This window comes from Staurois parvus, unplaced genomic scaffold, assembly GCF_062004578.1.
Source record: "Staurois parvus isolate SC_StPar_1 unplaced genomic scaffold, SC_StPar_1.0 ptg000191l, whole genome shotgun sequence".
Lineage (NCBI taxonomy): Eukaryota > Metazoa > Chordata > Amphibia > Anura > Ranidae > Staurois > Staurois parvus.
Window position 1 is genome coordinate 3,693,698 of NW_028317987.1, and position 144,179 is coordinate 3,837,876.

At 44.8% G+C, this 144,179-nt stretch overlaps 1 protein-coding gene across 1 annotated transcript; it reads right to left on the minus strand.

Annotated features, from left to right (window-relative positions):
- Positions 1 to 13,735: 13,735 nt before the first annotated feature.
- Positions 13,736 to 90,385, minus strand: LOC149461887 (uncharacterized). Its single transcript, XM_089677734.1, has 4 exons — positions 87,796 to 90,385; positions 58,872 to 60,199; positions 41,302 to 41,832; positions 13,736 to 20,589 (listed from the first exon to the last, which is right to left on the minus strand). Exons 1-4 carry the CDS (start codon positions 90,383 to 90,385, stop codon positions 19,708 to 19,710), a joined length of 5,331 nt encoding a protein of 1,776 aa, XP_089533860.1. The 3' UTR covers positions 13,736 to 19,707.
- Between the last annotated feature and the right edge of the window lie 53,794 nt (positions 90,386 to 144,179).

Genomic DNA, 144,179 nt, shown 5'->3' on the forward strand with positions numbered 1-144,179 from the left:
CTCAGGATACAAGGAATCCGATGGTCCATCTACACTGGGTGGTGCCGGATGGACATTGGAGGGAGCCGGGTTTTCTCCTGGACTATACTGTGTGATGTCCTCATCTTCTACTTTCCAGTCTGGAGACAAAGTGAGACAATCCTCTGAGGTTTTCCTCATCTCCCGACCATGGACTAAAATACAAAGACAAAGAGGATTACTAGTCAGGAGCTGATTGGTTCCCCCAAACCAGGACTCCGCCCACATCAGGCAGCTTGGTCTCTGAGGAGCTTACAATTCCACCCTCAAGGGAACTAGGAAATGGCTCCTCTGATCTCCTACCAGGTCATTTCTTTATTCATGGACCTTAGTCAGAGAGTGAGGAAACAACCAGAACTGTCTTTTATAGGAGGGACAGTGATGAGGGGATTATAGGACGAGGGTCCCCACCCCCTCTATCACTCATCGCCATCTTCCCAACACAAGAAGTACTGCACTTCCTTATTTAGTCCATGATTTAGTCATGAAGAACAGCGGGGCTGAGCCCCACCAGAGGTCAGAGAGTGAGGATGGGGGGAGAACAACCAAGATGAAGACTGGACTGATCCTGAAGACCACCATCATTGGGGTATTGACTCCTCCCTCATTATCACTTTCTGTTTAAGGGTCCAAAGTTGGAGGATGTTATCACATTATTATCACCATGTAAAAGTCTGTGCTCCAATCACATCATCCGATATAAAATGTCCAGCTGGTAGGAAATGGGGGGAACAAAAGAGAATCCATATTATGTGTATATATAGCAGTGGGGGAGGGGGGAGAGCAGAAGTCAGGAGTATGTAATGTACAACATAGAGTATATAGTGCAGGGGTCAGGAGTATGTAATGTACAACATAGAGTATATAGTGCAGGGGTCAGGAGTATGTAATGTACAACATAGAGTATATAGTGCAGGGGTCAGGAGTATGTAATGTACAATATAAATTATACAGTGTAAGGGTCAGGACTCATAATATTGGTATTCAGTAATCAGTGGAAGCTTAACCACTAGGGGACCACCCGCAGTAAATATACTGCTATAAGGTGGCCCCTGTGTGGAGGATCACGTATATATACATAATCCTGCATTCTGGGGTAGGGAGCGCACACGAGGGGCGTGACCACCATGGCTGTGGATGTCAATCACTGGGTCACAGCCGGTGATTACCCGCCAGAGCCTGGCGATTGCCAGAGAGGAAGGCTGCATTGAATTCAGTGGAGCTCTCCTCCCTGTCAGCTTTCAGCACACTGTTCCAGGATCACTGAGCTCAGCCTTCCGGGATAGTGTGTAACAGAGAGGTACACACACCCCGCCCCCTAGTAACAGACCCCACCCCCTAGTAACAGACCCCCACCCCCTATTAAAACTCTCCCCTCACACAGTTAACTCTTTGTCTCCAGAAGTTAACCCCTTCCTCCCCAGTGCTATTAGTACAGTGTCAGTGGTTTTTTTTTTGCTCTGATCACTATATTGGTGTCACTGTGGATGTCAGTGACCCCAAGTCAGTTCCCCCCCAGTGTCAGAATGTCCACCTCAGTCCCGCAGTCCCACCATGAGTCGCTGATCGCCATCATAAACTGCTGATTTCCACTATTATTAGTATAATAAAAAAAATCCAGTATCTATACCGCCATTTCTAAATGCTATAACTTTCATGTAAAGCAATTAACTTACACAAATTGGGATTTTTTTTAGCAAAGACACGGAGCAGAATACATTTTGTCCAAAATTTATGACTAAATTTGATATTTACATTTTTTTATTGGACATGTTTTATAGCAAAAAGTCCAAAATATTGTTTTTTTTCTCTCAAAATTGTTAGTCTTTTTTTTATAGCGCAAAAAATAAAAAAATGCACAGTCGATCAAATACCACCGAAAGAAAGCCCAATTCGTGGGGAAAAAATCTGTAAATTTAATTTTGGTGCAGAGTTGCATGACCGCGCAATTGTCAGTTAAAGTAACACAGCGCCGTATCACAAACAGTTTCTGTAACCGCTTCCTGACCGCCCTATAGCAGAAATACTGCTACAGGGCGGCATGGGTGCACAAAATCACATATATAATTGATTGGCACTCCAGTGGTTTTCACGCCCCTCCCAGATGGCGTCAGATAGTCCATCAGTACACCAGTAATCACATTTAGCCCCTTGATTGCCAGGAAGATGCTCATACACAAGAAACCTCCATTGCTAGTATAGTGTCTGAACGGGTCAATATCTTTGATCAGATCAGCACTATACCAGCGTTCACATTAGTATAGTGTCCCCAAAAATGCAGCGTTAGCGGGATCAGCCCCGGCACCTGCCAACACCTGCATTTAGCCCCTAAGCTTACCCCCCCGTCTCCCTCAGCAAGTGCAGTGTCAGTAGGTCATTGTCACTTGATACATTGTACACAAAACCGCAGTGTTCACAGAATCAGGCCTGATCTCTGCTAGCACTTGCTGGTAAATTTTGATGACTCTCATATGCAGCAGAGTGCCAGTACTAGTGCCACGCTACCTTTTGGTGAACTGGCGAGCACCAGTGGCCTAGTACATCCTTTCACATTTCTCTTAGATTGTAAGTTCCCAGGATCAGGCCCTCCTCTCCCTCTTGTATTGGAACTATATAAATCCTATATAATAATAATAACTAGAAAATCTACAATTTCTGGGGAAATTGTGTGAAGTGTTCTTGCCTGCACAACTGGAGAGGGCGGAGTAGCTTTGGTCACTCTGCTGGCTGCTCACACAGCTGGGTTGCTATGGCAACTCACTCTAGTGCAAGCTGAGAGGAACTTTTATAAACAAACTGCTCCAACTTGCTCACTTCACTGGCAGTTGCCATCTTCAAACGGTTGTAGTTTTAAAAGTATAAATCCTACAGCAAAGAGCTTTATATTGTGAGAATCATAAGACCCAGACCTACATTTTGATGCATAGTATGTCTCTGAAATATGATTCAATGAATGTCAATGGGCGGCATGAGTTGCAAACAAATGGTCATATTGTGAAAACTATCAGGACTATGGCTTAGTTGTGAACATTTTTAGTGGCAGCAGGGATAGCTGAACGTTTTGATATAAAATTTGTGTAGGTGGGCTTGAAAATGAGGGAGTGATGGCAGTTTAGAAATCATGTCCTGATTTTTCCTTCCACACTCTAACTTTGTCAGCCCCAACTGAAGTTGCTCCATTCATTCCTATGGGAAAATTTCACCACAAAAACCACGATATTTTGTGAACCATTCGGTGAAACGTTCCACAAATAGCAATCCAATCTGGAACAATCAGCACGTTTTGATATATTACTTGTCTTTGTAGTGTAAAAACTGTGGGAGGAGTTAGGGTGGTAAATTTGGCTATAATAATAAGAATATATTTGTGAGATAACAATAAGTGTTCTTGCACGAACACTTATTAATACCAGCACTGCAGTATGACTTGGTGACGTGGTGAGTCCTATAAGTGCAGTACAAGCTGGTGAGGTGGCAAGCACAAGTATTGTCACGCAACCACCAAGAATTCACACACAGGCCCATTGTCAGGGCAAGAGCTGTGGAATGGACAGGCAGGCTTAAAGGTAGGGTCACGCACCGACTGCCGACAACCACCACCCACAGACCGGAGTCCCTCAGAGCGCGGAGACTAAGCCCCAGGCTGCCCTTCACCAGGGCCCCTGATGGTGGGGATGGACTTGACACAGCCAGGGACCAGGTCGCGGCCCCCGAGAAACCCCAGCTGCGGTAATGGCCGCTGCCAATGGCGTATAGCTGGTAGGAACCAGACAAGAACGATAGCGTAGTCGGACAGGCAGGGTCAATAACAGCGGGACAGACAATACCGAACGGTAGACAAGAATACTCAGGTCACAAGCCGGGTCAGCAACAGGAGGTCAGATAAAGGGATAAGGCTGAGAATAGTCTTAGTCAAAGCCGAGTTGGTTTCCAGGAGAGCCACGAGAGTAGAGTAAGAGCTTGCTGCAACACAATCATACAGGACACGAATGCAAAGAGGAAGTGCAGACAACAGGCTTAAATGTGCTCAACCACACCCCTCTGGGGGATGGACCGCAGAGGCCTGAAATCATAAAAGGCTCCCACCATGCTTTGCAGAAACCCAAGATGGATGCCAGCACATGGAGCAGAAAACCTCTGGGAAAAGGTAGGACCTTGACACCCATAGAGCTGCCCAAACCAGAATTCAGGTGGAAATAGCAGATTTAACTCCTCCGCTTGATTTTTTAAAGCTGTTTTTCACTGAAGATCTCTATGCATTGATTGTGGATCAAAGCAGTTTATATGCACAACAATTTATCGCCGCCAACCAAAATTCAAACATTGCCAGACCATTCTCATGGAAACCCATTACGGTTTTTGAATTTATATTTTTTGGGGGCCTAACCCTCAACATGGACATTACTAAAATAAATGAATTGCGGTTGTATTGGTCCGCAGACCCGATTCATCATATGTCGTGTTCTCTGCTGCCATGGCCAGGCATAGATATGAGAGTATAATGTGTTTTATGCATTTCAATGACAATACACTCTGTTATCCTCGGGGTGACCCTGAATTTGACCGGCTCCACAAAATTCAGCCCCTCGAAAATCACCTTAACCAAAAATTTGCAGATGTCTATACTCCCCAGCAAAACATCTGCGTTGATGAGTCCCTCATTCATTTTTCTGGCCGCCTTGCATTCAAACAATTTCTCCCCAGCAAGCGTGCCAGATATGGGGTCAAGATGTAGAAGACCTGTGAGAGGGTAACAGGCTATACTTATAAGTTTTAGATTTAGGAAGGAAAAGATAGTCAGGTGGAGCCCCCCCGGATGTGCAGACTACATGGGGAGCAGTGGAAAGATAGTTTGGGACTTGGTGTCATCCTTTTTCCATATGGGGTACCACTTATACGTGGACAATTTTTATTCAAGCGTGCCACTATTTAGACATTTGTACAATCTTGGAAATGGCGCATGTGGCACCGTGTGACCTAATGTGTGCCCACCATTAGAAGTGGGTGGATGCAGGGCAGTATATTCTAATGGTGGGCATACCACACACTTTTTCTGGCAGAGATTTCTTCTCTTTTTTTCATTCAGTCCACAGGCTGCATACAAAAAAAAAAAGAATATAGTATATATACCCAACAAGGACCAGCGATGTACTGGTACATCCCTGGACTTTGAATGGTTATACCAGGATGATGCCTACATCTGCAGGCATCATCCTGGTATCATTTTTTTCAGCTGGCGATCGGCTTTCATGTAAAAGCAATCCTAGTAGATAATTAGCTGCAGGATTGCTTTTACAAGCAGCGGGATATGATTCCCCCCCTCCCCCGCTGCCTTCCAAGGCTTTCTCGGGCAGTCCCGTGCCATCGGGGGAACCTGAGAATGCAGCCGGTGTTTCTGCCAGCTGACCATAGAGCTGATTGGAGACTAAAATGGTGCCAATCATCTCTATAATCTAGGAAATCGTAATCTACGAGCATTTCATCACTTCATTTTCGCAGAATATAAACAGCGCCATTTGTAAATTGGGAAAGCATCTGATCACACCGATGTTGGTTTGATTAGATAATGTAAGGGCAGAGGAGAGATCCGGAGTCTGATAGACCCCAGATTTCTCAAAAAAGAAACTATGACAATGCCCATTGAAGTTATAGGGGATATTTGCATTCCCTGTGATAGCATTAAAAGTGATAAAAAATCAAAATAACTTAAAAAAAAAGAAAGAAAGTACCCTCACCCCCGCGTGCACACCTGCGTTTGTGAGCCTTGATCCTGTGCTGGTATGTACCATGCATGTGAGGTATCGCCACAATAGTCAGATGAAGGGCAGTAATTCTAACACTAGACCTCCTCTGTAAATCTACAATGGTAGCTTGTAAAGGCTTTAAAACGTTACCTATGAATATTAAAAACATATACAGTTTGTCACCATTGCACAGGGCATGCACAGTTTTAAAGCAGGTCAGGTTTGGTATCTATTTACTCGGCATACCATCATCTTTTATATTTTACCAAATAATTGGCCAATATATTGTATTTTTGTGCATTAAAAGTAAAAGAAAGTGTATTTTTTAATAAACAAAATTGCGTTTTAAACATCGCTGCGCAAGTACTATGGGACAGAAAAAATTTCAGCACCCACCATTTTATTCACTAGGGTGTTTGCTTTAAAAAATATATAATGTTTGGGGTTTTAAATTAATTTCCTAGCAAAATATATAGATTTTTTTCATGTGAACAAAAAGGCTTGGTCTTCAGGTGGTTAGAAGAGTGAGTGATGTGTGGCATAAACTTCTAATGCTGGGCATAAAACTCCCCCACCCCCCAAAACATCTTTTTGGAAAGTAGACACCCAAACTATTTGCTGAGTGGCATGTTGAATCAATAGAAGAATTTATTTTTTACCACAAGTTTTTGGAAAATTACAAAAAAACTTTTTTTTTTTTTACAGAAAGTTGTCACTCAAATGATTTACTGCTCACACATGCCATGGGTATATGTGGAATTACTCCCCAAAATACATTCTGCTACTTCTCCCGAGTATGGGGGTACCACATGTAAGACATTTTGGCAGTCTAGCCAAGTACAGGACCCCAAAATCCAATAAGCACCTTCAGGCTTTTAAAGGGCTTTATTTCCTCATTACACTTCCTGACTACCTATTACAGTTTTGGAGGCCATGAAATGCCAGGACAGCACCAAACCCCCCCAAATTACCCCTTTTTGGAAAGTAGAAACCCCAAGGAATTTGATAAGAAGCATGGTGAGTATTTTGCAGATCTCGTTTGTTAACACAAGTTTTTGGATAATTAAGAAAAAAACAAAAACATTTTTTCTTTTCTTTTTTTATATTTCAAAAGCTTGTGAGAAAAAATGAGATCTGCAAAATACTCACCATGCCTTTTTTTAAATTCCTTGGGGTGCCTACTTTCCAAAAAGGGGTCATTTGGGGGGGTTTGGTGCTGTCCTGGCATTTCAGAGCCTCCGAAACTGTGATAGGTAGTGAGGAAGTGAAATGAGGAAGTTACGCACCTTCAGGCTTTCAAAGTGGTCATTGGATTTCAGGCTCCTGTATGTGGCTAGGCTCCAAAAAAGTCTCACACATGTGGTACCCCCATACTCAGTAGAAGTAGCAGAATATATTTTAGGGTGTAATTCCACATATACACATGGCTTGTGCAAGAAATATATAATTTAAATGACAACTTTTTGTAATTTTCTAGAAACTTGTGGGAAAAAAAAAAATCTTCCATGGACTCAATATGCCTCTCAGCAGATAGCTTAGGGTGTCTACTTTCCGAAAAGGGGTCATTTGGGGGTGTTTGTACTATCCTGGTATTTTAGCACCTCAAGAAATGTGATGAGCAGTCAGAAAGTAAAAGCTGTGTAAATTCCATTATCTCTCCCATAGTTTGTAGACGCTATAACTTTCACACAAAGCAATCAATATACAATTATTGGGATTATTTTAACCAAAAACATGGAGCAGAACACATTTTAGCCTAAATTTATGAGGAAATTTTAGTTTTTTGGGATATTTATGACAGAAATGAGAAAATATTGTTTTTTTAAAAAAAACATTTTTTTTTTCCTCAAAGCTTTCTTTGTTTATAGCGTCAAAAATAAAAAGTGCACACGTGATCAAATACCACCAAAAGCTCTATTCGTGTGAAAAAAAGGACATAAATTTCATCTATGTACCGTATTGCATGACCGCGCAATTGTCAGTTAAACTAGTACAGCGCTGTATAGCAGAAAAATGGTGCAAATTCCATTATCTATCCCATAGTTTGTAGACGCTATAACTTCCACACAAAGCAATCAATATACATTTATTGGGATTTTTTTTACAAAAACATGGAGCAGAATACATTTTGGCCTAAATCTATAACTAACTTTGCATTTACTATATATTTTTTATAGCCGAAAGTAAAAAATATTATTTTTCTTCAAAATGTTTGGTCTTTTTTTGTATATTGCACATAAAAAAAGTGCACAGGTGATAAAATACCACCAAAAGAAAGCTCTATTTGTGTGAAAAAAGACATAATTTTGTTTGGGTGCAGCATTGCATGACCACGCAATTATCAGTTGAATTAGTGCAGCGCAGAGTAGCAAAAAGAGGCGTGGTCATTAAGGGGGGTAAATCCTCTGGAGGTCAAGTGGTTAAATGTTTACTGTAGACAAGTTGCAGAGATCCCACACCGCTGCCTCCCATCTCCTGAGACTGCACTCAGTGACTTGGGGCTGAGACACTACAGACATATCCCTCCACCCGGCACAGCCAGCAGACCACAGAGCAAGGAACCCTGGGAGAAATGTTCTGTCAGAGATCTTACTAGACCCGGGCATGGGGAAGGAGATCCAAATCACATGTCCCAGGAGCCTAGGTCACATAATGCTGCCAGCTGAACCCCAGAACCTCCATAAATCCAGTCTAGATACATAAATTGTGTCTGCAGCACAGAGAAGGAAGATTATCCGAGAGAAATCCAGGAATACAGGACGGGGAACACAGCTCAGGAAAGTGACCAGGGGATTACAGGCTGATATCACCCAGTCCCCGCCCTACTCTGGACCAATCAGTGAGCAGTATGGGTGGAGGAATGGATTTAGTGTTCATGACCCACCTGTGCTGATCTCTGTAGGAGTGTCCTCCTCTATAAATGTCCCCGTTATTCCATCCTCCTCCATAGACTGCTGATCATCCCTCACATACGCCTCTTCTTCTTCTGCTTTCACCTCAACTTTTATATACATCAGATCTTCACCCTAAACCAAGAAAATTAGAAATTTCACCAAAAATATATAAATATAAGCTCACATGAAAAATCCACATATTTTCTCCTCAAATGTATGTTCTAGATGCTCAGTCCAACCAACCTTGTAACAATGAGGGATGGTGTGACCTCCCTGTGTGGAATCCCGGGAATACACAGGACGGGGACATCTCTCTGGTGGGTTCCTGGTATTAGGTGGCTCCATCATATCCTTGTGTCCTTCTGAAAACTCCTCCATCACTCCATACTCCTCATCCTCCTCTTTATACTCTTCTTTAACATCAATATTATCATCCCCGAGGATTCCACTCTGAAATATATAATAAAACATTCATTGTAACAAACATGCTGTGTATAAATCACAACTACCAATAATTGTCATCATCTACCTGATGATGGTGAGGGATGGTGTGACCTTCCTGTGTGGAATCCCGGGAATACAGAGGACGGGGACATCTCTCTGGTGGGTTCCCATGACTGGATCCATCTGTAGGAAACACACACACTGACTGAATCCATTGTTTCTATGTGTTTATCAGATGATGGGGGATCTAGGTGGATCCTCCGTACTGCTCTCTCCTTTACAATAAAGTCTCCTCTTACCCGGTGATGTGAGGGGCGGCTGATTGTCCATCATGACGTCCTTGTAGAGATCCTTGTGTCCTTCTAAATACTCCCACTCCTCCATGGAGAAATAGACAGTGACACCCTGACACCTTATAGGAACCTGACACACACAATGATACAGTCACCATCCAGACACATCCCTTGTCTGTTACTGGAGAATGTCCCAGAATTCCCGGCACCGCTCACCTCTCCTGTCAGCAGCTCAGTGATCTCTCTGGTGACTTCTAGAATCTTCTGCATGTTGTGTCTCTCAGGGTTTAGGGAGTCACATGGAGGCACTGTGATGGTCATATGATCACCTGACTTCAGAAGAGGAAATCTCTGTATTGGGGAACCAATAGAAATATCATGTTAGACTCCCAGAATCCTCCTCACCTCTTCGGTTAGGTCTGTGTTTTATTAATAAAGAGTGATGTCATGTGACCTCCCAGAATCCTCCTCACCTCTCTGGTCAGGTCTGCGTTTTATTAATAAAGATAAGAGTGATGTCATGTGACCTCCCAGAATCCTCCTCACCTCTCCGGTCAGGTCTGTGTGTTATTAATAGAGATGAGAGTGATGTCATGTGACCTCCCAGAATCCTCCTCACCTCTCCGGTCAGGTCTGTGTTTTATTAACAGAGATCAGTGATTTCATGTGACCTCCCAGAATCCTCCTCACCTCTCCGGTCAGGTCTGTGTTTTATTAATAGAGATGAGAGTGATGTCATGTGACCTCCCAGAATCCTCCTCACCTCTCCGGTCAGGTCTGCACTTTATTAATAGAGATAAGAGTGATGTCATGTGACCTCCCAGAATCCTCCTCACCTCTCCGGTCAGCAGGTAGATGATCTCCAGAGTGAGGTTTAGTATCTTCTCAGTCATGTGACTCCGGTCCTCCTCCATCCTCATTGGTGCCATCATGTGATCTATACAGGTCTCCTTGTAGACGGATAACTTTGGGAAATGAAAGTAAGAATGATTTGGATGGTATTGGTCACACAATAATAGGATGTGGATGTGAGGGGGGAATAGGAGGGTTGCTGGACATTGAATAATTACTGCCCCCATGGGAAGACATTTAGTCTGGACTGTTTAGGGTTTACAAAATTTTCAAGGTCCCGGGACCCTCTTGACCTGCTGCATCAGAAATCCCCTTTTCTCTGTTGGGTTTGTTTGGTCTCTGAACTGGTTTTGATGAGTATTAGATCTGCAGACAAGGAATGATAAATCTGATCCTTCCTATGACTTGTTTGCTCTGAGGCAGTGCTGTGAGGTCAATGTCGGCTCATCATGATGTCCAGGAAGGGAACTTGCTGGCCGGAATTGCTGGATAATCAGGATAATTGGCAGAACTCCGGCTGCAAGGCTCCAGTCTCCAGCAGCCTGCTGACTGACAGGAGTGATGTCACTGTCACTCTCTGCAGTAAGAGAAGGGATTGGATTGGGTAACAGGAGGATGGTGCTGGTGGAGTAGAGAGCTGTGGGGGAGGAGTCTGTTCTCATCTCTTCTATGTGTGGGTAGGAGGAGGACAGCAGGGGGGAAGGGTTTGATCTCTTAGTTGCCAAGTATTCTGACATTTCCAGGACATTGTACAGAGTCGCAGTGGATTTTTCTGGCTCTGACTTCCAACACCGGGCACTGCCAGATTCTGTGGTATGGGAAGGTATTGGACTGTCTGCCCATTAAGCATTAATGCTATGCATACAGACCTCCCCAAGGACCAAGTGTCCTTCTTTGTTCTATTTTGTATCTTGACCAGTGAGATGGAGAGGTGAAGACTCCCTACACGTGCTGGCAGGAGATCTTTAAGGAGGTCAGAAAAGTAAGTGAAGGTGGGGTGGGAGGACCATCAGAGACCAAGAGTTCCTATGAGCCCTAAAGCCCCCTCTTACCTCAGAGCCTTGCAGCCTGAATACCCCTCAGAGGTCCCCACAGTCCTTCAGCCCCACTAACCTCTCAGAGTTGTTCAGCCCTATTACCTCCTAACAGACTCCCAAAGTTCTTCAGCTACTCCTCCACCTCAGAGGTCCCAGAGTCCTTCAGATGCAGGAAACCCTCAGAGGATCCAGAGTTCTTTAGTCCCACTACTTCCTCAGAGACCCCTCAGTCCTCTACTTCCCTCAGTATTTCCCTCCCTCTGACACCAATGATGGAACATATTCTTCATGGCCGGCTGGGGAATGTTTCCTTCCTCCTGAGCAGCAATGTAAGGGGCTCTATGCTCCATACTCCTGACCCCGGCACTCCATCATTGTGTTGGCTGCATAGTGTAATGATTGCCCATTGGCTGCCTGTGTAGTGTCATCATTGCCCTTTGTAGGCCATGAATGGTCAGGATGGTCCTTGTCTTGTCTATTTATTGTCAATGCTGTTTGTTTAGAGGACCATATTACTAGAATTTATCTCCACAATGAGGAGAATGTTCCGGCCCCGGAAGTGGGGGAATGTTCTGCCCCTGAAGGGGTTCATCTGGGTTCCCACACTATATATGTGTGTATCATCATCTGCTGGAGATAAAAGACGTCACAGTGACTATGGAGGAAGAGGACGGACGTGACTATGGAGGAAGAGGACGAACGTGACTATGGAGGAAGAGGACAGACGTGACTATGGAGGAAGAGGACGGATGTGACTATGGAGGAAGAGGACGGACGTGACTATGGAGGAAGAGGACGGACGTGACTATGGAGGAAGAGGACGGACGTGACTATGGAGGAAGAGGACTGACGTGACGATGGAGGAAGAGGACGGACGTGACGATGGAGGAAGAAGACGGACGTGACTATGGAGGAAGAGGACGGACGTGACTATGGAGGAAGAGGACGGACGTGAGTATGGAGGAAGAGGACGGACGTGAGTATGGAGGAAGAGGACGGACGTGAGTATGGAGGAAGAGGACGGACGTGAGTATGGAGGAAGAGGACGGACGTGACTATGGAGGAAGAGGACGGACGTGACTATGGAGGAAGAGGACGGACGTGACTATGGAGGAAGAGGACGGACGTGAGTATGGAGGAAGAGGACGGACGTGACTATGGAGGAAGAGGACGGACGTGACTATGGAGGAAGAGGACGGACGTGACTATGGAGGAAGAGGACGGACGTGAGTATGAAGGAAGTGGACTGACGTGACTTTGCAGAAAGAGGACGGACGTGACTATGGAGGAAGAGGACGGACGTGAGTATGGAGGAAGAGGATGGACATGACTATGGAGAAAGAGGATCGACATGATGGGGGGTTACTGGGTGTAAATAGGAAATAACATCTTATTACCTCCTCTGCTGCTACTTCTGGTAATGTCTTTTTTATACTTCAAAACCACCTGGAACTTCCTGCCTGACATCACTTCCTGTCTTTACCTGACATCACTTCCTGTCTATCTTCCATAGAGAAGTCCTGTCTGGGAAGAAGTGAGATCACCACCTTCTGGAATTCAGAGGAACTGCAGCCCCGAGAAACATCTGTAAGGCTCTGTTCACAGCTTTGTAGTTTGCTTTTTGGTTTTTTTTTGCAGTGCTTTTCGCAGTTCATTTTGAGTTTTTTATGTGTTTTTGATATGTTTGTAAGGGAGAATGTCACCAGCACACCGAGGATCACCAATATGGGGCCAAAAGTTTTAATGAACGATCACATAGTTACAGCAAGGCAATGTATCGGAGTCTCGCAGAACCCCTTCATCAGGCATGTGACGGAGGGGTCCTGCGAGTCTCTGAAACATTGCCTTGCTGTAACTATGTGAACGTTCAGTAAAACGTTTGGCCCCATATTGGTGATCCTCGGTGTGCTGGTGACATTCTCCCTTACTGATTCTGTTCGGTTCCAGCCGACGGTCGCTGCAGCACCCACTTATACACACAGCCATTTATACACAGAACATGTGCGTTTGGATTGTACACTTGCATGTTGATACGTTTGTGATGCGTTTTTACTGAGTTTTGTGTTTTGTTCAGCTTTTTTTTTTTTCAAAGTGCATTTTTTTTTTTTTTGCTGGGCAAAATAAAAATGCAAAAATGCACAACCATGCATTTCAGCAGATTCTCTATTGAACTCTATTGTAGCAAAATGCTGCTTTTTGCTTTTAAAAAAGTCCCTGACCCTTTCCAAAAACACAGCAGCTCAAAAAAGCCTAGATGTGAACGTGTCCCATAGGAAGCCATGTTAAGTTGTTGTGCGATTCTGAAAATAGAAAGTACTAACATACACGCTGGTGAGAATGGAGTCTGAATAATCATTCCTGTAAATTATCTACCTTACACGGCTACCAGGGAAATTCATATATAACACAAGATAAGGAAGAACAAATCATTCTAGTTCTTATGGAACCAACACTTTAACAAAGATATTTTATTACATATAGAAAACAAATTAAAACAGATTCCCTCTGAAATCAAATCTTTTTAGTGAAGAAAATGTAAAAATATTCTTTAATGCATAAAAATATCTATCAATCCACTGATAATGAAGATGTTAGACATAAATGACAAGGATGTGATGGTCACAGAGGAATGGTGGTGGAGATCTCTCAAAGTAAGAACACTTCCTTGAATGGTTCTATAAATAAAGAATGAATCCTGGAGGGAATAAAGCTGTAAAGCAATAAATAATATATAAACTGGGCCATCCACTTCATCCATAAAGACATTGTGATTGAAGATCTTCTAGATCACATAGAAGGAGGACTCATCCATGATTTCATACATTTGTTTGGAAGGATAGAACAATCCTCAGAAGGGAACATGTAGGATGACAGGAAAGGCTCCTGACTGGTGAGATCCTCCAAACATAATGATGACATCCATGAACTGGAGCGAGCTCGTTGGGGTGATAAAGCCAATCTGGAAACACTGTGTAGACGTTCTCCAAGAACTCAGCACACTCCAGGTGTGGAGAAAGTCTCCAGGTGGGTTTAGCCTGTCATTTATCATAGATACAAACACACTGTAACCGGGATGGATCACTATGCCATTTGCTCTCTTTTTTAGTCTGCTGGCATAGCTGTGTCCAAATTCGATAGATCTGTACCTATGATCCGCTGTGCTTTATTTCTCCTCCCGAGACCGACACTTCCTATCCTCCATCCTACAGCCATCATACTACACTGCAGTGTGGATGGGAAGAATACTCTCCATGGTGCAATGATAGAAACTGACCAGAATTCCTGGACACCAAAACACCAATCATATGAATGTGGAACTCTTTGGTGTAATCCTCTTTGGACATACTGCAAAAAGTTCTGCAATGCCTTCTCTTCTCACCTTGGAACTCCTATCTGAAGATATCCACCTGTAAACTTGTACACAAAGGGCATTTACTCTGTCAAAGATCTGCTGAACAACACTTACATAAGAACGTTTCAGGATCCCAGCCTCACTTATTTTCCGGACCAGAAAGACTTCTACAAATTCCTCAGAATTAGACATATGCTACCTCACCTGCACTGGTGTGAGAACACTCAGCCCATGGGCCTCATAACACTCTTCAACAGCTCTACACCGTCCAGCTCCCATCTCTCTACCTTCTACCACCTACTCCAAAAACAAACTCATACAACCAAACTCCCAACGATGGGATTCTGGAAAATCGGAACGCTAATTCTCTATTTGTGAAAAAAAAACCAATAATTTCTTATTTCTGTTATAAAAAATATCCAATAAACTCAAATTTTGTCAGAAATTTAGGCTAACATGTTTTTTGCTATATGTCTTTGGTAAAAGAAAAATCCCAATAACTGCATAATAATTGGTTTGTGTGAAAGTTATATCATCTACAAACTATGGGATAGATAATGGAATTTACACAGCTTATACTTTCTGACTGCCATCACATTTCTTGAGGTGCTAAAATACCAGAATAGTACAAACACCCTCAAATGACCCCTTTTTGGAAAGAAGACACCCTAAGCTATCTGCTGAGAGGCATTTTGAGTCCATGAAAGATTTATTTTTTTTCCACAAGTTTTTTTTTGTACACAAAATTGTCACTTAAATGACATATTGCTCACACAAGCCATGGGTATATGTGGAATTACACCCCAAAATACATTCTGCTACATCTACCAGGTATGGGGGTACCACATGTGAGACTTTTTGGGAGCCTAGCTACATACAGGGGTATGAAATCCAATGACCACTTTGAAAGGTGCATAACTTCCTCATTTCACTTCCTCACTACCTATCACAGTTTCGGATGCCCTGAAATACCAGGAAAGCACCAACCCCCCCTCCCCAAATCACAGGTCTGATATACAGGTTTGACCCCATATCTGGCCAGCTTATTGGGGAGAAATAGTTTGAATGCAAGGTGGCCTAAAAAATTAATGAGGGACTCATCAACGCAGATTTTTTTGGTGGGGAGTATAGACATCTGCAGATTTTTGGTTAAGGTGATTTACAAGGGGCTGAATTTTGTGGAGCCGGTCAAATTCAGGGTCACCCCGAGGATGACAGAGTGTATTGTCATTGAAATGCATAAAACACATTATACTCTCATATCTATGCCTGGCCATGACAGCAGAGAACACGGCATATGATGAATCGGGTCTGCGGACCAATACAACTGCAATTCATTTTTGTTAGTAATGCCCATGTTGAGGGTTAGGCCCAAAAAAACCTTAAATTCAGAAACTATAATAGGTTTCCATGTGAACAGTCTGGCAAGGTTTGAATTCAGGTTGGTGGTGATAAACTGTTGTGCATATAAAATGCTTTGATCCACAATCAATTCATACAGATCTTCCGTGAAAAACAGCTAAAAAAAAATCAAGGGGAGGAGTTAAATTTGCTGTGTCCACCTGAATTCTGGGTTGGGCAGTGAATGGGGGAAGTACAGGTGCTGCAGAATTTGTGGGCTGCCAATCAGCAAGCACACCCGGAAGGATACTAGGGGCTCTAGGGGCCTGTGTGTGAAGTTTTGGTGGCTGCGGGACAATACTTGTACTCATCACTGCACCAGCTTGTACTGCACTTATGGGACTCACCACGTCACCAAGTGATATTGCATTGCTGGTATGTGAAAGACCAGGATGTACTAGGTCGCTGGTGATCGCCATTCATGCGGCATTCTGCTGCATATGAGAGTCATCATGAGATTGTAACACCTCAGCACCCTGGGAATGGGGTCGGGTACGCCTGATCTTAGCAGGGACCTCTCCTCCATCATCTGAGCGATCTGTCAGGGTACCACTGTTGTCTACAGGTTCATATTCTGTGGCTGATTGTGTCAGTGAGTCTTCCCCTTCACTCTCATCTGATATGCTCAGAATCCTGTAGGCCTCTTCACTGGAGTACCTTTCGCTGGACACTAAATTTATAGGTACCTAGTGCGATTCATAGGAAAAAGAGTGCCTGGCTGTCAGGGACTGCTTGAACAGCTCAAAAAATTTACTTGCAAGTGCTAGCAGAGATCAGGCCTGATTCTGTGAACACTGCGATTTTGTGTGTAATGTATCCTGTGACAGTGACCTACTGACACTGCACTTGCTGGGGGAGGGGGAGTTAAGCGTAGGGGCTAAACGCAGGTGCTGGCAGGTTGCCGGGGCTGATCCCGCTAATGCTGCATTTTTGGGGACACTATACTAATGTGAACGCTGGTATATTTCTGATCTGATCAAAGATTTTGATCCGCTCAGACACTATACTAGCAATAGAGGTTTATTGTGTATGAGTGTGTTCCTGGCAATCAAGGGGTTAAATGTGATGACTGGTGTACTGACGGGCAATCTGATGCTATCTGGGAGGGACGATTACTGACACTAATGCTATCTGAAGTCGCTGGTGACACTAATACAGTAATCAGCAAACAATCTGTACACTGTACTAATGACACTGGTGACAGGGCAGCGAAGGGGTTAACTGGGGGGTGATCAAGGGGGTAAATGTGTCCTAAATGTGGTTTTACTGTGTGTGTGTAGTGCTTTTACTTACATGGATCTGCTTTCTTCTCTCTCTGGGATGGAATGCGCTCAGAGAGAGAAGATTTCATCATTTCCTGTATCTGTATAATGTAAACACAGGTACAGGAAGATCTCTCATAGAGCAGGGATCGATCATCAGATCCAGGATGAACATCACTGGCCTGAACATGATGATTGATGAGTCAGGAACTGAATCACGGCAACAGCAGGTTGGTGTGTGCACATGTGCCCCCCTGGCAACTGCGGGAGCGCAAATCACATACATATACACATGATTTTGCACAGGGAGTCCGCCCTGTGGCAGTATTTCTATTATAGGGAGGACTTAAAGTGGTTAAGGAAAGCTCGGCGCTGTATTTCTATTTATTGACATTTTTGCACATTTATATGAGTATGTTTAGGTGTGGGCAGCGTTGTTTCAGTTGAATTCACTGATAAGTTGGTTTATTGATTATTGATCACCTTTTTTAGCTGCTTGTGGGAATACTTTGTATTATTTGTGCTCCTCTTCACTAGTGTACCTTTCCAGTTCCTGTGTTTATAAATATGGACACAGAATGATCTCTGATTCTGTACAGGTGATCAGCAGGTCCAGGTGATCAGCAGGTCCAGGCCAGAAATCATTGGCCTGGACCTGATAATCGGCTTGTGATGTACTGAATGACAGCACAGTCAGGGCGGTGGGCTCACACGTGTACATGTACTGTATGTGATCTGGAACAGAGGGGCTGCCCTGCCGCAGTGTAAGTGTGGTGGTCGGTCCTGAACTGGGTAAAGTCAGATTGTTTGCTGATGATCTTTTACTTACTTTGGTCCAACCCAACACCTCCCTGCCAGTCCTATTCTCTGTACTCCATACATTTCCCTTTCCTCTGTAAAACAGAATTATAGTTTCCTTGGCCCACCTCCTACCTGGATTATTTGGGCATTCATCTCCCTCGCTCGTACAACACACTCCATGAGGCCAACTACATCCCCACTTTCAAATACTTGAGAGTCCTACTTCTGTCCTGGACTCATCTTCACCTCTCCTGGATAGGGAGGATCAGTGATGGAAAATTGGCCTTTTTACCAAAACTCCTTCACTTGTCCTGTACTCATCCCCACCCCCATCAATCCCCATCTCCTCCTATACTCTGAAATCTTTTTAAAATCAGGTCTTGTGATTCAACTGAGCAGACAAAGGGCCACGAATCCCAAGACATGCTATGTATATACATAAGGAACAAGGAGGTTTGGGTGTTCCAAATGTTACTAAATATTTCTTGGTGCCCAGATTACCCCACTAACCCCCCTTTACACCACAATACATGGCTCCTTATGGGCTGACTTAGAAGCATTGCTCTGTTCTCAAACTTCTCACCATTCACTCCCATGGAGTCCTCCTAAATCCAGACCTACGTCTATCAGCCTCTTGATGGGTCACACACTCTGCACTGGGGGCTCTAATAAATATTCCAGCAACTTCATATCCCCTCACTTGCCTCTCTGTCCTCTTTTGGGCGATCCTAAAACGGTTACAAACGTTACTAATCTGCGCTCTCCCCGGAACCCTCGGTACATCTTAATGCATTTGCAGCCCCCAGGCCTCACAAGTTCCCAATATAAATTGTCACACATTCCATACCCTGGACTTTGTCTGCCCTTGTACTACATAGCTGGGGGGAGATCTAGAGGAGATTGTCCAATCAGATTGTATAGGAAGGTATTATAATGAGGGAGGTGTGGTCCCGAGCGGTGAACACGCCCTGTCACACCCCCTTCTGTGATACAACAAGGAAGTAAAGGCTTCTGGGAAGTAGCCTACAGGAAGTGGACAGGAAATGATGCAATCTGAAAATCCGTTCCAATAAACTGACAGACAAGTGATGGTCCTGTGGGTGAGGGGAGTGGAAAGCCCATCGGGACGGCCGGGCCATAGATGGCATCAGAGAACGCTTCTGTGTATTATGGGAGGGATATTCTGCCCGAAAAGGGGAACTTCTCCTTTAAGTATGAACCAAACTGGTCACGTCTGGGTGAATGATGGTCCATTCATTCAACAATTTATAGACTCAGCCAATCACAGGGCAGGACTCCATTTTTATTCTTCTCCTGCCATCAATAGTCAACCCGGTCCCACACTTCATCCGTGTCTTTGGGGACCTCTGATCTCCTTATGAACTGTTTCTTCCATGATGAAGATCAGCCATGGAGTATATCTGAGGTGTATATCAGGGTGTGCTTCTTCCCCACATAAGAGCTGGGATGTCCAGCACCATTCATCTAGAAGACATTTCCCGCACTCAAGGCACTAATACATCTCCAGGGTTGTGTGGGATCCCTGATGTACAGGAAGACAGGACTTCAGTGAGGAACATTTCCCTCACTCAGGACAGGAAAGTGGCTTCTACTCCGTGTGAGATTTCTTATGCCTGGAAAGATTGAAGCTCCTTGAAAAACATTTCCCAAATTCATGATAGGAATATGGCTTCTCCCCCGTGTGAGATCTCTGATGTTTGTAAAGACTAGACTTGCCTGAAAAACATTTCCCGCACTCAGGACAGGAATAAGGCTTCTCCCCTGTGTGAGATCTCTGATGTACATAAAGACTAGACTTCCGTGTAAAACAGTTCCCGCACTCAGGACAGGAAAATGGCTTTTCACCCGTGTGAGATCTCTGATGTCTGGAAAGAACGGACTTCTCTGAAAAGCATTTCCAGCACTGAGGACAGTAATACGGCTTCTCCCCCGTGTGATATCTCTGATGGCTGTAAAGACTGGATTTATGTGAAAAACATTTCCCACACTCAGGACAGGAATATGGCTTTTCCCCCGTGTGAGATCTCTGATGTGTGTAAAGATTGGACTTCTGTGAAAAACATTTTCCGCACTCATGACAGGAATATATTTTTTCTCCTGTGTGCAGCCTTTGATGTGTGACAAGATGTGATTTTGATACAAAACATTTCCCGCACTCAGCACAGGAATATGGCTTCTCACCTGTGTGACATCTTTTATGTCTATTAAGTCTGGATTTATAACGGAATCCTTTCCCACACTCTGTACAGGAGAAGCTCTTCCCTGTTGGAGGGCCGGCCCGGTCCCGCACAGTCTGAGGTTCCTCAGGATACGAGGAATCCGATGGTCCATCTACACTGGGTGGTGCCGGATGGACATTGGAGGGAGCCGGGTTTTCTCTTGGACTATACTGTGTGATGTCCTCATCTTCTACTTTCCAGTCTGGAGACAAAGTGAGACAATCCTCGGAGGTTTTCCTCATCTCCCGGCCATGGACTAAAATACAAAGACAAAGAGGATTACTAGACAGGAGCTGATTGGTTCCCCCAAACCAGGACTCCGCCCACATCAGGCAGCTTGCTCTCTGAGGAGCTTACAATTCCACCCTCAAGGGAACTAGGAAATGGCTCCTCTGATCTCCTACCAGGTCATTTCTTTATTCATGGACCTTAGTCAGAGAGTGAGGAAACAACCAGAACTGTCTTTTATAGGAGGGACAGTGATGAGGGGATTATAGGACGAGGGTCCCCACCCCCTCTATCACTCATCGCCATCTTCCCAACACAAGAAGTACTGCACTTCCTTATTTACTCCATGATTTAGTCATGAAGAACAGCGGGGCTGAGCCCCACCAGAGGTCAGAGAGTGAGGATGGGGGGAGAACAACCAAGATGAAGACTGGACTGATCCTGAAGACCACCATCATTGGGGTATTGACTCCTCCCTCATTATCACTTTCTGTTTAAGGGTCCAAAGTTGGAGGAAGTTATCACATTATCACCATGTAAGAGTCTGTGCTCCAATCACATCATCCGATATAAAATGTCCAGCTGGTAGGAAATGGGTGTAACAAAGGAGAATCTATATTATGTGTATATATAGCAGTGGGGGGAGGGGGGAGAGAAGAAGTCAGGAGTATGTAATGTACAACATAGAGTATATAGTGCAGGGGTCAGGAGTATGTAATGTACAACATGGAGTATATAGTGCAGGGGTCAGGAGTATGTAATGTACAACATAGAGTATATAGTGCAGGGGTCAGGAGTATGTAATGTACAACATAGAGTATATAGTGCAGGGGTCAGGAGTATGTAATGTACAACATGGAGTATATAGTGCAGGGGTCAGGAGTATGTAATGTACAACATAGAGTATATAGTGCAGGGGTCAGGAGTATGTAATGTACAACATGGAGTATATAGTGCAGGGGTCAGGAGTATGTAATGTACAACATAGAGTATATAGTTCAGGGGTCAGGAGTATGTAATGTACAACATAGAGTATATAGTGCAGGGGTCAGGAGTATGGAATATACAATATAAATTATACAGTGTAAGGGTGAGGACTCAATATTTTGGTATTCAGTAATCAGTGGAAGCCTAAATGTTTACTGTAGACAAGTTGCAGAGATCCCACACCGCTGCCTCCCATCGCCTGAGACTGCACTCAGTGACTTGGGTCTGAGACACTACAGACATATCCCTCCACCAGGCACAGCCAGCAGACTACAGAGAAGGTCCCCTGGAAGAGTCAGGCACAAGGCAGGAGACCCCAGTCACATGTCCTGGGTGACTACATTATGCAATGCTTATAGGAAAAATCAACATTTTTCTGCCAGCTGAACCCCAGAACCTCCATAAATCCAGTCTAGATACATAAATTGTGTCTGCAGCACAGAGAAGGAAGATTATCCGAGAGAAATCCAGGAATACAGGACGGGGAACACAGCTCAGGAAAGTGACCAGGGGATTACAGGCTGATATCACCCAGTCCCCGCCCTACTCTGGACCAATCAGTGAGCAGTATGGGTGGAGGAATGGATTTAGTGTTCATGACCCACCTGTGCTGATCTCTGTAGGAGTGTCCTCCTCTATAAATGTCCCCGTTATTCCATCCTCCTCCATAGACTGCTGATCATCCCTCACATACGCCTCTTCTTCTTCTGCTTTCACCTCAAATTCTATATCGATTGGATCTCCACTCTAAATCAAGGAAATGAGAGAAAATATCATCTGTAAAATGTAAGATTTATGATTGTGACATCACACACAAAATCCACACATTGTCTCCCTTCACAGAAGCAGATCACATGTGATATGTGGGTACATTTCCCCTAAATACCGCATGCCATCCTGAAACTGTCCATTTCCTATCCCGTGTTGCGGTATTGACCACAAACACTGAACACGCTCAGTAAATACCGCATGAACAGGCGTTACATTCACAGAAGGAAATAAAGAATGAAATGCATGCGGTCATTAATTAGTGGTGGAGACATGCGGCATTCAGGAAATGTGTACTGCTTGGTAAAGAGTGGGCGGCCGCTGGCATCCTTAACAACCGGTAAACAACATGGTTGTTAGGGAGCGAGCGGCCGCCGTGTCCTAACCAACCGATAAATAAAAAAAATTACCGGCAACAAAATATTAAGAAAATGTTGTAGGGTCCCCCCCTGGGGTCTGGTATGGATTTTGAGGTGGACCCCTTGCCAAAATGAAAGAAACACATACCAGACCCCTATCTGAGCATGCAGTCCAGCAGGTCAGGAAAGGGGGGGATGAGCAAGCGACCCACCATCCTGAAACATACCAAGCCATGTGCCCTTAACATGGAGTGGATGCTCTGAGGCAGGGGGGCTTTTCTCCCTCAGAGCACCTTGTCCATGTTGATGGAGATCAGGGACTCTTCCCCACAACCCAGGCTAGTGGCTGTGGGGGTTTGCAGGCAGAGGACTTACAAAATGTAGCAAGGGAGCCCTCAGATCCCTCACCCCATGTGAATGAGTATGGGGTACATGGTACCCCTAATTATTCACCCCCAAAAAAGTATTCTGTTATATAGACAGCAGACAGTTTATGACAAGTCCTTTATTAAAAAAGAAAACTAAAGCAAAATGTCCCCCCGGTGTAGATCCATCATCAATCACGATGCTCGCTGTCACCGCTGACTCGGAAAGAAAAGCTCCGCTCCCAATGAAGACTCCCCTCTGTCTGACAGCTCTGCTGCCTCCTGCCACTAAATATACTAAGGGACGGTGCCACTCGGTGACGTCACTGACCGGGGCATGTTGTATTGGTGACGTCACTGACCGGGGCATGTTGTATTGGTGACGTCACTGACCGGGGCATGTTGTATTGGTGACATCACTGACCAGGGCATGTTGTATTGGTGACGTCACTGACCGGGGCATGTTGTATTGGTGACATCACTGACCGGGGCATGTTGTATTGGTGATGTCACTAACCGGGGCATGTTGTATTGGTGATGTCACAAGAAGGCAATGACAGCGAGTATCGTGATTGGATCATCGATGGATCTACATTAGGGGGATATTGTTCTTTATTTTTGTTTTTTCAAAAATTACTTCCAGTGTTTTCTTAAACTACTTTATTTTGGTGAATGAATAGGGGTACTATGTACTCTATACTCATTCACATTGTGGGGGGCCGGGATCTGGGGGCCTCCTGGTTAAAGGCGACTTCTAGATTCCAATAAGGCCCCCACAACCACTGCCCAGGGTTGTGGGGAAGGACCCTTGTCCCCATCGCCATGGGGACAAGGTGCTTTTGGGAGGATAGAGCGTCCCTGCCCTGAAGCACCCACCCCATGTTGAGGGTATGTGGCCTAGTATGGTTCAGGAGGAAGGTGGGCACTCACTAAGGGTCTGGTATTGATTTTGGAGGGGACCCCACGCCTTTATTTTTATTATTTTGGCATCGGGGTTCCCCTCAAAATCCATACCAGACCTGTCACAGCTGTCAGCGGGGAACTTGGCGGCCATCCACTCCTTGTTTACTGGTTGTTGGGGACACTGGCGGCTGCCCTCTCCTTAACAACAAGCTATTTACAAGTGTTGCTAAGGACACCAGTGGTAAATTACCCGCAGGATTCACTACTAAAAAACAGAATGCAGCATCTTACTACATACTGGGATACGGGAAGATACCGCTTTGTGATTGGAGCCCATAGTCTCTACAAGTCCATGTTCTAGATTCTCCATCCCACCAACCTTGTAATAGTGAGGGATGGTGTGACCTTCCTGTGTGGAATCCCGGGAATACAGAGGACGGGGACATCTCTCTCGTGGGTTCCTGGTATTAGGTGGCTCCATCATATCCTTGTGTCCTTCTGAAAACTCCTCCATCACTCCATACTCCTCATCCTCCTCTTTATACTCTTCTTTAACATCAATATTATCATCCCCGAGGATTCCACTCTGAAAGATATAATAAAACATTCATTGTAACAAACATGCTGTGTATAAATCACAACTACCAATAATTGTCATCATCTACCTGATGATGGTGAGGGATGGTGTGACCTTCCTGTGTGGAATCCCGGGAATACAGAGGACGGGGACATCTCTCTGGTGGGTTCCCATGACTGGATCCATCTGTAGGAAACACACACACTGACTGAATCCATTGTTTCTATGTGTTTATCAGATGATGGGGGATCTAGGTGGATCCTCCGTACTGCTCTCTCCTTTACAATAAAGTCTCCTCTTACCCGGTGATGTGAGGGGCGGCTGATTGTCCATCATGACGTCCTTGTAGAGATCCTTGTGTCCTTCTAAATACTCCCACTCCTCCATGGAGAAATAGACAGTGACACCCTGACACCTTATAGGAACCTGACACACACAATGATACAGTCACCATCCAGACACATCCCTTGTCTGTTACTGGAGAATGTCCCAGAATTCCCGGCACCGCTCACCTCTCCTGTCAGCAGCTCCATCATCTTCTTGGTGACTTCTAGAATCTTCTGTGTCTTCTGTCTTGTAGGGATCAGGGATGGAGGTGGGGGGATGGTGATGGGATTCTGGATTCTCGAGGATCTTGTGGTCATACGATGAGATCTCCTTCTGGTGTCATTGTCGGTAGATTTCTTCATGACTCCTGTACAGTTCTATGTGATACAAAGATAAATCTCACTCTCCCATAATCCCTCACTTCTATGGTCAGCTCTAGATTTATTCTCCAGCGATTGGCCACAATGTGCCGACTCAGCAAAGGACAGACATCTCCATCCAATGATATGATGACAATGGGGTCAGATTTATAGCTCCTTCTAGAAGTCATATAATAGAGTCACTAATGGTTTACTAGTAAGGCTCACTGACCCACCAGGAAATGTCACCCATGGATTTAGTGGTCAGTGGGCGTGGCATGCTGGTAATCATGGGTCTCCCTGATTGGACGAAGGCTGAGATTGTTCTCTTCTATAACCAATGCCGCCATCTTGTGCTATAACCAAATCTCATAGAGTCCGGACACTTTATGTATTCATAGTACTTGTGTGGATGTCGTTATTGATTACAGAACATCAGAAGACTTCAAGTGACTCTGAATCCCTCCCAGTGTACAGCCGAGTCAGATTTAACCCCTTCATTACACTCACCTCTCCAGTCAGCAGGCTGAGGATCTCCAGGGTGAGCTTCAATATCGTCTCATTCCGGGGAAATTCCTTCCTTACAATCTTCACAAAACCCAAAGTCTGCTGATTGTCCATCATGACGTCCTTGTAGAGGTCCTTGTGTCCTTCTAAATACTCCCACTCCTCCATGGAGAAATAGACAGTGACACCCTGACACCTTATAGGAACCTGACACACACAATGATACAGTCACCATCCAGACACATCCCTTGTCTGTTACTGGAGAATGTCCCAGAATTCCCGGCACCGCTCACCTCTCCTGTCAGCTGATGGACCATCATGGTGGTCAGTTCCAGAATCTTCTGCTCTTTCTCCCTCTCAGGTATCAGAGAATGAGATGGAGGCACCATGGTGAGGCTCTGGGTTCTGCTCCATCCTCCTGAGATTGGCTCCCCACTAGACTTCTTCTTTACAACATAATCCTACAGATCAGGAGACAAATAAAACAATATCAACCACCTGACATCATCTAAATGTGTGCAAAAATAAAATGGTCTATTGACCAGAATAGACAAGAGTGATGTCATGTGACCTCCCAGAATCCTCCTCACCTCTCCGGTCAGGTCTGTGTTTTTTTTTTAATACAGATCAAAGTGATGTCATGTGACCTCCCAGAATCCTCCTCACCTCTCCGGTCAGGTCTGTGTTTTATTAAAAAAGTTGAGAGTGATGTCATGTGACCTCCCAGAATCCTCCTCACCTCTCCGGTCAGGTCTGTGTTTTATTAATAGAGATAAGAGTGATGTCATGTGACCTCCCAGAATCCTCCTCACCTCTCCGGTCAGGTCTGTGTTTTATTAATAGAGATGAGAGTGATGTCATGTGACCTCCCAGAATCCTCCTCACCTCTCCGGTCAGCAGGTAGATGATCTCCAGGGTGAGGTTTAGTATCTTCTCAGTCATGTGACTCCGGTCCTCCTCCATCCTCATTGGTGCCATCATGTGATCTATACAGGTCTCCTTGTAGACGGATAACTTTGGGAAATGAAAGTAAGAATGATTTGGATGGTATTGGTCACACAATAATAGGATGTGGATGTGAGGGGGGAATAGGAGGGTTGCTGGACATGGAAGAATTACTCCCCCCATGGGAAGACATTTTGTTTGGACAGTTTAGTGTTTGATGCATATTTGAGGTCCCGGGACCCTCTTGTCCTGCCAGATCAGAAATCCCCTTTTCTCTGTTGGGTTTGTTTGGTCTCTGAACTGGTTTTGATGAGTATTAGATCTGCAGACAAGGAATGATAAATCTGATCCTTCCTATGACTAGTTTGCTCTGAGGCAGTGCTGTGAGGTCAATGTCGGCTCATCATGCAGGGATGGTTACTTTACATCACCCGACGCCCGGGACATGTAGTTCTGGGGGCCGGGCAAGTATTGTGTTTAATCTTTATCCCTGCTGAGGGCAAGCCGCAGGGCTCTCCTTTCCGGTGCCAGCCTCTGCCACCCCGTGTGTGTGAACCTCTCCTGTACCTACTATGCTTCCCCGGCTCTGCTTGCCCATCTGTGGGCCCGGGTCAGCGGGTGTCGGAGGGTAGAGGGGATGGAGGAGAGCGGACATGTTCACTCCCTTCTTGTCCTGACCCAGAAGTGACGTTATGACAGATTTCCCGACCATCAAGACCGGCAAAGAATGTAATGCGGTGCGATGTGCACTACATTACATCCAATGCAGTGCAGGGGAGACATTGGGGGTCTTTTAGACCCTGGATGTCTCAAAAAAGAGAACCTCTCATCAAAAGTCATCACATAGAGGACTTTGTCCCCTTAAGTAAAAATGTTTTTTTAAATGCAAACAATTAAAGTTACACCCAAGTACATAACTCCTCCCTTTAAAAAATTTTAAGGCCCCCTCCTCCCCCACATATATGCACGCCCAAACATAAGAGCACACGCTGGAGCGCCTACACGTGATAACATTGATTGTGATACACGTTACATATCGCCGGTCACACCAGAATGAGAGGATAATTCTAGGAGCAGACCTCCTCCGTACTCTATACTGATGACATAGAAGGGGCTATAAATGTGTCCCCTATAGATAATACCGGGACTAAAGGTTGTCACCATTTCAGCACACACAACTTAAGGTTTGACATGTTGGATATCTATTTACTCGCTGCAACCTCGGCTTTTATGGTGTAATTTATTGCTTTTTTGTGCCCTGAAACTAACTTAAGTGTATATTTTACTGAAATTTTGCATTTCCTAGACTTTGTGATAATATTTTGCAACATAAAAAATTAGAACTGCCGCTATTTTATTCTCTAAAGTCTCTACTTTCAGAAAATGTATATATTGGGGGTTTTGTGTCATCTTTAGGGCTAAAATGATTTTTTTAAACGTGTGAAAAAAATGCAAAAATGGCTCTGAGAGTGAAAGGGAGAAAGGATAAGCTGGACACTCCCCTTTCCTGAGGAGCAGCCAATCAGTTCTCATTACACTGCAAGGTCTCTCCCCTCCCTGCTAGTCCCCGGTGTGGTGCTGGAAACAGGTGGGGGAGGGGAGGAGGAGATAAACAGAACAATGTTACACATATGAAATGTTTTAGTCGCTATAAAGCCCCTTTCATTTTTAACCCCCAGATATTCCTAAAAGCGCCTCAGATTTATATACATTTTCTGTTACAAAGGAATGTTTCCTTACTCCTGAGCAGCAATGTAAGGGGCTCTATGCTCCATACTCCTGACCCCGGCACTCCATCATTGTGTTGGCTGCATAGTGTAATGATTGCCCATTGGCTGCCTGTGTAGTGTCATCATTGCCCTTTGTAGGCCATGTATGGTCAGGATGGTCCTTGTCTTGTCTATTTATTGTCAGTGCTGTTTGTTTAGAGGACCATATTACTAGAATTTATCTCCACAATGAGGAGAATGTTCCGGCCCCGGAAGTGGGGGAATGTTCTGCCCCTGAAGGGGTTCATCTGGGTTCCCACACTATATATGTATTTATCATCATCTGCTGGAGATAAAAGACGTCACAGTGACTATGGAGGAAGAGGACGGACATGACTATGGAGGAAGAGGACGGACGTGACTATGGAGGAAGAGGACGGATGTGACTATGGAGGGAGAGGACGGACGTGACCGTGGAGGGAGAGGACGGACGTGACCGTGGAGGAAGAGGACGGACACGACTATAGAGGGAGAGGAAAGACACGACTATGGAGGAAGAGGACGGACACGACTATGGAGGAAGAGGACGGACGTGACTATGGAGGAAGAGGACGGACGTGACTATGGAGGAAGAGGACGGACGTGACTATGGAGGGAGAGGACAGACACGACTATGGAGGAAGAGGATGGACACGACTATGGAGGAAGAGGTCGGACGTGACTATGGAGGAAGAGGACGGACTTGACTATGGAGGAAGAGGATGGATGTGACTATGGAGGAAGAGGACGGACGTGACTATGGAGGAAGAGGACGGACGTGACTATGGAGGAAGAGGACGGACAGGACTATGGAGGAAGAGGACGGACATGACAGGGGGTTACTGGGTGTAAATAGGAAATAACATCTTATTACCTCCTCTGCTGCCACGTCCACCAATGTCTCTGATCTGCTTCCTCCCAACTCACCTCTCCGAATGTCCTCTCTGTCCCTGACATCACTTCCTGTCTGTACCTGACATCACTTCCTGTCTGTATTCCATGGAGACTTCCTGTCTGGGGAGAAATGAGGTCACCACCTTGTGGATTTCATAGGAACTGCAGCCCCAAGAAACATCCCTAATAACCATTCCTGCATTGTATCTACCTTACAGAGATACCAGGGAAGATCAAAAAGAACAAAAAAAAGTAAAAAACAATAAACCTAACTCTTATGCAACCAACTGTTTATATAATATATTTTACTACAGATAGAAAAGACTTAAAGACACAGAACACAAGATAAAAACAAAATACATAATAAAACAGAGACCTCCAAAACAGATATTTTTGGGTAAAAAAAATGCAAAAATACATCCTAAAGTATAAGAATATATCTCAATCCACTGATAATGAAGATGTCAGACATAAATGACAAGGATGTAATGGTCACAGAGGAATGGTGGTGGAGATCTCTCAAAGTAAGAACACTTCCTTGAATGGTTCTATAAATAAAGAATGAATCCTGGAGGGAATAAAGCTGTAAAGCAATAAATAATATATAAACTGGGCCATCCACTTCATCCATAAAGACATTGTGATTGAAGATCTTCTAGATCACATAGAAGGAGGACTCATCCATGATTTCATACATTTGTTTGGAAGGATAGAACAATCCTCAGAAGGGAACATGTAGGATGACAGGAAAGGCTCCTGACTGGTGAGATCCTCCAAACATAATGATGACATCCATGAACTGGAGCGAGCTCGTTGGGGTGATAAAGCCAATCTGGAAACACTGTGTAGACGTTCTCCAAGAACTCAGCACACTCCAGGTGTGGAGAAAGTCTCCAGGTGGGTTTAGCCTGTCATTTATCATAGGTAGAAATGTCCACACATGGACTTCCACAGGGACCCCCAAGACTACATATAGAACTTGTACAGTGTCCGAAGCTCTGTACAGACATGACATTTGGGAGGTATGTGTACTGTCCTAGCATTTGGGGGAAATCTGTACTGTCCTGACATTTGGAGGGGGGGGGGGGGGGGGTTGTACTGACCTGACATTTGGGGGATATTTGTACCATCCTGACATTTGGGTGAATTTGTACTTTCCTGACATTTGGGGGGATTTGTACTGTCCTGACATTTGGGAGGTATTTGTACTGTCTGAACATATGTGGGATATTTCTACTGTCCTGGCAATTGGGGGGGGGATATGTTCTGTTCTGACATTGACATATTTATAATGGTTTTGTCCAGAAAAAGAATGGAGTGATGTGGATAGATGGAAACATATGTATAGATGAAAGATTGGTCTGTGGACTCCCCAGAGCTCCTTTCCATGAGAGATGTTTGTTTCCCCCCCAGAGCTGAACAATGGTACATTCCTGAATGGCCAGGCTGCTGGTTTGTTGAATCCAGAGTCTACATACAAGATGCCTCCACAGTGTACATTGATGGGGCTGGGAAGGCTGGTACATGTTGTTCATTTGCCCCAGGCTGATTATGTGTTGGCTGTACCATCAGAGTATATCATATGCTGACTATGCGTTGGATGCAATGAATTGCTTCCCCCCAGGCCTATAGCAGAATGACAGCTGAGCGGGATCTCTCCCATCCTGGGTGGACATCATATGAAGTCCTCCAAGTCTAGGTGCTCTGCTGTATCTTGATATGTCACCTGCTGTGTCCACCAGATGACAGATCATTGTACCAGGCCAGCCCAATACCATGTGATTGTTATGACCAATCACAGTGATCATACAGTATGACAGTTGTATACAATGAATGGCTTTCATTCATAGCCATCCATTGTGTACTATTGTGATGATCTCTGTGATTTGTCACTGGCTCACTACCTCTACTGGAAATGTATTCCAAGCATCTACTACTCTCAGTAAAATAACACTTTCTGAGATTAGTTGTGAACTTTCCTCCAGTTAGTTGGAGGTCATGTCCTCGTGTTCTTCATTTTGGTTACATATTGAAAATCCTGCCCTCCTGAACCTTATTCACTCTCTTGTTGTATGTAAAGGTTTCAGTCATGTCTCCCCTTTCCCTTCTCTCCTCCAGACTGGACATGTTACGTTCCTGAAGTCTCTCCTGATATCACTATTTGTATTCCCCGTCTCTGGACTCGTTCTATCTTATCACCTTTATGTAAGTGAGGTCTCCAGAACTGGACACAGTATTCTAAATGAGGTTGCTGGTGACCCCTCTAGTGATATAAAGATCTATATAGAGGAATCAGGACCTCCTTCCTCCTGCTGGTGACCCCTCTAGTGATATAAAGATCTATATAGAGGAATCAGGACCTCCTTCCTCCTGCCGGTGACCCCTCTAGTGATATAAAGATCTATATAGAGGAATCAGGACCTCCTTCCTCCTGCCGGTGACCCCTCTAGTGATATAAAGATCTATATAGAGGAATCGGGACCTCCTTCCTCCTGCCGGCGACCCCTCAAGTGATATAAAGATCTATCTAGAGGAATCATGATCTCCTTCCTCCTGCCGGTGACCCCTCTAGTGATATAAAGATCTATATAGAGGAATCGGGACCTCCTTCCTCCTGCCGGCAACCCCTCAAGTGATATAAAGATCTATATAGAGGAATCGGGACCTCCTTCCTCCTGCCGGTGACCCCTCTAGTGATATAAAGATCTATATAGAATAATGAGGACCTCCTTCCTCCTGCCAGTGACCCCTCAAGTGATATAAAGATCTATATAGAATAATGAGGACCTCCTTCCTCCTGCCAGTGACCCCTCTAGTGATATAAAGATCTATATAGAGGAATATGGACCTTCTTCCTCCTGCCGGTGACCCCTCTAGCAATATAAAGATCTATATAGAGGAATCAGGACCTCCTTCTGTGATGATTGTGTGCAATAGAGGCATAGACGTTGTACATGACAGCCATCTTGTTAGGTTTCAGCCATGTTCCCTTCTGTCCTCCCTCATCCCTTTGTCCATGGAATGCATAGCTACAAGTTGACGGATGTCAACAGGCTCTCTTATCCTAAATAAAACACAGATAGATCAGCTCCAGGGCTGTAAACCTCGAATTAGTCTGGTTTCAGGGGGTTTGCTGGAAAACCACTTCCCTCTGCCCGGTTGTAAAACAATAACTCAATCAGTCATGACCTGTTAGGCTATTAGGGCAGAGCGTGCCATAAAACGTACATTCCACAAAAGTCATTTTTCATACAATTTATAAACTTCAGCAGGAACTGGGCACATTAATATGAAGTATATATTCTGATAGATCATTTTAATGAGTCACACAAGACCTTACATTACTATGTTAGTGCCTACAAGAGAGAAGAAGCAGTCTCTTTCCTCCTGGGTGACAAGGGTACGCTATGTTTGGTATCTTTGTGTTCCGAACAGGGGCGGACTGACAACTCATGGGGCCCCTGGGCAATAGGGGATCATGGGGCCCCTGTGTCCTTGCCCAAACTAAAAAAAGCCTATGAAAAAGGTACCAGGGGCATCTCATGGGGCCCCCTACTCACCCCGAGCCCTCCGGCAGTGCCCGAGTTTCCAAATGGTCAGTCCACCCCTGGTTTGGAATATATTTCTAAATATTAATCTGCCAGTTGCAAGGATGCTACCTGTACCTATTGAAGGTTATTGACCTTAGTATAAAATTGTAAGGGATTTGGTCATAACCTTGGTTACCGCCTAACACCCATCCCCAAACTGGATGATTGGTCATTTGTTCTCAGGAGACACCCCTTTAATATGGTAGAAAAAGACTGACAGCCTGGAGAAGACAGCTCTCATTTAACATCAATCAGAAAACATCTAACAGACTTGAGAGCCAAGGCAATCTTTTTGTTCGGACAATTGGACTCTGCTCAAACCAAGGATATTGCAAGTATTCTGTCTTCTGAACTCCTTTCTTTTATTTCTCTGTTGTCTTATTGCTCTCTTTAAATCTTTCTTACATCTTTGTTTGTAAATATTTTTATTGCACCATTTTGACCTTTTTAGTAATAAATCCTATTTTCTGAAAAGTGTTGAACTGTCTCTAAAGCTTTTAATGCAAACTAAAGAATCTCTGACCCTGGAAGAGTGGTCCTGTATATAATAATCCTCTGAATATCCCTGTCCCTGGAAGAGTGTTCCTGTATATAATAATCCTCTGAATATCCCTGTCCCTGGAAGAGTGTTCCTGTATGTAATAATCCTCTGAATATCCCTGTCTGAGGTGACAGTGTGTATTACAGACACTTATACTAATATCATAGTGTTACTGCTAAGATTTGTGAGTTTCCTCCTTCTCTGTACAAAGGTGGTGGTGGCAGTGTGAAGGGTTAATTGCGTAATTAACCAGTAACAATCGCTCTCAGGCTGCTGGCACATAGATTGTAGTCCCACAAGCTGGAAAATCTTTGTTCAGGGCGCAACTGAGAGTGGCATTGTTACGCAAGTGGCAGATCGGCTGGTCCTTGGGTCATGAGTTGGTGAGAAGGGCTGAGGTCGGATGCCGCATTCTGTCATACCTTCCTCCCGCTGGTGACCCCTCTAGTGATGCATCCTAGAATTCTATTCGCTTTCCCCACTGCCTGGCCATGCTGTTTGTTCATTTTGCAATCATCTGAAATAAGTACCCAAAATCCTTTTCTTCTGAAGTGCTGGCCAACACTGTACCTCCAATGTTGTACTTTCTCAAGGGATTTTTTTTTCCTGGGTGCATTATTTTAGATTTGAAATATTGAACTGCAATTTCCACTTTTTTACCAATCTTCCTGCAATGCTAAATCCTGTTCCATGTTACAGACACCTCCAGGGATATCCTCCCTATTACACACCTTTGTGTCATCAGCAAAGAGACATCCCCTTTCCCAACAACCCTTTAGTTCTATCACTTACATATAGATTACATATAGAACAGGACCCAGTACAGAGCCTTGGGGTACACCACTAGTGACTGCTCTCTGTTCCGAGTGAACCCCATTTACAACCACACTCTGGTATCTCTCCTTTAGCCAACTGCACATCCACTGAACCACCCAAGGGCTAAGTCCTAGCTTGTCCAACTTCTGTATTAGATCGTTATGTGGAACTGTATCACATGCCTTGCTGAAATCAAGATATTCTATGTCCACAGCACCACCCTGGTCCAAATCATTGGTAATATAGTCAAAAAGTCCAATCAGATGAGTCTGCCATGATCTGCCCTCAGTAAAGCCATGCTGCTTTGGATCCAGCAAGTTGTGTGTTTCTAGATGATCAATGATCCTTCCTTTCAGGAGTGATTCCATTAACTTGACTACCACCGATGTTAGACTCACTGGCCTGTAATTGCCGGCTTCTACCTTGCTGCCCTTCTTGGATGGAACACACTGTGCACTCCATTACATGAACAACATTGGGAGTTCTGTAATCATCATCTGAACAGGATACACAGGAGTATGAGCCAATCATAGATCAGCAGGTGTCTACAGGTTACCACCCCATAGGGTTATGAGCCAATCATAGATCAGCAGGTGCCTACAGGTTATCGCCCCACAGGGTTATAAGCCAATCATAGATCACCAGGTTGTCGGAACTGTTCTGGGCTCACAGAATGAAACAGGAAGGCTGAACTTATCATCTCTACATGGACATGCTGGAAGCCATTTTGTTCTGTATATTCTATTTCATGGTTTCTGAACACAGATTCTAAGAGCATTCCAAGGTGGTTACAGCTTATGTTCCCAGGTTATAAATCTGGGGGGAGGTATGGTGGTATCAGACGGCTACAAGATGAAGACTAGACATGACACCAAGTGGTAAGATAAATGGATGAGTCCATGTCTAGATTGAACAAAGGACACAAGAACTGGTCACAATGATTATTTCCCATGATCCTCTGGAAAGAGTGCATATTATACCTTACATTGTATATGGTGTTATTATTATGTGACAGGAATATCTGATCCAAAAATGTCAATTGTATTATTATTAGTATTACATGAAGTGAATGCTTGCTTACTTATGTCATCCAGGTTTATATTACTATATTCCATTTCCACATATATATATTTATATGAAATGGTTTAACAATGAATACATATTGATATATTGGGGATATTCTGTTTGTAACATTATAAAGTATCAGTTTGAGTTCATTGTATGACAACGTTGTTATGTTACAGAAGACGTGAGATAAGAAGTCTCAGTAAAATGACCTCATCTTTTTGTAGGATATTTAGGTAGATTTTTCTTCTCCAGAATCACTTAATACATTATTTGCAGTGACTTTGGTACAAGTTTGTCTGAAACCAACCCGTCAGAAAAGGAGTTATCTGGTAATGTAGTGATGTCCTTACTAGCCAAGGTTAAAGGTCAACCCTTGTCATGTTGCAGAAGACATGTCAGAGAAACCCAAATCCTTCCCAATCCTATACTGCCCCCTATATGCCGATGATGTCAAACAGTAATACCGGAAGTGCATGGGCCGCCATCTTGGTATAGGACCATCACATATCCCAATAGAGATTTCACCCTGCAGTGTCCCAGGTGGACACTTTTAAATATGAGTTCATTATTATATTATTTTTATAAAGGTATTTTTTTTGGCAATATTACACTATTTGGAGTGTTCTTTTCTATGATATGGAGCGGAGTTGGAGAGTTTTAAAGAGCTGAGGGTGGTGAGCAGTTTGTATCAGTATACCTGCCTGGGTTACAAGGGGAAAAATGCAGTATGACCTGGGATGCAGGACAAACCTGAAGGTGAGTGCAGTAGTGTGTCCGGGGTGTATGCACACTGAAGGGTGACACAAGAGCCCTTCATCTGGATGTGAATGAGCAGGAATGTGATCATTGGTTATCACTTGAAGCACCATGCAGGTAAAGGCACAGATCAATGTCATTTTGGAGGAGTATTGGACGGTGGATTGTGAGCACTGTATATAAAGGACTTCCCACGTTGATGCACATGAAGGACTATATTATGTGGAGGTGATTGGTCACTTGATAAATATGGTTTAGAAGATATATGATTATATACTAGTACATGGGATATAGGATATAGGTGTCAGGTAACCACGCACATCTATGCACATACGTTTATCACTTCTCACACAAGGTTTTGCACATATTGCATTGATTATACTCATTTGTATGTTCTATCTATTTATTTATATTATGGTATGAATACAGTTTGCTGATCATGCACATGTTTGCACATGCGTTCAACGCCTCACATTAGGTATTAGTACCACTGCATCTGATTGCTTCTATTTGTGCTCTGCATTTATATTCACTTACATTGAAGACCCTGTTAACACCCCTATATTGGAGGAAGACTACGCCCAAGAAGAAGACCTCCGATTATTAGTGACATCCAAATCTCAATTCAGTATTAGAGATGGATTACTGATAAGAACATCCAAAAATGGTGTCCAACAATGGGGAGTCCCCACTATATGTAGAGGACTCATGTTACAACATGCTCATGAAGCACCTACAGCAGGTCACCGAGGTGAGAAGATTCCCTACGAATTACTCCGGGATTATGCTTACTGGCCTCATATGTTGAAGAATGGGCAAACCTACTGTCAGGGTTGTCTAGTTTGTGCTCAGTTTCAGCCATCATGCCCAACTTCAGAAGAAGGGTTTCTCATTGCCATGGTCCAATTTGCAGATTGATTTTATTGGTCCTGTCACAAAATCATCTACAGGAAACAAATACATGTTGACAGTCACTTGTTTATTTACTAAGTAGGTAGAATGTTTACCGGCTCCCAATAATACCACTGAAACATGTGCCACGTCACTCATTAATTATGTATTTTCCAGACTTGGTCTTCCTCAAAGGATTGATTAGGATCATGGCAGACATTTTACAAGTGAGGTAATGTCTAAGATGTGGAAAATGTCAGGTGTCAAATGTAAGTTACACATTGCCTATCGTCCAGCATCCAGCGGAGAAGTAGAGTGCTATGACCAGTCAATCATCAACATCCTGAAGAAATTCATGAAAGAATCAGGTAAAGACTGGGATATGACGTTACCTTTAGTGCTCATGGCTATTAGAGCAACTCCAAGTACCACAACCAAGATGTCACCATTTGAGTTGATGATAGGTAGGAAAATGTACTTCCACAACTTCTGTTGTATCACACATCTGACCATAACCTGATCAATGCAGCCACGACACATCAATATGTTGAAAACCTTCGACAGAACCTACAACATGATTTTGCCTTTGCACAGAAGAATCTAGAGAAAGCCGTGGTAAGCAACAAAACGTATTACCATCTCAAAACTACCAAGAAGGAGCATGAAGTAAGTGATAAAATGTATTTATACAACTGTGCTCCAGATAGAGTCAAGGAAAAGAAATGTCTTCCTTCATGGAAAGGTCCGTATACTAATACTGACAACATTTCACCTGTGGTATATAAAATAAGAATTGTCATAAATGGAGATTGTGTGGACAAATGGGTTCATATTAATCGATTCTGTGCTTGTCATCCTAGGTCTCAACTGAGAATGATGCAAAGTGATGCAGAAGATGATTTTGTATTTGTACCATAAGAGAATGTTACTATAATGATTGAACATTCTGATGTTTTTATCTCAACATCTAGATATCTTCATCTTCATATCTGAAGTCCTATGGAGTTTTATTGGACATACCAATTACAGCAGAATACCATAATAATGTGGCCAATCAGTTAATATCCAGCATAGCTAGAATACGTAATTAATGAATTAATTAGTTGATAAAAATACATATTAAAACTGTTTTTCTTTAATAAAATTCATATTGAATCCATATTGATCAAGACTGAAGGTCTAAACAGACCAGATCATTATTTGGTAAAGATGCGGATGGCTACCAAAGACACAGCGATCATTTGGATGGACTTAATCCTTGGTGACCACCTCAAGTCCGAACCTATCATTGGACCGGGTCCCTCATCAGGAAAGATGTTCCAGGATTCTTACGAACAGAAAGAGAGATATTATCTCAGAAGATCTTTGTGAATTTGGATCCAAAGATATCCATTGAGAGAAACTACAACATATCCCAGCTACAACTTGTGGAAATACAAGAATGGTATACTGCCACATAAACCGAGCTCAAGCAAGAGTACGAGTCATGTTGGAACACACCAGGAAAACATTCACTACTCAACCAATGTCTACAAATCAACGACCAAAGCGATTCATCACATTTTTGATTACAAGCTTTGTATTCTTGATGTTGGGTATGATGGTGGAAACAACTACTTTGCAGTTCATTTAATTTTTATTAAGACTCCACCATGCCGTTATCAGTTTGGATGAAAAGAGGAAAACATTCCTCAATCCAGGATGAAGAAAGGCCTCACTCTTTGCAGTAAATGACTTATACTCCGACCTTTGTCCCAGATATGTCTTAGGTTGTTCACCTGAATACCATGGAGAAAAAGGGGGGAAATGACGGAACTGTTCTGGGCTCACAGAATGAAACAGGAAGGCTGAACTTATCATCTCTACATGGACATGCTGGAAGCCATTTTGTTCTGTATATTCTATTTCATGGTTTCTGAACACAGATTCTAAGAGCATTCCAAGGTGGTTACAGCTTATGTTCCCAGGTTATAAATCTGGGGGGAGGTATGGTGGGATCAGACGGCTACAAGATGAAGACTAGACATGACACCAAGTGGTAAGATAAATGGATGAGTCCATGTCTAGACTGAACAAAGGACACAAGAACTGGTCACAATGATTATTTCCCATGATCCTCTGGAAAGAGTGCATATTATACCTTACATTGTATATGGTGTTATTATTATGTGACAGGAATATCTGATCCAAAAATGTCACTTGTATTATTATTAGTATTACATGAAGTGAATGCTTGCTTACTTATGTCATCCAGGTTTATATTACTATATTCCATTTCCACATACATATATTTATATGAAATGGTTTAACAATGAATACATATTGATATATTGGGGATATTCTGTTTGTAACATTATAAAGTATCAGTTTGAGTTCATTGTATGACAACGTTGTTATGTTACAGAAGATGTGAGATAAGAAGTCTCAGTATAATGACCTCATCTTTTTGTAGGATATTTAGGTAGATTTGTTTTCTTCTCCAGAATCACTTAATTAATACATTACTTGATATATATTACTAGATTTTTTTTCTCCAGAATCACTTAAAGTGGTTGTAAACCCAAATCTAAAAAATTTACTTTTTGCCATAAATGAATACATTTTAATGTAAACATACATACAGCTGTGATTGTACCTCAGAAAAATGCTCCTTTAGCTTGTCTCAGCCCTCCAAAATCTGCTGGTCTGTGGGCGTGGCTTAGGACCAGAGAATAGTAGGTGGAGATGTGATGTCACACAATCCCCCAGTTATACCCCCCTCCATCCTCGGCTCAAGAACAATCACTGGTGCTGATGAGTGCTGAGTTGTGGATCTTGTGAAGGCAGAGACCAGCATGGAGAGGACACCCCCTCCCCCACCCCTTGGGGATGTGACGTCATTTTATCTGCAGTATAAATTATCATCATTTCCCTCCTCTGGGGAAGATTTATTTTACATATCCCTGAAGCTGATTCTGGCTTCTAGTCAATGGTTTATCCGGATGTATACAGTATATATATGACAAGGTAGACTACTTCATGTAACATTACATCTTCATCTCAGATTGTAAGCGGATTGGATTGGCCTGTGTATGGGATTCCAGATCAAGTCATGGCAAGGTACACGTTGAGCGTTGAATATCTGGTTGTAGAGAGATCACGGGGGGGATTTGTATATCTGTTGTCACATGTTGCTGAGTTACTGATTTCTTACACGACATTTCCAGACAGTTGGATGTAATTCATTAATATTTGGCAGTAATTGCTGGCTTGTATTTCTCCCCATTATTGTGGATTAGATCATTGTACTGTTATCTTGTATTGTTTATTATTTATCATCACCTATTATATTTCATCCCCATTTTGTACTGATTTATATTATTAATAAATATATATTTTGCACATTATTGCTTTTTATTTTGTCTTCCAATTATCACAAATACAGAACTGGGATGTCGGTTACTTTGTGAGAATTAGTAGGGAATCTCCTTCATTCCAGATCCCGCCTGTTTCCATGAATTGTATACGGATTATTTCCTCACAGATAAAGTTCTGACAATTTGTACCGTTCTGGTGTTTTTGATCCTCAGAAATGAGATCTGCCGTCATCAGACATGATGGATTTTCAGACATCTCTCCCATAGTTTGTAGACTCTATAACTCTCCTACACACTGAATCATAGACACTGATTGGGGTTATTGTACCCAAGAAATGGCGCAGAATACACCTTTGTCTACATTTATAAAAAAAGACGATTTGCAAAAACAAGAAACAAGCAGAAATGGTAAAAAGTGTTTAAATACCACCAAAATAAATATCTATTTGTGTGAAAAACAATGACAAAAATATAATTTGGGTACAATGTTGCATGACTGTGTAATTGTCATTCAAAGTGTGAGAGCGCTGATAGTTACCAGTTAGCCTGGGCAGGAAGGGGGGGGAAGTGTCCGGTATACAGGAGGTAGAAATATTTATTTTTAAACTGACCTCCAAGTGTTTGTGAAATCTCCCACCACAAAACGTACTCAGCCAATCACAGGGCAGGACTCCATTTTTATTCTTCTCTTGCTATCAATGGTCAAACCGGTCCCACACTTCATCCATGTCTTTGGGGACCTCTGATCTCCTTATGAACTGTTTCTTCCATGATGAAGATCAGCCATGGAGTATATCTGAGGTGTATATCAGGGTGTGCTTCTTCCACACATGAGAGCTGGGATGTCCAGCAACATTCATCTAGAAGACATTTCCCGCACTCAAGGCACTAATACACCTCCAGGGTTGTGTGGGACACCTGATGTACAGGAAGACAGGACTTCAGTGAGGAACATTTCCCTCACTCAGGACAGGAAAGTGGCTTCTCTCCCGTGTGAGATCTCTGATGTCTGTAAAGATTGGACTTCTGTGAAAAACATTTCCCACACTTAAGACAGGAATACGGCTTCTCCCCTGTGTGAGATCTCTGATGTGTGTAAAGACTGAACTTATCTGAAAAACATTTCCCGCACTCAGAACAGGAATATGGCTTCTCCCCTGTGTGAGATCTCTGATGTTTGTAAAGATCGGACTTATCTGAAAAACATTTCCCACACTCAGGACAGGAATATGGCTTCTCCCCCGTGTGAGATCTTTTATGCACATTAGGATGGGATTTAGAATGGAAACATTTCCCGCACTCAGTACAGGAGAACCTCTTCCCTGTTGGAAGGCCGGCCCGGTCCCGCACAGTCTGAGGTTCCTCAGGATACGAGGAATCCGATGGTCCATCTACACTGGGTGGTGCCGGATGGACATTGGAGGGAGCCGGGTTTTCTCCTGGACTATACTGTGTGATGTCCTCATCTTCTACTTTCCAGTCTGGAGACAAAGTGAGACAATCCTCGGAGGTTTTCCTCATCTCCCGGCCATGGACTAAAATACAAAGACAAAGAGGATTACTAGACAAGAGCTGATTGGTTCCCCCAAACCAGGACTCCACCCACATCAGGCAGCTTGGTCTCTGAGGAGCTTACAATTCCACCCTCAAGGGAACTAGGAAATGGCTCCTCTGATCTCCTACCAGGTCATTTCTTTATTCATGGACCTTAGTCAGAGAGTGAGGAAACAACCAGAACTGTCTTTTATAGGAGGGACAGTGATGAGGGGATTATAGGACGAGGGTCCCCACCCCCTCTATCACTCATCGCCATCTTCCCAACACAAGAAGTACTGCACTTCCTTATTTACTCCATGATTTAGTCATGAAGAACAGCGGGGCTGAGCCCCACCAGAGGTCAGAGAGTGAGGATGGGGGGAGAACAACCAAGGTGAAGACTGGACTGATCCTGAAGACCACCATCATTGGGGTATTGACTCCTCCCTCATTATCACTTTCTGTTTAAGGGTCCAAAGTTGGAGAATGTTATCACATTATTATCACCAAAAGAAAAACAAACGAAAGCAGCACTCCAATCTTCATGCAAACCAAGGAATTGTCAAATGCCAACCGAAGAGGTGCTGCCCTTCTGAGATCGGGAAATCTGACCACTGATGAATAAAAACAAACAAGGGCGCACTCTAATCGTGCATTACTGTGGTATAACACGTAATTTATTAAATAAAAAGGATGTTTACTCACAAACCAACGTGATAATGGGCAGTATAGGTGATCCACAAAAACAGTCACAATGCAACTGTGTCTAAGTTTTTCACCCTCCTCATGACATCCCATTGGTATATAGGCTTGTGGCCAGCAGACACATCCTGAGCTCTGAGGAAGGGGGTTCAGCTCCCGAAATGCGTCAGCTTATCCGCATCATTAGACACAGTTGTATTGTGACTGTTTTTGTGGATCACCTATACTGCCCATTATCACGTTGGTTTGTGAGTAAACATCCTTTTTATTTAATAAATTACGTGTTATACCACAGTAATGCACGATTAGAGTGCGGTCTTGTTTGTTTTTATACATTATTATCACCATGTAAAAGTCTGTGCTCCAATCACATCATCCGATATAAAATGTCCAGCTGGTAGGAAATGGGTGTAAAATAATTAAGGCCGATATAATGTACAACTTATCATAGAGGATACAAAAGTTAGGACTAGACAGTATTAGTTTTCTTATATAGGATTTCTTCTATATTCATCTGGTGATCTAGCCAGTAAATCTGTTTTATAAAAACTCTGCAGCAGAATGTATCAGTTCCAGGGATGAGGCAGACCATTTACCACTGACAGGGGGCTTACAATGATCAGCTTTTATTTATTCATGTAAAACTTTTATCCCAAAAGGAACAAAACCTGTTTGATGAAACTGATTATGAAGTGTGAGATAGAGTTTGGCTTCAATTAGTTACTGTTTTTTATATCTGCTAGTACATCTAACACTCCCCTCCCCCCAGACTGACCATGCTGCTGTCTCCACAGTGGGGGTGCTCTAATACAGAAGGCATGTTACTGCCAAAGAAAATGAATGCAGCCGCCACACCCAATGATTGGTAAGCTGCAATATGGGACATTTGTGGTCTAATATCCCTTTAGTTTGGTTGGTGAAATCTCATCCTATGTCCAGTGATAGCAGTGACATCTACTGGCCACAGTGAGACATCACAAGACAACCTAAACTTAGGGAGAAACCAAGTGAAGAACTATACAATCAGCCTGAGCCAAGTACAGCCCAGCCACAAACTAAACCCACATAGTACCTCTATTCAGGACAAGGGGGCCACACTAATAAATAGTATATATTGGTATTTAGTAAATAGCTTACAGTGGTTTGAAACCTCAGACATGGAATATGAGCAAAGCATATCCCTCTACAGCCGGGGTCCTCAAACTGTGGCCTGCTGAGCACACTCATCCGGCCCGCCGGCAGGGGACACCAAGTACAGGGGTGGGCAGGGGGCTGCTGTCTCTTACCTGGCTCTTGTCCCAGTCCCGCGATGATCCAGTCCAGGATGCGCTGCTCCTTCACTCCGGCTGCTCCCTCACTCGATGTCCGCGCTGCCGCTCGGCTCCGCCTCCTCACCGGTGATTGGGCGCCAGTACTGTAGCTCAGGAAAGGTCCACAGGCGGCCAATATCCAGCGAGGAGGTGGAGCCGAGCAATGTTTACTGTAGACAAGTTGCAGAGGTCCCACACCGCTGCCTCCCATCTCCTGAGACTGCACTCAGTGACTTGGGTCTGAGACACTACAGACATATCCCTCCACCCGGCACAGCCAGCAGACCACAGAGCAAGGAACCCTGGGAGAAATGTTCTGTCAGAGATCTTACTAGACCCGGACATTGAGGAGAAGATCCAAATCACATGTCCCAGGAGCATAGGTCACATAATGCTGCCAGCTGAGCCCCAGAACCTCCATAAATCCAGTCTAGATACATAAATTGTGTCTGCAGCACAGAGAAGGAAGATTATCCGAGAGAAATCCAGGAATACAGGACGGGGAACACAGCTCAGGAAAGTGACCAGGGGATTACAGGCTGGGTGTAAATAGAAAATAACATCTTATTACCTCCTCTGCTGCCACTTCCAACAATGTCTCCTCTCTGCTTCATACGACATGGAACTTCCTGTCTTTATTCCAGATGACTTCCTGTTTGTACCTGATATCACTTCCTGTTTGTACCTGACATCACTTCCTGTCTGTACCTAACATCACTTCCTGTCTGTGTTCCATAGAAACTTCCTGTCTGGGTATAAGTGAGATCACCATCTTGTAGAGTTCAGAGGAACTGCAGCCCCGAGAAGCGTCTGATAATAACCATTCCTGCATTGTATCCACCTTACAGGGATACTACAGAAGTTCACAAATAACTAAAAAAGTAAGAAAAAATAAATATGGCCCTTATGCAACAAGCGGTTTAACAAAGATATTTTATTACACATAGAGAAGTCTTAAAGACACAGAACACAAGATAACAATAAAGGTACACATAATAACACAGATCTTTTGGGTAAAGAAAATGTAGAAATAATCCCTAAAGTATAAAGATATAAATCAATCCACTGATAATGAAGATGTTAGACATAAATGACAAGGATGTAATGGTCACAGAGGAATGGTGGTGGAGATCTCTCAAAGTAAGAACACTTCCTTGAATGGTTCTATAAATAAAGAATGAATCCTGGAGGGAATAGAGCTGTAAAGCAATAAATAATATATAAACTGGGCCATCCACTTCATCCATAAAGACATTGTGATTGAAGATCTTCTAGATCACATAGAAGGAGGACTCATCCATGATTTCATACATTTGTTTGGAAGGATAGAACAATCCTCAGAAGGGAACATGTAGGATGACAGGAAAGGCTCCTGACTGGTGAGATCCTCCAAACATAATGATGACATCCATGAACTGGAGCGAGCTCGTTGGGGTGATAAAGCCAATCTGGAAACACTGTGTAGACGTTCTCCAAGAACTCAGCACACTCCAGGTGTGGAGAAAGTCTCCAGGTGGGTTTAGCCTGTCATTTATCATAGGTAGACATGTCCACACATGGACTTCCACAGGGACCCCCAAGACTACATATAGAACCTGTACAGTGTCCCCAGGTCTCCAGGTGGGTTTAGCCTGTCATTTATCATAGGTAGACATGTCCACACATGGACTTCCACAGGGACCCCGAGACTACATATAGAACTTGTACAGTGTCCTCGGGTCTCCAGGTGGGATTAGCCTGTCATTTATCATAGGTAGAAATGTCCACACATGGACTTCCACAAGGACCCCCCGAAACTACATATATAACTTGGAGGTACCTGTAACATGGAATATATAACTTGTAGTGTCCCCAGGTCTCCAGGTGGGTTTAGTCTGTAATTAATAATGCACAAATGCCCATATATATGGATTTCTACAGGGACCACCAAAACCATTCTGCATAGCTTGGATGTCACCAATATTACTAGGAGCCCATAAAACAGATGACCATGTAAAGATATAAAAGGCCAATCACTGTCATGGAACTTTATACCATTCATATGGACAGTCATACCATTCATTTTTTACACGTAAGGACCAAGTTGGTGTTGGTGAATAACTAGCAAAAAATAGGAGCATGGAGGAGGGGAGAGGGGGAATAGAAGAAGCAGGAAAACAAAGAGATCTTAGTCAAGGAGGGGGTATAGGAAGGGAACGGGTTGGGGAGGGAGGTTCTCCACAAATGGGGTAGAAAACAATATAGTAGAATAAGAGCAGGATGGATAAACAATAGAGGAAAGTGACTATAAAATCGTTAACCTTTCCAAGGTGATTTGTTTTCTTTCTAAGAGTTTGAGGTTTTGCTCTGTTATGAAAGGTTCGAGCTTTGAAGCAGTTAAAGATTTATATTTATTTACCAGTAAGTTTGTCTTGAAAGCATTACATTCTAGAAACAATAGACGAGATGATCCTTTAATGGACTGATAAAAGATTGGCCCCATCTCTCCAGAAAGGAGTACAGAGCTTTAGGAGATGTTGTTGCCCGATGACAGGAAAGTCATGTAGAGGATATTGAAGATGATTTAGCTGACATGGCTTTAGAACTGGTGGAGGAAATTCAGAGATACGAGAATGGTGAGGAATACATGGTCCTGTCCAGAATAGATGATGAGGGTTTTTATGTTAAATCTTTTTCTTTTCCCCCTTGTTGGCAGTAACTGGAGTTCAGTGTTCTGTGGCTGCAGTTACCAGAGAATTAAAAATGGTGAATTTTGGAAAGATGGCATTTGATAATATTATGGGAGAAGAATGTGTTGCTTTGGAACAGCTTAAGAACTGCCGTGACCAGGGGTGGACTGACAACTCATGGGGCCCCCCGGGCAATAGGGGATCATGGGGCCCCTGTGTCCTTGCCCACACTCAAAAAAGCCTATGAAAAAGGTACCAGGGGCATCTCATGGGGTCCCCTACTGACCCCGGGCCCTCGGGCAGTGCCCCAGTTTCCAAATGGTAAGTCCGCCCCTGGCCATGACATTGTGATCAAGCCTGCCGACAAGGGTGGAGCCTTGTCATCATGGAGCGAGAAAAATATGTATTGATGTGTCAAAAGATTTTTAGATATAAGGAATGGTACACTAAGATAACGTCCATCAACATGGGTGTCACCCTGGACTCCCACCTCTCCTTCCTACCCCACATCCAACTGCTATCTAGATCTTGCAGGCTCCACCTCCGAAACATCTCCAAGATACGTACATTCCTCACCCCAGACACCACCAAACAACTCGTACACTCCCTCATCATCTCACGCCTGGACTACTGCAACTCCCTTCTCACTGGCCTACCCAAACGAACGCTATCCTCACTCCAGTCGATCCTAAACTCAGCGGCGAGACTCATCCACCTCACCAACCGCTCCACATCTGCCTCCCCCCTCTGCCAATCCTTTCATTGGCTCCCGATTGCCCAACGCATCAAATTCAAACTGCTAACTCTGACCTACAAAGCCATTTACAATGCTGCCCCAAACTACATAACTGACCTGATACCCAAATACTACCCTACCCGTGCCCTCCGCTCCTCACAGGACCTGCTACTCTCTAGCTCCCTGGTCTCCTCCTCCCACGCCGATTGCAGGACTTCTCCCATCCTCTGGAACTCCCTACCCCAATTCATCAGACTGTCACCTACCCTCCTCACCTTCAGGCGCACCCTGAAAACCCTCCTCTTCAGGGAAGCCTATCCCAACCTCACCTAACACCCAACCTCACCTAACAACTAACTTCCTCCACTCCTCCCACCACTCCATCCCCCACAGCCATCTCCTCCTGTACCACCTTCCCCTCCCTCCTAGATTGTAAGCTCAAAAGAGCAGGGCCCTCGAACCCCTCGTGTGGTGTATTGTTACTGTCTTGTCTCATGTTCTGTCCCCCTTGCTACTGTACAGTGCTGAGCATACCCTTTGGCGCTATATAAATACTGTATAATAATAATAATAACATGGAGAATGGTCAAAAGATCCTCTTTGGTGTGATTGAGGAAGCTTTTGAGAAGGGTATCATTGATAAAAAGACCATGACCTTCTTTAAGGTGTTAAATCCAGATACCAGTTTTTTATAGGCTTCCAAAAGTTCATAAATTGGAGGTTGACCCTCCTTCCCGGGAGACCTATTGGGCCTGATTTACTAAGAATTGAGTCTACCAGCAGACGCTGAACATTCAGGCAGACTCCATTCAATCAATCTTGACCTGTCAGTCTTCAGAAAGGCATCTAGCAAACTCATTGAAAAGCATCTACTTTGTAGACTCTTTCCTGTTAGCAAATCCGGAATCACATCTAGCACATTTCTAGATGCAATGCCGGATATGTTCGCTAGATGACACACAACCGCTGGCTTTGTACTGTTGGCGTTTTTCTGTTTGCATGTGAGAATACTTATAATTTAAAGTAAAAGTACACCTATTTTTTGGGGGGGTTGCTGTTTCTCCAAAATGATCAGACAACTAATGCATTTCCTAATGAATGTCATACATTCTGTTTTCAAATGTCAAACATTTTCACACTTATATCTCAAATAATTGGGAATGTCTAGTTGTAATTTCCCAATATAATGATATATCTTCCTTCTCTTTAATCATGTAACTATTCTATGTTAAAGTAATAGTGCAGCGCTATAAATGCATGTTATCAATCATGAACGCATGTAAAATCAAAAAAGTGCAAATAAGTGCAATACTCATGTAAACTGGTAAATGGTGCTAAAAAAAAGTTAATATAGTCATTCCTGAATAATGGAATGTCCTTGGTGTGAGAGTACCAACTCAGAGAGTTCCTATGAATGGCACGTGTGATTTATCCATGACGGACAGTAGAGCAGACGGTTTATCCGTGACGGACAGTATGGCGGACACTCCTCAATGGCGGTGGCGTGGCGTCAGCAATAGGGCTCCACGCAATGCATTTTGTGTACTAACATGTCCTCAGGGGCACACCAATAGGATGTGTTGGTACACGAAATGCATTGGGTGGATCCCTATTGCTGATGACACGCCGCCGCCATTGAGGAGCGTCCGCCATCTTGGTACTCACTTTGCTATTAATTTTATTACTCCACGTGGATATTTTAAATTGTTACTCGTGACCATTATAATAAAGTACTACACTATTAAGCACCTTTCTGGCTCCTGTGGCTGAGATAATTCCTCCCCAGGACCATTTTGGAACCCACCTTGATGGATGGAGCTGGATGACTAACCCATAGCTGCCAGCATACCGCTGCACCCCCAGATGTGTGATGTGTATAAACCATGAGCATTAATACTTTTGTTCTGGTGAGTGTAGACCCATCCAAAGGGTGGTTTATCTTTCACAAGTTCATGCACTACTGTCCGTCACGGATAAACCACACATGCCATTCATAGGCACTCTCTGAGTTGGTACTCTCACACCAAGGACATTCCATTATTCAGGAATGATTACATTAACTTTTTTTAGCACCATTTACCATTTTACATCATTATTGCACTTTTTTGCACTTTGTTGACTTTACATGCGTTTATGATTGATAACATGCATTTATAGTGCTGCACTATTACTTTAACATATTTCTATTCTGGGACTGTTGCCAATACCCTGAGTGCTCGCTGCTACCTTCATATCTATACCTAGATTTATATTTATCTTGTGTAATACCATTTTAGTAGTCTATATAATTTGACCAGCGCTCGCTTTATCATTATTTGTAAACAATGTAACTATTCTACATTGCAGCTTAAACTCTGTCTCCTACAGTGGTTGAGTGGTTAGAACTCAGAACTTACAGCGCTTGGGTCATGGGTTCTAATCCCAGTCATGGCTGCATCCCACTTTGCATGCTTTCCCTGTATGGATGTGTTTCTGCCAACACTCCAAAGACATGCTGTTAGGTTCATTGGGCCTAGTATATGGCTGAGTTTCTGCCCTTAGATTATAAGCTCCTTGACATTTATGAATGTTAAAAAAATGGAGATCAATTTTCTGGGTTGTATCAGTGCCAGTAATATTGATCAATCAATTAAGATTTTGGCTAATGACTAAAAAGTGGAAAGGGGGTGAATCTTCCCTGCGTCCTGTTCTTCTGACAAGTTTGAAATGTGCAAGTTTCATGCTGTGTATATTTCATTGTAACTTGTTTTCTCTTCTTTTAAACCTGTCTCCTTATACAACTTGTCCCCCCCTTCCCATCATCATCTGTCCCATATGCAAATCTATGTATCCCCGCCCCACTCTTTATTTAACTGTTTATTTACTGATCAAGTTAATGTGTCTCATTTCCTATCAGCTACAGCTCAGATCTCACATTATAAGATTTCTGATTGTATCTCACCACTAGTTTGATTGAATTCACAATTCTTGGTCAGTCCCGTTCTCTGACCTATAATAACCTTTAGGGCCAGTTCACACTACATGTGTTTCAGTTGCTTTTTCGGCATCACAAACGCACAGAAAGAAGGTTATATGGTTGTCAATGTGATAGTTCACATCAGCGCTTGCATTTGAAGTGCATTGCAGGTGCTGTCAAAAAAGTTGACCACACTGCATTGTTTCTGCATAGAACTGTACTGGAACACGTTGAACGCCCTTGAATGAACTAAAATGCACATGTCCCTAATTAAATTGAATAAAAAGAAAGTAGAAAAACTAACTGGAAGGGATACAAAAATGCAATGCAACGTGTCCAAAATGCATCCACATCTAGACTGTTTCTATAGTGTGAACCGGCCCTTAGAACTTGTTCACACCATTGGTGGTGCAGAAACGCATGCAAGAGCACACATTTTCCAGCACAGCAAAGAAATGCAATGCCCTCTGCAGATGTGCACAGGTGCCATGATGAAAATGTAATTGCACATAAACACGTCTATTAAAAACAGACTCATTCACAGCCACAAAAACACATGGCACAACACTACTGTGCTGTTAGGTGCGACACACTTTTACAATAATATGCCTGCAGTATTTCTGCATGTTCCCACACATTAGGCAGCCCATTGAAATTAATGAGCTGAGGAAAAAAAAAGTAAAAAATGCCCAATTCACACAGGTCCTCTGGCCTGTACAGCATGAATGAGGGGGTTGTTCATGTGGCTGGAGCCACCTGTTACACTATGAGGACACAGCAGCTGTATGAACACAGGTTGTCATCTGACAGGTGTGAAGGCGTGGGAAAGTCTCCCTGAATGCTCACTGTCTGTGTTCAGGGCTGTACACCTGCACTCATATGCCTGTCAAATTATGACCTGCAGTATTTCCATAGTGTAACATAGGTTACCTGCAAACGGCGACAGCCACAACAACCAACCACTGATTCCCACTCTACAGGCCACAGCACCCACGTGAATGAGCCCCAAGACCTCCATTACACACACAGCTTTATTTATGAACTCAGTACAGTTTTATCATTTAGATTTTACAGGAATATGGTTGGGATTGTGTCCATTAATAATGTTTTTAGTGTATTTTTACCATAAATATAATTTGGATATTTTCTATGGTGGTGGGGGGCTGTCAGGTATGCTGTACGGGGTCCCGTGATATCTAACAGTGGCCCTGGGTGTATGCTTGTGTCTGTGCCACCTGTATAGTTAGGAAGAACAATAACTTCTGTTGCAATTGTACATACAGAGATAGACGTGGTCATCCATCTTGCTAAAGATCCTCCATCTTGTATCATTCTCTCTCCCTCCAATCCCCCTCCCTCAGGAATGTGGTCTGTGTGTATGCTGAGCTCACAAAGCATCAAGCCCAGCTGGATAACTTCATGGTTATTAACCCCAATTAGCCTGGGCCCAGTATGTCTTTGAGACCCTTATTTGGAGGTGATCGGAAAGCTATAAACCAGTCCTTCACTGGACATGAAAGACATTCCGAGATAACAGTACATCCTATTTAAAAGCACGTTTCCCTACAATTTCATATCTTAAGATAGGAAATACTTACAATGAAACCAAGCATATATTCAGAGAGGTCACTTTAATACAAGTCACCTGATACCTCACATTCCTAGTTAAAGTCTACAGGAGAGCAGAAAGCCATATAGTTCTAGCTGAAATAGTAAGATATGGCATATTTGATGTCTGGACGTTCAGGATATCATTCTGCATATTAATCTACTAGTGTCTAGGTTGCTATATGTACCTAGAGAAGGTTATTGACCATGGTATAACTTGGGAGGGATTTTGGGTCTAACTTGGGTCTCCGCCTAGACCCCCCTCCCCAAATGAGGCCATTGGCCCTTGGCTTCAGAGACACCCCCTGCTGGGGGACTAGAAAATAGGCTGTCAGACCTGAGAGAAGTAAGATGAAGAATTCTCCCTTTTTAACATCAGGAACCAACATAGTAGAACGGTACCCTTTTGTTCTGACACTTGATCTGCTTAAACCAAGGCTGACGGCAAGTATTCTACCTCCCTAAACTTCTTTCTGTTATCTCTCTGTTGTGGTATTGCTCTCTGTATTTATATATATATACTGGCTACATCATTTTATGTAAATATTTTTATTGCACCATTTTGACCTTTTTATTAATAAATCCAATTTTCTGAAAAGTGTTGAACTGTTTCTAAAGCTCTTTAATGCAAACTAAGAATCCCTGTCTCTGAAGAGTGCTACTGTGTGTTTTAAACTTCTGCATACATTTTCCTGCGGTGACAGTGTGTATACAGACGCTTATTCCAACATCACAGTGTTATTGCTAATATTGGTGATTTTCTTCCTACTCTGTACAAAAGGTGGTGGTGGCAGTGTGAAGGGTTAATTGTGTAATTAACTTGACCCAGTAACAATCACTCTGAGGCTTCAGTACATAGATTGTGGTCCATTGGCTGGAAATCTTTGTGCAGGATGCAGCTGAGCATGGCATTGTTTTGCACGTAACAGTGCGGTTTTAGATTGGCTAGTCCTTTGGTCATGAGCTGGGGAGAAAGGCTGGGGGTCTGACGCCACGACCGTCACAACCTCTTCTATGGATTACCTTGAACCTCTGCTATGTACCTCAATGTGTCTAGGAATTGGACATGTTTTCAACTGAAAATACAACAATTATTAGTAATGTTTCCCCAGCAAATGAGGATCAGCTCCTCGGTGGAGAACAGCGATCTCGCCATGTCCAGATGTGGTCTGGAATTCCACAAAAGAACAATTCACAAAGCTAAAAAATAGACTTGCAAATTACCACTAAACTCTCCTAACTACACTCCCATCCACTAACACTCCCCACTACCACTTCCGGGCGTGTGCAAACATCCTTCTGCCAACGTCATGACGTATTTCCGGTATGACAGCTGCTCTAGTGCCTCCTCCAACAGCCGTCTTGGCGTTTATTTATGCACCATAGCAATTTTCCATGCGGCTCCATTGTGTATATGACATTCGCAAATGTATATTTGCAGCTCTACTGTGTATATGACATTGGAGAATGTTGTATTTGCAGCTCTACTGTGTATAGGACATTGGTGACTGTATGCTTGCAGCTATACTGTGTATATGACATTGGTGAATGTATGCTTGCAGCTATACTGTGTATATGACATTGGTGAATGTATGCTTGCAGCTATACTGTGTATATGACATTGGCGAATATATATTTGCTGGTAAAGGCCCAAAGTCAACATAAATTGGGGACCCAATTTATTACTGTTAAGAGGATTGTAGAAAAAGAATAGCTAGCTGCACATTGAACACGACCTATTCATTGGTACATAACATGGTCTTGTGTTGCAATAGGGGGCTTTTGGTTGGTTAGTTTGGACATACTTGCATATGTGCACTCTAACAAGCTAGATTTGGACATATTATATCACTCACAAAATATAAGTGTTAGGGGTGCTAGTACATTGAACTTGAATATGAAAAAACTCCCCCAAAAATAAACATAGTCCAAATGTTTATTGATCAAATACATATTCCACATTTATTTGGACAGCAACAACAAGCAGGAACATTCAATTTCTTGGTGGGACAAAAAAAAGCAGGATTGATGTTGCTAAAATAGAACGGTCCTGCTCATAAGAGCTTACAATCTAAAAGATTATACTTCTAATGAACTGTGCTTTCACAGGTTACAGCAGGAAACAAATGGTTAATATGAATCACGTAGAAGGCTTATCTATCCCTAAAACAGGCTGAAGATCAAAATATCAATATAAAAACACATACGTGCCAAAATAAAACACCTCCCACCTCCCCAAATCCCCCACACATACATTTCTCACCATGTTTGTCTGTAAACTGCATTTCAGTCTAAATAATGCAAACTATAGCCAAGTGTAGATTTGGAAGAGCAGAGTAGTTGACATGTGTTAGGATTACAATGCAAAGATAATAAACACAATCATTGTACAATAACACACAAACACACCTTAGAAGGAAAAAAATGCAAAACATTTACAGCCCACATCAAAACACAGCATGAGTGTGGCCTGGGGCAATTCACCGCAATATCTCTTCCTCCCCAAACCACCACAGACAAGGACTTGCAGAAAATAACGTGGCCTGTACAAGTCAAAATTTTGCCACTACTGCATCTTTTTATATAACATAGGCCACACCCACCACTGTCATTCATTGGGTCAGAGAAAGTGTTTTCACCTGATGAATCCTCTTCCCACCTGCGGTAACCCTTGGTATACAGGCCCCACAAATCAGAGTCAGAAAGAAAGCCACAGTGACGTGTACCTGTGCAGCATACAACAGAACATTGAACAGGGATGTGAAAGGGAATCCTATTGGCAATATTTCTTGGCCCTATGGGCAAAATTCACTGCAGATTATCGCATGAGTTAAGGCAGTCACATGACCACATCTCGCATGCAATACTGATAAAGACCTTACACCGCGGTCACATCAAAGCCAATTTAGAAATTGTGCGACGTACGGTGAAGATGCCGATTTCCTTGCGATTTGCAAGACATCTGACACAGATATCTATGCAAATCGTCACAAAAGTAGTACATGTACTACTATAGAAATCAGTGTCGGAAACGCATCCATGTGACTGCTCTAATAGTAGACAATAGGGTGCAACTTGGCATACGATTTGCAAGTCGATTTGTCATGCAAATCACACGCCAAGTCACACTCAATGTGACCGCTATTAGAGCGTTCATATTGGTGTGGTTCAAACTTGGCTGGAGCCGCAACAATTTCTAAAGTAATGAATACACTACTTTTTATGCGCCTATCAGTGCCGCCTAACAGTGCCATATATCAGTGCTACTTTTCAGTACCCATCAGTGATGCCTGTCAATGCCCATCAGTGCCACCTACCAGTGCCTCCTCATCAGTGTCCATCAGTGCCACCTATCAGTGTCCATCAGTGCAGCCTATCAGTGCCCATCAGTGCAGTCTCATTAGTTCACATCAGTGAAGGAGAAAATTCACTTATTTACAAAATTCTATAACAAAAACAAAGAAAAAACTTTTTTTTCCCCAAATTTTCAGTGTTTTTTGGTTTAAGAAAAATAAAAAACCCGAGGTGATTAAATACCACCAAAATAAAGCTCTGTCACAAAAAAAAAGATAAAAATTTCATATGGGTACAGTGTTGCATGACCGCGCAATTGTCAAAGTGTGACAGTGCTGAAAGCTGAAAAATTGGCCTGGACAGGAAGGGGGTATACGTGCCCTGTAGGCTTGTGGTTAAAGGACTTGTCAAAGACCCTGTACTGTGGTTTTTTACACTACACTTTTTTTTTGTGAATTAGTAGCGGGACCATGTAGTGCATACTCATTCACGTAGGGGGATGCCGGGATCTGGGGGCTTCCAGATTCTAATAAGCCCCCCACCCGCAGACCCCCACAACTACCGGCCAGGGTTGTGGGGAAGAGGCCCTTGTCCCCATCAACATGGGGACAAGTGCTCTGGGGGGGAGCCCCCCTGCCCCAAAGCACCCCCCCATGTTGAGGGCATGTGGCCTGGTATGGTTCAGGAGGGTGGGGCACTCGCTCATCCCCCCTTTCCCGACCTGCCGGGCTGCATGCTCGGATAAGGGCCTGGTATGGATTTTGGGGGGACCCCACACCATTTTTTTTTTACCCCTTAATATTCATACAGACCCGAAGGGCTTGGTATGGATGGGAGGGGGGACCCTATGCTGTTTTTCTTTTTTTTTTGCAGACGTTTATTTTTAGATTCAGCTGTCAAAATAAAAATTATCTAGACCTTCTAAATAAGTAAAACAATTACAGAAATAATTATAAAGGATAAGAAACAAAAATAGAATCACTAGAACTAAGGAAATCTAATTAGAATACATGAAGATATGCCGAGTGCTGTTTGTCACACACAGGAGACGTGACCGAGTGCCGGTTGTCAGAGGACTCCACACACAGGAGACGTGACTGAGTGCCGGCTGTCAGAGGACTCCACACACAGGAGACGTGACCGAGTGCCGGCTGTCAGAGGACTCCACACACAGGAGACGTGACCGAGTGCCGGCTGTCAGAGGACTCCACACACAGGAGACGTGACCGAGTGCCGGTTGTCAGAGGACTCCACACACAGGAGACGTGACTGAGTGCCGGCTGTCAGAGGACACCACACACAGGAGACGCCACCGAGTGCCGGCTGTCAGAGGAATCCACACACAGGAGACGTGACCGAGTGCCGGCTGTCAGAGGACTCCACACACAGGAGACGCGACCGAGTGCCGGCTGTCAGAGGACTCCACACACAGGAGACGCCACCGAGTGCCGGCTGTCAGAGGACTCCATACACAGGAGACGCCACCGAGTGCCGGCTGTCAGAGGACTCCACACACAGGAGACGTGACCGAGTGCCGGCTGTCAGAGGACTCCACACACAGGAGACGTGACCGAGTGCCGGCTGTCAGAGGACTCCACACACAGGAGACGCGACCGAGTGTCGGCTGTCAGAGGAATCCACACACAGGAGACGCCACCGAGTGCCGGCTGTCAGAGGACTCCACACACAGGAGACGCGACCGAGTGCCGGCTGTCAGAGGACTCCACACACAGGAGACGTGACCGAGTACCGGCTGTCAGAGGACTCCACACATAGGAGACGCCACCAAGTGCCGGCTGTCAGAGGACTCCACACACAGGAGACGTGACCGAGTGCCGGCTGTCAGAGGAATCCACACACAGGAGACGCGACCGAGTGCCAGCTGTCAGAGGACTCCACACACAGGAGACGTGACCGAGTGCCGGCTGTCAGAGGACTCCACACACAGGAGACGTGACCGAGTGCCGGCTGTCAGAGGACTCCACACACAGGAGACGCGACCGAGTGCCGGCTGTCAGAGGACTCCACACTGAGATTTACTATTGAACAGGGTCTAAAAAGAAAGCGCCCACAGAGGACGTCTAAAATGTATTCTGCACATGTGCATTTATATCAGCCATAGATGTTGGAAAAGCGTCTAGTTCTTCACTGTCACGACTTTCTTTGAAAAACTATTTTTTATACATTTTAAAATTTTTTGGAAATGTTAGATATTGTTTAAAGTGAAGTCCTGATATTTGGGAAAGCAAATTTCAATGTGAACGTCTCTGCAGTGATTTTTCATGGTGTTAGACGTGCTTCTTAGCAAGTCTGCTTTTTGGGTCTGATTGCTGGTTAGTAAATTTGATTTGGCGTCTACTCGTTGATGCTTCTCTTTAGTAAATGTCTTTGCAGTCTAAAAGTAGACGATCGCTATTAAAAGGTAGATGTTAGCACACGGAAATGTGCCTAGGCACAATAGTAAATCAGGGTCTTGATGTCTCATTAAAGAGAACCCGTCACCACAAAATGCGATCATATGGGGGCTATTGGTTCCTTATATTTTGGCATTACAGTGAAAAAATGAAAGGTGCACCAAACACCTAAAACCCCGCCCCCTAATCATTGAGTTCCCACATACATACTAACCAATATTCCACCTGTGCCTACATACAAGATCATGGATTGTACCACACATTACATCACGCCATGCATGCCGGAGTGAGAGCAATCCTTCTCCATCCATGATTCAGGGTCACCTCTACACTGAGGACCTGGAAAGGCTTTTATAGCGCCCCCTAGGGACCATTTCTGAGGACAAAGTTTGTCATGGTTTCATCATCACACCATTGTAGGGCTGGGCGTGTTGGGTATCTAGTTACTCAGCACAACCTCCTTTGTTTCCTGTTTTTGGGTAAAATATTACATTTGTTCACTAGATGACACTAATTCCTATAAAACGTTGTGCCATCTAATGGCGGAATGCACATTTTCAGCTGTAAATGAATGGTTGGTTTATTATTGCTGCTTGGATGACCTTCTATCCTTCAGTGTGTTCTGTACTCACAAGTGATGAGGATGACCTCAGTGATGGAGATGAATCCATGCCTGATGAAGGGAACTAAGGGCTCCACTTATAGAACATTCATTGGACGGAAGAGACAAGTGTCCATCCAGACATTACAAATTCTGGACCTATGTGATTTAACACAGTGATTTCCTTTGTCAGCTCCATCTAGTGGTCATAATGCAGTATTTTCCTGAAATACCTCCATCAGTAAAAGTCGCAGAATATGAAATGATGGTCCCTATTTGGAGCCAATGATCACATGAAATAAAATGTGGCCAAAATATATCACAGCCGGGTGAATGCCGATCATATTTATTAAACTTTTATTTAATAGATCTATAAGTGTTTGTGAAATCTCCCACCACAAAATGTACTCAGCCAATCACAGGGCAGGACTCCATTTTTATTCCTCTCCTGCTATCAATGGCCAACCCAGTCCCACACTTCATCCATGTCTTTGGGGACCTCTGGTCTCCTTATGAACTGTTTCTTCCATGATGAAGATCAGCCATGGAGTATATCTGAGGTGTATATCAGGGTGTGCTTCTTCCCCACATGAGAGCTGGGATGTCCAGCAACATTCATCTAGAAGACATTTCCCGCACTCAAGGCACTAATACACCTCCAGCGTTGTGTGGGACCCCTGATGTACAGGAAGACAGGACTTCAGTGAGGAATAATTCCATCACTCAGTACAGGAAAGTGGCTTCTTCACTGTGTGAGATCTCTGATGTCTGGAATGACTGGACTTGTCTGAAAAACATTTCCCACATTCGGCACAGGAATACAGCTTCTCCTCCATGTGAGATCTCTGATGTTTGTAAAGATGGGCCTTCTGTGAAAAACATTTCCCACACTCAGGACAAGAATATGGCCTCTCCCCCGTGTGAGATCGCTGATGTCTGGAAAGGTTTGACTTGTCTGAAAAACATTTCCCACACTCAGGACAGGAATACGGCTTCTCCCCCATGTGAGATCTTTGATGTGTGTAAAGAATGGACTTCTGTGAAAAACATTTCCCACACTCAGGACAAGAATATGGCCTCTCCCCCGTGTGAGATCGCTGATGTGTTTCAAGCTTTGATTTTTCTACAAAACATTTCCCACACTCAGGACAGGAAAAAGGCTTCTCCCCCGTGTGATATCTCTGATGTTTATGAAGACTGGACTTGTCTGAAAAACAGTTCTTGCACTCAGGACAAGAATAAGGCTTCTCCCCCGTGTGACATCTCTGATGGCTGGAAATATGGGACTTCTGTGAAAAACATTTTCCGCACTCAGGACAGGAATACGGCTTCTCCCCCGTGTGAGTTCTCTGATGTCTGTAAAAATTGGACTTCAGTGAAAAACATTTCCCACACTCAAGACAGGAATACGGCTTCTCCCCTGTGTGACATCTCTGATGTTTGTGAAGACTGGACTTCTGTGAAAAACATTTCCCACACTCAGGACATGAATACGGCTTCTCCCCTGTGTGACATCTCTGATGTATGTAAAGATCGAACTTCTGTGAAAAACATTTCCCGCACTCAGGACATGAATATGACTTCTCCCCTGTGTGAGATCTTTGATGTATGTAAAGAGTGGACTTGACTGAAAAGCATTTCCCGCACTCAGAACAGGAATATGGCATCTCCCCCGTGTGAGATCTTTTATGCACATTCAGTTTGGATTTACAATGGTAACATTTCCCGCACTCAGGACAGGAATACGGCTTTTCTCCCGTGTGAGATCTTTGATGCCTATTAAGATAGAATTTATACTGGAAACCCTTCCCACACTCAGTACAGGAGAAGCTCTTCCCTGTTGGAAGACCGGCCCGGTCCCGCACAGTGTCAGGTTCCTCAGGATACGAGGAATCCGATGGTCCATCTACACTGGGTGGTGCCGGATGGACATTGGAGGGAGCCGGATTTTCTCCTGGACTATACTGTGTGATGTCCTCATCTTCTACTTTCCAGTCTGGAGACAAAGTGAGACAATCCTCTGAGGTTTTCCTCATCTCCCGGCCATGGACTAAAATACAAAGACAAAGAGGATTACTAGACAGGAGCTGATTGGTTCCCCCAAATCAGGACTCCGCCCACATCAGGCAGCTTGGTCTCTGAGGAGCTTACAATTCCACCCTCAAGGGAACTAGGAAATGGCTCCTCTGATCTCCTACCAGGTCATTTCTTTATTCATGGACCTTAGTCACAGAGTGAGGAAACAATCAGAACTGTCTTTTATAGGAGGGACAGTGATGAGGGGATTATAGGACGAGGGTCCCCACCCCCTCTATCACTCATCGCCACCTTCCCAACACAAGAAGTACTGCACTTCCTTATTTAGTCCATGATTTAGTCATGAAGAACAGCGGGGCTGAGCCCCACCAGAGGTCAGAGAGTGAGGATGGGGGGAGAACAACCAAGATGAAGACTGGACTGATCCTAAAGACCACCATCATTGGGGTATTGACTCCTCCCTCATTATTACTTTCTGTTTAAGGGTCCAAAGTTGGAGGATGTTATCACATTATTATCACCATGTAAAAGTCTGTGCTCCAATCACATCATCCGATATAAAATGTCCAGCTGGTAGGAAATGGGTGTAACAAAAGAGAATCCATATTATGTGTATATATAGCAGTGGGGGGAGGGGGAGAGCAGAAGTCAGGAGTATGTAATGTACAACAGAGAGTATATAGTGCAGGGGTCAGGAGTATGTAATGTACAACAGAGAGTATATAGTGCAGGGGTCAGGAGTATGTAATGTACAACATAGAGTATATAGTGCAGGGGTCAGGAGTATGTAATGTACAACATAGAGTATATAGTGCAGGGGTCAGGAGTATGTAATGTACAACATAGAGTATATAGTGCAGGGGTCAGGAGTATGTAATGTACAACACAGAGTATATAGTGTAAGGGTCAGGACTCATAATATTGGTATTCAGTAATCAGTGGAAGCTTAAATGTTTCCTGTAGACAAGTTGCAGAGATCCCACACCGCTGCCTCCCATCTCCTGAGACTGCACTCAGTGACTTGGGTCTGAGACACTACAGACATATCCCTCCACCCGGCACAGGTGACAAATACTGGGAGAATTGCTATGTCACCACCATGAGGAATAAGATCAAAATCACACACCCCAGGTGCCTAGGTCTAGTAACGTCTATAGTAAAAATGAACATTTTGCTGCCAGCTGATCCCCAGAACCTCCATAAATCCAGTCTAGAGACATAAATTGTGTCTGCAGCACAGAGAAGGGAGATTATCCGAGAGAAATCCAGGAATACAGGACGGGGAACACAGCTCAGGAAAGTGACCAGGGGATTACAGGCTGATATCACCCAGTCCCCGCCCTACTCTGGACCAATCAGTGAGCAGTATGGGTGGAGCAATGGATTTAGTGTTCATGACCCACCTGTGCTGATCTCTGTAGGAGTGTCCTCCTCTATAAATGTCCCCGTTATTCCATCCTCCTCCATAGACTGCTGATCATCCCTCACATACGCCTCTTCTTCTTCTGCTTTCACCTCAAATTCTATATCGATTGGATCTCCACTCTAAATCAAGGAAATGAGAGAAAATATCATCTGTAAAATGTAAGGTCACATAAAAAATCCACACATCATCTTTACAAGTCCATGTTCTAGATGTTCCATCCCACCAACCTTGCAATAGTGAGGGATGGTGTGACCTTCCTGTGTGGAATCCCGGGAATACAGAGGACGGGGACATCTCTCTGGTGGGTTCCTGGTATTAGGTGGCTCCATCATATCCTTGTGTCCTTCTGAAAACTCCTCCATCACTCCATACTCCTCATCCTCCTCTTTATACTCTTCTTTAACATCAATATTATCATCCCCGAGGATTCCACTCTGAAAGATATAATAAAACATTCATTGTAACAAATATGCTGTGTATAAATCACAACTACCAATAATTGTCATCATCTACCTGATGATGGTGAGGGATGGTGTGACCTTCCTGTGTGGAATCCCAGGAATACAGAGGATGGGGACATCTCTCTGGTGGGTTCCTGTAGCTGGATGACTCCACCATGGTGTTCTGGTACAGATCTTTGTGTTCTTTTAGAAGCTCTGACTCCTCCATCCCCCCATCCTCATCCTCCTCCTCTTTTATCTCTTCTTTAACTTCAACTTTAGGATCTCTCAGGTTTCCACTCTGAATATATAAAAAAATGACATCAATGGTAACAATGCAGATAATGTACAGATCCTAATGATACTATCAGTGATTGTTCCTCATCTACCTGATGATGGTGAGGGATGGTGTGACCTTCCTGTGTGGAATCCCGGGAATACAGAGGACGGGGACATCTCTCTGGTGGGTTCCCATGACTGGATCCATCTGTAGGAAACACACACACTGACTGAATCCATTGTTTCTATGTGTTTATCAGATGATGGGGGATCTAGGTGGATCCTCCGTACTGCTCTCTCCTTTACAATAAAGTCTCCTCTTACCCGGTGATGTGAGGGGCGGCTGATTGTCCATCATGACGTCCTTGTAGAGATCCTTGTGTCCTTCTAAATACTCCCACTCCTCCATGGAGAAATAGACAGTGACACCCTGACACCTTATAGGAACCTGACACACACAATGATACAGTCACCATCCAGACACATCCCTTGTCTGTTACTGGAGAATGTCCCAGAATTCCCGGCACCGCTCACCTCTCCTGTCAGCAGCTCAGTGATCTCTCTGGTGACTTCTAGAATCTTCTTCTTCTTTCTCTCTTCTATCAGGGAGGGAGGTGGAGGCAATGTGATGTCATATGATCTCCAGACTTCACAGGAGGAAAACTCTACATCTGAACACAAATAGTCACATCAAATGATATTCCCAGAATCCTCCTCACCTCTCCATTCAGGTCTCCATTTTATTAAAGCCCCACTTCAGGCTGAGGTATAATTCCCCCCCACAGGACCCCCACACTACGCAGGGTATAGGCTTGTTGCAGCATTCTGATGTCATTACATACAACGCAGGACCAACAGTCCCACTTTACATGTGAGGATACCAAGGGACCCCACATCCTAAGAGCATCAGAAAAAAGCCAGATGGAGGGACATTGGGGGGAGGAGCTGTGAGGTCGGCGTGATGTCATAGGATTCTCTGACTCTGGATGGAGGGACATTGGGAGGAGGAGCTGTGAGGTCGGCGCAATGTCATAGGATTCTCTGACTCTGGATGGAGGGACATTGGGAGGAGGAGCTGTGAGGTCGGCGCAATGTCATAGGATTCTCTGACTCTGGATGGAGGGACATTGGGAGGAGGAGCAGTGAGGTCGGCGCGATGTCATAGGATTCTCTGACTCTGGATGGAGGGACATTGGGAGGAGGAGCTGTGAGGTCAGTGTGATGTCATAGGATTCTCTGACTCTGGATGGAGGGACATTGGGAGGAGGAGCTGTGAGGTCAGTGTGATGTCATAGGATTCTCTGACTCTGGATGGAGGGACATTGGGGGGAGGAGCTGTGAGGTCAGTGTGATGTCATAGGGTTCTCTGACTCTGGATGGAGGGACATTGGGAGGAGGAGCTGTGAGGTCAGGGTGATGTCATAGGATTCTCTGACTCTGGATGGAGGGACATTGGGAGGAGGTGCTGTGAGATCAGGGTGATGTCATAGGACTCTCTGACTCTGGATGGAGGGACATTTGGGGGAGGAGCTGTGAGGTCAGTGTGATGTCATAGTATTCTCTGATTCTGGATGAAGGGACATTGGGAGGAGGAGCTGTGAGGTCAGTGTGATGTCATAGGATTCTCTGACTCTGGATGGAGGAACATTGGGAGGAGGAGCTGTGAGGTCAGTGTGATGTCATAGGATTCTCTGATTCTGGATGGAGGGACATTGGGAGGAGGAGCTGTGAGGTCAGTGTGATGTCATAGGATTCTCCATCCCCTGCCACTTATAAAAGTGGTATAATCCATTGGTATAGACTGATGAGGTGAGAAGGTGACACCTCTCCACAATGAGGAGAATGTTCCGGCCCCGGAAGTGGGGGATGTTCTGCCCCTGAAGGGGTTAATCTGGGTTTCCACACTATATATGTGTGTATCATCATCTGCTGGAGATAAAAGATGTCACAGTGACTATGGAGGAAGAGGATGGACATGACTATGGAGGAAGAGGACGGACATGACTATGGAGGAAGAGGACGGACGTGACTATGGAGGAAGAGGACAGACGTGACTATGGAGGAAGAGGACGGACATGACTATGGAGGAAGAGGACGGACGTGGCTATGGAGGAAGAGGACGGACGTGTCTATGGAGGAAGAGGACGGACGTGACTATGGAGGAAGAGGACGGTCGTGACTGTGGAGGAAGAGGACGGATGTGAATATGGAGGAAGAGGATGGACATGATGGGGGGTTACTGGGTGTAAATAGGAAATAACATCTTATTACCTCCTCTGCTGCCACTTCCAGCAACGTCTCCTCTCTGCTTCCTCCCAACTCAGCTCTCACCCGAAACTTCCTGTCTATACCTGACATCACTTCCTGTCTGTACCTGACATCACTTCCTGTCTGTCTTTCATAGAGACTTCCTGTCTGGGTAGAAGTGAGATCCCCACCTTGTGGAGCTCAGAGGAACTGCAGCCCCGAGAAGCGTCTGGTAGTGTGGCCCCGGCCTTGTGCTGGGTGTGTATGGACTGTAGATCCTTGTGTAGGGAGGAAATGACTCCTATCTGTGACTGCTGTAACCTGCTGACTGGCATCTCCTGTGAAATCTGACACTTGCACTGGATACACACAAGGCAGTCAGGGATTTCAGCCCCTCCCTTCTCCTCTCAGACTGTAATACAGAGAGAGCCAATCAGAAGAGGTATTAAAGGAGCCAATGACAGGGACTTTCTCAAGCAGGAGGTGCAGCTGCAAAGCATTGTGGAATATGCAGTCCTGAACAGAAATGGCCTGATAGGCTGATATGAGGGATGGAACTACAGAGACCAGCATGCTTAGTGAGAGCAGAGTGAAGGACTCCATCTTGTTTTTCCTGAGGGGAGGCAGTCTGCATGTGGCAGGAGACAGTCTGGACCTGGCAGAGAAGTGCTCAGGGTCAGTTCACAGCATGTTTAGGTATCTGCATCAGTCAGGGAACATCCAACCTGAGAGATGTGGCCTACAGTACAGTGCCTACACCGACAGTGTGAAGGGCTCATCGTGAGGTGACCACAGGAGCCGGTCATTTCCAGGACCATGGTTTGGGCCTTAGTCCCAGGATCTGGTGAGAGGGATTTTGCCCCCTGGCAGATGACAGGAACACGGCACACAGAGACATGACACTTCTCCCATACTCACCAGGCACTGGGTTGTGTAGATGGTCCTGCTATACAGACACAGTGTTTGCTTTGATATACAAATCCTGCCACGGGATTACAATGATACTTTACCATAGGAGTGTAAGTGCACCAATGAAAGTGTCTCGCTGAAGACCCCAACATTCATCCTGTTACCAAGAGACTGAAGTTACTGGTGCCATACGGGCACGCGCATGCGTATTCAGGCCTCTATATTGCATGGTTTGGGAGGGAATAGCTCTACCTTGGAAAGTAATTATGAAGCATCAGTTGGGTTCAGTGTTTGCCTATTGGGCTTGTGGTGTCGGGGGTTAGAAGGGAGAAGTCTGACACCACAGAGAGTCATCCTTCTGCTCTCCTCCAGGCACACCTAGGATCGGCACAGGGGGTGATGCCAGTTAGAGGGGTGGGAGATTACTGAGCATTCTCTCCTGATCTCCCCTTCTTTCATTGAACATTTACTCCTAAATTTCCACTTCCCATGGTGAACGTTCACTCCTGGATTTCTCCCTCCTGGAGTGAGCATTCGCTCCAGGATCTCCCCTTCCTTTAGTGAACATTGACTGGTGGATATCAGAGGATGGGGAGACGTCAGAGGTCCATCAGCTTCATCAGATGACAGGAGAGACATTAGAGGTCTATCAGCTTCATCTGAGAACAGGGGAGACATCAAAATGTCCATCAGCTTCATTGTAGAACAAGGGAGACATCAGAGGTCCATCAGCTTCATCAGAGGATAGGCAGACATCAGAGGTCCATCAGCCTCATTGGAGACAGGGGAGACATCAGAGGTCCATCAGCCTCATTGGAGACAGGGGAGACATCAGAGTTCCATCAGCCTCATTGGAGACAGGGGAGACATCAGAGGTCCATTAGCTTCATCAGAGGACAGAGGAGAAATCAAAGGTCTATCAGCTTCATCAGAGGACAGGGGAGATATCAGAGGTCCATCAGCTTCATCGTAGGACAAGGGAGACATCAGAGTTCCATCAGCTTTTTTGGAGGACAGAGGAGTCATCAGAGGTCCATCTACTTCATCAGAGGACAAGGGAGACATCAGAGGTCCATCAGCTTCATCGTAGGACAAGGAAGACATCAGAGGTCCATCAGCTTTATTGGATGACAGAGGAGTCATCAGAGGCTGTCACAGATCCCACCCACACGGCCACAGTGACTAGCTAACCGAGGCGTGCACGTCTGGCCATGACTTGGTGTAAAGAGGGAATGAGGGGGACTTATTTTGTCACAGCCCGCACTACCTCTCCTCTCATATTAGGACCCATGCAGTTTATGTTGTCTATATGGAGGAGGTGTAGGGTTAGATTCATCCTAGGCTCTAAGTGATCCCTCTTGATCAACATTATTTTTAATCCAAGTCTCCCAGATGGTCTGGCCATTGGTCGAGTGCCTCCTTGGGCTGAGGTTAATCTATTCCAATTGTGACATTTGGTCAATCCCGTAATTCACAACCTTAAATCCTTCCGACATTCAAAAAGCTGCTCGTATTCCACCCCATCAGTATTTTATCTACAGATACAACACATTTTTGCCTCCAAAGCCTCTTCTCTGACTCTTGAACAACCTACCCCTTTAGATCATATCTGCATCCAAGGCCCACACCACCGGGACATCATTTCCGCTACGTATACATTGCTTGTAGATGCCCTTTTTCTATTGATTCTCCCCTTTATATGTGTAAATGGTCCCGTTTCCTTCAATGTGATATTGGGTTGGATCAATGGAGTAGGATTTGGGAGGCCTCTTCTAAATCTTCTGTGTGTGTAATGTGTACAGAAAATCCTTCTAAGACCCCCATGTTTTGGTATCGGACCCCTGAGGTTCTCCATGATAGTAACCTGAATGTTTCTTCTGTTTGCTGGTGTTGTGGGACGGAAACTGACACTCTTTTCCACATTTTTTGGGATTGCCGGTCCATTGCGCCCTTTTGGAGGAGGTCCTTACCCCATTGTGGTTACTTTTCCTGGCTCCTGTCCCTTTTGAGCCCATTTACTTTCTGTTGGGTCTACCTTTTCGGGTCTCTCTAAATGTGCGAGGAAACTTTCCACCTACATTCTGAGGGCAGCCAGGAGAACCATTCCCATGCATTGGCTGTCTTCTATGTCCCCCATGTTACCGGCACTGATGAAGGTCAGAGCAGAAATGAGAAAGTTGGAGTACCTACCTGCTTTACACCCTGCTACTGTCCCTGCGCTGGAGGCAGTTCAGGACCCACGGGACACCTATGACACCGATCTGTCTGCTCCGATCGTTTGTGATTGATTGCCATGTTTTGTATTGACATTGTATGTTCTTATGTACCTCTCATCGATGAGCTGCTTTATCAGCCTTCTCTCCCTCTCTGCTTTTATTTTACATTTACCTTTGTGACTGCTTGTTGTAATGTGTGACATAGAGATGGAAATGGGTGATAATAGGCTGCAGGAGATCCGCTGAGACATAGAGAGGGAAATGGGAGCTAATAGGCTGCAGGAGATCCGCTGAGACATAGAAAGGGAAATGGGTGCTAATAGGCTGCAGGAGATCCACTGAGACATAGAGAGGGAAATGGGTGCTAATAGGCTGCAGGAGATCCACTGAGACATAGAGAGGGAAATGGGTGCTAATAAGCTGCAGGAGATCCACTGAGAGATAGAGAGGGAAATGGGAGCTAATAGGCTGCAGGAGATCTGCTGAGACATAGAGAGGGAAATGGGAGCTAATAGGCTGCAGGAGATCTGCTGAGACAGTGAAATGTGTATGAAATGGATGGATGTGCAGACACTCCCAGAAGATGATGTCATTATGAGTGGATTGATATATATTTTTGCATTGTCCCCCCCAGAAGGATCAGGTTTGGCGGGATCGCTCTCATTAGCTATACATTTGTATTTTGTGTTCTGTGTTTGTAAGACTTTTCTATATGTAATAAGAGATGTTTGTTGAACAGTTGGTTACATAAGAGTTACATTTATTTCTTCTTCCTTTATTCAGTAATGTTTCATCTCCCGTAGTATCCCTGTAAGGTACATATTATACAGGAAGGGGGATTATGGGATGGATCTCGGGGCTGCAGTTCCTCTGAACTCCACAAGGTGCTGATCTCACCTATACTCACACAGGAAGTCTCTATGGAATGCAGACAGGAAGTGATGTCAGGCACAGACAGGAAGTGATGTCAGGCATGGACAGGAAGCATATCAGAGACATTGCTGGACGTGACAGCAGAGGAGGTAATAAGATTTTTTTTCCTATTTAACCCCCGTCATGTCCGTCCTCTTCCTCCACAGTCACGGCCGTCCTCTTCCTCCACGGTCACGGCCGTCCTCTTCCTCCACGGTCACGGCCGTCCTCTTCCTCCACGGTCACGTCCGTCCTCTTCCTCCACGGTCACGTCCGTCCTCTTCCTCCACGGTCACGTCCGTCCTCTTCCTCCACGGTCACGTCCGTCCTCTTCCTCCACGGTCACGTCCGTCCTCTTCCTCCACGGTCACGTCCGTCCTCTTCCTCCACGGTCACGTCCGTCCTCTTCCTCCATAGTCACGTCTGTCCTCTTCCTCCATAGTCACGTCTGTCCTCTTCCTCCATAGTCACGTCCGTCCTCTTCCTCCATAGTCACGTCCGTCCTCTTCCTCCATAGTCACTGTGACGTCTTTTATCTCCAGCAGATGATGATACACACATATATAGTGTGGGAACCCAGATTAACCCCTTCAGGGGCAGAACATCCCCCACTTCCGGAGCCGGAACATTCTCCTCATTGTGGAGATAAATTCTAGTAATATGGTCCTCTAAACAAACAGCACTGACAATAAATAGACAAGACAAGGACCATCCTGACCATACATGGCCTACAAAGGGCAATGATGACACTACACAGGCAGCCAATGGGCAATCATTACACTATGCAGCCAACACAATGATGGAGTGCCGGGGTCAGGAGTATGGAGCATAGAGCCCCTTACATTGCTGCTCAGGAGGAAGGAAACATTCCTTTGTAACATAAAATGTATATAAATCTGAGGCTCTTTTAGGAATGTCCGGGGGGGTTAAAGAATGAAAGGGGCTTTGGTGTCTCCAGACCAATCAGGTTTTATCCCGGACAGATTTATCAGTGACAACATTCTCCTTACATTACACATTAGTCAGGAGCCAATTTGCACTCCAGAGAAGTTTTGTTACTGAGTTTGGACACTAATAAGGCCTTCGATGGTGTCCTTTGGCCTTGTTTTCCTGGGTGCAGAGAATGGGTGTCAGTGATGAGTGTTTATCTGGTATACTCGCCTGCTATGACTCTCCCATAACAAGGATCAGACTTCCCGGCTGTAACTCTGACTTTGTTACATTGGGTAGAGGTACCCGTCATGGTTGTCCTCTGTCATCCCTATTGTTTGCGCTGGTGTTGGGACCTTTGGTGATTGCAATCAGATCACATTCGGACATCTTTGGTTACCCTTTATTGGTTTCACCTTTCAGAATCTGTATGTATGCTGATGATGTAATGCTTTTCCTCACCATCCCGTTAGTATCATTGCCTAATCTATGCCGGTATTGAACGACTTTGCTGTAGTGTCAGGTCTGTTCATGTCACTAAATCAGTGGTTATGCCATCAATGTTCCTGATTCCTGAGTGCCTCTCTCCGTAGCTCTTTTCCATTTCGTTGGGCCACGGATCGGATTTCCTATTTAGGTATCAACCTCACTCCCAGATACTCAGATATGTTTGCTGCTAATTACCCCCCATGTGTGTGTCGCCTCTCTACTCTACTGAAGATTTGCCATGGGTACCCCATCTCCTTCCTGGGTAGAGTCACGGCAGTCACAATGAATATTCTGCCTAAACTACTTTATTTACATCACTTCCAGTCTCCGTCTCCAAAATGTTTCTGGATCGCTTTCAGTGGCTGATTAACAATTTATTTGGCGTAATAAACGTCCACGTTTTACCTCATCGGTTTTGTACCGGTCACAACGGACGGGGGGCCTCGGTCTTCCCAATTTTTGGCTCTATTACCTTTCAGCGTGTTTTTCACAATTATCACAATGGGTGACTGTTAACTCACAGATCCCGTGGGTTAGATTTGAATCTCAATCTATACGCCCATTTTATTTACCAAGTATTTTATGGTCCAAAATCCTCCCTCGATCGGTAACTTTTTATAACTCTGTTGTGGCCATTCATTGACACTTTGGTCTCGATGGAAACTTAAATGAAATCTGGTCTCTTCTGTTTCCCAGGTGTATCGTTTTTTGGTGGCCCTAACTTTAGTACGGCATTTTCTTCTCCTCAGGCGTTTCGTTGGTGGTACGATAGATCCTTTATTAGGTTGTCTGACTGTCAAAGTGGAGGATCTTATATTCCCTTTGATATGATGTGCGGACTTTTTGATGTTCCGCTTCATGAATATCATCGTTATCGGCAGATTAGACATTTTTTAACTCACATTTTGGCCTTACACCTTCATCTCCGATTTCGTTCTTTGAACATATCAGCCGTGACTCTCCCAGGGGCAAAGGTCTTATCTCTGATCTGTATCACCAATTCCTGGTCAGTCTCTCTCCCACACCTCCTTTATATAGACAAAACTGGGAGGAGGATAGTGGTATCACCTTTTCGGATGAGGATTGGGATTCCATGGTGGATAACATATGTAAGAGCTCTCCATCTCTTTCTGTCCATGAGACGGCCCTCAAGGTATTAACCAGATGGTATTATACCCCGTCAAGGCTACACGTTTTGTACCCACAAACGTCCCCGTTATGTTTCCGGGGCTGCGGCCTTCCCGGTACTTTGGTACACACGTTGTGGGCTTGCCCAACTTTATCCTTGGTGTGGCGCAGGATATCTGAGTTGGTGACTTCACTGGTGGGTGTTCCGGTACGTCTGACTATACAGTCTTCCTATTGGGAGCTCGTATCCCGGGGGTTCCTGATAATGTGATGACATTGATACATACTATTTGTATTTCTACTTTGTGGGCTATCGCCCTACATTGGGAATCTATCACTGTACCATTGGCCTCTGTTTTACATAGAGTAGATGCTGTGATGATCATGGAGAGAATTCATTATAACTTACTGGACAAGATGCACTTGTCTGATAGAAAATGGGAATCATGGAAGGTTCAGAGACATTTACTACATGAATAGTGGCATTCCATGTGAAGGTTGATTGACGTGTCCTGTTCACACATCTATCATTCAGTCTACTTTTCCCTTTATATTTCTCATGTACTTAGGATCTATTCTCCTTTCCTTTCTCTTCTTTTTTACCCTTTCTATATGATGGTGCCTTTCTGAATTGTACGATTCAAGTGTGCCTTGTTAATACTGTACACATTGTTTGACGCTGTACTGTTATTTTCAGTCCACTCTTTGAAAAATAAAATCGTTTGTAAACATAAAAAAATGAAAGGGGTTTTATAGCAACTTAAATGTGTAATATGTGTAACATTGTGCTCTTTATCTCCTTCTCCCCTCCCCCGCCTGTCTCCATCACTGCACCCGGGGACTAGCAGGGAGGGGGAGAAACCTTGCAGTGTAATGAGAACCGATTGGCTGCTCCTCAGGAAAGGGGAGTGTCCGGATTATCCTTTCTCCCTTTCACTCCCAGAGCCGTTTTTGCATTTTTTGCACATTTAAAAAATCATTTTAGCCCTAAAGATGACACAAAACCCCCAAAATATCGATTTTCTGAAAGTAGAGACTTTAGAGAAAATAGTGGCAGGTCTAATTTTTTATGTCACAAAATATCACAAAGTCTAGGAAATGCCAAAGGGATCAAAAAAGCAATAAATGACCCATTTATGTGTAAAAATATAAAAGCCGAGGTTGCAGCGAGTAAATAGATATCCAACATGTCAAACCTTAAGTTGTGTGTGCTGAAATGGTGACAACCTTTAGTCCCCGGTATTATCTATAGGGGACACATTTATAGCCCCTTCTAGGTCATCAGTATAGAGTACGGAGGAGGTCTGCTCCTAGAATTATCCTCTCATTCTGGTGTGACCGGCGATATGTAACGTGTATCACAATTAGAGATGAGCGAATCGAACATGACGAAGTAGAATTCGTTCCGAAGATTTGGAAAAATTCTATTCGCGACGAATCCGAAGATTAGCAAACTTCGGATGCACGAATCTAATTTTCCCAAAAATGGCGGCGACATGTGTGGCGACGGAGAAAATGGACAGAGAAGATGGGGCGGGGATCTCTGGGAAGGCGCGCAGACAAGGCGCGCTGACCCATAATGCATTCATGACATGTGATCGCATTAGCCAATCAGCAGCCAGCCAGCACTGTGTAATGGTGGAGCTATAAATCGCGGCCAGAATTCTCCATTAGCCTCCGGTCATTCAAGAGAGACAGACCTGTGTGTATTAAGGGACAGAGTTAGGGCCACAGAGACTTTAGGGCCACAGAATCGTTACTCAGGGACACAGAATCGTTACTCAGGGACACAGAATCATTTAACATAGGCCTCTGTATGGCCTTCAATTTAAGCTGCTTATGCTTCGCCACTCTGCCATGGGCCCCTGTACCGCCTCCTCTTGCTGCTGCCAGGTCCAGAGTGTGTCATGGGTCCCTGTACGGCCTCCCATTGCTGCTGACTTCATCGCCAGACTCTGCCATGTGCCACTTTCAGGTCTCCTTACACTGTTGGTGGGTTCCATTTTGTGATAGGGTGCTGTATGGCCTCCCATTGCTGCTGCCTCCACCGCCACCCTGCGCCATGTGCCTCTGTCGTCTGCTCACGCTGCTGACGGCTTCCGCTTTTTAACCGAGGCCTGTGTTTGGCTTCCGAATACTGCTGCATCCACCGCCACCCTGCGCCATGTGCCTCTGTCGTCTGCTCACGCTGCTGACGGCTTCCGCTTTTTAACCTAGGCCTGTGTATGGCTTCAGAATAATGCTGCCTCCACCGCCACCCTGCGCCATGTGCCTCTGTCGTCTGCTCATGCTGCTGCCAGGTCCATACTGATTCATGGCCCCTTGTACCGGCTCCTCATGAATGTGGTTCAGCGGGTTTGCATCACTTAACGGCAAATCGTTGACAAACGCTGGGACGTTCAGTGTTGTGCGCATTAAGCCAGACACCAAAGGGCAGCACAGACCTGTTATTACTCGCTCAAGCATGGCTGAACAAAACCAGTCTCTACCACAAATTGGACCCAGACCTGCCCAGGGTCTCGTAAGTAGATTGCACGGAGGAGTAGAGTTCGTTATTGGAATTAACTGTGAGGGACTTTTAAACCTAGGCCTGTGTATGGCCTTCAATTGAAGCTGCTTCTGCTCCGCCACTCTGCCATTGGACTCTTGATAGTCGTCTCCCCACGCTGCTGCTGGGGGTACTTTTTAACATAGGCCTCTGTATGGCCTTCAATTTTAGCTGCTTACGCTCCGCCACTCTGCCATGGGCCCCTGTACCGCCTCCTCATGCTGCTGCCAGGCCCGTAATCTGCCATGGGCCCCCGTACCGACTCCTCATGCTGCTGCCAGGCCCGTAATCTGTCATGGGCCCCTGTACCGCCTCCTCATGCTGCTGCCAGGTCCAGAGTGTGTCATGGGTCCCTGTACGGCCTCCCATTGCTGCTGTCTCCATCGCCACACTCTGCCATGTGCCACTTTCAGGTCTCCTCACACTGCTGGTGGGTTCCATTTTGTCATAGGGTGCTGTATGGCCTCCCATTGCTGCTGCCTCCACCGCCACACTGTGGCTCCACACTCTGGTTTTGGCCCCGTGACTGCCCAAATGAGTGAAGTGTGCGGTGATTCTAAGATCGACGGCACTCATCTGCATGTCATACTGACTGACAGTATTATTTCTCTTCCCCAGCAGACTCCAAGGGCATTTAAATTAAAGGTACAGTGTTCTGCACTAATATAAAGGCTCTCTGAAGCCTAGAAACACCCTTTTTATAAGTTAAATTTGCAGCGAATATATTCGGCTTCGAACCGAATTTATTCGGCGAATTCGGCGAATCAGCCGAACCAAATTTTTTAATAATTCGCTCATCTCTAATCACAATCAATGTTATCATGTGTAGGCCCTCCAGCGTGTGCTCTTATGTTTGGGTGCGCATATATGTGGGGGTGGGGAGCCTCAACATTTTTTAAGGAGAGGAGTTATATACTTGGGTGTAACTTTAATTGTTTACAATTAAAAAAACATTTTTACTTAAGGGGACAAAGTCCTCTATGAGATGACTTTTGATAACAGGTTCTCTTTATTGAGATATCCAAGGTCTAAAAGACCCCCAATGTTCCCCTGTACTCCATTGGATGTAATGTAGAGCACATCGCACCGCATTACATTCTTTGCCGGCCTCGATGGTCGGGAAATCAGTCATAATGTCACTTCTGGGTCAGGACAAGAAGGGAGTGAACGTGTCCGCTCTCCTCTGTCCCCTCTACCCTCCGACACTTGCTGAACCGGGCCCACAGATGGGCAAGCAGAGTCGGGGAAGCATAGTAGGTACAGGAGAGGATCACACACACGGGGTGGCAGAGGCTGGCACCTGAAAGGAGAGCCCTGCGGCTTGCCCTCAGCAGGGATAAAGATTAAACACAATACTTGCCCGGCCCCCAGAACTACATATCCCGGGCGTCGGGTGATGTAAAGTGACCATCCCTGCATGATGAGCCGACATTGACCTCACAGAACTGCCTCAGAGCAAACTAGTCATAGGAAGGATCAGATTTATCATTCTGGGTAATGCATCTCTCCTACCTCCACTCCTAACTCAAAATCGCATTGACTCCTGTTATATTCAGAACAAATGGTGTATTTATATTTGTGTGTATGTTGACCAGTCCTCACCTCCAGTTGCACCCAGTTTATGACTGTAGCCTGGTTCCTAAGAAACATCCCCCACTACTCATGTGAGCCTTATCAGCTTCTAATTGGGGTGGAGTTGAATGCTCATTTGAGCATCTCCCTATAAATTTAGATCAGCTCACTGGGGGAGATCTCTGATGGGGGGCACAGTCTCTGATGGGGGTGCTGCTTCAGATTGAGTGTGGCTTCGAAAGAGTGTGAAGCAGTTAAACACAGCAGTTGAACTAAAGCAGGAGAACTTACTGTAAGCAGCAGGAAGACACCAACAAGAAACTCTACTGCACGCTGGACAGACTGCAAGCAAACACCCCGGGAAACATCTCTTACATGCCTGAGTCCCACTCTGTGTACCTTTATATAATACACCCCTCTTCTCCTCTTCATATTACTATCCTCTGTTCCCAAATCTCATTTCTTTACCCCTCTGCTCCACCCCAAAACTTGTACATCTCCCCCCTTATTGCTATCATCTCCCTACTACTGCTCTCATCACCCCCCCCAAAATGCCTCTTCTACTCATCCTTCTCATTTTCCTCTGCTCCATTCCCAAAATCCATTCACTATATCCCTCTGCTCCTCCTAAACATTTGTATATTGTGTTCTCACTGCTTCCTTCGCCCCTCTACAGCACCCACCACCTCCTCCTATTATTCCACTCTCCCACTGACCCCAACACCTCCACTAGGAGTTTCTCACGCTCCTGCACATGCCGCTCCCATGCCACCTTTCTCACCCTTCTCCTCCTCCTAGCCGCGGGGGACATCTCCCCAAATCCTGGCCCTCCACCACCTCCCTCACCCACACAACACCCTCCCGCCTCCACGTCCTACCGCAACCCCCGTAACCTAGTATCTGTCCCCCTGCTCCCTAAAATCTCCCCCCCGTTTTCATGCACACTCCTGAACGCCCGATCGGTGTGCAACAAGCTTACCGCCATCAACGACCTCTTTGTTTCCCGCTCCCTCAACCTCCTAGCGATCACGGAAACCTGGATCCAGTCCACTGACTCTACCTCCCCTGCTGCACTCTCCTACGGAGGTCTCACCTGGACCCACTCACCCACTCACCCAGGCCCAACGGTCGTAAAGGTGGTGGGGTTGGTCTGCTCCTGTCACCGCAGAGCACCTTCTGAGTCCTCCCAAACCCCCCCTCCCTATCCTTCTCCTCCTTCAAGGCCCACTGCGTCCGACTATTCTCCCCAACCCCCCTGAAGATTGCTGTGATATACCGGCCTCCTGGATCCATACCCCGCTTCCTGGATGACTTCTCCTCCTGGCTACCCTTCTTCCTCTCCTCTGAGCTACCCACCATAATTCTTGGGGATTTCAACATCCCTGTCAACCTTGACAACCCGGACACATCCCGTCTCCTCCACTTAACCTCCTCCTTTACACTTGCACAGTGCATACAATCCACCACCCACTCCAACGGTAATATCCTTGATCTTGTCTTCTCCAACCGCTGCGCTCCCCACAACCTCACTAACACCCCCTTCCCTCTCTCTGACCACAACCTGATTACCTTCTCTATCTCCTCGTCCTCCAACACCTACCCCTCCAAATGCCACACTACTACCAGCCGTAACCTCCGCAACCTTAACCCTGCCCCCCTCCACTCTGCAGCTGATCAACTCCACGACCGCATCCTCCCCCTGTCCTACCCCGACTTGGCTATGACTGCCTACAACAACGCGCTGCCAGCAGCCCTTGACTCACTAGCGCCTTTAACCACACGCAACATCAGACCCCGACCGCTCCAGCCCTGGCAGACTGATCACACCAAAACCCGCAAACGACACATTCGTGCCCTGGAGCGACTATGGCGCAAAACAAAATCCCAACAAGCCTTCACCCACTACAAATCTGCCTTCCGCACCTACACCTCCTCCCTCCACGCAGCCAAACAAGCCTACTTCCTGACCCTCATCAAGGCCCTCTCCTCCAATCCTCGCCGACTCTTCTCCACCTTCAACTCTCTACTCTCTCCACCTCCACCTCCACCCAGCACCTCACTCACCACCCTTGAGATTGCCAATCACTTCAAAAACAAGATTGACACAATTCGCAAGGACATCGCCGCAACTCACACGCCCTCTCAACCCGTCCCCTCTCACACAGCTACCCCCTCATCCCCCCTCCCCCTCGACATTACCCGCAGGGACTTCGTCACTCCTCAAACTCCCTCTAACCCCGTTCCCCCTCACTCAGCTATCCCCTCATCACCCCTCTCCCACGGCCCCACCACTGCTCTGACCTCCACTTCCACCCCACCCTACATTCCTCATACTGAAGCTCCCCCAACACTCCACACCTTTGACCTTACTACCATCGAGGAAGTCTCCAAGATCCTCTCTGATGCCCGCCTCACCACCTGCCCCCTCGACCCTATCCCCTCACAACTCCTACGACCTCCCTCCCCCTCCATCCTACGCTCCCTCATCCACATCTTTAATCTCTCCCTCTCCTCCGGCATTTTCCTCTCCCCACTGAAGCATGCACACATCACCCCCATACTTAAAAAGCCCTCCCTGGACTCCAATGACCCGAACAACCTCAGACCCATCTCCCTGCTCCCATTTACATCTAAACTCCTCAAGCACCTCGTCTACACCCGCCTATGCTCTCACCTCAACGACAACAACCTCCTCGATCCCCTACAGTCTGGCTTTCGTCCCCTACACTCCACCGAAACTGCCTTACTCAAACTCTCCAACGACCTGCTAACCGCCAAAGCTAATGGCCACTATTCAGTGCTCCTACTCCTTGACCTCTCTGCGGCCTTCGACACAGTTGACCACCCCCTCCTCCTCAAAATACTACACTCCCTCAGCCTCAGAGATTCTGCTCTCTCCTGGCTCTCATCCTACCTGTCACAACGCTCTTTCAGCGTTACCTATAATGCTACCACCTCCCCCTCACTCCCCCTCTCTGTTGGGGTCCCTCAAGGCTCTGTCCTTGGGCCCCTTCTCTTCTCCATCTACACCTCCTCCCTTGGCCAACTCATACACTCTCACGGCTTCAACTACCACCTCTATGCCGACGACACACAAATCTATCTCTCAACCCCCCACCTCACCCCCTCGGTCTCTACCCGAATCACACACCTACTGAGCGACATATCAGATTGGATGTCACTCCACTTCCTTAAACTGAATCTCTCCAAAACCGAGCTTCTGGTCTTCCCCCCAGCCTGGACCCCACCCCCCATTGACTTCTCCATCACATCCAACAACGCCAATATCAAACCCGCCCTGCAGGCCAGAGTACTGGGTGTCATTCTGGACTCCAACCTATCCTTCCAGCCCCAAGTCCAATCTTTAACAAACTCGTGCAGACTCCACCTCCGCAACATCGCCAAAATCCGCACGTTCCTAACCCCAGAAACCACTAAACAGTTCATCCACTCCCTCATCATATCACGACTCGATTACTGCAACTCCCTCCTCACTGGCCTGCCTCACCACAGGCTATCCCCGCTTCAGTCCATCCTGAATACGGCTGCCAGACTCATTTACCTTTCCAACTGCTCCGTTTCCGCCACCCCCCTCTGCCAATCCCTCCACTGGCCTCCACTCAGTGACCTCCACCCCCCACTGCCAATCCCTCCACTGACCTCTATTCAGTGTCCTCCACCCCCCTCTGCCAATCCCTCCACTGGCTTCCGATTGCGCAACGGATCAAATTCAAAATCCTAACACTGACGTACAAAGCTGTCCACCATACTGCCCCGAACTACATCACTGACCTAATATCCAAGTACCGCCCAACACGCACACTCCGCTCCTCACAAGACCTCCTTCTCTCTAGTTCCCTGGTCTCCTCCTCCCATGCCCGCCTCCAGGACTTCTCCAGGGTGTCACCCATCCTCTGGAACTCCCTTCCCCAACCCATCAGATTATCACCTACTCTCCTCTCCTTTAGGCGCACCCTGAAAACCCATCTCTTCAGGGAAGCCTACCCCATCCCCTGCTAACCTGCCGACCTCCTCCACTCTTCCTACCACTCCATCCCCCACAGCTATCTCCTCCTGTACCACCATCCCCTCCCTCCTAGATTGTAAGCTCCAAAGAGCAGGGCCCTCAATCCCCTCATGTTTTGCATTGTATTGGTATTGTTCTGTCACATGTTCTGTCCCCCTTTGTAATGTACAGCGCTGAGCGAACTATTGGCGCTTTATAAATACTGTATAATAATAATAATAATCATTCCTTGTCTGCAGATCTAAAACTCATCAAAACCAGTTCAGGGACCAAACAAACCCAACAGAGTAAAGGGGCCCCGGACCTCAAAATTGTAGTAAACACTAAACAGTCCAAACAAAATGTCTTCCCATGGGGGGAGTAGATCTTCAATGTCCAGCAACCCTCCTATTCCCCCCTCACATCCACATCCTATTATTGTGTGACCAATACCATCCAAATCATTCTTACTTTCATTTCCCAAAGTTATCCGTCTACAAGGAGACCTGTATAGATCACATGATGGCACCAATGAGGATGGAGGAGGACCGGAGTCACATGACTGAGAAGATACTAAACCTCACCCTGGAGATCATCTACCTGCTGACCGGAGAGGTGAGGAGGATTCTGGGAGGTCACATGACATCACTCTTATCTCTATTAATAAAACACAGACCTGACCGGAGAGGTGAGGAGGATTCTGGGAGGTCACATGACATCGCTCTTATCTCTATTAATAAAACACAGACCTGACCGGAGAGGTGAGGAGGATTCTGGGAGGTCATATGACATCGCTCTTATCTCTATTAATAATACACAGACCTGACCGGAGAGGTGAGGAGGATTCTGGGAGGTCACATGACATCACTCATCTCTATTAATAAAACAGACCTGACCGGAGAGGTGAGGAGGATTCTGGGAGGTCACATGACATCACTCTCATCTCTATTAATAAAACACAGACCTGACCGGAGAGGTGAGGAGGATTCTGGGAGGTCACATGACATCACTCTTATCTCTATTAATAAAACACAGACCTGACCGGAGAGGTGAGGAGGATTCTGGGATTCCAACATGATATTCCTATTGGTTCCTCAATACAGAGATTTCCTCTTCTGAAGTCAGGTGATCATATGACCATCACAGTGCCTCCATGTGACTCCCTAAACCCTGAGAGACACAACATGCAGAAGATTCTAGAAGTCACCAAGAAGATGATGGAGCTGCTGACAGGAGAGGTGAGCGGTGCCGGGAATTCTGGGACATTCTCCAGTAACAGACAAGGGATGTGTCTGGATGGTGACTGTATCATTGTGTGTGTCAGGTTCCTATAAGGTGTCAGGGTGTCACTGTCTATTTCTCCATGGAGGAGTGGGAGTATTTAGAAGGACACAAGGATCTCTACAAGGACGTCATGATGGACAATCAGCCGCCCCTCACATCACCGGGTAAGAGGAGACTTTATTGTAAAGGAGAGAGCAGTACGGAGGATCCACCTAGATCCCCCATCATCTGATAAACACATAGAAACAATGGATTCAGTCAGTGTGTGTGTTTCCTACAGATGGATCCAGTCATGGGAACCCACCAGAGAGATGTCCCCGTCCTCTGTATTCCCGGGATTCCACACAGGAAGGTCACACCATCCCTCACCATCATCAGGTAGATGAGGACAATTATTGGTAGTTGTGATTTATACACAGCATGTTTGTTACAATGAATGTTTTATTATATCTTTCAGAGTGGAATCCTCGGGGATGATAATATTGATGTTAAAGAAGAGTATAAAGAGGAGGATGAGGAGTATGGAGTGATGGAGGAGTTTTCAGAAGGACACAAGGATATGATGGAGCCACCTAATACCAGGAACCCCCCAGGGGGATGTCCCCGTCCTCTGTATTCCCGGGATTCCACACAGGAAGATCACACCATCCCTCACTATTGCAAGGTTGGTGAAATGGAGGGTCTAGAACATGGACTTGTAAAGATGATGTGTGGATTGTTTATGTGAGCTTTTTTTTACAGATGATATTTTCTCTCATTTCCTTGATTTAGAGTGGAGATCCAATCGATATAGAATTTGAGGGTAAAGCAGAAGAAGAAGAGGCGTATGTGAGGGATGATCAGCAGTCTATGGAGGAGGATGGAATAACGGGGACATTTATAGAGGAGGACACTCCTACAGAGATCAGCACAGGTGGGTCATGAACACTAAATCCATTCCTCCACCCATACTGCTCACTGATTGGTCCAGAGTAGGGCGGGGACTGGGTGATATCAGCCTGTAATCCCCTGGTCACTTTCCTGAGCTGTGTTCCCCGTCCTGTATTCCTGGATTTCTCTCGGATAATCTTCCTTCTCTGTGCTGCAGACACAATTTATGTATCTAGACTGGATTTATGGAGGTTCTGGGGTTCAGCTGGCAGCAAAATGTTCATTTTCACCATAAGTGTTACTAGACCTAGACACCTGGGGTGTGTGCTTTGAGTCTTCTTCCCCATGCCCTGGTCTAGTAAGATCTCTGACAGAACATTTCTCCCAGGGTTCCTTGCTCTGTTATCTGCTGGCTGTGCCGGGTGGAGGGATATGTCTGTAGTGTCTCAGACCCAAGTCACTGAGTGCAGTCTCAGGAGATGGGAGGCAGCGGTGTGGGATCTCTGCAACTTGTCTACAGTAAACATTTAATGTTCTACTGATCACTGAATACCAATATTATGAGTCCTGACCCTTACACTCTATCATTTATATTGTACATTACATACTCCTGACCCCTGCACTATATTCTCTATGTTGTACATTACATACTCCTGACCCCTGCACTATATACTCTATGTTGTACATTACATACTCCTGACCCCTGCACTATATACTCTATGTTGTACATTACATACTCCTGACCCCTGCACTATATACTCTGTGTTGTACATTACATACTCCTGACCCCTGCACTATATACTCTGTGTTGTACATTACATAGTCCTGACTTTTGCTCTCCCCCTCCCCCCACTGCTATATATACACATAATATGGATTCTCCTTTGTTCCCCCCATTTCCTCCCAGCTGGACATTTTATATGGGATGATGTGATTGGAGCACAGACTTTTACATGGTGATAATAATGTGATAACATCCTCCTACTTTGGACCCTTAAACAGAAAGTGATAATGAGGGAGGAGTCAATACCCCAATGATGGTGGTCTTCAGGATCAGTCCAGTCTTCATCTTGGTTGTTCTCCCCCCATCCTCACTCTCTGACCTCTGGTGGGGCTCAGCCCCGCTGTTCTTCATGAGATAATCATGGACTAAATAAGGAAGTGCAGTACTTCTTGTGTGGGGAAGATGGCGATGAGTGATAGAGGGGGTGGGGACCCTCGTCCTATAATCCCCTCATCACTGTCCCTCCTATAAAAGACAGTTCTGGTTGTTTCCTCACTCTCTGACTAAGGTCCATGAATAAAGAAATGACCTGGTAAGAGATCAGAGGAGCCATTTTCTAGTTCCCTTGAGGGTGGAATTGTAAGCTCCTCAGAGACCAAGCTGCCTGATGTAGGCGGAGTCCTGGTTTGGAGGAACCAATCAGCTCCTGTCTAGTAATCCTCTTTGTCTTTGTATTTTAGTCCCTGGCCGGGAGATGAGGAAAACCTCCGAGGATTGTCTCACTTTGTCTCCAGACTGGAAAGTAGAAGATGAGGACATCACACAGTTTTATCCAGGAGAAAACCCGGCTCCCTCCAATGTCCCTCCGGCACCACCCAGTGTAGATGGACCATCGGATTCCTTGTATCCTGAGGAACCTCAGACTGTGCGGGACCGGGCCTGTTTTCCAACAAGGAAGAGGTTCTCCTGTACTGAGTGCGGGAAGGGTTTCCAATCTACATACCAACTTAATGTTCATAAAAGATCTCACACGGGGGAGAAGCCATATTCCTGTCCTGAGTGCGGGAAATGTTTTGGTTCTAAATCCTATTTTAATGTGCATAAAAGATCTCACATGGAGGAGAAGCCGTATTCCTGTCCTGAGTGTGGGAAATCTTTTTCAGTGAAGTCCAATCTCTACATACATCAGAGATCTCACACAGGGGAGAAGCCGTATTCCTGTCTAGAGTGCGGGAAATGTTTTTCAGAGAAGTCCAATCTTTACACACATCAGAGATCTCACACGGGGGAGAAGCCATATTCCTGTCCTGAGTGCGGGAAATGTTTCAGTTCTAAATCCTATTTTAATGTGCATAAAAGATCTCACATGGAGGAGAAGCCGTATTCCTGTCCTGAGTGTGGGAAATGTTTTACAAGGAAGTTTAATCTTCACAAACATCAGAGATCTCACACGGGGCAGAAGTCACTTTCCTGTCCTGAGTGAGGGAATTGTTCCTCTCTGAAGTCCTGTCTTCCTGTACATCAGGGGTCCCACACAACCCTGGAGGTGTATTAGTGCCTTGAGTGCGGGAAATGTCTTCTAGATGAATGTTGCTGGACATCCCAGCTCTCATGTGGGGAAGAAGCACACCCTGATATACACCTCAGATATACTCCATGGCTGATCTTCATCATGGAAGAAACAGTTGATGAGGAGATGAGAGGCCCCCAAAGACATGGATGAAGTGCAGTAAATGTCGGGGTGCAGAGTGGTCAGTAGATCCTAGAAATGAAGGACACAACTTCAGCCCTTCTTGGGTGTCGGAGTTGCGTTTCCTGATAATGATATAGCAGGTTACAGAGCTAGAAGCCGGGAGAGCCCAGATCTCGTTATCGGGGAACTTTACACAGACAACAAGAACTTCTGAAGTTGATGTCCTTCATTTCAAGGCTCTACAGAACAGTGGTGACCCCGAAGTGTCTCTCTGTCTTCAGTCCATCCTTCTCCCATCCCCCAACAGGAGGGAAGGAGAACTCCGCCCCAAACTAGGGGGGAACTTTCCTCTCATTATTTCCCTTTGCTTCTGTGTGGGTTTGGGTGGTTGGAGGAGTGCGGCACGAGAGGGAACACAGCTTGTTGTTCTATGTCTACATATGGGGTCTGGGTAGAGGGGATCCACCGGAAAATATTTCTACTCTTTGATTTTGTGCAAATCGTTTCTGTTTTCACTTTGAAGGGCGATAATATGTGTGGTTTGTAAAAGGGATTGGCCCAATAGATACCGCCCCACTTAGAGAATAGATGGACTAATATGAACAGCATTCATTCAGCCATGTCACATGTTGGGATCTTTTCTACAATACTTTGTTATAATAATGGAACACGTTGTGTATTGTATTGTACACCAATAATAATGACTCCGCCCCCACATTCCAGACAAGGGATCTTCCTGACCAATCGGATTCCTTCCTTTGTTATTTCCTGATTCTATGATTACAATCTTGTTAGAAGTAAAACTATAATAAAGAATTTATTGAGTGAAAAGAATTGTGTGTGTCGGGGCCACGATGGGGATCTTTGGGGGCCAAACATTTCTCACAGGAGACACTTCACAAGCCTTTACAGGTCATCCAGTTTCTGGTTCACCATGAATAATGGCCCAGAGTGCAGGGGTCAGGAGACTACTTCATACAGCCCTGCAAACAACGTGCAGTGGTCAGGAGTTACATCCCAGAGTACAGAGTGTAGTGGTCAGGAGTATGTGATTTACACCCCAGAGTACAGAGTGCAGTGGTCAGGAGTATGTGATTTCCATCCCAGAGTACAGAGTGTAGTGGTCAGGAGTTACATCCCAGAGTACAGAGTGCAGTGGTCAGGAGTATGTGATTTACATCCCAGAGTACAGAGTGCAGTGGTCAGGAGTATGTGATTTCCATCCCAGAGTACAGAGTGTAGTGGTCAGTAGTATCTGATTTCCATCTCGGAGTACAGAGTGTAGAGGTCAGGAGTATGTGATTTCCATCCCAGAGTACAGAATGTAGTGGTCAGGAGTATGTGATTTACATCCCAGAGTACAGAGTGTAGTGGTCAGGAGTATGTCATATACAGCCCAGAGTACAGAGTGTAGTGGTCAGGAGTATGTGATTTCCATCCCAGAGTACAGAATGTAGTGGTCAGGAGTATGTCATATACAGCCCTGTGTATAGAGTGCAGTGGTCAGGAGTATGTGATTTACATCCCAGAGTACAGAGTGTAGTGGTCAGGAGTATGTCATATACAGCCCAGAGTACAGAGTGTAGTGGTCAGGAGTATGTGATTTCCATCCCAGAGTACAGAATGTAGTGGTCAGGAGTATGTCATATACAGCCCAGTGTATAGAGTGCAGTGGTCAGGAGTATATCATATACAGCCCTGTGTATAGAGTGCAGTGGTCCGGAACATGTCATATACAGCCCTGTGTATAGAGTGCAGTGGTCAGGGACATGTCATATACAGCCCTGTGTATAGAGTGCAGTGGTCAGGAACATGTCATATACAGCCCTGTGTATAGAGAGGTACTGCAGGCTGTGAATACTATATCACAGCTGGGTTATCCTACCAAAATCAAGTTCTGCCTTCATTTCCTACTACACCAAACAAGGTCCGTGCCTTGGGTAGCTAGGCTTGTGTCCTTGACACCTGGTGGTAGCCATGGGCTATTAGAGTGTGCATGCTATTGTACTGCTGTTACCTGTGTTTTGACCGGGGAACATGGGGGGGTTCTAGCAACAATCTACTGATTGCCAAGGACACATAATGGAGGACAACACCTTGGGTGTCAGCTGGCCTCCCTCTTACCCAAATCTTTGGCACCCCCATTCATGACACTCTCATAATAAGGATTCTTCCATTTCTCTTGGATAATCCCACCAAACCTCAGGGAACTATACCAGGTCACAAAGGGAACCCCTACATTCCTTCTAACACTCTGTCCTTTATTTCTGATTTGTGTCTGTAGCCCTGTTTTGGGGGGGTTATGTGAAATGGCCCACACCAAACAAGCTATGGCGCTAACCTGTATATGAGTAGGCAATCCTGAGCCTTCGCTATATGGAAGAGGGGGTTGTGATAATACAAATGGCAGTGCCTCCACCTAGAATAGGGATCCTGCAATTGAGGAGACTCACCCCTTTCTAGGAATGTAACATGTAGACAACTTACAGTAACTATACATAGCAGTATTAATGCACCCAGCTTATATTTCTAACATGAAAACATGTCACCACACCTGTATGAGATTAATGCAAAGTTTATATAAAGCAGCCACATAAAACAGGATGCATAAGAAGAACATTCAGGAATTACAATTTAGCATAAATTGGGAGGTTGCAATTATACCCGGGTATATGTAGTATACAGAATACCTCCAACCATGGGTTATAGCGCAGTCCGGTTGCAGGGGCCCCTGGAGAGGTGAGAGTCAATAAGATGCCCGCTTCCACTTTAGATGCTGCGATGGCGTCCAAGTAACATGCGGATGATTGCACTGCTTGTCTGAAGATCAGCGATGCATCACCTAAAAGGATAAAATGCTCTATCTATCCTCACTCTTAGTCCCTATCCCTAAACTGGGCTGTCACCGCAACCGGGCCTCTATCTGTCTAAGTGGCCGTCGGATGCCTAACCTACCTCTAGCCTAATCTATCCAACGCTCCCTATGCTAATCCTAGCTAAAGGGAGATCCAGACCAATAAGGGTGCTATGGCTTTAAGCAAAGAGGCTGCAAAGATACACTGCAATTAACAGAAAGTTCCCCTGACAGTCTTATGCAGGTGAAAACACGGATCTATATATATATATATATATACAACTATAAGGATTCTGCAGTGTAAATAGAATAATGATAATGAACCACAAATCTCTCTCTTACAGAGATATTAGGGTTCCAATACAGAAGTTGAAATATAACAGAGGCAGACCTAATCTGCTTCAGTAACAACTACATAGATAGCAGCCTTGTTAATCTGGATCATTACTCACAGAATCCCCATACAGTTCCCCCCAGATACATAGCACATGGCAGGCTGGCACCCTCTGCCTGATACCTCCTGGAAAACAACTATATAACATCCTGGGGTTTCTTGACCTCCTTGTAGGGGCAGGAAGCACACCCAGGGACTTGTCTGTAATGGGACCTCTATGGTTGTGGCTGTATATGGATGTAAACAAACCACAACTAGTGTATAAAATAACAGTTCCCTACACTCTCCCCCTGGTGAAACCTTTACGTCCCGTCAAAGGAAGCTCACATTATATACAATAATGAAATTCAATTTCAAATACACAACGTTGTCCTCTCTCCATTACAATGGTTTGCTAAAGAAAACAACAGATTAGTATAAATACATGCCAGGTGATGCAAATACAGGTAGCATATTGACCAGATTAGATACTGCCCCTACCCAGGCATGGTATAGATGGGACGAGGAATGATGCTGGGATCTCCCAAAGTATCATAAGTCAAAACAGGTGGTGGATGTCTAACCCTTCCTCCTCTATGCACTTCCCTATGAGGTAATCCCTGATTTTCAGGTACTGAATGAGGGCTTTGTGTCATGGGAAGAGATGGCACTGATTGTGGAGTAGAACTAGATCCTTGGTTAGGCGTACTCACTGACTCAGGCACAAACTCTGGAGATCTAGGGTTCAGTGACTCTCTTGGAAGAGGAGAAGCTGTTGGGCTCTGAATCTCAGGAACTACAGTCCAGTCACTCTCATTAGAGTCAGGAGGGTCAGTTGTAATGTTAGCCTGAGGTTGTGGGGAGTCCCTTCCCACAGTATCTTCTGAGTCATCATCATCAGTGACTTGAGGAATAGGGAGCAAATGGTTTCGATGCCAAGCTTTTACTCTACCTTCTGGTCCCTTTATTTTGTACACAGGAATTCCAGGTAATTTGCCCACCACTGTAAAAATCTCATTCCTCCATCGGTCAGCTAATTTATGCTTCCCAGAAGGGCCCAAGTTTCTAAGCAATACCAGGTCACCAGGTTTCAATTCTCTGTATCTCACACGACGATCAAACCTCCTTTTGTTCCCTTCATTTATCTTGGCAGCATTTTCTTCAGCCAAACGATAAGCTGACTTAAGGGTATCTTTCAGACGAGCTACATACTGATAGTGACTTTGATGATCGACACCATCAGTGGAGACCCATAACAAGAGGTCTATTGGCAGTCTAGGCGCCCTTCCAAACATTAAGAAATAAGGGGAGAATCCTGTAGTCTCATGTCTTGTGCTATTGTAAGCATGAACCATGGCTTCAACTTTACGACTCCGAGTACGTTTATCATCAACCTGTAGAGTACCTAACATATCAAGCAAAGTTCTGTTAAATCTCTCAGGGAGAGCATCACCTTCAGGGTGATAAGGGGTAGTCCGGCTTTTATGGATGTTGAGCAGTTGAAGTAATTCCTTAACTAGTCTGCTCTCAAAGTCTCTTCCCTGATCCGAATGCAATCTGTGGGGTAAGCCATAGTGGATGAAATACTTCTCCCAAAGCACTCTGGCGACTGTCACTGCCTTTTGATCCTTGGTAGGAAAAGCTTGTGCATACCGGGTGTAGTGATCAGTCACTACCAACACGTTCCCAATTCCTCTTGAATCATTGTCAATGCATAGAAAATCGATACAAACCAAATCCATGGGTCCTGAACTCTGTAAATGTCCCATTGGGGCAGCTCGAACTGGGAGGGTTTTTCGTCTCAGACAACGGAGGCACCTTCTACAAAGGCTAGTCACAGTTTCTCTCATTCTCATTCTCATTTCTCTCACAGTTTCTCTCATTCTGAGCCAATAAAAGCGGTCCTGAATCAAGCCATAGGTCTTCTCAGGCCCCAAATGACCATGAAGATCATGTAGACTTCTGAAAACCATCTTTCGAAAACAATAAGGGAGAACCAGTTGACGTCTCCCTGGGTGGTCATGATACAGAGTCACACAATAGAGTAGGCCCTTTTCAATCCTGAATTTATCCCAGTCTCTCAGAAATGAGCTACATTCAGCAGGCAAGGTTTTCTTCAATATCTCTGGATCATTAACACTAACTGCTCTATATAAAGGTCCAATCAAAGGGTCAGCCTTTTGACTCTTAATCATCCGCTGAGGAGATATAGAACAGTTCTCAAATGAGCCTAGGGCTGCTGGGTAAGCAAACATGTCTGGTACAGCATCAGGTCCACTTCCTATGGAGTCTATGAGCCGCATCTCTGAGAAAGCCATGTTATCGTCCACTACTGCAGCCATAGAACATAGTGCTCCAACACCGGGACCAGGGACTTCCTCCCATTCATTGTCTTCAGAGACAGGCGTTAACCCAGGGCGTCTGGATAACGCATCTGCACCAATGTTTTTTGGACCAGGTTTGTATTTCAAGGTGAATTGATAATTTGATAGAGCAGCCAACCAGCGATGTCCAGTGGCATCTAGTTTTGCTGTGGTTAAGACATATGTCAAAGGATTGTTATCCGTTCTTACTTCGAAAGCTGCTCCATAAAGATAATCATGTAACTTATCGACAATAGCCCATTTGAGAGCTAAGAATTCCAACTTGTGAACTGGGTAATTGCGCTCGCTAACTGTGAGGCTTCGGCTGATGAAGGCGACGGGTCGCAACCCAGCTGGATACTCCTGGTGTAGCACTCCACCCAGTCCTTCAAAGCTAGCATCTACATGGAGAACATACGGCTTTCGAGCATTAGCATAGGCCAGAACGGGTGCCTCTGTTAACTTCTTCTTTAACTGAATGAAGGCATCCTCACAGGCTGAAGTCCACTTATCGCCAAAAGGATTTTTGGTGGATTTCTTCTGTTTTTCTTGACCGCTCGAATCAGTCTTCAACAAGTCATGTAGGGACTTGGCCACTTTGGAATATCCTTCTACAAATCTGCGGTAATAACCACAGAATCCAAGGAATGAACGTAACTCTGTGATATTCTGAGGTCGTGGCCAATTCACAACTGCTTCAACTTTGGCAGGATCTGTGGCCACTCCTTCAGCAGAAACAATGTGGCCTACATAGGTAACAGATGAACGGCAGAACTTACACTTGTCTGAAGACAACTTCAGCCCTTCCTCCTTTAGACGATGCAACACTCGCATGAGACGTTCTTCATGTTCCTCCAATGAAGCTCCAAATACAATAATGTCATCGAGGTACACAAGACACTCTCGTGGCACTAAATCACCCAAAACGCGTTCCATTAATCTTTGAAATGTTGCTGGTGCACCCCTTATGCCTTATGGCATGCGGGTAAACTGATAGAAGCCCAAAGGACATATGAAGGCTGTTTTCTCTTGGTCTTCAGGAGCCATTGGAACCTGATAGTACCCTGACCGCAAATCAAGAACTGTGAACCACTGATTTATTCAGAGCTTCCAAAGCCTCTTCTATCCTGGGTAGTGTATACTGATCAGGTATTGTCCTTCGATTCAGGGTTCGATAGTCCACACATAGGCGAATAGATCCACACTTCTTTCTTACCACAACAATAGGTGAAGCATAGGGACTTTTACTATCCGCAATGATCCCCTGATCTTTCATCTGATGTAAGGTCTGTCTGAGCTCATCAACATCCTTTGGAGCTATCCTTCTGGGCCTTTCCCGGAAGGGAGTGGCATCTGTTAGCCTGAAAGTGTGTTGAGCACTTTTGGCACAGCCTACATCCATTTCATCCATAGAAAATACTTCTGGTAATTCTGATAACTGCTGTGTCAATCTGTGAACCCAAAGCTCTGATAAGTTTGGATCAGTCAGATCAAATTCAACAGTAGGAGCGGTACCTTCAACTTGCACTTTGCACACTTCAGCATAGGGGTTAACACCAAACACAGGATAGCAATGGGCTACCTTTTGGTAAGGATCAATTACAATGGGGTAAGGTGAACAGTTTCTCACAGTCACAACCGTAGATAGGTCCACTCTGGCTCTCCAGTCTTTCCTTTCAGGAATCACCTTCCACCCCTCTTTGTTGATCATCTCTTCAGGTGTTTCCATAAGGACGTAACTGCCATCTCCAAGTAGCTCAGGAGCAATGCTGGAAGCAACCCTTAGTATTCTCTCTCCCCCTGGAGGAATTTCCACTGCATGCCTACCGATGTGATACACCACTCCGTGTTGATAGCCAACAGAGAGGACATTACAAAGCTCTTTAAGATCAGAAGACAGTTCAATTTGATCAAAAGAAGCAGTTCGACCTCCTTCAAGAAACGTCTGAAAAGCACAGTGTACTGCTTTACAATTAGTACCTAATATCACAGGAGCGGCATTGGAGTCCCCAGTGTCGGGACACACAAGTGCAGTGATCTCCATGGGAGGAACACCTTTGTCCTCTAAACCAGGTACAGTAACAATTATGCGCAGGCTTCCATCAACAGGGTATGACTTAGAGTTCAACCCCCACAACTTCATCTGTCCAGTAGATTGAAGTGGTGTGTTGCTCAAATGCTTCTGATAGAAGGAACGATAGATAAGGGTAACTTGAGACCCAGTGTCAGACAAAGCTGAAGTTTTAAGTCCGTTGACAGTAACGTTAACAATGGACTTGGAGCCTATGATAGGCTGTTTTGATCCTGACTTTGAATATTTCAGTCGTCCTTTGTGCTTTTGTACAGGGAATGACACACTTTGCACCGTTCCCTCATAATCGTCATGACATTGTCTAGCTGAATGGCCCGTCTGACCACACCTGAAGCACTTTCTAGAGTCTCTCCCTCTGTGTAATGCAACGGGCTTGTTAATGGAAGACTTGGACCAAGTGAATTCAGGTTGATCATTTTGAACAGGACGAGAAGGCAGGTCCTCTTTAAAAGGTTGTTTCACTTTCTTAGGGGTGCTAAACTGAATGTCAGCTTCCAATTTCTAACTTCATTAGTCCATGAAGAGGAAGAATATCATCAGATAACTTCACTTTGAGGAGCTGTGCGAGAGGATGATGAGGTAACAATCCCTGTACTACTTGACTAGTTCTCATTGAATTCACTGCATCAGGCTGTATAGCAGTGTGATACACCAGACGTGACAACAGTAACTGCAATCGATTAATGAAAGTGGAAACACTCTCTCCTTCTTTCTGACGGGTAATACGATAGTCAGCAACCATCTGTTCAAGGTCATAGTATGGTTCAAAATGGTCAGACAGTACTTGTATATAGTCTGTTGCACTTACCCCCTCATGGGTATCTCGATACAAGCGGATTAGTTCTGCCGCTGGAGATTGCAGACTTTCCATAACACGCTGACGCTTGCCTTCCTCTGAGCAGGACCATTCTTTCAAGCATTGAAGGGTGTGCTCTTTCCAAACTTCAAAAGCTTCTTCTCCTTGTGGTACAGGAACATTACCAGAGAACACTTTTAGCTTTCTATAATGTGCCGCCTGTAACCCTTGTGCTAGCATCTCAGTCAGTTGATTTAAAGTGCCAACAGCATTCTCACTAGATTGTGAAATATTGACATCTTCCTGATAAGAATAGTTAACTGGCATTTGTTCTTCTTTTACTCTGACATTTTGTGGGACAGAGGGAAGGTACCTCCTTCTAGGAGTAGGTTGAGGGCGCCACTTTTCTTCGTGTTGCTCCTCCATGACTGACTATTAAACCCACTTCGCTCTGAGCAGTGCCTCCAAATGTAGCCCTGTTTTGGGGGGGGTTATGTGAAATGGCCCACACCAAACAAGCTATGGCGCTAACCTGTATATGAGTAGGCAATCCTGAGCCTTCGCTATATGGAAGAGGGGGTTGTGATAATACAAATGGCAGTGCCTCCACCTAGAATAGGGATCCTGCAATTGAGGAAACTCACCCCTTTCTAGGAATGTAACATGTAGACAACTTACAGTAACTATACATAGCAGTATTAATGCCCCCAGCTTATATTTCTAACATGAAAACATGTCACCCACCTGTATGAGATTAATGCAAAGTTTATATAAAGCAGCCACATAAAACAGGATGCATAAGAATAACATTCAGGAATTACAATTTACCATAAATTGGGAGGTTGCAATTATACCCGGGTATATGTGCATGTAGTATACAGAATACCTCCAACCATGGGTTATAGCTAGAGATGAGCGAATTTCTCAAAAATTCGATTCGGCTGATTCGGCGAATTCCAGTGTGAAATTCGATTCGATGCGAATTTCTTCGCTACGAAGATGACATATAAAAAGGGTTTCTAGGCTTCAGAGAGCCTTTAAATTAGTGCAGAACACTGTACCTTTAATTTAAATGCCCTTGGAGATGAGGAAAGAGAAGGAGAAGGAGAAGGATGAGAAGAAGGAGAAGGAGAAGGATGAGAAGAAGGAGAAGGAGAAGGATGAGAAGAAGGAGAAGGATGAGGAGAAGGAGAAGGATGAGAAGAAGGAGAAGGATGAGAAGAAGGAGAAGGATGAGAAGAAGGAGAAGGATGAGAAGAAGGAGAAGGAGAAGGATGAGAAGAAGGAGAAGGATGAGAAGAAGGAGAAGGATGAGAAGAAGGAGAAGGAGAAGGAGAAGGATGAGAAGAAGGAAAAGGAGAAGGATGAGAAGATGGAGAAGGAGAAGGATGAGAAGAAGGAGAAGGAGAAGGATGAGAAGAAGGAGAAGGAGAAGGATGAGAAGAAGGAGAAGGAGAAGGATGAGGAGAAGGAGAAGGATGAGAAGAAGGAGAAGGATGAGAAGAAGGAGAAGGAGAAGGATGAGAAGAAGGAGAAGGATGAGAAGAAGGAGAAGGAGAAGGATGAGAAGATGGAGAAGGAGAAGGATGAGAAGAAGGAGAAGGAGAAGGATGAGAAGAAGGAGAAGGAGAAGGATGAGAAGAAGGAGAAGGATGAGGAGAAGGAGAAGGATGAGAAGAAGGAGAAGGATGAGAAGAAGGAGAAGGATGAGAAGAAGGAGAAGGATGAGAAGAAGGAGAAGGAGAAGGATGAGAAGAAGGAGAAGGATGAGAAGAAGGAGAAGGATGAGAAGAAGGAGAAGGAGAAGGAGAAGCAGAAGGAGAAGGATGAGAAGAAGGAAAAGGAGAAGGATGAGAAGATGGAGAAGGAGAAGGATGAGAAGAAGGAGAAGGAGAAGGATGAGAAGAAGGAGAAGGAGAAGGATGAGAAGATGGAGAAGGAGAAGGATGAGAAGAAGGAGAAGGAGAAGGATGAGAAGAAGGAGAAGGAGAAGGATGAGAAGAAGGAGAAGGAGAAGGATGAGAAGAAGGAGAAGGAGAAGGATGAGAATCGAATATTTCCTGAAATTCGACTCGAATTCCGGTTTGCCTGGTTCGATTCGCTCATCTCTAGTTATAGCTAGAGATGAGCGAATCGAAGTAGCCGAAGTGGAATTCGAGTCGAATATCGGAAAAATTTCGATTTCGAATCCGAAAAATAGCCTAATTCGGACGCGCGAATCGAAATTTTTCCGAAAATGGCGGCTGACATGTGCGGCGACGGAGCGGGGATGTCTGGGAAGGCGCGCAGACAAGGCGCGCTGACCCATAATGCATTCCTCAACGACATGTGATCGCATCAGCCAATCAGCAGCCAGCCAGCTAGCACTGTGTAATGGTCGAGCTATAAATAGCGGCCATTTTGGAATTCTTCATTTGCCTGCAGTCATTGAACAGAGGCAGACCGCTCTGTATTAGGGACAGGGACAGAGTTAGGGCCACAGAAACGATACTTGGGGACAGAGAAACGATACTTAGGGACAGAGAACTATTACTCAGGGACACAGATTTGTTAATGAGGGCCACAGAATCGTTACTTAGGGACAAAGAAATGCTAGTTAGGGACACAGAATTCATACTCGGGGACAGACAGAATTGTTACTGAGTGCCAGAGAATTGTTACTTAGGGCCACAGAAACGTTATTAGGGCCACAGAATTGTTACTCAGGGACAGACAGAATTGTTACTGAGTGCCAGAGAATTGTTACTTAGGGCCACAGAAACTTTAGTTAGGGCCACAGAATTGTTACTCAGGGACAGACACAGAATTGTTACTGAGGGCCACAGAACTGTTACTTAGGGCCACAGAATTGTTACTCGCACAGACACAGAATTGTTACTCGCACAGACACAGAATTGTTACTGACGGCCACAGAACTGTTACTTAGGGCCACAGAATTGTTACTCGCACAGACACAGAATTGTTACACAGGGACACAGAACTGTTACTGAGGGCCACAGAACCGTTACTTAGGGCCACAGAATTGTTACTCGCACAGACACAGAGATGTTACTCGCACAGACACAGAATTGTTACTCGCACAGACACAGAATTGTTACTGAGGGCCACAGAACTGTTACTTGGGGCCACAGAAACGTTAATCAGGGACACAGAATTGTTACTGAGGGCCACAGAACTGTTACTTAGGGCCACAGAATTGTTACTCGCACAGACACAGAATTGTTACTCGCACAGACACAGAATTGTTACTGAGGGCCACAGAACTGTTACTTAGGGCCACAGAATTGTTACTCGCACAGACACAGAATTGTTACACAGGGACACAGAACTGTTACTGAGGGCCACAGAACCGTTACTTAGGGCCACAGAATTGTTACTCGCACAGACACAGAATTGTTACTCGCACAGACACAGAATTGTTACTCGCACAGACACAGAATTGTTACTCAGGGACACAGAACTGTTACTGAGGGCCACAGAACTGTTACTTAGGGCCACAGAATTGTTACTCGCACAGACACAGAATTGTTACTCAGGGACACAGAACTGTTACTGAGGGCCACAGAACTGTTACTTAGGGCCACAGAATTGTTACTCGCACAGACACAGAATTGTTACTCGCACAGACACAGAATTGTTACTCAGGGACACAGAACTGTTACTGAGGGCCAAAGAACTGTTACTTAGGGCCACAGAATTGTTACTCGCACAGACACAGAATTGTTACTCGCACAGACACAGAATTGTTACTCAGGGACACAGAACTGTTACTGAGGGCCACAGAACTGTTACTTAGGGCCACAGAATTGTTACTCGCACAGACACAGAATTGTTACTCGCACAGACACAGAATTGTTACTGAGGGCCACAGAACTGTTACTTGGGGCCACAGAAACGTTAATCAGGGACACAGAATTGTTACTGAGGGCCACAGAACTGTTACTTAGGGCCACAGAATTGTTACTCGCACAGACACAGAATTGTTACTGAGGGCCACAGAACTGTTACTTAGGGCCACAGAATTGTTACTCGCACAGACACAGAATTGTTACTCAGGGACACAGAATTGTTACTCAGGGACACATAATCGTTTAATTAAAGAGTATGTCAGACAACACGCAGAGGAGTGGCAGAGGAGGCAATGTTTTAGGAGCGAGCAGACGTGGCAGCAGAGGAAGGGGTCGAGGCAGCACTATTCGCAGCCAGAGGCCAGTGCTCCCGGTGTCATCCAGCGGTCGTGTCTCCACCGACAACCCTGCCGTCATCGATTGGTTGGCTCGGTCGTCTTCCTCTTCCCAGGTCACCTCTGACACCTACAGCCAACGGTCGGTGGGTACGTCAGACACAACCGTTAGTTGGCATGGCCCGGGACCAAGCCCACTGAAATCACGTGTCCTCTACCTGCCCCTGTCCTTTGGTGTTCCCTCACCAAGCGAAGTATCGCATGCTCTGGGCTCAGCCCCACTGTACAGTGAGGAAGAGCTAACAGAGGGCGGTCAGGAACGGGGGGAGACATCCGCCTTTTCAGCAGCCAGGCGAAGAAGTAGTGGCGAGGAGAGTGGCCCGGTAGCCGGTCTAGAGACAGGTCTGTCTCCTGACCCAGACGCAGCCGAGGGGGCTAGTAGTGAGACGAGGACCCTACTTGATGATGAGGAGGTTGATCGCACTTGGCAGCCTCGTCGTCATCAGGCAATTTCTTCCGCATCATCAGGAGAAGAGGGTGGCAGCTTGGCAGTGAGCGAAACAGTCGGTGGGTTGCCCAGGAGACAGCAGCAGGGTCGCAGCAGTGTCAGTGGAGCCAAACGGCCACGGAGTAGAGCACCAGCTCCACTGCAGCCTACCACCACGGCCAGTAGTGGTGCCGGTGTGCACGGAGGAAGCAGCAGTCAGCCAGTGAGGAGTATCGGGGGCAAAGTTTCCTACTTGGCGGTGTGGCAATTTTTCGTCAAGCCGCCCGAGGAAGTAAACGTAGCCGTATGTCGACTATGTGGCCAGAAAGTCAAGCGTGGCCAGGGGGCCCATGTTGGGACTACAGCGTTGCGGCAGCATATGCAGCGTCGCCATTTGGTGGCCTGGGAAAACCGTGATAAAGATACGGCGGTTCTGCCCGCCCCAGCCCCCGCTCCATCACCCGCTCCGTTACTTGCTCCGTCACCCGACGTCAATCGCCCTCCATCAGCCAGTCAAGGCTCCAACACCTCTGCTGAGGGGAGTTGTCGCTCGTTGGCATCTTCCGCTCGTTCAGATGCTCCTTCTCCTGCTACTCCTCTTCACGGATTCCGTCAGCAGTCTTTCTTGGAATCCGTTTCCAAGAGACAACAGTTTGCGAGCACGCACCCGACGGTGCAAAAGCTGAACGTCCTCCTGTCCAAGTTGCTGGTGCTGCAGTCCCTCCCTTTTCAAGTGGTGGACTCAGCACCTTTCAGAGAAATGATGGCTTGTGCCGCGCCGCGGTGGAGAGTGCCAAGCCGTCATTTCTTCGCCAAAAAGGCAGTGCCAGCCCTGCATTCACATGTAGAAGACATGGTGGGCCAGTCTTTGAGCATGTCGGTCTCTGCCAAAGTGCACGGCAGCGCCGACGTGTGGAGCTGTAACTACGGTCAGGGACAGTACATGTCATTTACGGCCCACTGGGTGAACGTGGTGCCGTCACAGCCGCACCAGCAACTTGGACAGGTCACGCCGCTTTTGCCTCCACGTTTGCACGTCCTTGGTCCGGCAAAGATGTCCGCCTCTACCACCTCTTCTTCCGCCGTGTCCTCAGCCGCCACCCCCGTGCCAAGTCCCATTACCCGACCGGCATATCACATGTGCAGGGCGCAACGGTGTCACGCTGTTCTGCACCTGGTATGCCTTGGCGAACGTAGTCACACAGGGGAGGAACTTCTGAGTGTAATGAACAGAGAAATCGACAGATGGCTGTCTCCGCGCAAACTGAAAATCGGAACCATGTTGACCGACAACGGAAAGAACATGGTGTCTGCTCTGCGTCAAGGAAGGTTGTGCCATGCGCCATGCATGGCTCACGTGTTCAATCTGGTTGTCAAGCGGTTCCTAAAATCCACCATCCCACTGCAAGACATCCTTAAAATGTCACGTAAACTTTGCATGCATTTCAGCCATTCCTACACCGCAAAGCACACCCTCCTTGAGCTGCAGCGGCAGAACGGAATTGCACATCATCGCCTGATCTGCGACGTTGCAACAAGGTGGAATTCAACCCTACACATGTTAGACCGCCTTTACGAGCAGCGAAAGGCCATCACCGATTTCCTGATGTTACAAGCGGATAAAGGTACTCCCCTGTGTAACTTCGATGTCAGCCATTGGCAGCTCATGCGTGACACCTGCCGCTTGCTCAGGCCCTTTGAGGAGGCCACGCTATTCGTGAGTCGGCAGGACTATGGGATGAACGACGTCATTCCTCTGTTGCACGTCCTGGAACAAATGCTGTTAACAATGGCTGGTCAGGGTGCGGTAGACGTGGCGCACAGATCTCAACGCCACATGACCCCTGTGGGGGCAGGACAGGAAGAAGAGGAGGAGGTAGAGGAGGACATTTGTGCTCAGGAATTATTGAGTGAAATGGGTGGTTTTTCCACTCAGCGGACAGGAGTGGAGGAGCAGGAGCATCTGGTAGAGGAGGAGGAGGAGGAGACAGAGGACCCAGACGCACCGTGGCAGTATGCTGTGGAGATGGAGGCAGGGAGTCCCTCGCATTCCTTGGCACAAATGGCCCATAGCATGCTCGGTTGCTTGCGTAGCGACAGCCGAATAATAACCATCAGACAGAGGGATGACTTTTGGCTGTCCACCTTGTTGGACCCTCGCTACCGTTCAAAAATGGTGGCCTTTTTCACACCTGCTGAGAGGGAGGCCAAAATAACGTACTATAAAAACCACCTATGTAGTCAGTTGGTCTCTGCCTTTGTGCGCCAACGTCCATCCTCAGACACTGTGGGCCCTGTGCGCTCGCGTTCCGCTGCCATGGCAGCAGGGGAGGGGTGGGGTGGTAGGAGCAGTGGCAGCTCCACCAGCAGCGGCTGCCTCAGTCTGCAGTCGATGATGAGTAGCTTTCTTCACCAGCGCAGTGAGGAAACTACTAACCAGCCGCAGCAGCAGCAGCAGCAGCATCAGGTGGACCTGGAGCAGGACCTCAAACAACAGGCTTGGGCCTACTTGGACAGCACCCTGCCAACCGAGGTAGACAATGCCCTTGACTACTGGTCAACAAAACTTGACCTTTGGCCCCAACTAGCTGAATTTGCCCTTGAAAGGCTGTCATGCCCGGCCAGTAGCGTGGCATCGGAGCGCGTGTTTAGTGCGGCAGGAGGTATTGTAACTCCGCGGAGGACACGACTGTCCACCCAAAGTGTGGAGAGACTCACGTTTGTGAAAATGAATCAGGCGTGGATTAGTCTGGATTTCAAACCACCAGTTCCTGACACAACTGACTAAATCCGCCATGAATCATGCCTCAAACATGTGCCACTTTGAGGTCTCCTCACACACTGCTGGTGTGTTGAATTTTTTGACATAGGGTGCTGGCAGATTATGGGCCTCCCATTGCTGCTGCCAGGCCCCTAATCTGCCATAGGCCCCTATATACCGCCTCCTCATGCTGCTGCCAGGTCCAGAGTCTCTCATGGGTCCCTGTACGGCCTCCCATTGCTGCTGTCTCCATCGCCACACTCTGCCATGTGCCACTTTCAGGTCTCCTCACACACTGCTGGTGTGTAGAATTTTTTGACATAGGGTGCTGGCAGATTACGGGCCTCCCATTGCTGCTGCCAGGCCCCTAATCTGCCATAGGCCCCTATATACCGCCTCCTCATGCTGCTGCCAGGTCCAGAGTCTCTCATGGGTCCCTGTACGGCCTCCCATTGCTGCTGTCTCCATCGCCACACTCTGCCATGTGCCACTTTCAGGTCTCCTCACACTGCTGGTGTGTAGAATTTTTTGACATAGGGTACTGGCAGATTACGGGCCTCCCATAGCTGCTGCCAGGCCCCTAATCTGCCATAGGCCCCTATATACCGCCTCCTCATGCTGCTGCCAGGTCCAGAGTCTCTCATGGGTCCCTGTACGGCCTCCCATTGCTGCTGTCTCCATCGCCACACTCTGCCATGTGCCACTTTCAGGTCTCCTCACACACTGCTGGTGTGTAGAATTTTTTGACATAGGGTGCTGGCAGATTACGGGCCTCCCATAGCTGCTGCCAGGCCCCTAATCTGCCATAGGCCCCTATATACCGCCTCCTCATGCTGCTGCCAGGTCCAGAGTCTCTCATGGGTCCCTGTACGGCCTCCCATTGCTGCTGTCTCCATCGCCACACTCTGCCATGTGCCACTTTCAGGTCTCCTCACACACTGCTGGTGTGTAGAATTTTTTGACATAGGGTGCTGGCAGATTACGGGCCTCCTATAGCTGCTGCCAGGCCCCTAATCTGCCATAGGCCCCTATATACCGCCTCCTCATGCTGCTGCCAGGTCCAGAGTCTCTCATGGGTCCCTGTACGGCCTCCCATTGCTGCTGTCTCCATCGCCACACTCTGCCATGTGCCACTTTCAGGTCTCCTCACACACTGCTGGTGTGTAGAATTTTTTGACATAGGGTGCTGGCAGATTACGGGCCTCCTATAGCTGCTGCCAGGCCCCTAATCTGCCATAGGCCCCTATATACCGCCTCCTCATGCTGCTGCCAGGTCCAGAGTCTCTCATGGGTCCCTGTACGGCCTCCCATTGCTGCTGTCTCCATCGCCACACTCTGCCATGTGCCACTTTCAGGTCTCCTCACACACTGCTGGTGTGTAGAATTTTTTGACATAGGGTGCTGGCAGATTACGGGCCTCCCATAGCTGCTGCCAGGCCCCTAATCTGCCATAGGCCCCTATATACCGCCTCCTCATGCTGCTGCCAGGTCCAGAGTCTCTCATGGGTCCCTGTACGGCCTCCCATTGCTGCTGTCTCCATCGCCACACTCTGCCATGTGCCACTTTCAGGTCTCCTCACACACTGCTGGTGTGTAGAATTTTTTGACATAGGGTGCTGGCAGATTACGGGCCTCCCATAGCTGCTGCCAGGCCCCTAATCTGCCATAGGCCCCTATATACCGCCTCCTCATGCTGCTGCCAGGTCCAGAGTCTCTCATGGGTCCCTGTACGGCCTCCCATTGCTGCTGTCTCCATCGCCACACTCTGCCATGTGCCACTTTCAGGTCTCCTCACACACTGCTGGTTTGTTGAATTTTTTGACATAGGGTGCTGGCAGATTACGGGCCTCCCATTGCTGCTGCTAGGCCCCTAATCTGCCATAGGCCCCTATATACCGCCTCCTCATGCTGCTGCAAGGTCCAGAGTCTGTCATGGGTCCCTGTACGGCCTCCCATTGCTGCTGTCTCCATCGCCACACTCTGCCATGTGCCACTTTTAGGTCTCCTCACACACTGCTGGTGTGTAGAATTTTTTGACATAGGGTGCTGGCAGATTACGGGCCTCCCATAGCTGCTGCCAGGCCCCTAATCTGCCATAGGCCCCTATATACCGCCTCCTCATGCTGATGCCAGGTCCAGAGTCTCTCATGGGTCCCTGTACGGCCTCCCATTGCTGCTGTCTCCATCGCCACACTCTGCCATGTGCCACTTTCAGGTCTCCTCACACACTGCTGGTGTGTAGAATTTTTTGACATAGGGTGCTGGCAGATTACGGGCCTCCCATAGCTGCTGCCAGGCCCCTAATCTGCCATAGGCCCCTATATACCGCCTCCTCATGCTGCTGCCAGGTCCAGAGTCTCTCATGGGTCCCTGTACGGCCTCCCATTGCTGCTGTCTCCATCGCCACACTCTGCTATGTGCCACTTTCAGGTCTCCTCACACACTGCTGGTGTGTAGAATTTTTTGACATAGGGTGCTGGCAGATTACGGGCCTCCCATAGCTGCTGCCAGGCCCCTAATCTGCCATAGGCCCCTATATACCGCCTCCTCATGCTGCTGCCAGGTCCAGAGTCTCTCATGGGTCCCTGTACGGCCTCCCATTGCTGCTGTCTCCATCGCCACACTCTGCCATGTGCCACTTTCAGGTCTCCTCACACACTGCTGGTGTGTTGAATTTTTTGACATAGGGTGCTGGCAGATTACGGGCCTCCCATTGCTGCTGCCAGGCCCCTAATCTGCCATAGGCCCCTATATACCGCCTCCTCATGCTGCTGCCAGGTCCAGAGTCTCTCATGGGTCCCTGTACGGCCTCCCATTGCTGCTGTCTCCATCGCCACACTCTGCCATGTGCCACTTTCAGGTCTCCTCACACACTGCTGGTGTGTAGAATTTTTTGACATAGGGTGCTGGCAGATTACGGGCCTCCTATAGCTGCTGACAGGCCCCTAATCTGCCATAGGCCCCTATATACCGCCTCCTCATGCTGCTGCCAGGTCCAGAGTCTGTCATGGGTCCCTGTACGGCCTCCCATTGCTGCTGTCTCCATCGCCACACTCTGCCATGTGCCACTTTCAGGTCTCCTCACACACTGCTGGTGTGTAGAATTTTTTGACATAGGGTGCTGGCAGATTACGGGCCTCCCATAGCTGCTGCCAGGCCCCTAATCTGCCATAGGCCCCTATATACCGCCTCCTCATGCTGCTGCCAGGTCCAGAGTCTCTCATGGGTCCCTGTATGGCCTCCCATTGCTGCTGTCTCCATCGCCACACTCTGCCATGTGCCACTTTCAGGTCTCCTCACACACTGCTGGTGTGTTGAATTTTTTGACATAGGGTGCTGGCAGATTACGGGCCTCCCATTGCTGCTGCCAGGCCCTTAATCTGCCATAGGCCCCTATATACCGCCTCCTCATGCTGCTGCCAGGTCCAGAGTCTGTCATGGGTCCCTGTACGACCTCCCATTGCTGCTGTCTCCATCGCCACACTCTGCCATGTGCCACTTTCAGGTCTCCTCACACACTGCTGGTGTGTAGAATTTTTTGACATAGGGTGCTGGCAGATTACGGGCCTCCCATAGCTGCTGCCAGGCCCCTAATCTGCCATAGGCCCCTATATACCGCCTCCTCATGCTGCTGCCAGGTCCAGAGTCTCTCATGGGTCCCTGTACGGCCTCCCATTGCTGCTGTCTCCATCGCCACACTCTGCCATGTGCCACTTTCAGGTCTCCTCACACACTGCTGGTGTGTAGAATTTTTTGACATAGGGTGCTGGCAGATTACGGGCCTCCTATAGCTGCTGCCAGGCCCCTAATCTGCCATAGGCCCCTATATACCGCCTCCTCATGCTGCTGCCAGGTCCAGAGTCTGTCATGGGTCCCTGTACGGCCTCCCATTGCTGCTGTCTCCATCGCCACACTCTGCCATGTGCCACTTTCAGGTCTCCTCACACTGCTGGTGTGTAGAATTTTTTGACATAGGGTGCTGGCAGATTACGGGCCTCCCATAGCTGCTGCCAGGCCCCTAATCTGCCATAGGCCCCTATATACCGCCTCCTCATGCTGCTGCCAGGTCCAGAGTCTCTCATGGGTCCCTGTACGGCCTCCCATTGCTGCTGTCTCCATTGCCACACTCTGCCATGTGCCACTTTCAGGTCTCCTCACACACAGCTGGTGTGTAGAATTTTTTGACAAAGGGTGCTGGCAGATTACGGGCCTCCCATAGCTGCTGCCAGGTCCCTAATCTGCCATGGGCCCCTATATACCGCCTCCTCATGCTGCTGCCAGGTCCACAGTGTCTCATGCCATGTGCCACTTTCAGGTCTCCTCACACTGCTGGTGTGTTGAATTTTTTGACATAGGGTGCTGGCAGATTATGGGCCTCCTATAGCTGCTGCCAGGCCCCTAATCTGCCATAGGCCCCTATATACCGCCTCCTCATGCTGCTGCCAGGTCCAGAGTCTCTCATGGGTCCCTGTACGGCCTCCCATTGCTGCTATCTCCATCGCCACACTCTGCCATGTGCCACTTTCAGGTCTCCTCACACACTGCTGGTGTGTAGAATTTTTTGACATAGGGTGCTGGCAGATTACGGGCCTCCCATAGCTGCTGCCAGGCCCCTAATCTGCCATAGGCCCCTATATACCGCCTCCTCATGCTGCTGCCAGGTCCAGAGTCTCTCATGGGTCCCTGTACGGCCTCCCATTGCTGCTGTCTCCATTGCCACACTCTGCCATGTGCCACTTTCAGGTCTCCTCACACACTGCTGGTGTGTAGAATTTTTTGACATAGGGTGCTGGCAGATTACGGGCCTCCTATAGCTGCTGCCAGGCCCCTAATCTGCCATAGGCCCCTATATACCGCCTCCTCATGCTGCTGCCAGGTCCAGAGTCTGTCATGGGTCCCTGTACGGCCTCCCATTGCTGCTGTCTCCATCGCCACACTCTGCCATGTGCCACTTTCAGGTCTCCTCACACTGCTGGTGTGTTGAATTTTTTGACATAGGGTGCTGGCAGATTACGGGCCTCCTATAGCTGCTGCCAGGCCCCTAATCTGCCATGGGCCCCTATATACCGCCTCCTCATGCTGCTGCCAGGTCCACAGTGTCTCATGCCATGTGCCACTTTCAGGTCTCCTCACACTGCTGGTGTGTTGAATTTTTTGACATAGGGTGCTGGCAGATTATGGGCCTCCTATAGCTGCTGCCAGGCCCCTAATCTGCCATAGGCCCCTATATACCGCCTCCTCATGCTGCTGCCAGGTCCAGAGTCTCTCATGGGTCCCTGTACGGCCTCCCATTGCTGCTGTCTCCATCGCCACACTCTGCCATGTGCCACTTTCAGGTCTCCTCACACTGCTGGTGTGTAGAATTTTTTGACATAGGGTGCTGGCAGATTACGGGCCTCCTATAGCTGCTGCCAGGCCCCTAATCTGCCATAGGCCCCTATATACCGCCTCCTCATGCTGCTGCCAGGTCCAGAGTCTGTCATGGGTCCCTGTACGGCCTCCCATTGCTGCTGTCTCCATCGCCACACTCTGCCATGTGCCACTTTCAGGTCTCCTCACACTGCTGGTGTGTAGAATTTTTTGACATAGGGTGCTGGCAGATTACGGGCCTCCCATAGCTGCTGCCAGGCCCCTAATCTGCCATAGGCCCCTATATACCGCCTCCTCATGCTGCTGCCAGGTCCAGAGTCTCTCATGGGTCCCTGTACGGCCTCCCATTGCTGCTGTCTCCATCGCCACACTCTGCCATGTGCCACTTTCAGGTCTCCTCACACTGCTGGTGTGTAGAATTTTTTGACATAGGGTGCTGGCAGATTACGGGCCTCCCATAGCTGCTGCCAGGCCCCTAATCTGCCATAGGCCCCTATATACCGCCTCCTCATGCTGCTGCCAGGTCCAGAGTCTGTCATGGGTCCCTGTACGGCCTCCCATTGCTGCTGTCTCCATCGCCACACTCTGCCATGTGCCACTTTCAGGTCTCCTCACACTGCTGGTGTGTAGAATTTTTTGACATAGGGTGCTGGCAGATTACGGGCCTCCTATAGCTGCTGCCAGGCCCCTAATCTGCCATAGGCCCCTATATACCGCCTCCTCATGCTGCTGCCAGGTCCAGAGTCTCTCATGGGTCCCTGTACGGCCTCCCATTGCTGCTGTCTCCATCGCCACACTCTGCCATGTGCCACTTTCAGGTCTCCTCACACTGCTGGTGTGTAGAATTTTTTGACATAGGGTGCTGGCAGATTACGGGCCTCCTATAGCTGCTGCCAGGCCCCTAATCTGCCATAGGCCCCTATATACCGCCTCCTCATGCTGCTGCCAGGTCCAGAGTCTCTCATGGGTCCCTGTACGGCCTCCCATTGCTGCTGTCTCCATCGCCACACTCTGCCATGTGCCACTTTCAGGTCTCCTCACACTGCTGGTGTGTAGAATTTTTTGACATAGGGTGCTGGCAGATTACGGGCCTCCCATTGCTGCTGCCAGGCCCCTAATCTGCCATGGGCCCCTATACCGCCTCCTCATGCTGCTGCCAAGTCCAGAGTGTGTCATGGGTCCCTGTACGGCCTCCCATTGCTGCTGTCTCCATAGCCACACTCTGCCATGTGCCACTTTCAGGTCTCCTCACACTGCTGGTGTGTTGAATTTTTTGACATAGGGTGCTGGCAGATTACGGGCCTCCCATTGCTGCTGCCAGGCACGTAATCTGCCATGGGCCCCCGTACCGACTCCTCATGCTGTGACGTTGCAACAAGGTGGAATTCAACCCTACATATGTTAGACCGCCTTTACGAACAGCGAAAGGCCATCACCGATTTCCTGATGTTAAAAGCGGATAAAGGTACTCCCTGTGTAACTTAGATGTCAGCCATTGGCAGCTCATGCGTGACACCTGCGCTTGCTCAGGCCCTTTGAGGAGGCCACGCTATTCGTGAGTCGCCAGGACTATGGGATGAACGACGTCATTCCTCTGTTGCACGTCCTGGAACAAATGCTGTTAACAATGGCTGGTCAGGGTGCGGTAGACGTGGCGCACAGATCTCAACGCCACATGACCCCTGTGGGGGCAGGACAGGAAGAAGAGGAGGAGGTAGAGGAGGACATTGGTGCTCAGGAATTATTGAGTGAAATGGGTGGTTTTTCCACTCAGCGGACAGGAGTGGAGGAGCAGGAGCATCTGGTAGAGGAGGAGGAGGAGGAGACAGAGGACCCAGACGCACCGTGGCAGTATGCTGTGGAGATGGAGGCAGGGAGTCCCTCGCATTCCTTGGCACAAATGGCCCATAGCATGCTCGGTTGCTTGCGTAGCGACAGCCGAATAATAACCATCAGACAGAGGGATGACTTTTGGCTGTCCACCTTGTTGGACCCTCGCTACCGTTCAAAAATGGTGGCCTTTTTCACACCTGCTGAGAGGGAGGCCAAAATAACGTACTATAAAAACCACCTATGTAGTCAGCTGGTCTCTGCCTGTCTGCGCCAACGTCCATCCTCAGACACTGTGGGCCCTGTGCGCTCGCGTTCCGCTGCCATGGCAGCAGGGGAGGGGTGGGGTGGTAGGAGCAGTGGCAGCTCCACCAGCAGCGGCTGCCTCAGTCTGCAGTCGATGATGAGTAGCTTTCTTCACCAGCGCAGTGAGGAAACTACTAACCAGCCGCAGCAGCAGCAGCAGCAGCAGCAGCATCAGGTGGACCTGGAGCAGGACCTCAAACAACAGGCTTAGGCCTACTTGGACAGCACCCTGCCAACCGAGGTAGACAATCCCCTTGACTACTGGGCAACGAAACTTGACCTTTGGCCCCAACTAGCTGAATTTGCCCTTGAAAGGCTGTCATGCCCGGCCAGTAGCGTGGCATCGGAGCGCGTGTTTAGTGCGGCAGGAGGTATTGCAACTCCGCGGAGGACACGACTGTCCACCCAAAGTGTGGAGAGACTGACGTTTGTGAAAATGAATCAGGCGTGGATTAGTCTGGATTTCAAACCACCAGTTCCTGACACAACTGACTAAATCCGCCATGAATCATGCCCCAAACATGTGCCACTTTCAGGTCTCCTCACACTGCTGGTGTGTTCCATTTTTTGTCATAGGGTGCTGGCAGATTACGGGCCTCCCATAGCTGCTGCCAGTCCCCTAATCTGCCATGGGCCCCTATACCGCCTCCTCATGCTGCTGCCAAGTCCAGAGTCTCTCATGGGTCCCTGTACGGCCTCCCATTGCTGCTGTCTCCATCGCCACACTCTGCCATGTGCCACTTTCAGGTCTCCTCACACTGCTGGTGTATTCCATTTTTTGTCATAGGGTGCTGGCAGATTACGGGCCTCCCATAGCTGCTGCCAGGCCCCTAATCTGCCATGGGCCCCTATACCGCCTCCTCATGCTGCTGCCAGGTCCAGAGTCTGTCATGGGTCCCTGTACGGCCTCCCATTGCTGCTGTCTCCATCGCCACACTCTGCCATGTGCCACTTTCAGGTCTCCTCACACTGCTGGTGGGTTCCATTTTTTGTCATAGGGTGCTGGCAGATTACGGGCCTCCCATAGCTGCTGCCAGGCCCCTAATCTGCCATGGTCCCCCGTACCGACTCCTCATGCTGCTGCCAGGCCCGTAATCTGTCATGGGCCCCTGTTGTCGCTTGTTGGCATATTCCGCTCGTTCAGATGCTCCTTCTCCTGCTACTCCTCTTCACGGATTCCGTCAGCAGTCTTTCTTGGAATCCGTTTCCAAGAGACAACAGTTTGCGAGCACGCACCAGACGGTGCAGAAACTGAACGTCCTCCTGTCCAAGTTGCTGCTGCCAGGCTCGTAATCTGTCATGCGCCCCTGTACTGCCTCCTCATGCTGCTGCCAGGTCCAGAGTGTGTCATGGGCCCCCGTACCGACTCCAAATGCTGCTGCCAGGCCCGTAATCTGTCATGGGCCCCTGTACCGCCTCCCCATGCTGCTGCCAGGTCCAGATTGTGTCATGGGTCCCTGTACGGCCTCCCATTGCTGCTGCCAGGCCTGTAATCTGCCATGGGCCCCCGTACCGAATCCTCATGCTGCTGCCAGGCCCGTAATCTGCCATGGGCCCCTGTACCGCCTCCTCATGCTGCTGCCAGGTCCAGAGTGTGTCATGGGTCCCTGTACGGCCTCCCATTGCTGCTGTCTCTATCGCCACACTCTGCCATGTGCCACTTTCAGGTCTCCTCACACTGCTGGTGGTTTCCATTTTTGTCATAGGGTGCTGTATGGCCTCCCATTGCTGCTGCCTCCACCGCCACACTGTGGCTCCACACTCTGGTTTTGGCCCCGTGACTGGCCAAATGAGTGAAGTGTGTGGTGATTCTAAGATCGACGGCACTCATCTGCATGTCATACTGCCTGACAGTATTATTTCTCTTCCCCAGCAGACTCCAAGGGCATTTAAATTAAAGGTACAGTGTTCAGCACTAATATTAAGTCTCTCTGAAGCCTAGAAACACCCTTTTTTAAGTTAAATTCACAGCGAATATATTCGACTCGAATCGAAATTTTTCCACGAATTCGCCGAATCAGTCGAATCGAATTTTTGAATACTTCGCTCATCTCTAGTCAGGAGTATGTGATTTACACCCCAGAGTACAGAGTGTACTGGTCAGGAGTATGTGATTTACATCGAGGAGTGTAGTGGTCAGGAGTATATGATATACAGTCCCTATTGTTGTGGGCTTTTGAATCACGTCTCAAGAATATGACTTTTATCAAGACATAGTATTATATGGCAAACAGCTCAGCATAACCGGATGTTAAGAGTTAATTTTGTCTTGGTTGAACTACCAAGAATTCTAGTTAAAGAACTGGAGAGAATGGGTGAAGGGATTGTTTTTCTTTCCTCCTAGAGACAATACTATTTTAAAGTTCTACAGGTGATCAAACACCATTATTCAGACTTCAATAAGCAGGTAAACATATACAAGGTCTGGACAGGACAATAGAGGAACCAAACTGATTGTCTGAGAGCTTACCCAAACCTTGTAGAGTGTGATGAACCAACAGACCTCTGAAACTATTACCATATACTATTGTTCACCAAGGGTGAAAGCATTAACAATTGTTTACCATGAGCCCAATACAAGGGCCATGCAAATAGAGAGTTTTTTCCCTACACAGAGAAAAATGTTGATTCTGAAACAAAGGGGTGAAATTCAGGACATTTAAGTCTAAAAGTTCACTGTATATCATTACAAAAATGTATTACAAAAACAGATTATAAATAAGATGTCATAGACTTTAAACACCACTAAATACTCAGCAATGGGAACTATATATCACTAACTTGAGTATTGAGATGATGGGAAGTAAGATGTATTATAAACTAGCATTAGTTACATGTCTTATCAGGAAACAAACAGGATGGTACTTCAAGGAGGAATAACCGAATATACACCTATATTCCATGGTCCCTATTTAGAATAATATAGGTATCACTGCTATATCTGGATAGAGCCGTATATTTTATTCCTGAAATTACCTGAAGATTCCACCCAAGGTATGAGTCATCTCAAATACTCACATTGTTCTGTGATACATGACCGCCACCTGGCGGGCAGGTGAGAAATAGCTTATGTACACACATTTCTCAACTAGCCAATCAGGAAGCCTGGTGGGAAGGTATCTTAGAACAATGGACTAGTGGATATAAAAGCCCATGTGCTTTAAGAAAAAGAAAAGGACCCTCATAAAGACCTCATGGAAAGACCTGACATCTGAAGAAGATCTCTGCTGAAATAACTACTCTTCCATCTTTTCAAACTTCCTAAAACTTTAAACCTCTAAACTTATAACTTCCTACATTCTCCCCTATTGAATCTATCACTTGCCTATATATCAGTCTAAAGGCGTTCCACTGCCAGCTAAATCCACGGGAGAGTTGCCTAGTCTGAATTCCGGGTGTGGTGAGATATTTATTTGATTTTTGTATTAATTACTTTCTCTGTTGTGTAGAATCATAAAATTACCTTAGTGTATTACAACAATATTGGGTAGTTAGATATCTGTAGTCAGATACTGTGTTACTGTTAAAAAAATTGTTTATTGCCATATTATAAATTTTTCCATATTTCATAATTTATTGAATATTAATAACCAGAGTATCACATATCAAGGGCTTACTTCTTGCAATCCTATGGCCACGGCGTGCGAGAATATAACCTTTGAGATATTCAAAATTATTAATTATTAATAAATTTAATAAATAATCATATCATTTAAAAATTGTAATTGATGAAATTAGTTAGAGACATTATTAGTGTGTCTTACATTGGTAGGATATATTTTTGATTGTGTGTACCAATATTCATTTATCACCAGTCTTTTGCGTTTTGTGTTCATATATATATAATTTTTGTACATAAATAAATTTTTATATTTATCTATTATAAGGCAAATTTTGTGTGTATGGTACGAAATCATATTGGCTAAAAGAATTCAAGGTATAATAATAAGTGGTGATCAAATTATCAAAGTGTCCAAATTATTGGTTTACTAAATATTTGCCGTATTTTAACGGCTGGAGGCACTGTAATATTTCATCTAAGGGAAAGGGACACGCCCTTTATAAATAATATATATCCTTACATAAACCACCACAACATAAATTTGGAGGCACTGCTGAGAGCCATAGAAATCGTACCATAACACAAAACGCACTGGTGATTGTATATTTGTACACTTGGTCAAACATATCTTTTATATCAAAATGGCATCCAGTAATCACGGATCCACCTCTTCCAAGCATAACGAGGAAAATATGGCGGCTCAAGGCATTGAGCAGGAAGTTATGAAGCCAGCTCGGAAAGCTGCCGGTGCTTGGCAGAAGTATGTTGAAAATGAAGTAATAAATTATCTCCGCAAGAAATTGAATTTGGGGGATAGCAATAATGAATTTGTGGATGAAGAGAAAGAGCAGGCTATTAGCACCTTTGAGGACCTGTTCAACCAAAAGGGCCAGGTTGTTGGGTTTTTAATAGCATTTGCTGGAGCAGAAAGTGATAGAAGCCGTGACAGACTTCTCCTAGAAGCTTGGCCCATGTTATGGTTCATGACCGCTGGAGCTGCCCAGCGGACCATGACTCTAAGGGAAGAGTTGTCAGAGGCCCGCCTCTTGTTAGAAAGCAAAAATCAGGACATTGAGTCTTTGAAAGGGAAGCTTGGTCATGCCGGTGTTCGTTTAGACGAATCCGAGAAACATTATGATAGATTGGTCGGAGACTTTCGAAGTGCTCAGGACCTGTATGAGAGAAACTTTCAGGAATTAAAACAACTTCAAAAGAAGTATCAGGACTTAAAAGATGAGGTGGAGTACTTCAGATCAGAGAGGTTATCTCCTGTCAAAATTAAAGTTCACCCAGGGGATAAGCATGACCAGTCAGAACTTACCTTGATAAAATCTGAGCAGAAAACTCTGGAGGAGCAGATTATAAGGTTGACGGCCCAAATAAATTCTGGGGTCCAAAGACGGACCAACCCAGTCAAGCCAGGGGCTGATGAGCGGAGATACCCGCATCACAGCGAAGTATCTGATAGTGAGTCAGGGTCAGAATATAGGTCACCTCCTAAGCTTTCAAGATATACTCCAGAGCGCTCAGAAGAAAAATATGAGGTTTCATATAGGCAGGAAGGGAAATCCCAGGGGTCATTCAGGAGATATGACACCCCAAAGGTCATTAAGTTCCTGAAGGACACTGTTCCTATGTTTTCTAAGAAAGGGTCCCTTGAGATCACCGAACACATGAGAACATATGAACAGACGTTAGAGATTCTGGGCATTAGAGATGACCACACCAAAATAGAATTGTTGCCATGGGTGTTTGAAGAGAAATACCGGCAATTCTTTGAGACCTTGAGGGCCTATTCCAATCAGTCCTGGAGAGAGGTTAAACATAAGTGCCACATGGAATTTGGGCCTTATAAAACTGTAACCTCTGCCAAGGCTGCGGCCTACAATTTAAAGTGTGGTCCTCACCAAAGCCCTGCAGAATTTCTGGCTGTCCTCAGAAATGCCTATTTCCTGGCTGAAAAGGATCCCGATCCTAACCAGCCAGAATTCAAGACACTATTCTATGAAGCATTACCTGCTTACATAAAATTGGGACTTGCAAAGGATTACAGAAAGGGATGCTCTCTTGATTGGTTGGTGAGAGAGAGTGACTATTTATTCTCGATCCAACAGTCCAGTGAGGGCGGGATAAAAAGAGAACCTAAAAATAGCCCCAAGATAGTAGCAGCCACTACCGTTTCCCCTCCAAATCCAAATTTGCAGGCAGAGAAGAAATCATATGCGGAAGTAGTCCGTGGGGGTAAAACCAATGGTTCCCCTAGATTTGTACCTCAAACCCAGCAAGTGAAGGAGGTCCATAACTTTGCACCCCAAAACCAGTGGGTGAGAAAGGATAGACAAAAGCCAGGGAACTACGGTAGTGGAAGTGAGAAGAATAAAAAGTATAGTAAGGGTCAGTACAGTGATGAAAATCAAAGGAGGCAATGGTATCCTCAGAGGTTCTATTATCCTCGCCAAAACCAACATGGGAATTTTTATGGGAACCCCAATTTCAACAGGAACCATAATTACAATAAGAATCCCAATTTTAATAAAAACTCCGACTTCCAGAGATTTCCTCCACGCCAAGAACACCCTCAGGCCCAAAGGGGGGATACAGTACCCCAGGCTCCCTTTAATAACAGGGAGACCCCAAAACCTCAGAGAGAACAATGGCGTCGGGACCAGAGCAGTAGTTCTGACTCTGAGTCTCATTACCAGTCTCGTCCAAAATACAAGCGTAAGTATAGGAAGAGGGAGAATCAACAGAATGACTCCTCTGAGCGTATTGGACAAATAGAGGCACAGGTCAGCAAAATGGCTGAACAAATGGACAGGCTTGTCACTCAATTTCCATCCAATCCTTTTTTAGGAGCAGCTCCTGTGACCAACCAAGGGTCACAGAATTAACAGGCAACCAAGCCTTAAACCAACAGGGGAGGACACTGAGTCAAATGACAGGAGATGTGTGCCCCGTCCCTGACACGCCTACTAATGGAGAAGTTAGTTCTCAGGCAAAGGGGGACCATTTGTTGGTTATTAATGATTCTCCTGTTTTTCAGTGTCCATCTATTGCCCCTAATATAGTCACAGCATCGGAAGTCATCAGGATTGACAAGCCAGACGGAGCACCAACTTCTAGTTGTGCTTCTGTCTTGAGACAGTCCAAGAATCCCACCAGGGAGGATAAGGGTAATGTGTCCACCACATGCGGTGAGATAAGAGCCAGTCATAGGTTATTGAAGGGCCCACAGATCTTCAACCACACTAATTTCATGTGTGAGCTGACTGAATCTGATGGGAGATATTATGCCACGGTGCAGGTGCAGGATGCCAGTGATCTTTCGATTGTCGGCTTAATAGACACTGGATCCCAAGCAACCATCATGTCACAGGAACATTTTGACAAAGTGGCGAATGTCATGCCCACCAAGCCGAGACTTAAAAGTTTTGACAGCTCATTGATTGGTGTAGGTGGAGACCCGTTACAAGTCATGGGTACCGCCTGGCTTAAATTGAAACTGGGTAATAAGGAACTGAGACACCCCATCATCATTGCCAGTATCTCCCAGCACCACATGATAATTGGGATGGACTTCCTAAAAAGGCTGAACACCATAGTTGACTGTGTGAACCAAGTCCTGTGGTCACAGGTAAATACCCCAATTAAATATGGGAAACTTAAAACTCCCCATTCCCGACAACACTGCCACCTGGTGGAAGAAAGGCCTGGATCATTAGAAATCCATTTCAGGAACAGCCAACTTCCTGATGTAACGGTTATCAAACCTGATGACCATAACCCTATCAGAAGAGATGAGGAACACATTTTTAGAATTCCCCAAGATAAAATAAAAGATATCTCCCTCCAAGATGACATCCTTACGATATCTTTTCATCAGGAGGATAAACCAAGAAAAGGGGGAGATCACACCCAATTCTTGACAGGTATTGAAAGGGTTAACAGCGACTTGTTTATCCCCATCCGGATAAATGGTCTTAATAGGTCAAAATATGCCAAACTAGATTTGAGACAGGAACACAGCTTTGTAAGCCATGGGTTGATAAAACACCTGACCGAAATGGAAATGATCCGTTTCTCCACACCTCAACGTCATTGGATTTCAGACTCCCTTGATGACTCTGATGATCACAATTCAATGGCTCGGTGTCTCTTAAACGTCACTGTAGGAAACAAAACAGCCACCCATGTGTTCCTAGTCTTGGATAATCCCCAAACTAAAATTTATTTTGGCAACGATGTATTACATCGCTTTGCAATGCAAGTCGACCTAATTAATGACTGTTTATGGAGTCGACTAAAGGGGGACCCCGAAAAATACCAAAATCTGGACTTAGCTTTAAAATCCCAGCAACAGATGCCTTATGCTGTTGAAGTCCAGGTAGCCCAGAGGATTACAATTCCTAAGGGCATAAATAACTTCATACTCCCCATCCAAGTTAAAAAGGGACATAGACTGAAGGGGTCAGATGCATTAGTATGCCTCTCCCATAAAATGCAGGGGGAGGGACTGAACATTACACACACGCCCCTAGTCAACACACATCAATCCCCGATGTACATTTACATCCATAATCTGTCCAATCAGGACATCGTCTTACCCAAAGAGACCCTTATTGGTCTAGCGGTAGAGACTGAATATTATACCTTTGGGGTCACTAACCAGGTGATTGGACTCATCCCCGATGAATATTTGTCGGAGGAACAATTAATTGAACAAACATTCCATTCATTACCAGAGGGTATTTTCACCATAGAGTCCATTTATCCATTCAATTCTAAAGATGGCACCTGTCGAATCGAAGAGACATCAATCGTCTTTGATCACCCAATCAAAGAACAAGAGTACCCCAAAGAACCTGGATGGCAGGAGAACACACACACACATCACATACCCAATGACCTCACCACGAAACTTGAGGAGGCATATGAGATAGGTCAGCCGGAAAGCTTTCCTGGATTCAAGGAGTTAGTGGAAGAGATGGTGGCCCTCGCCGACGCGTGTGCCAGTGATCTCGACCGACAATTGCTCCGAGAGCTTCTCCTTGAATTCCAAGAGATCTTTGCCAAGGATTCTTACGATTGTGGGACTACTGACCTACACATCGCTAGGATCCAAACAGATCCAGATGCCCCACCAGTATTCGTAAGACAGTATAGGTTACCATTAGCTTCCTATGAATCTCTAGCTGAGATTATCAGGAAGTTACATGAAAGGGGTATAATTAGGCCCATCCACAGCTCCTACAACCACCCGATCCTGGGTATTTTAAAACCCAATGGACAATGGCGTTTGTGCGCTGACCTCCGTCAGCTAAACAAACGTGTGTACATGTCAGGATGGCCGGTCCCATACATAGACCAATGTCTCGCCCAGCTCCAAGGATCCCAAGTTTTCACAGCTTTGGATTGTGCACAGGGGTATTGGACCATAAAGGTGAGTGAGGAAGACCAATACAAACTGGCCTTCAGTTTTGGGAATCGACAATATTGTTGGGTGAGAATGCCTTTCGGATTCATAAATTCCGGACATGAATTTGCTGTGTTCATGCACAAGGCCATGCCAGACGCCTTCGAAAGGGGGACGTTGGCATATGTGGACGATATCCTGATCAAAAGTACTGATATGGCCAAACACATTACAGAACTTCGGCATGTCCTGGGCCAATTAAAAGCAGCAGGAGTAAAACTGTCCTTACAAAAAGCCCAGTGGTGTCGCACGAAGGTAAACTTCCTAGGCCATGAAGTTACTGCTGAAGGTTTGAACCCACAAAAGAAGAAAGTTGAGGCGGTTCTGAACTGTAAAGTCCCTACTAACCTTAAAGAATTGAGATCATTCCTAGGTATGGTAAACTACTCGCGTAAGTTTATTGATAATTACGCCGAGATAAGCAAGCCACTGCTTCACCTACTGAAGAAGGATGTCGAATGGTCGTGGGGTAAGAAACAGGAGGACGCCATGAAGGAATTAAAGGAACGTCTCACACAAGCTCCGTGTCTCGGATATCCCGAAGGGGGTAAAAATTTCTATCTAGAGACAGGGTTTACGCAGGTAAGTATGAGTTCTGTTCTTTACCAGAAACGTGATGATGTCAGTAAGGTGATTGCCTATGCCAGTAAAACTTTGTCCCCGGTTGAAGTAAAGTTCAGTGACTGTGAAAAAGCTCTATTGTCCACCGTGTGGGCATTACAGAATTTCCGCAGTTACATTCAGGGAGAGAGAATCATTGTTGAAACGGCACACCAGCCTTTACAGTATTTAAAGAGTGAACGTATCAAGGGAGGAAATGTGTCTAATAGCCGCATCACTGCTTGGACTTTGTCTTTGCAAGGGTGGCCTCTTGAAATTCGGTACAAACAGAACAAGGAAAGTTCAGTAGCCCAGGGCCTAGCCGAGCTCTATGATTGTTCCGCAACTACGCCTGCTATGGAGGGCCCGGACACTGACTTTCTGGAAGAACAACTGTTCTCTCCCTACAAGGTTTACGATGAAGAATACTGTAAACAGCTGCCGTGTGTATATGTGGATGGTTGTGCTTTTCATCACAAGGATGGGGAACAGCTCCAACTAGTGGCAGGTATTGGAATCGTTTGGACCCAAGGTGTCACCCCAATTTCTGTGGGATACAAACTTGGACCAAAAAGCAGTCAGGTTGCTGAACTTACTGCAATTCTTAGAGCAGTTGAGATGGCTATAGAGTTCAACATCAGAGAGTGTGCCATCATAACCGATTCCAATTATGTCAGGAATAGTTTTGTGGAGTATTTCCCTAGGTGGAAGCGAAACAACATGAACAAGAGTAATCACAAACCCGTGAAACATGGTAAGCTCTTTTGTCACATCGATGAACTGGTAAGGTCCAATGATATCACCCTGCACTTCAAGAAGACCAAAGGCCACTCCAAGGTTCTAGGTGCCGAGAAAGAAGGGAACGATCTGGCCGATTCTCTAGCCAAGGAAGGGGCAATCACCGGTGAACTGTTAGACATTGATCAATTTTTAGGTACCATACAGGTTGAAGCTGTCACCAGGCAACAGGCCAGAACAGCTGGTGATCCGAATGCATTACAGTGGAGTCACGATTCTCCTAGTGAGGATTTAATTACTGCCCAAAAAGAAGACCCAATAATTGGCTTGTTTTATAGTCATATAGAAGATCCCAACCAAAATCCCATAAATAAGGAAGTATGTAGTGGGAAGGAGGATTTACGTATCTTAATGAAATCCAAATCCCAATTCTCTTTATACCAGGGATTGTTGATACGAACCTCAAAGGGTGGCGTACAACAATGGGTCGTCCCACTTAAATTTAGAGGTTTGATGCTACAGCATGCCCATGATGCTCCCACTTCCGGTCATCGTGGAGAGAAGATCACGTATGAGATCCTGCGGGATTATGCCTACTGGCCTCATATGTTACGTGATGTGAAGGAATACTGCCAAGGTTGCCTAATATGTCCCCAATTTCAACCTACCAAGCCAACTCACAGAGCACCTCTCCAGAAGAGGGGGATATGTATGCCTTGGTCAGACCTTCAGATGGATTTTATTGGGCCAGTAACAAAATCTTCACGAGGAAATCGGTATATGTTAACAGTTACATGTTTATTCACCAAGTATGTCGAATGTATACCAGCACCAAATAACAGCTCCGAGACATGTGCTGCATTGCTAATAAATCATGTATTTTCACGTTTTGGTTTACCTCAGAGGATAGAGTCTGATAGAGGATCGCACTTCACTAGCGAAGTGATGGCCAAATTGTGGAAAATTTTGGGGGTTAAAAGGAAATTGCATATCGCCTATCGGCCAGCCTCTAGTGGTGGTGTAGAACGATACAATCAGACCATCGTTAATGTCCTTAAGAAATTTGTTAAGGAAACAGGCAAAGATTGGGATGTCAAACTGCCACTGGTCCTGATGGCGTTGAGGGCTACTCCGAATACAGTTACAAAAATGTCATCTTTTGAACTGATGACAGGTAGACGGATGGTACTGCCCCAGCACTTATTGTATCGCACTACAGATCAAAATTTGATCAATGCTACCACCACACACCAATACATAGAGGATTTACGTAAACATCTGCAATATGCTTTTGCCTTTGCCCAGCGAAATTTGGAAAGAGCTGCAACTAGTGCTAAGACATACTATGATCTCAAAACCTCCAAGAAGGAATATGAGATTGGTGACAAGGTCTATCTATACAACTTTGCAAGAGACCAGATCAAGGAACGGAAATTCCTTCCATCTTGGAAAGGTCCGTTCTCTATCATTGATAAAATCTCTCCGGTCGCATATAAATTGCAGGTTACCCGGTATGGTGAAATCAGTGATAGATGGGTGCACATCAATCAATTACGTGCTTGCCATCCGAAGTCTCAATTGCAGTTGTTGGAAGACTGAACCCACCAATTCCTATCTGGAGATATTGAGATCATTATTAAATTTCCTTTAAACATACAATTCATCTTTTGCCTTACAGGATCCAGTAACATAATTTTATGTATATCCCATACTTAAACTGTTCATTTTAATAATTTAGAAAGGAAGGCCCAGACTATGACCAGACCGGCGATCGGAGGTGTCAATGACCGGACCCTAGAAGGAAGCTATAATGTCCTGTGGGAAAGACCAGATGCCAGAGATCGATCCGGAGACGATAACCTGATGTCCCAGGCCACCAAGGGCCAGTCCAGAGGAAAAGACCCGCCTAGGAGACCGTCTAAGAGACCTGTCGTGCGGAGGACCCATGGACCCCAAGGTGGATGTGCCAGGCCAGGCCGGCCTCATCACAAGACCAGGATCGTCATCGGAAGTGTCCATCTAAAGACGCCGAGTCAAGTTGAGGACCAACCAGCATCACCGCTGCCATTTTATTATAAAAAAAAAAAAAAAATTTTTATTTTTTTTTTTATTTCATTCACTTCACCGGAGAAGACGAACAATCACTCTAGCCAAAAGCCCCACTCATGTTTTGCGACACAGACACCCCTATACACGTGCCTGTACCCCAAACAAAGGGGGATTTGTTGTGGGCTTTTGAATCATGTCTCAAAAATATGACTTTTATCAAGACATAATATTATATGGCAAACAGCTCAGCAATAGCCGGATGCTAAGAGTTAATTTTGTCTTGGTTGAACCATCTAGCTAGAGAAATGTAATGGGTGAAGGGATTGTTTTTCTTTCCTCCTAGAGACAATACTATTTTGAAGTTCTACAGGTGATCAAACACCATTATTCAGACTTCAATAAGCAGGTAAACATATACAAGGTCTGGACATGACAATAGAGGAACCAAACTGATTGTCTGAGAGCTTACCCAAACCTTGTAGAGTGTGATGAACCAACAGACCTCTGAAACTATTACCATATACTATTGTTCACCAAGGGTGAAAGCATTAACAGTTGTTTACCATGAGTCCAATACAAGGGCCATGCAAATAGAGAGTTTTTTCCCTACACAGAGAAAATGTTGATTCTGAAACAAAGGGGTGAAATTCAGGACATTTAAGTTTAAAAGTTCACTGTATATCATGACAAAAATATACTACAAAAACATATCATAAATAAGATGTTATAGATTTTAAACACCACTAAATACTCAGCAATGGGAACTATATATCACTAACTTGAGTATTGAGATGATGGGAAGTAAGATGTATTATAAACTAGCATTAGTTACATGTCTTATCAGGAAACAAACAGGATGGTACTTCAAGGAGGAATAACTGAATATACACCTATATTCCATGGTCCCTATTTAGAATAATATAGGTATCACTGCTATATCTGGATAGAGCCGTATATTTTATTCCTGAAATTACCTGAAATTACCTGAAGATTCCACCCAAGGTATGAGTCATCTCAAATACTCACATTGTTCTGTGATACATGACCGCCACCTGGCGGGCAGGTGAGAAATAGCTTATGTACACACATTTCTCAACTAGCCAATCAGGAAGCCTGGTGGGAAGGTATCTTAGAACAATGGACTAGTGGATATAAAAGCCCATGTGCTTTAAGGAAAAAAAAAACCCTCATAAAGACCTCATGGAAAGACCTGACATCTGAGGAAGATCTCTGCTGAAATAATTACTCTTCCATCTTTTCAAACTTCTTAAAACTTTAAACCTCTAATCTTATAACCTCCTACATTCTCCCCTACTGAGAATCTTTCACTTGCCCTATATATCAGTCTAAAGGCGTTCCACTGCCAGCTAAATCCACGGGAGAGTTGCCTAGTCTGACGTCCGGGTGTGGTGAGATGTTTATTTGATTTTGTATTAATTACTTTCTCTGTTGTGTAGAATCATAAATTACCTTAGTGTATTACAACAATATTGGGTAGTTAGATATCTGTAGTCAGATACTGTGTTACTGTTAAAAAAATTGTTTATTGCCATATTATAAATTTTTCCATATTTCATAATTTATTGAATATTAATAACCAGAGTATCACATATCAAGGGCTTACTTCTTGCAATCCTATGGCCACGGCGTGCGAGAATATAACCTTTGAGATATTCGAAATTATTAATTATTAATAAATTTAATAAATAATCATATCATTTAAAAATTGTAATTGATGTAATTAGTTAGAAACTTGATTAGTGTGTCTTACATTGGTAGGTTATATCTTTGATTGTGTGTACCAATATTCATTTATCACCAGTCTTTTGCGTTTTGTGTTAATATATATATAATTTTTGTACATAAATAAATTTTTATATTTATCTATTATAAGGCAAATTTTGTGTGTATGGTACGAAATCATATTGGCTAAAAGAATTCAAGGTATAATAATAAGTGGTGATCAAATTATCAAAGTGTCCAAATTATTGGTTTACTAAATATTTGCCGTATTTTAACGGCTGGAGGCACTGTAATATTTCATCTAAGGGAAAGGGACACGCCCTTTATAAATAATATATATCCTTACATAAACCACCACAACAGGGACCTACCATTACTTATGTGTATGGAGGAATCCATCATAACCTGGGTGTGTGCGAGAGGGCTCACCATTACCAGGGTGTGTGCACGGGGGGGCACCATTGCTGGGGTGTGTGGGGGAACCCACCATTACAATGGAGTTCGGGGGAGCCAACCATTACTGGGGTATATGGGGACCCACCATTTGTCAATAAGATAACACCGTGTTATCATTAGTTCATTTTTAAGTGGAGTTCCCCTTCATCTTCATACTTCTCCTAATGCTGGATGAGGGTCTGGTATGGATATTAAAGGGGAACCCCACACTTATTTAGTTTTGAAGCAGAGTTTTCCTTTATATTGTTAGACCTCACAGTTGAGCTGAACTTTTACTGCCCCCTATATCTGCAGAGGCAGTGGGCAGTGTCTACACATATCCCAGTAGTGATGGTTGTCTTCGCAGTCACAGCAGGAATTATCCCCAAGATGTCACTTTTGATGGGTGTAGCTCCTGCTGAATGTGACCCATTGAAGTGAATGAGGCTGTTCTTTGACCCCAACAAGTGCAGGCAATGCATGTGACTCACAAACTGCACCAAAAACACAAGGCAGGTGCATTTTTTATGTGGTTTGCCATGTTTTCCATTGATTTCAATGGGGAGGTGCATTTTTTGTGTGGCTTTTTTTTTTACCACACCAAACCTGCACTAAAAATGTGACAAGCAGGACTTCGAAAAATGCAGCGGCCCCGCATCGGCTGAGTGTGAATCTGGGAGGGAAATGTAATTTGTTGGCAATTTAAAACTCTTCTCTAGATTTGTAAATGTCAGGGACGTGCAATGATTGACACCCCCTTACCCAGATAATGGGGACTTGTAATCTGACAGATTCACACAGGAATTGTTCATTGCTGAAGGAACCCCGAGAAACCTTTGGAGGACCCCTGACTGAGAAAGGCTGGACTAGGCAGTCATATATCTCTGCCCCCTTGGTGGGAGTGGAGGTGACCCCTCTATAAGTGTAGTGATCCCCCCAAAGGGGGTATGTTTGTTCACTCCAGCACTCTGCCTCCCAACCCCAAGAACTGTCTCAGCCCCAACTGACACCCCTGACAATAGTGAAGTACAAGGACCAATGAAAAGCACACACGGTATAATAAACACAGAGATCAGCTTTACTGTAAGACCTCTATGGGAAGTAATAAACATGAACAACAGGTATACGTTCGGTGATTCCAGAGAACAGCAAATCCTGAGACCGGAAGCAATATAACTCACTTTTACACTCAGGCTGCTTTCAGGGGATTCCAACCGTGAATAACCCCAAGAGCAGAGGAAACACTTACATGGCGCCCTCAAAGTGGGTCTAAACCCCTTTACATAAACTCAGCTCTATGATGTCCAAGCAGGAGGAGAGCAGAAGGATGACTCTCTGTGGTGTCAGACTTCTCCCTTCTAACCCCCGACACCACAAGCCCAATAGGCAAACACTGCGCCCAACTGATGCTTCATAGCTACTTTCCAAGGTAGAGCTATTCCCTCCCACACCATGCAATATAGAGGCCTGAATACGCATGCGCGTGCCCGTATGGCACCAGTAACTTCAGTCTCTTGGTAACAGGATGAATGTTGGGGTCTTCAGCGAGACACTTTCATTGGTGCACTTACACTCCTATGGTAAAGTATCATTGTAATCCCGTGGCAGGATTTGTATAGCAAAGCAAACACTGTGTCTGTATAGCAGGACCATCTACACAACCCAGTGCCTGGTGAGTATGGGAGAAGTGTCATGTCTCTGTGTGCCGTGTTCCTGTCATCTGCCAGGGGGCAAAATCCCTCTCACCAGATCCTGGGACTAAGGCCCAAACCATGGTCCTGGAAATGACCGGCTCCTGTGGTCACCTCACGATGAGCCCTTCACACTGTCGGTGTAGGCACTGTACTGTAGGCCACATCTCTCAGGTTGGATGTTCCCTGACTGATGCAGATACCTAAACATGGAGTGAACTGACCCTGAGCACTTCTCTGCCAGGTCCAGACTGTCTCCTGCCACATGCAGACTGCCTCCCCTCAGGAAAAACAAGATGGAGTCCTTCACTCTGCTCTCACTAAGCATGCTGGTCTCTGTAGTTCCATCCCTCATATCAGCCTATCAGGCCATTTCTGTTCAGGACTGCATATCCCACAATGCTTTGCAGCTGCACCTCCTGCTTGAGAAAGTCCCTGTCATTGGCTCCTTTAATACCTCTTCTGATTGGCTCTCTCTGTATTACAGTCTGAGAGGAGAAGGGAGGGGCTGAAATCCCTCACTGCCTTGTGTGTATCCAGTGCAAGTGTCAGATTTCACAGGAGATGCCAGTCAGCAGGTTACAGCAGTCACAGATAGGAGTCATTTCCTCCCCTACACAAGGATCTACAGTCCATACACACCCAGCACAAGGCCGGGGTCACACTACCAGACGCTTCTCGGGGCTGCAGTTCCTCTGAGCTACACAAGGTGGGGATCTCACTTCTACCCACACAGGAAGTCTCTATGGAAGACAGGAAGTGATGTTAGGTACAGACAGGAAGTTTTGGGCAAGAGGTGAGTTGGGAGGAAGCTGAGAGGAGACGTTGCTGGAAGTGGCAGCAGAGGAGGTAATAAGATGTTATTTCCTATTTACACCCAGTAACCCCCCGTCATGTCCGTCCTCTTCCTCCATAGTCATGTCCATTCTTTTCCTCCATAGTCACTTCCATTCTCTTCCTCCATAGTCATGTCCATCCTCTTCCTCAATAGTCACTGTGACATCTTTTATCTCCAGCAGATGATGATACACACATATATAGTGTGGGAACCCAGATTAACCCCTTCAGGGGCACAACATTCCCCCACTTCCGGGGCCGGAACATTCTCCTCATTGTGGAGCTGTGTCACCTTTCCCACCAATCACTTTCTTACCTCATCAGTCTATATCAAAGGATTATACCACTTTTATAAGTGGTGGGGGATGGAGAATCCTATGACATCACACTGACCTCACAGCTCCTCCTCCCAATGTCCCTCCATCCAGAGTCAGAGAATCCTATGACATCACACTGACCTCACAGCTCCTCCTCCCAATGTCCCTCCATCTAGAGTCAGAGAATCCTATGACATCACACTGACCTCACAGCTCCTCCTCCCAATGTCCCTCCATCCAGAGTCAGAGAATCCTATGACATCACACTGACCTCACAGCTCCTCCCCCCAATGTCCCTCCATCCAGAGTCAGAGAATCCTATGACATCACACTGACCTCACAGCTCCTCCTCCCAATGTCCCTCCATCCAGAGTCAGAGAATCCTATGACATCACACTGACCTCACAGCTCCTCCTCCCAATGTCCCTTTGTTTGGCTCCTTTCTTTTTATTCTATGGTATTAGGATGTGGGAGAACCCTTGGCATCCTCATAAGCAAAAAAGAACTGCGTTGTGTATAATTACATCAGAATTCCTTATACCCTGCGTAGTGTGGGGGTCCTGTGGGGGGAAATTATACCTCAGCCTGAAGTGGGGCTTTAATAAAATGGAGACCTGAATGGAGAGGTGAGGAGGATTCTGGGAATATCATTTGATGTGACTATTTGTGTTCAGATGTAGAGTTTTCCTCCTGTGAAGTCTGGAGATCATATGACATCACATTGCCTCCACCTCCCTCCCTGATAGAAGAGAGAAAGAAGAAGAAGATTCTAGAAGTCACCAGAGAGATCACTGAGCTGCTGACAGGAGAGGTGAGCGGTGCCGGGAATTCTGGGACATTCTCCAGTAACAGACAAGGGATGTGTCTGGATGGTGACTGTATCATTGTGTGTGTCAGGTTCCTATAAGGTGTCAGGGTGTCACTGTCTATTTCTCCATGGAGGAGTGGGAGTATTTAGAAGGACACAAGGACCTCTACAAGGACGTCATGATGGACAATCAGCCGCCCCTCACATCACCGGGTAAGAGGAGACTTTATTGTAAAGGAGAGAGCAGTACGGAGGATCCACCTAGATCCCCCATCATCTGATAAACACATAGACACAATGGATTCAGTCAGTGTGTGTGTTTCCTACAGATGGATCCAGTCATGGGAACCCACCAGAGAGATGTCCCCGTCCTCTGTATTCCCGGGATTCCACACAGGAAGGTCACACCATCCCTCACCATCATCAGGTAGATGAGGAACAATCACTGATAGTATCATTAGGATCTGTACATTATCTGCATTGTTACCATTGATGTCATTTTTATTATATATTCAGAGTGGAAACCTGAGAGATCCTAAAGTTGAGCTTAAAGAAGAGATAAAAGAGGAGGAGGATGAGGATGGGGGGATGGAGGAGTCAGAGCTTCTAAGAGAACACAAAGATCTGTACCAGGACACCATGGTGGAGTCATCCAGCTACAGGAACCCACCAGAGAGATGTCCCCGTCCTCTGTATTCCCGGGATTCCACACAGGAAGGTCACACCATCCCTCACCATCATCAGGTAGATGATGACAATTATTGGTAGTTGTGATTTATACACAGCATGTTTGTTACAATGAATGTTTTATTATATCTTTCAGAGTGGAATCCTCGGGGATGATAATATTGATGTTAAAGAAGAGTATAAAGAGGAGGATGAGGAGTATGGAGTGATGGAGGAGTTTTCAGAAGGACACAAGGATATGATGGAGCCACCTAATACCAGGAACCCACCAGAGAGATGTCCCCGTCCTCTGTATTCCCGGGATTCCACACAGGAAGGTCACACCATCCCTCACCATTACAAGGTTGGTGGGATGGAGAATCTAGAACATGGACTCCTAGAGACATGTGTGGATTTTTTATGTGATGCAACAATATTAATGCTTCTGTCGTACAGATGATATTTTCTTTTCTTCCGTTGGTTTAGGTTGAAGATCTGATAGATATAAAAGTTGAGGTGAAAGCAGAAGAAGAAGAGGTGTATGTGAGGGATGATCAGCAGTCTATGGAGGAGGATGGAATAACGGGGACATTTATAGAGGAGGACACTCCTACAGAGATCAGCACAGGTGGGTCATGAACACTAAATCCATTCCTCCACCCATACTGCTCACTGATTGGTCCAGAGTAGGGCGGGGACTGGGTGATATCAGCCTGTAATCCCCTGGTCACTTTCCTGAGCTGTGTTCCCCGTCCTGTATTCCTGGATTTCTCTCGGATAATCTTCCTTCTCTGTGCTGCAGACACAATTTATGTATCTAGACTGGATTTATGGAGGTTCTGGGGTTCAGCTGGCAGCAAAATGTTGATTGTTACTATAAGCATTGCATAATGTAGGCACCCAGGACATGTGACTGGGGTCTCCTGCCTTGTGCCTGACTCTTCCAGGGGACCTTCTCTGTTATCTGCTGGCTGTGCCAGGTGGAGGGATATGTCTGTAGTGTCTCAGACCCAAGTCACTGAGTGCAGTCTCAGGAGATGGGAGGCAGCGGTGTGGGACCTACATAGTTACATAGTTAGTCTGGCTGAAAAAAGACATTCCATCTAGTTGTACCATTAAAAATAAAAATTATAATCCGACACCCACAGCTGATCCACCAGAAGGCAAAAACCCAGTAAAGCACGATCCAATCTGCTCCTGCAGGGGAAAACATTCCTTCCTGATCCCCCGAGAGGCAATCGGATATTCCCTGGATCAACTTTCCCTATAAATGTTATATCCAGTTATATTCTGTGTATCCAAGAAAGAATCCAGGACTTTCCTACAGCAACCCCCCCTTATGTATTATACATGGAGATCATATCCCCCCTTATGTATTATACATGGAGATCATATCCCCCCTTATGTATTATACATGGAGATCATATCCCCCCTTATGTATTATACATGGAGATCATATCCCCCCCTTATGTATTATACATGGAGATCATATCCCCCCTTATGTATTATACATGGAGATCATATCCCCCCTTATGTATTATACATGGAGATCATATCCCCCCTTATGTATTATACATGGAGATCATATCCCCCCTTATGTATTATACATGGAGATCATATCCCCCTTATGTATTATACATGGAGATCATATCCCCCTTATGTATTATACATGGTGATCATATCCCCCCTTATGTATTATACATGGTGATCATATCCCCCCTTATGTATTATACATGGAGATCATATCCCCCTTATGTATTATACATGGAGATCATATCCCCCCTTATGTATTATACATGGAGATCATATCCCCCCCTTATGTATTATACATGGAGATCATATCCCCCTTAAGTATTATACATGGAGATCATATCCCCCCTTATGTATTATACATGGAGATCATATCCCCCCCTTATGTATTATACATGGAGATCATATCCCCCCTTATGTATTATACATGGAGATCATATCCCCCCTTATGTATTATACATGGAGATCATATCCCCCCCTTATGTATTATACACGGGGATCATATCCCCCCTTATGTATTATACATGGAGATCATATCCCCCCTTATGTATTATACATGGAGATCATATCCCCCTTATGTATTATACATGGAGATCATATCCCCCTTATGTATTATACATGGAGATCATTTCCCCCTTATGTATTATACATGGAGATCATATCCCCCTTATGTATTATACATGGAGATCATATCCCCCTTATGTATTATACATGGAGATCATATCCCCCCTTATGTATTATACATGGAGATCATATCCCCCCTTATGTATTATACATGGAGATCATATCCCCCCTTATGTATTATACATGGAGATCATATCCCCCTTATGTATTATACATGGAGATCATATCCCCCCTTATGTATTATACATGGAGATCATATCCCCCCTTATGTATTATACATGGAGATCATATCCCCCCTTATGTATTATACATGGAGATCATATCCCCCTTATGTATTATACATGGAGATCATATCCCCCCTTATGTATTATACATGGTGATCATATCCCCCCTTTATGTATTATACATGGAGATCATATCCCCCCTTATGTATTATACATGGAGATCATATCCCCCCCTTATGTATTATACATGGTGATCATATACCCCCTTATGTATTATACATGGAGATCATACCCCCCTTATGTATTATACATGGAGATCATATCCCCCTTATGTATTATACATGGAGATCATATCCCCCCTTATGTATTATACATGGAGATCATACCCCCCTTATGTATTATACATGGAGATCATATCCCCCTTATGTATTATACATGGAGATCATACCCCCCTTATGTATTATACATGGAGATCATATCCCCCTTATGTATTATACATGGAGGTCATATCCCCCTTATGTATTATACATGGAGATCATATCCCCCCCTTATGTATTATACATGGTGATCATATCCCCCTTATGTATTATACATGGTGATCATATCCCCCCCCTTATGTATTATACATGGAGATCATATCCCCCCTTATGTATTATACATGGAGATCATATCCCCCTTATGTATTATACATGGAGATCATATCCCCCTTATGTATTATACATGGTGATCATATCCCCCCTTTATGTATTATACATGGAGATCATATCCCCCCTTATGTATTATACATGGAGATCATATCCTCCCCTTATGTATTATACATGGTGATCATATACCCCCTTATGTATTATACATGGAGATCATACCCCCTTATGTATTATACATGGAGATCATATCCCCCTTATGTATTATACATGGAGATCATATCCCCCCCTTATGTATTATACATGGAGATCATATCCCCCCTTATGTATTATACATGGTGATCATATCCCCCCCTTATGTATTATACATGGAGATCATATCCCCCCCTTATGTATTATACATGGAGATCATATCCCCCTTATGTATTATACATGGAGATCATATCCCCCTTATGTATTATACATGGAGATCATATCCCCCCTTATGTATTATACATGGAGATCATACCCCCCTTATGTATTATACATGGAGATCATATCCCCCTTATGTATTATACATGGAGATCATATCCCCCCCTTATGTATTATACATGGAGATCATATTCCCCCTTATGTATTATACATGGAGATCATATCCCCCTTATGTATTATACATGGAGATCATATCCCCCTTATGTATTATACATGGAGATCATATCCCCCCCTTATGTATTATACATGGTGATCATATCCCCCTTATGTATTATACATGGTGATCACATCCCCCCCTTATGTATTATACATGGAGATCATATCCCCCTTATGTATTATACATGGAGATCATATCCCCCCTTATGTATTATACATGGAGATCATATCCCCCCTTATGTATTATACATGGTGATCATATCCCCCCTTATGTATTATACATGGTGATCATATCCCCCCTTATGTATTATACATGGAGATCATATCCCCCCTTATGTATTATACATGGAGATCATATCCCCCCTTATGTATTATACATGGTGATCATATCCCCCCTTATGTATTATACATGGAGATCATATCCCCCCTTATGTATTATACATGGTGATCATATCCCCCCTTATGTATTATACATGGTGATCATATCCCCCCTTATGTATTATACATGGAGATCATATCCCCCCTTATGTATTATACATGGAGATCATATCCCCCCTTATGTATTATACATGGAGATCATATCCCCCTTATGTATTATACATGGAGATCATATCCCCCCCCTTATGTATTATACATGGTGATCATATCCCCCCTTATGTATTATACATGGAGATCATATCCCCCTTATGTATTATACATGGAGATCATATCCCCCCCTTATGTATTATACATGGAGATCATATCCCCCCTTATGTATTATACATGGAGATTAGAGATGAGCGAATCGAATCAGGCGAAGTGGAATTCGTTTCGAATTTCAGGAAAAATTCGATTCGCGGCGAATCCGAATTTTTGCCGACTTCGGATGGTCGAATCGAATTTTTCCTGATCGGCCGTTTTCATCCCTTCAAAAGCCGGCAAAAATGTCCCTGCAGAGAGCTCCGCTATTTCTGACAGCTGTCTGACAGTTCTTTCACATTTTCAGCGGTTGAAACATTGTATGTATTTGTTTCCATTTAGGATACAGATGTTTTTATTAGGAAACAAATAGATACAATGTTTCAATCGCTGTAAATGTGAAAGAACTGTCAGAGAACTGTCAGAAATAGAGGAACTCTGCACATACACTTTTTGCTTTACTGGAATTATTCTTATTTTCATTCTTCTTCTTATTATTTTCATTCTTCTTTTCATTCTTTTCATTCTTCTTTTCATTCTTCCTCTTATTTTCATTCTTCTTTTCATTCTTTTCATTCTTCTTTTCATTCTTTTCATTCTTCTTTTCATTCTTCTTCTTATTTTCATTCTTCTTTTCATTCTTCTTGTCATTCTTTTCATTCTTCTTTTCATTCTTTTCATTCTTCTTTTCATTCTTCTTCTTATTTTCATTCTTCTTTTCATTCTTTTCATTCTTCTTTTCATTCTTCTTCTTATTTTCATTCTTCTTTTCATTCTTTTCATTCTTTTCATTCTTATTTTCATTCTTCTTCTTCTTTTCATTCTTCTTTTCATTCTTCTTCTTATTTTCATTCTTCTTTTCATTCTTTTCATTCTTCTTTTCATTCTTTTCATTCTTCTTCTTATTTTCATTTTTCTTTTCATTCTTTTCATTCTTCTTTTCATTCTTCTTATTTTCATTCTTCTTTTCATTCTTTTCATTCTTCTTTTCATTCTTCATCTTATTTTCATTCTTCTTTTCATTCTTTTCATTCTTCTTTTCATTCTTCTTCTTATTTTCATTCTTCTTTTCATTCTTTTCATTCTTCTTTTCATTCTTCTTCTTATTTTCATTCTTCTTTTCATTCTTCTTTTCATTCTTTTCATTCTTCTTCTTCTTCTTTTCATTCTTCTTCTTCTTCTTCTTCTTCTCATTCTTCTTCTCATTCTTTTCATTCTTCTTCTTCTTCTTCTTCTTCTTCTTTTCATTCTTTTCATTCTTCTTCTTTTCATTCTTTTCATTCTTCTTCTTCTTCTTCTTCTCCTTCTTCTTCTTTGGCCCCGTGACTGCCCAAATGAGTGAAGTGTGCGGTGATTCTAAGATCGACGGCACTCATCTGCATGTCATACTGACTGACAGTATTATTTCTCTTCCCCAGCAGACTCCAAGGGCATTTAAATTAAAGGTACAGTGTTCTGCACTAATATAAAGGCTCTCTGAAGCCTAGAAACACCCTTTTTATAAGTAAAATTTGCGGCGAATAAATTCGAATCGAATCAAATTTTTTCGGAAAATTCGCCGAATCAGGCGAATCAAATTTTTGAAAAATTCGCTCATCTCTAATGGAGATCATATCCCCCCTTATGTATTATACATGGTGATCATATCCCCCCTTATGTATTATACATGGAGATAATATCCCCCCTTATGTATTATACATGGAGATCATATCCCCCCTTATGTATTATACATGGAGATCATATCCCCCTTATGTATTATACATGGAGATCATATACCCCCCTTATGTATTATACATGGAGATCATATCCCCCCTTATGTATTATACATGGAGATCATATCCCCCCTTATGTATTATACATGGAGATCATATCCCCCCTTATGTATTATACATGGAGATCATATCCCCCCTTATGTATTATACATGGTGATCATATCCCCCCCTTATGTATTATACATGGAGATCATATCCCCCCTTATGTATTATATATTGAGATCTTATCCCCCCTTATGAATTATACATGGGGATCATATCCCCCCTTATGTATTATACATGGAGATCATATCCCCCCCTTATGTATTATACATGAAGATCATATCCCCCTTATGTATTATACATGGAGATCATATCCCCCCTTATGTATTATACATGGAGATCATATCCCCCCTTATGTATTATACATGGAGATCATATCCCCCTTATGTATTATACATGGAGATCATATCCCCCCCTTATGTATTATACATGGAGATCATATCCCCCTTATGTATTCTACATGGAGATCATATCCCCCTTATGTATTTACATGGAGATCATATCCCCCTTATGTATTATACATGGTGATCATATCCCCCTTATGTATTCTACATGGAGATCATATCCCCCTTATGTATTTACATGGAGATCATATCCCCCTTATGTATTATACATGGAGATCATATCCCCCCTTATGTATTATACATGGAGATCATATCCCCCCCCTTATGTATTATACATAGAGATCATATCCCCCGCTTATGTATTATGCATGGAGATCATATCCCCCCTTATGTATTATACATGGAGATCATATCCCCCCTTATGTATTATACATGGAGATCATATCCCCCTTATGTATTCTAAATGGAGATCATATCCCCCTTATGTATTATGCATGGAGATCATATCCCCCCTTATGTATTATACATGGAGATCATATCCCCCCTTATGTGATATTCATGGAGATCATACCCCCCCCCCTATGTATTATACATGGAGATCATGTCACCCCCTTATGTATTATACATGCAGATCATATCCCCCCTTATGTATTATACAGGGAGATCATATCCCCCCTTATGTATTATACATGGTGATCATATCCCCCCTTATGTATTATACATGGAGATCATATCCCCCCCTTATGTATTATACATGGAGATCATATCCCCCCTTATGTATTATACATGGAGATCATATCACCCCCTTATGTATTTTACATGGAGATCATATCCCCCTTATGTATTATACATGGAGATCATATCCCCCCTTATGTATTATACATGGAGATCATATCCCCCTTATGTATTATACATGGTGATCATATCCCCCCTTATGTATTATACATGGAGATCATATCCCCCCCTTATGTATTATACATGGAGATCATATCCCCCCTTATGTATTATACATGGTGATCATATCCCCCCTTATGTATAATACATGGAGATCATATCCCCCTTATGTATTATACATGGTGATCATATCCCCCCTTATGTATTATACATGGAGATCATATACCCCCCTTATGTATTATACATGGAGATCATATCCCCCCTTATGTATTATACATGGAGATCATATCCCCCTTATGTATTATACATGGAGATCATATCCCCCCCCCTTATGTATTATACATGGTGATCATATCCCCCTTACGTTTTCTACATGGAGATCATATCCCCCCTTATGCATTATACATGGAGATCATATCCCCCCCTTATGTATTATACATGGAGATCATATCCCCCCTTATGTATTCTAAATGGAAATATTATCCCCCTTATGTATTATACATGGAGATCATATCACCCCCTTATGTATTATACATGGAGATCATATCCCCTCCTTATGTGATATTCATGGAGATCATATCCCCCCTTATGTATTCTAAATGGAGATCATATCCCCCTTATGTATTATACATGGAGATCATATACCCCCTTATGTATTATACATTGAGATCATATCCCCCCTTATGTATTAAACATGGAGATCATATCCCCCCTTATGTATTATACATGGAGATCATATCCCCCTTATGTATTATACATGGAGATCATATCCTCCCCTTATGTATTATACATGGAGATCATATCCCCCCCTTATGTATTATACATGGAGATCATATCACCCTTATGCGATATACATGGAGATCATACCCCCCCCCCTATGTATTATACATGGAGATCATATCCCCCCTTATATATTATACATGGAGATCATGTCACCCCCTTATGTATTATACATGCAGATCATATCCCCCCTTATGTATTATACATGGAGATCATATCTCCCTTATGTATTATGCATGGAGATCATATCCCCCCTTATGTATTAAACATGGAGATCATATCCCTCCCTTATGTATTATACATGGAGATCATATCTCCCTTATGTATTATGCATGGAGATCATATCCCCCCTTATGTATTAAACATGGAGATCATATCCCCCCCTTATGTATTATACATGGAGATCATATCACCCTTATGCGATATACATGGAGATCATACCCCCCCCCTATGTATTATACATGGAGATCATATCCCCCCTTATATATTATACATGGAGATCATGTCACCCCCTTATGTATTATACATGCAGATCATATCCCCCCTTATGTATTATACATGGAGATCATATCCCCCTTATGTATTATACATGGAGATCATATCCCCCTTATGTATTATACATGGTGATCATATCCCCCCTTATGTATTATACATGGAGATCATATCCCCCTTATGTATTATACATGGTGATCATATCCCCCCTTATGTATTATACATGGTGATCATATCCCCCTTATGTATTATACATGGAGATCATATCCCCCCCGTATGTATTATACATGGAGATCATATCCCCCTTATGTATTATACATGGAGATCATATCCCCCCCTTATGTATTATACATGGAGATCATATCCCCCTTATGTATTATACATGGTGATCATATCCCCCCTTATGTATTATACATGGTGATCATATCCCCCCTTATGTATTATACATGGCGATCATATCCCCCCCTTATGTATTATACATGGTGATCATATCCCCCTTATGTATTATACATGGTGATCACATCCCCCCCCTTATGTATTATACATGGAGATCATATCCCCCCTTATGTATTATACATGGAGATCATATCCCCCCCTTATGTATTATACATGGAGATCATATCCCCCCTTATGTATTATACATGGAGATCATATCCCCCCTTATGTATTATACATGGAGATCATATCCCCCCCTTATGTATTATACACGGGGATCATATCCCCCCTTATGTATTATACATGGAGATCATATCCCCCCTTATGTATTATACATGGAGATCATATCCCCCTTATGTATTATACATGGAGATCATATCCCCCTTATGTATTATACATGGAGATCATTTCCCCCTTATGTATTATACATGGAGATCATATCCCCCTTATGTATTATACATGGAGATCATATCCCCCTTATGTATTATACATGGAGATCATATCCCCCCTTATGTATTATACATGGAGATCATATCCCCCCTTATGTATTATACATGGAGATCATATCCCCCCTTATGTATTATACATGGAGATCATATCCCCCTTATGTATTATACATGGAGATCATATCCCCCCTTATGTATTATACATGGAGATCATATCCCCCCTTATGTATTATACATGGAGATCATATCCCCCCTTATGTATTATACATGGAGATCATATCCCCCTTATGTATTATACATGGAGATCATATCCCCCCTTATGTATTATACATGGTGATCATATCCCCCCTTTATGTATTATACATGGAGATCATATCCCCCCTTATGTATTATACATGGAGATCATATCCCCCCCTTATGTATTATACATGGTGATCATATACCCCCTTATGTATTATACATGGAGATCATACCCCCCTTATGTATTATACATGGAGATCATATCCCCCTTATGTATTATACATGGAGATCATATCCCCCCTTATGTATTATACATGGAGATCATACCCCCCTTATGTATTATACATGGAGATCATATCCCCCTTATGTATTATACATGGAGATCATACCCCCCTTATGTATTATACATGGAGATCATATCCCCCTTATGTATTATACATGGAGGTCATATCCCCCTTATGTATTATACATGGAGATCATATCCCCCCCTTATGTATTATACATGGTGATCATATCCCCCTTATGTATTATACATGGTGATCATATCCCCCCCCTTATGTATTATACATGGAGATCATATCCCCCCTTATGTATTATACATGGAGATCATATCCCCCTTATGTATTATACATGGAGATCATATCCCCCTTATGTATTATACATGGTGATCATATCCCCCCTTTATGTATTATACATGGAGATCATATCCCCCCTTATGTATTATACATGGAGATCATATCCCCCCCTTATGTATTATACATGGTGATCATATACCCCCTTATGTATTATACATGGAGATCATACCCCCTTATGTATTATACATGGAGATCATATCCCCCTTATGTATTATACATGGAGATCATATCCCCCCCTTATGTATTATACATGGAGATCATATCCCCCCTTATGTATTATACATGGTGATCATATCCCCCCCTTATGTATTATACATGGAGATCATATCCCCCCCTTATGTATTATACATGGAGATCATATCCCCCTTATGTATTATACATGGAGATCATATCCCCCTTATGTATTATACATGGAGATCATATCCCCCCTTATGTATTATACATGGAGATCATACCCCCCTTATGTATTATACATGGAGATCATATCCCCCTTATGTATTATACATGGAGATCATATCCCCCCCTTATGTATTATACATGGAGATCATATTCCCCCTTATGTATTATACATGGAGATCATATCCCCCTTATGTATTATACATGGAGATCATATCCCCCTTATGTATTATACATGGAGATCATATCCCCCCCTTATGTATTATACATGGTGATCATATCCCCCTTATGTATTATACATGGTGATCACATCCCCCCCCTTATGTATTATACATGGAGATCATATCCCCCCTTATGTATTATACATGGAGATCATATCCCCCCTTATGTATTATACATGGAGATCATATCCCCCCTTATGTATTATACATGGTGATCATATCCCCCCTTATGTATTATACATGGTGATCATATCCCCCCTTATGTATTATACATGGAGATCATATCCCCCCTTATGTATTATACATGGAGATCATATCCCCCCTTATGTATTATACATGGTGATCATATCCCCCCTTATGTATTATACATGGAGATCATATCCCCCCTTATGTATTATACATGGTGATCATATCCCCCCTTATGTATTATACATGGTGATCATATCCCCCCTTATGTATTATACATGGAGATCATATCCCCCCTTATGTATTATACATGGAGATCATATCCCCCCTTATGTATTATACATGGAGATCATATCCCCCTTATGTATTATACATGGAGATCATATCCCCCCCCTTATGTATTATACATGGTGATCATATCCCCCCTTATGTATTATACATGGAGATCATATCCCCCTTATGTATTATACATGGAGATCATATCCCCCCCTTATGTATTATACATGGAGATCATATCCCCCCTTATGTATTATACATGGAGATTAGAGATGAGCGAATCGAATCAGGCGAAGTGGAATTCGTTTCGAATTTCAGGAAAAATTCGATTCGCGGCGAATCCGAATTTTTGCCGACTTCGGATGGTCGAATCGAATTTTTCCTGATCGGCCGTTTTCATCCCTTCAAAAGCCGGCAAAAATGTCCCTGCAGAGAGCTCCGCTATTTCTGACAGCTGTCTGACAGTTCTTTCACATTTTCAGCGGTTGAAACATTGTATGTATTTGTTTCCATTTAGGATACAGATGTTTTTATTAGGAAACAAATAGATACAATGTTTCAATCGCTGTAAATGTGAAAGAACTGTCAGAGAACTGTCAGAAATAGAGGAACTCTGCACATACACTTTTTGCTTTACTGGAATTATTCTTATTTTCATTCTTCTTCTTATTATTTTCATTCTTCTTTTCATTCTTTTCATTCTTCTTTTCATTCTTCCTCTTATTTTCATTCTTCTTTTCATTCTTTTCATTCTTCTTTTCATTCTTTTCATTCTTCTTTTCATTCTTCTTCTTATTTTCATTCTTCTTTTCATTCTTCTTGTCATTCTTTTCATTCTTCTTTTCATTCTTTTCATTCTTCTTTTCATTCTTCTTCTTATTTTCATTCTTCTTTTCATTCTTTTCATTCTTCTTTTCATTCTTCTTCTTATTTTCATTCTTCTTTTCATTCTTTTCATTCTTTTCATTCTTATTTTCATTCTTCTTCTTCTTTTCATTCTTCTTTTCATTCTTCTTCTTATTTTCATTCTTCTTTTCATTCTTTTCATTCTTCTTTTCATTCTTTTCATTCTTCTTCTTATTTTCATTTTTCTTTTCATTCTTTTCATTCTTCTTTTCATTCTTCTTATTTTCATTCTTCTTTTCATTCTTTTCATTCTTCTTTTCATTCTTCATCTTATTTTCATTCTTCTTTTCATTCTTTTCATTCTTCTTTTCATTCTTCTTCTTATTTTCATTCTTCTTTTCATTCTTCTTTTCATTCTTCTTCTTATTTTCATTCTTCTTTTCATTCTTTTCATTCTTCTTCTTCTTCTTTTCATTCTTCTTCTTCTTCTTCTTCTTCTCATTCTTCTTCTCATTCTTTTCATTCTTCTTCTTCTTCTTCTTCTTCTTCTTTTCATTCTTTTCATTCTTCTTCTTTTCATTCTTTTCATTCTTCTTCTTCTTCTTCTTCTCCTTCTTCTTCTTTGGCCCCGTGACTGCCCAAATGAGTGAAGTGTGCGGTGATTCTAAGATCGACGGCACTCATCTGCATGTCATACTGACTGACAGTATTATTTCTCTTCCCCAGCAGACTCCAAGGGCATTTAAATTAAAGGTACAGTGTTCTGCACTAATATAAAGGCTCTCTGAAGCCTAGAAACACCCTTTTTATAAGTAAAATTTGCGGCGAATAAATTCGAATCGAATCAAATTTTTTCGGAAAATTCGCCGAATCAGGCGAATCAAATTTTTGAAAAATTCGCTCATCTCTAATGGAGATCATATCCCCCCTTATGTATTATACATGGTGATCATATCCCCCCTTATGTATTATACATGGAGATAATATCCCCCCTTATGTATTATACATGGAGATCATATCCCCCCTTATGTATTATACATGGAGATCATATCCCCCTTATGTATTATACATGGAGATCATATACCCCCCTTATGTATTATACATGGAGATCATATCCCCCCTTATGTATTATACATGGAGATCATATCCCCCCTTATGTATTATACATGGAGATCATATCCCCCCTTATGTATTATACATGGAGATCATATCCCCCCTTATGTATTATACATGGTGATCATATCCCCCCCTTATGTATTATACATGGAGATCATATCCCCCCTTATGTATTATATATTGAGATCTTATCCCCCCTTATGAATTATACATGGGGATCATATCCCCCCTTATGTATTATACATGGAGATCATATCCCCCCCTTATGTATTATACATGAAGATCATATCCCCCTTATGTATTATACATGGAGATCATATCCCCCCTTATGTATTATACATGGAGATCATATCCCCCCTTATGTATTATACATGGAGATCATATCCCCCTTATGTATTATACATGGAGATCATATCCCCCCCTTATGTATTATACATGGAGATCATATCCCCCTTATGTATTCTACATGGAGATCATATCCCCCTTATGTATTTACATGGAGATCATATCCCCCTTATGTATTATACATGGTGATCATATCCCCCTTATGTATTCTACATGGAGATCATATCCCCCTTATGTATTTACATGGAGATCATATCCCCCTTATGTATTATACATGGAGATCATATCCCCCCTTATGTATTATACATGGAGATCATATCCCCCCCCTTATGTATTATACATAGAGATCATATCCCCCGCTTATGTATTATGCATGGAGATCATATCCCCCCTTATGTATTATACATGGAGATCATATCCCCCCTTATGTATTATACATGGAGATCATATCCCCCTTATGTATTCTAAATGGAGATCATATCCCCCTTATGTATTATGCATGGAGATCATATCCCCCCTTATGTATTATACATGGAGATCATATCCCCCCTTATGTGATATTCATGGAGATCATACCCCCCCCCTATGTATTATACATGGAGATCATGTCACCCCCTTATGTATTATACATGCAGATCATATCCCCCCTTATGTATTATACAGGGAGATCATATCCCCCCTTATGTATTATACATGGTGATCATATCCCCCCTTATGTATTATACATGGAGATCATATCCCCCCCTTATGTATTATACATGGAGATCATATCCCCCCTTATGTATTATACATGGAGATCATATCACCCCCTTATGTATTTTACATGGAGATCATATCCCCCTTATGTATTATACATGGAGATCATATCCCCCCTTATGTATTATACATGGAGATCATATCCCCCTTATGTATTATACATGGTGATCATATCCCCCCTTATGTATTATACATGGAGATCATATCCCCCCCTTATGTATTATACATGGAGATCATATCCCCCCTTATGTATTATACATGGTGATCATATCCCCCCTTATGTATAATACATGGAGATCATATCCCCCTTATGTATTATACATGGTGATCATATCCCCCCTTATGTATTATACATGGAGATCATATACCCCCCTTATGTATTATACATGGAGATCATATCCCCCCTTATGTATTATACATGGAGATCATATCCCCCTTATGTATTATACATGGAGATCATATCCCCCCCCCTTATGTATTATACATGGTGATCATATCCCCCTTACGTTTTCTACATGGAGATCATATCCCCCCTTATGCATTATACATGGAGATCATATCCCCCCCTTATGTATTATACATGGAGATCATATCCCCCCTTATGTATTCTAAATGGAAATATTATCCCCCTTATGTATTATACATGGAGATCATATCACCCCCTTATGTATTATACATGGAGATCATATCCCCTCCTTATGTGATATTCATGGAGATCATATCCCCCCTTATGTATTCTAAATGGAGATCATATCCCCCTTATGTATTATACATGGAGATCATATACCCCCTTATGTATTATACATTGAGATCATATCCCCCCTTATGTATTAAACATGGAGATCATATCCCCCCTTATGTATTATACATGGAGATCATATCCCCCTTATGTATTATACATGGAGATCATATCCTCCCCTTATGTATTATACATGGAGATCATATCCCCCCCTTATGTATTATACATGGAGATCATATCACCCTTATGCGATATACATGGAGATCATACCCCCCCCCCTATGTATTATACATGGAGATCATATCCCCCCTTATATATTATACATGGAGATCATGTCACCCCCTTATGTATTATACATGCAGATCATATCCCCCCTTATGTATTATACATGGAGATCATATCTCCCTTATGTATTATGCATGGAGATCATATCCCCCCTTATGTATTAAACATGGAGATCATATCCCTCCCTTATGTATTATACATGGAGATCATATCTCCCTTATGTATTATGCATGGAGATCATATCCCCCCTTATGTATTAAACATGGAGATCATATCCCCCCCTTATGTATTATACATGGAGATCATATCACCCTTATGCGATATACATGGAGATCATACCCCCCCCCTATGTATTATACATGGAGATCATATCCCCCCTTATATATTATACATGGAGATCATGTCACCCCCTTATGTATTATACATGCAGATCATATCCCCCCTTATGTATTATACATGGAGATCATATCCCCCTTATGTATTATACATGGAGATCATATCCCCCTTATGTATTATACATGGTGATCATATCCCCCCTTATGTATTATACATGGAGATCATATCCCCCTTATGTATTATACATGGTGATCATATCCCCCCTTATGTATTATACATGGTGATCATATCCCCCTTATGTATTATACATGGAGATCATATCCCCCCCGTATGTATTATACATGGAGATCATATCCCCCTTATGTATTATACATGGAGATCATATCCCCCCCTTATGTATTATACATGGAGATCATATCCCCCTTATGTATTATACATGGTGATCATATCCCCCCTTATGTATTATACATGGTGATCATATCCCCCCTTATGTATTATACATGGCGATCATATCCCCCCTTATGTATTATACATGGAGATCATATCCCCCCTTATGTATTATACATGGAGATCATATCCCCCCCGTATGTATTATACATGGAGATCATATCCCCCTTATGTATTATACATGGAGATCATATCCCCCCCTTATGTATTATACATGGAGTTCCTATCCCCCTTATGTATTATACATGGTGATCATATCCCCCCTTATGTATTATACATGGAGATCATATCCCCCCTTATGTATTTTACATGGAGATCATATCCCCCCCTTATGTATTATATATGGAGATCATATACCCCCCCTTATGTATTATACATGGAGATCATATCCCCCTTATGTATTATATATGGAGATCATATACCCCCCCTTATGTATTATACATGGAGATCATATCCCCCTTATGTATTATACATGGAGATCATATCCCCCCCCCTATGTATTATACATGGTGATCATATCCCCCCTTATGTATTATACATGGAGATCATATCCCCCTTATGTATTATACATGGAGATCATATCCCCCCTTATGTATTATACATGGAGATCATATCCCCCCTTATGTATTATACATGGAGATCATATCCCCCCTTATGTATTATACATGGAGATCATGTCACCCCCTTATGTATTATACATGCAGATCATATCCCCCCTTATGTATTATACATGGAGATCATATCTCCCTTATGTATTATGCATGGAGATCATATCCCCCCTTATGTATTAAACATGGAGATCATATCCCCCCCTTATGTATTATACATGGAGATCATATCACCCTTATGCGATATACATGGAGATCATACCCCCCCCCCTATGTATTATACATGGAGATCATATCCCCCCTTATGTATTAAACATGGAGATCATATCCCCCCCTTATGTATTATACATGGAGATCATGTCACCCCCTTATGTATTATACATGCAGATCATATCCCCCCTTATGTATTATACATGGAGATCATATCTCCCTTATGTATTATGCATGGAGATCATATCCCCCCTTATGTATTAAACATGGAGATCATATCCCTCCCTTATGTATTATACATGGAGATCATATCTCCCTTATGTATTATGCATGGAGATCATATCCCCCCTTATGTATTAAACATGGAGATCATATCCCCCCCTTATGTATTATACATGGAGATCATATCACCCTTATGCGATATACATGGAGATCATACCCCCCCCCCCTATGTATTATACATGGAGATCATATCCCCCCTTATATATTATACATGGAGATCATGTCACCCCCTTATGTATTATACATGCAGATCATATCCCCCCTTATGTATTATACATGGAGATCATATCCCCCTTATGTATTATACATGGAGATCATATCCCCCTTATGTATTATACATGGTGATCATATCCCCCCTTATGTATTATACATGGAGATCATATCCCCCTTATGTATTATACATGGTTATCATATCCCCCCTTATGTATTATACATGGTGATCATATCCCCCCTTATGTATTATACATGGAGATCATATCCCCCCCGTATGTATTATACATGGAGATCATATCCCCCTTATGTATTATACATGG

Excerpts from the sequence above, each read along its gene's own strand:
- LOC149461887 (XM_089677734.1), bottom strand. The coding sequence starts at position 90,385 with ATGGAACGCGTTTTGGGTGATTTAGTGCCACGAGAGTGTCTTGTGTAC. Across the intron at positions 60,200-87,795 it reads GTTTGTGCCTGAGTCAGTGA|TCCATGGCCGGGAGATGAGG; the intron begins GTACGCCTAACC and ends TTTGTATTTTAG. Across the intron at positions 20,590-41,301 it reads CTCACACGGGAGAGAAGCCA|GGCCGGGAGATGAGGAAAAC; the intron begins CTTTCCTGTCCT and ends ATTTTAGTCCAT.